Consider the following 125,883-nt stretch of genomic DNA (forward strand, 5'->3'; position numbering starts at 1 on the left):
CAACCCAATTGTGGAATCAACCAGGAGTACTTTAGACTTTGGATCTGGTGTTTTCTTTTAACGTATTACTGGTGAACTTCACTGAAAGACATCAAAGTATTTCATGTCGCTTTTAGCAAAGTGTATCTATTTAGTGTAAAGTAACCTAATAAAAACACCACAAACCTGTTTTTTTAACATTGAGTGTGTTTACATGCACTTAAAAATCTGATAACTGCAGAAAATCAGATTTTGTCAGTAATCTGTTCAACACGTTTACATGCACTTGAGTAATCAGATAATGTGAAACTCTTGGTCTACATGAATCAGACAGTAATCGGATTTCTGCTTTGCAACCAGCCAATAAACTCACAGAAGAAGACGAGACGTAAACATAACGTAAAACTCGAACTTCATGGCGTTTTTTTTTTAACATTGCGCTACTTTACCTGAAAACATGAACAAACATCATTCAGAAGATGAAAAATATTTAAATCCTTTATTTCGTGTTTGGTTTCAGCGCCGCTCCGAAAGTGTTATGCTGCGTCTCACGACATCCACCATCTGATCTCGCACATGCGCAGACGGAGAAATCCGAAAGAAATCAGAGTAAGAGTTCACATGCACTGAGAAATTAGATTACTGGGCTAAAATCCAGCTCTCTTTATCAGATTTCTTAATCGGATTTCTAGATCAGAGTATGGTGTTCGCACGACCATTTGAATAATGTGATATCTGCAGAAATCAGATTATGATCGGATTACTGAGCGCATGTTTACGCACTCATTGTTCTTCTTGTTTGCGAAGTGTGAGATGCTGGTAAACAGAGACAAGACATACAATCAAAACACTCATGTGGCTTCTATTTATTGATTGGCATCGCTGATCATTTGGATAACCGGTCAGAAAGGTTGTTAATTCAGATAAGCATCAGGTCAATCATGATTCTGTTACGAAACTCGCGGTCATGCAATATTCTCTCCTCGTCGATGGAACCACAAAGGAGAGGGCAATACTTGGGGATGAAACAAGAACTATTTCTGTTCTGTTCTCATGGTGCTTTCTCCACGTTTTGAATTGCCTCAGTTTATCTCTCCATCTTCCATTCATAGCCAGAGAGAGAGAGAGAGAGAATCTTCAGGAACATTCCACCAACAGAACTCTGGAACTCTTCTGTGTTCCCTTCACATCATACGGCATGCAACTGTTCTGCAGCAGAACGGAAACCGTCCAGTAAGAAGCACCGCCTTTAAGGTTAATATGTGTGCACACGCCTCATAAAACCAGAGCGAATTGACTTATATTGGTTCCACTGTTTTCCACCATGAGGACAATATTGTGGGACAGTTGCGTTGCATCAGATCACAGGGCAAAAAGACCACCACTGATAGAACAAGCATGTTGAAACATTCGCTAAACTGTGATAAGCTCTTACTCTTTTAATCATGATAAAAAGTCCAATAGCCGCTGTTTCAGCCTATATTATATACACTGATCAGGCATAACATTATGACCACCTCCTTGTTTCTACCCTCATTGTCCATTTTATCAGCTCCACTTACTATATAGGTGCACTTTGTAGTTCTACAGTTACAGACTGTAGTCCATCTGTTTCTCTGCATACTTTGTTAGCCCCCTTTTACCCTGTTCTTCAGTGGTCAGGACCCCCATGGACCCTCACAGAGCAGGTACTATTTGGGTGGTGGATCATTCTCAGCACTGCAGTAACACTGACGTGGTGGTGGTGTGTTAGTGTGTGTTGCGCTGGTCTGAGTGGATCAGACACAGCAGTGCTGCTGGAGTTTTTAAACACCTCAGTGTCACTGCTGGACTGAGAATAGTCCACCAACCAAAAATATCCAGCCAGCAGCGTCCTGTGACTACTGATGAAGGACTAGAGGATGACCAATACAAACTGTGCAGCAGCAGATGAGCTATCGTCTCTGACTTTACATCTACAAGGTGGACTGACAAGGTAGGGGTGTCTAATAGAGTGGACAGTGAGTGGACACTGCTGTGTCTGATCCACTCAGACCAGCACAACACACACTAACACCACCACCACGTCAGTGTTACTGCAGTGCTGAGAATGATCCACCACCCAAATAGTACCTGCTCTGTGAGGGTCCATGGGGGTCCTGACCACTGAAGAACAGGGTAAAAGGGGGCTAACAAAGTATGCAGAGAAACAGATGGACTACAGTCTGTAACTGTAGAACTACAAAGTGCACCTATATAGTAAGTGGAGCTGATAAAATGGAAAACTAGCGTAGAAACAAGGAGGTGGTCATCCAATATTATGCCTGATCGGTGTATAACTATATGAACAAATGGGGGCTGAGATTTGTGCATATTCTATTGAATATTGAATATTTTGTCAAATTACTTCCAATCACTACACAGTTGCCCTATTGAATGTAAAGATTTGTATTTTTCACTCTTGAGCATTTTGATTCCCCATCTTTAGCTAGTTTTGCTGTAAACTTCAAGCTGTTCTGTACGCTGATAAAGCTCACATTCGGCAATTTCATGTTAGGCCCTAAAGTACCTTTCACAATCTGACTGATGTGTAATGAGCATGGTGCACTTAAAACTAAAGCTAAGAAAATGTAAGTAACACTATTTTCTCATTTTTATATTACATCCATTTGATCCTCCATACGGAACAAAAATAAATATAAATTTGTCTTGAAAAGTACTTATATTATCTACATATTTTCAATAGACGGTTATAGAAACACAGCAAAATGAGCATATCCAAAGGCATGCCAACAGGGTAGTGCTGGTCACAGTAATGAATGGGCCCATCAGAGAGAGTGGTGTCGATAATGAGTCGGCCAATCAGATGGAGGTATCTGAATAACGGGCGGGGCTTGGTGAAATGAGAGATGAAAGGTTAACGCCTAGAAGCAGCAATGCAGTGAGTCATCTTGGTTTGGGGTCATGGGCAGTTTCTATGTTTTGTCAGAGAATTTTCTGTATGTTTTGGATATAAATACTGACATAATCTAGTTCAGCTGTTTTATTAGTATGTTGCTGTTGTCAGAAGAAAACCTTTTATCTCCAAAATGATAATTTTACAGGAGAAGGAAAAACTTACTTTCCTTTTAATATAAGTCAATGGAACCAGAATTTTTTCTAAGTCATTTTGGCCCATTCCTCATCATTTACACACAATGTAAGGGGCAACAGGCATTTTTAAATTATGTCAAAAACTGAAAAATGACAAAAAATGGAGATTCAAGGTTTTTGTCCAACAACAGCAATATGCAAAATAGCTCCAAAAGTCGGAGAATATCAAGTTGCCACTGGCTGTGTTACATATTGAATTCTAACCTTAGTGCAAACTGCTTCAGTATCTCTGCTTTGTTTTGAGAGGGTTCATATGATTTTGTGATATTCAGAAAGCGTGGGAGCGTAAATCTGGGTGAATGTTCTTCACCATTAGCTGATGGCCTAGTTTTATAGCCCACAACAAGATCCAATGAGTGTGAATGTTTGAAATGAGGTACAGACTCTATGTTTTACGGGAGAGTTCAATTTAAATCAGTTAAACAACAAACATTGTTATGGAATTTTGCAGATTAAACTTTTTGGCTATGGCCCAAAGAACAATGCCTTGGCGTTCTGGATTGAGATTGTACCTTCCCTTTCATTAATGAATACTGAGGTATAGCCAGTTGTTCAAGTAAAATTCCCAACACCCTAAAAAAAAATCTGTTTAGCTTCATTAAACGGTGACTTTGGGGAGTTACATGTTTAGTTGTACCATAATTAAGTAAAAGCGATGTTGACTGCTAGAGTGTCACCAAAAATTGGACATCACAGAAGAAAATAAAAGTGCTTGAAGCTGTAGAAAGAGAACTGGTAACCAGAGAATGACATTATTTGCGATAATTAAAAATGATGGTGTTCCTCTGCTCCTTACTAGAGGCTCTGTATGGGTAAAGATAAGTTGGATCAACTTAAAAAATTCTTAAATTCATCACTGCTAAACTTTGAAAGCAGCTCAGTGAACATACGCTCTTTAGGTGTGTGTGTGTATCTCTAAGTATTCTGGCTTCATTGAGCTTGTGAAAAAATTTGTGTGATTAATTAAGGACGTTTTTAAGTTGATCAGCTTTTACAGTGTAGGATGCAGCTTTTGCAGTGTGTCTGCTGGAAGCTTCTTTGTGACGGTGGAACTATATCACGCTGCAGGCTTCATTAAGGCATGTGAGGTGTGTTCTACTGTCCGACACACTCCATCAGTATGGGTTGTGTTTCTCGCACACGTTGTTGCTATCACGGTCACTTTGTTTTGTGTTTGAGAATCCTCTTCGGAGGTATATAAGCAGCCATTACAGTCACGTAGCTGAAAGATGAATAAATCCATCCACATAATTTGGTCATGAGTGATGAGAAACAGATCCGAACCAGACACAGATGAATTGGTGAGCGATTATCGTGGCCTGGCTGGCATTTAATAATGAAGCTGGCAAGTACAGGAGAATGTGACAGGTGGAGGATGTGACGCTTGTGGATGGGGTGTGGCTTGTACAGTAATTATCTGCCTTTAGACTTTGTCTCAGATGAATCTCGTTTGCCTTTCTGGGGCGTGGTTGTTGGCTGTGCCTTGCTCTTTTTGTGGGCGGAGTCCTGAGGTTTGGATTTTGGTTGTGGTGTTGGAAGTGGGCGTGGCTGCTGGGATTGCCGACGGAGGCGCTGGGGGGAGGGGCTATCTGTGCGGGAGGTGGAATAACTGCGGGGGGAGGTGCTAATGCTCCGAGGGCTTGGGGAAGCAGCGGGCCGGGAGACGCTGCGCAGAGCTGTCCGACTAGCGGTCGAAGGGGAGGGGCCTGATGCTGGGGGGCGGGGAGGTAGTGTTTTAGAGGAGCGGAGTTGAGGTCTGGGCTGTTGCTGATGGATACTTGCATGCTCACTGGCAGACTTCTGCATCCCAGAGCTGACAGAACTGAGGCAGAGAGAACAGATGTCAAGCAAGGACCTCTTTGTTTGTAACGTTAAAGCAAATCTAATTTACACACATTTCCCCTTATTCCAAATGTAGTTCATCAGTTCAGACATATTTTCTGTCTAAAGTATTTCCTTAGTTTTTGTACTAACGCAATGAGGCTAATGTAGCTAACACATAATGGAGGCTAACAGCCCACCAGTCAGCACAATGCAAAGTACATGCCTAAATTATTGCATGGCTACCTCAGTTGGCACCAAGTTATTGAATAATTTCAAAGAATGTCAAACAAAAGTACATTACATAGCTATAAAGAGCCATTTAGAAACAGCCGGAAGTACTCCTTCTTGAATCCTGAATTTTATTCATACTTATTCGTTTTGTATTGGTATAGACAGATATACAGGGTGATTCAAAAAGCTTCATCTGATTTCAAAGTGCCATATTTTTACAACCGTGAGGCGCCTAGGAACCAATCACATACAAATTGAAAGAGGGGGTCATAGAGTTTCAGACTGTCACCGGAAGATGGCTCCCTTCAGTCTGCGAGGAGATGCGACCCCTGAGCAGAAAGCGTTTTGCATTCTCCACTTTAATAAGAGTGAATCTGTCACATCTGTACAATGTGATTTTCGTGGGCAGTGAAACTTCAGCAGCTCAGAGCGTTCGTCGTTGGCTCCACAACACTAGATGATCTCCGAAATCGCACTGAAAGAGCCGTGAGTATGGGATGAATTTGACTATGGCGTTGATGTTGTCTGCACAGCTGAAGTAGATTCATACTGAGCACTTGAAAAAAAATAATAAACTTTATCTTCACTTAAACCATCTACAGTTTACCGCATTGTTCTGTAATGATTTACAAGTGAAATAAATCATTTTGAAATCGAATTAATCTTTTTTTACTGTATACTGCATACAGTATCAAAAATCCCATAAGCAAGTTTGTATGCGACTTGACATGGTTTGAGGCGAGTATGCAATGATATAGGCATTTCGCACAATGCTAATTGCTAAAAGCTTCTATTGCTTGTTAGCTACATTTTTATCCTTGGCCTCTTATTTCTGTTGGCTCATATTAGAGCCCAGCTTACTATTAAATAAATTCATACTCATGTGATCTATATCTCTAGGTATGATTTATGTACACATTGTTCTCATGAACCATGACTTTGTGACCTTCATTTTTATTACTATGTTAGACTTCAGCTCTATTTTGTATGTTTGTAAGTCACGTGACTGTTGGTGGGCAGGTATCTTTTTGATGTCGCGACCTGCCCCAATATAAACATGTTTGATGCCCAAAGAAGACCATAGAGCTGCATTGATATAAAGAGCACGAGTTTTATATTTTTATTCATTTGTTAGTTTGTAGCACCAATCTGGCTTAGCTGATTAACTACATTTGGAGTAAGGGTACAGTTATAACATTTACAGTCAAGCTAGGTGTAAAAAAAACTTCTATGTGTAAACATAGTGCACTTTACACCAACTATGATAGATAAAGAATAATTAAGAATTAGGAACTCACCTGGGCTGAATGAAAGAGACGGATCTCTGAGTTTGAGGGACGGTCCCGGTTCCTGACTGTATGGAAGGCTTCTTAATAGGTGTGGCCGGTCGCGGGATCCGGCTCCTCATTCGTCCATCCACTCCCCTCACTCTGGCTGAGTCGTCTGATTGATGAGTGTCGTCCTCCGAGGCAGTTGCCGACAGGGTGGGGGATGGGGAGGAGGTGGATTGGGGGCGTAAGCGGGACTGTTTCCGTTCCAGAACGAGGCGGGCCAAGTGTGGGCGTCGGCTTCTGCGGGCCCGCTGTGAGTCTTGGCTAGTTTGAGATGACCGGTCTGAACCAGTTTCCTCTTCCGACATGAGCACTGGGATGCGACTCCGCCTCTGTGGGCGGGGCACGGGTTCCGCCTTTCTGCTATCTGACTTTGCTTCTTCCTGTAACTCCATCTCCTTATTTGTGTCACTGGACAGTGTAGGACAAACTCCAACTTGAATCTCACTCTGCGCTTCAATTTGTTTTACTAAAGCAGGAACATGTTCCACTTTAACCTCCATTTTGGTCTCCATGAACTGAGCTACTTGGCGCCTGATGACTGAAGATTCTTGCTGGTCACGGATCTCAGCCAAGGGTTCTGGCTCAGGCCTCTGATCTGCAGAGGAGCTTTTTTCTTCTTCTTCTTCATTCTCATCTTTTCTTTCTCTCTCCTCACCCTCACTCTCTCTTTCCTTCTCCTCCAGATTGCCCTGCAGATCCCCCTCTAAATCCTGAGCAAAAATGTCCTTCTCACCTCTGCTTATATCTTCTTCCTCTCCCTTTGTTCCGTAATCATTCAATGGCTCCTTCTCTCCTTCTTTATCTTCTGCCTTCCACTCTTCTCTGTCTCTTGCCTGGCTCTTGACTGCTCTTTCTAGAGCGATCTCCTCACTATTGCTTTCTTCTTCTTCCTTCTCACTCTCTTCCTTCCTCTCCTCTTCTTCCTCTTCCTCCTCCTCCTCTCTCTCTTTCGCCTCTCTTTGCTCACGCTCCAGTGACGGCTCTTCGTCCAGCCCAGGCAGCTGGTGCCTGGCCGTCATGACATTCAAGTGTGTTGTCTCAGCGATGTGCACGAACGTGCGCTCCACTTTGGTAAACGGAGGTGAGGACGAGGTGCCGCCAGTGATCACGGCAACGGTTGTCATGATGATGGGCCTGGGCTCGGACTTGAGGACGGATGAGAGGGTCCCGGGCTCTGATTCGTCTGGCACCAACCGCTCACCCTGTGGCGTGAGCGCCGCTAGTGTCCCCTGACCATCGCAGGGGGAAATCAGCCCGTTACCAGGGGAGCCAGCCCCGTTGCCGGCAGAAACGAGCACTAAGGTGCGGGAACCCTCCTCCTGGTCGGGGTCTCGGTGGGGCGGAGCCAGAAGGGTGGAGGCCGCCCCCTCTGGGCTTCCGTCACTACTCTGTGGGCTTCCGTCACTGCCAGACCCTCTGCCCACCTCTCTGTGCGGGTCAAACATCAGCACGCCCGACATGAAGTCTACCCGCTTCGGCCTCGTCTGGGCTGTGGGCTCCACCTCCGCTGACTCCTGCGCACAGAAAAAATAAAGAAGGTTTTTATTCAAGTAATTTATTCAGCTCCGAATGACTCACCTTAGCTAAAGTGGAGAAGCTTGTGGGTGGAAAATACAACACCATGCTGCAAGCGGGCTAATGATACATTTGTATCCTGAAACGACTATGCTGAACAGGCACTTGCAAAGAAAAAGGAAAAACAAAAGCTGCCTCATATCAATGTTAACCTTTCTAAAGTTATAATTGTGTTGCTATACATTTGATTTACATAACATAATTAGCTTGTTGCATAATGAATTACATATTAAACTTTTGGACAGGTTCAAGTCTGCACTTCTGCAAAACATGACTGTACAGAAAATAACCTTTTATCAATTTCAAATCCTAAAATACCTACTCTTTTACTTACAAACATGAAATAGACTTAAAGTTCAAAGTCTGCACTTTCAAGAGAATTTTTTGGCTTGTTTAAATAAGCTGACTGAGAACTAATTAAACAAAATGCAGGAAGCAGCTTACATGAGAATTTTGGCCTGATACTGAGATCAGACGTATTGTGTATATATATATATACAAGGTAGAAATTGAGACTAGATCCACTTTGATTAGCACTGAAACTTTCATTTTGTAGAGTTACAAATGCATAAAATGAATAAAATTTAGATATTTTAGCATAGTAGTCCAGCGTAAACGTTGTACTTATCAGGAGTCGATAAACATAAAATCAATTATCAGTTTGAACTATTGCTCAAATCTATTTTTTAAAGCAAATATCTGCCAATACATATATGATTTTGATATCATTGCGCATGGCTAATTTTAAGGTGTACACAAAATAGGTGACAATCGAAGACAGACGCAACTTACGTAATTCTTCAGATCATTTAATCATGTTTTGGTTGTACACAAGCTTTGCAGGATTGTCTTAAAAGGATGACATACATTTTTAAAAAGGCACCACAGTCTATTTTACAGTGTAGTTATTTTCTCTCCCTTTTTTGTTCTTAAGAATTAGCCCGTTTGTGATTTCAAGTGTAGCCTCAAAGACAGTGCTTAGCCAGCATGTATATACAGCACGTAAGCAGACAAAGCAAGCGTGACATTGTAATGTGTTCGTCTAGCAGCGTGTCTAACGTCGTCTGAAGAGTAAATTTTATTACAAAAGCTAAAATACATGCTTTGTATTACAAGTGTATTATACAGTCATTATTGCATTAAAAAAAACACACCCAGTTATGCTCGAAAAGGCTCTCTCTGCTCATCAACCCTAAAACCTACATCACAGTTCACAGATGTGATGATTCAGGGGTCAGCTTTACCCACACATTTTACAACATCTATTGGAATAGTCTTCCTCATGTTGAGTCACAGCCAGTGTGACAATTACATTTTCATAATTAAACTTTAATAGTGTTAAATAGTTTGTCTTTATTTAAATGTTTATATCAATAAAAGTAGATTTTATACATACAGTTCGCTATGTAATATTTCTCTGTATTTAAATTTTCATCTCAATAAAAGTCATGAAACCATGAATTTATTCGCTAGATAAAGTTCGCTCTTCAATATTTCTCTATATCAAACTCTCTGTTTGTTTCTGTCACATTTGTTTCAGCTCCACTGAATGTGAGTAGCACCTGGAATGCTTGGATTTTCTGTGGATCCATTTTTCTGAGTTTAAGATCATTCTGAGGATCTTAGGTGCTCAGCTCTAGTCTTGGACAGCCACAGCACTGGACAGTCCAGCGTTTTCTTTTCTCAAACACACTCCATTAAGAGCTAATAGATGCATTATAGAAAAGACACTACACCGTCCTGTGCTCTGACTGGCCAGAACTGTCACTGGCCACCTTTTGGCTTAACGCCCAAATCCCTGAAGGGCTAAGAGAAGCTCCAGGCTTGGTTCACTTTTTAACATGGAGAGCAGCCTGGTGTAGAAGAGATGGCTTGTTATTTTTGAGCTGAGTGATGTACGGGTTATAGAACAGTGATATGGGGCAGTTTCAACAGGGCTTGAGGAAGCAGTGAAATATGCAACAGTACATTATTATGGAAATTTACAGTGAGTATATTCACCAACAGTTATTTACAAACTACATTACATCCTCCAGCCTTCATTATATGATGAATCGCACCGTCTTATACTCCTAAATACCAGAAACAAATGGGGCAGACTGTTGTCCAGCTAACTACTGAGCTCATCTAAGCTTTTCATGTGACACAGTAGAGAATCATTGTTTTCACACAACTTTTCATTGTTTTCACTGCTTACAATGTTCATGTTGAACTTGATGAAGCTAAGATGGCTGACCAGGGAAGGACCAGCCTACAGATAACACAACCAGGGAGTGGAAAAAGAACTGGTCAAATCTGTTATATCATACCATAGAGATCAGAGCTGTTCAGAGTGACAATAATAAAACACAGAATTGGATATGGTAATACTGTTCTCTGAATAAACACTGTGGTCATAGTATTCATAATGGGCTCAGAGATGCTTGTATAGATATGCATGTTTCAAATTATTCCGATAAACACAGATATTTTGTCTGCTGTCACATTTATAACCCTGGTGTTCCAGTCTTTCTGGTTTGTAGAAGTAAATGATAAAAATCAGCACAATTGCTCACTACAAAACTGAAAACCTACATGAATCACCCAGGCCTTTAGGAAGACATTTGGCTAAGGAGTTACCATCAGCCCTCTTGTATAAACAGCAGGCTACATGCTGTACACACGTATTAATAGCATGGACCCTTTTACATCACGTATTCTTTCCATACTACCTCGACCACACAGAGCTAGAAGTAAGCCATGCTTGTGATATACAATGTAAACAGTAGATTGATGTAAACTGCATTTAAAACACTAAAAGCAGCATGTGCAGATTACGGAAACCAACCGCCAAGATCCTTTGAACCGCCAAGATCACTGTGGTGCGAAAAATCTAAACACAGAAGCATCACAGTGTGTTTTGAAGTCTTACAAGGAATACTCCGCCGCTTTTCAACCTAATCCCTATCTGCCACATCTGTGCCAATTACCATCAGAATCGAAAACATACCATAGAAGCCAATGGCTAGCAGCTGAATTCCATGAATGAATTGTTAAAAATACAAAACGACAACACTTTATAGTTAAACTACACTACATAGTGTTACTTAGGATGAGACAGACATGAAAGAATGTCTTATGAAAGCTGCAGCTGCAAAAGTGTGTTTTGAGCCATCAGGTTAACACACTGATATTACTGTCTACAGCATCCAATGGGATAAACTGACTGTTCATTACGAAGGAGGCAAACGAGTAGTATGATAACAAACACCTTTTTAAGTAAAACATTCACAATTTTTATGCTATGATGCTTTTTGGGAATTGACGTTATCCAACAGTAAGGGCAAAGTAATATCATATTCCATAAAAAGGAATGCAGCCATGGTACTAATGCCTACCAGATGGAATACAATACACCCATTTTAGCATCACTACAATGACTGTTGTCGTTGACTTTTACTGGATTTTAAAGCGCTTCATGGCTTAGCACCTTCATACATCTCTGAATGTCTGTCTATGTTACTAACCAGGGTTTAAAATCATTCAAGTGCTGGCCTACCAAATATTTTAAGAGTTAAGCACAAGAAGTGGTTAAGCAGCCTTTTGCTTTATACGTCTAAAGATTTGGAGCTCCATATTCATCAGGCTCAAAAAAACAGCTCAAAACACATTTTTAATAGACATTTGTCATACAAAAATGTTAGGTATATGAAATATCTTTATGTGTACCTTCAATTTTTTAAATAATTTGAATTATTTTATGCCATAAAATATATTCTTTGATCATTTATTTTTTCTTATTTTTAACAATTTGTTCATTTTTATCTTAATGCTTTTGTTTGCCATGTCTTTTATTTGTTTTGTAAAGTGATTCTGTACAATGTTTTGAACTGTATTTTTTTCCCTTCGTAATTTCTCGTACCTGTCTCCCCCTCTCACACAATGCTACCAAGGTTGGGAGCTTCCTATGAGACATGTAGCAACAAAGCTTCCTACGAGACAAGTGAAGCGCCACCACATCTTTTCAAACTGCCGCTAATGCAATGTCCCTGGACAGCACAACACACTTGGAGGAGAACATTAAGTTCTCTCTCTTATGTCAGCTAACAGAGGTCTGTGTTTGCTAGCATCACACTGAGTGTTGGGGGAGAGGGAGGACCATCTAGTACCCACCTAGAGAAAGCGAGGCCAATTATGCTCCCAACCATGGAAGGTTGAGCTGTATTTTAAATGTTGCTATATAAATAAAGATGTGATTTTGACGGACCTACGAGTTTGTTGCTGCTGGCACAAATTCAGGCAAAGCATGTTAAGAGAGGCTCCTTTCTCTTCTGCAGCTTGACAAATAACAGCTCTATCCAGTCTTTAGTGTTAGCAAAATAAAAGGAACAGGAAACAAAAGCGATACACCAATAAACGAGTGTCAGTCAAACTGTTATCTGACTCACTCTTAGGTTCACTGTACCTCCATTATTGAAGTCAAACGTGTTGTTAGTGATATTTACAGATTAGAAAAAAAAAAGACTGATTAAGCCATGTGGTCAAAGACTAATCTAGTCCAGGCTTAATCTACATACAGAAAAAATACACCTTGTCCACTGACAAGCTGGCACAGTAAACCGCAGTGCCAGCTTGAGTCTGCAACTTGAACAATGATGCATGTGTTACATGAGGTGCTGTTTTTTGAGTGAGTGATTCATTAAAAAAGTTTTCTGATTCACAGATATCAATGTCATGAAGCACAGCTTAAGGATGTGTATGCATGACGAAATAATCAAGCAAAAAAAAACATACAATCATTTGCTTAATGGAAAAATGTAGTCAAGTATGCGAATGTGCATATTCTTCTCACAATCAATACAAAAATATGCAACTAAATAAGAGACTTTTCTTTCAAGGAACAGAACTATTGCCTTCACATCTATTGCCCTTCGATACATCTTGTAATATATGGATTCCATATATTCATATTCGCCGATTTCCAACAGCACATCATCATCTGTCACACCTGTTGAGTTTAAGCAGCATTTCTGTAAAGACTTTCACAAAGTCATGTAAGAACCTCAACAGAGCGAGGGAGTTCAAACACATCAGTTATTAGTTATTATTAGTTATTACTGTAACTGCTTCAAACACGTCTCATGCCGCATGACCCTTTACTCTGCCTTTCTGCTACTGGCACACATACAGTGTAAGTTAGCCATTATGCTAACTGTAATGCGTTTCCCTGTGCAGTCTAATTCAAAAAAGCTAAGTAATGCGTTTCATTAAAAGCACACGAGTGAATGCATATGTTTGAGGGAAATGGGAGGAGGGTAACCGTTTGAAAATGCAAAAAGACAAAGCAAGTAAGCTTTGCAACAACAAACGTATGCTTATCAAGGAAGACAAATTTTTGAAGATATATATATGGACACACATACACACGCAGCAGACTTCCCACAGGGCTCTAGCTCTAGCACCATCCTCAGACGACGTCTAGTATTACTATGTGAGGTATTGAAAATGCCATTAACAATCACACTCCACACATACACTATCCAAGCAGTAATGTTCCAACACTATGCATCAGCTCTAACACTGGCGCTGGCATTGTATACTGTGTGATGCATGTTACTGTCTGTCCCTTTCTCCTGCAGTGACGGGTCTATAAGATGCTGGCTTGCTCATATGGAGCAGCCTATTTATTCACATTCTGTCACACTCACTTAGGAAAGTCATCCATTGTGTCTGCGGTGGGTGCTGGAAGTGGACAGGTTTGGGGGTAACTGGCGCTGGGGTCGTTACAATGACGTACGAGAGCTGAGCTGGGAGAAGAGCTTAGTGTGCAAACACTGTCCTTCTGCTGTCCTCCAGCAACATGAAACACACACACATACAACGGAAGAGTGGGCGATATAGCGGAAATATTATATCATGATACTTATCACGATAATATCATGAAGACATTATCATGATAAAGAACACATATAACAATTTTTTTTTTTTCTGCAGTTTGATGAGTTGAAACTCATTAGGGCCTGACCGATATATCAGCTAGCCAATATTATCTGTCCATACTGAAGTCCCCCAGATTTATCAGTAAACGGAAAAAACCCCAAAATTTAGCTTGATGTATATTGTAGATAAAGACAGGTTGTACGCCAGTCTTCGCAGAAACTGTTCAGTTTAGGAATTGGCACAACTGAGAGCTGACAGTCGTATTTTACAATTCATAGCCGACAACTGACAATCATGTCGGTCTAGTAAAGTGCTGTTAGAGGGGAACTCCATCGACTCTGCATAATTAAATGGCTGAGATGTAAGCAAAGCCATTCAGAGTGGTTTGGTGTGAAACTTACTGACCGGACTGTTCACAGTGGTGGTGATAGGAACCAGACGTCCACCTCTAACAGACCCCTCACAGAAAGTTATTACATGAAAAGGTTAGATATATGCTGCTTGATGTCTGTCACATTATTTTACAGTATAGTGATTAAGTTTTCGCTTAAAATATATTTGAATATATTTATTTTAATCCAGTCGAGATGGAGGGGTACATGCAAGGCATTGTAAGCCAAGATAGTCCCCTAAGAAAACTTATTTTCTTCCAGATTTATGACTATTTAACCATCATCAAGATTACATATAAAACTCACTGCTCCACTGGTGTTTTTGGATAGTAAATAAAATGGCTATATTTCTGGTTCCTGTCACCACTACTGTAAAGACTGTCTGTAAGCTTCCTTACAATGAGCCATTTCTCATCAAACCACTCTGAATGACTGTTGACATCTCAAGGACTGAATTATTCAAAAAATTGGATGTGGAACTGGTGGAATTCCCTTTTAAACTGGTGGTTTATTTTTTGACCATATTCAATTATACTGGCCAATATTATCAGTTAGCAGAATTTTTAGCTTCTTAAAATCAGTATTGGTAACAAATGTAGGATCCAATTTAGCAACAAAAAACATCCAAAGTTTTGCATACTGCATATCACTACACCCAATGTTGACCAATTATGCTCTCTTGGTGTTTCTCTTGGTATTCAAACTTGCAATTTTTTGTTATGCCAGTTGTGAGCCCCGGCTAAACCTCTTTTTAACAAAAAACTGTGTTCTGTAAGTGTGGACGAAATCCAAAATATGCTTAGAAAAGCTTACTGTGTTGTAATTTATCATGATAGTGATCATCATATCGTCCACCGCAACACACACACATACACTTGCATGTGCTTATCATAAAAAAACACAAAGCAGACCGACTCTTTCTCTTCCTCTGTGTCAAATTCTCAGTCTCTCAATGTTTTCCTTTTTTCCCCACCGTCATCTCCCAGGTATAGGTACACGGATACATGGAAACTGTACTGCACATCTTGCATATTACTGAAAACTAAAAAAAAAAAATACCTGAACAGTTTATCTAAATGCTATTGCGTTCTACACACAATAAGCAAATTCCTTCAGGTAGTGATTTGGCTACTCTTGCTTGACATTCATAATACAATACAATATACTATTCAATCGCTATAACCTTGTAATTCCCATCATATAGATCAATTTAATTTGTTGGTGGTAATGGTGGTGATGATGGTGGTGGTGGTGAAGATGTCAAAGACAAATTCAGAATAGTCCTAGTAACTTCAAGAGAAGTATGGCTGGCCCGCTACTCAATGTGACTGAGCATGTACGCTCTTAAAATGGTCCAGTTTAAAAGAGTTAAAAACGTTTTCTTTTGCATCTATAAAGGAGGTGAAATACAATTGTACAGTGTCTCTGTGGGTTTATACATTTTTAGAGCAAGCGTCTCTCTTTTCTCGTCATTTTCTTTGCAGCCGACGGCGGAGTTGTATCCAAGGAACAGATGCTCCCCTGACCGTGGCTTGATTCCACACACACACACACACGCACGCATTCTCATAGCTCACAATCACAGGCCAGGTTTATTGCACAATTTGTGATGAAAATCTTTTCCCTGTTTCACTCCTTGTAAACGGTCTCTGGGTAAAGCAGAGTATTTCCCTTCTTTAAAGCTGGACTGCATGTGTGTGTGTGCGTGTGTGTATGTTGTTGCGTATGTAAGGATCACGTCTTGTTCATGAGTTTAGCCAACATTTGCTGAATGTGTAGCCGGGAGATGTTGAGTACGGAGTGCCGTGCTCTGGGGTTGCCTGGTAATACGGTCATGTGTCTGCGGTGGGCGTGGCGGTGAGCGGGGCTGCTCTCAGCCGAGCGGCTGCGCTGAATGGCTGGCCCCCCGAGGGCGGGGTCGTGGGGGAAGGGTTCCGTCTCCATGGTGGAGGAGGAGAACACATACGACGCCAGTCTTCTCAAATGGGCGGGCCTCGGGAAAGAGTGTGGTGGGTGTGGCCTGTCCTCCTCCAACTGAAAGAGACCAATAAGAGCGGAGGGATCAGGCGGGGGAAAAAAAGACTAATGCGCGAAAACTAGTCAAAAAATGTTGTGTGCTTTATATATGTGTCTACATATGTGCGTGTTCCTGAGCCTATAACACGCAAAACACACACTAGAAGCACCAGCGAGATTCACTTCTTCCATATTAAGTAATGAGTGTCAAATGGGTTGTACATAATGTAGATATGTTCTTCCGATTATGAGGACAGGCTTAATGTAAAGACATATATTTGCTCTGCTTGTGATATATGTGAGGAAAATAGGTGAGTATATATTTGATGCTTGGAAGGAGCTGAGCTTTTCAGACAGACATCTGTGTGACTATGAAATGTGCAAATAAACCTTGCCTGTGAATTGTGGAGAGAGTGAGGCTGAGCATCCATACAGTCATGCAACAAATCACACAATCAGGCGGACAGACAAAGCTAAAAATAAAGGCATCCTCTCTCTCACACACACTTCAGTATACACAAGCTTACACTCACAAACACTCACACAGTTAATGTTAATGCAATTTTCACATCCCCTCAGTTTTTCCCATTATGGGAAAAAAAACAGACACTGCACTGCTTCTGTACTCCAGTGATATCTATAAGCAGACTGCACAGGCAATAAAACCTTAGAGAACAAAATGTAAGTTCACACTATTTCAAACTATGTACAAGACTGATGGAAAACATCTACCGTTACAGTATAAACAAAAATTAATATCTTTTACATTTTAAACATGAGCACTTCAAAGAGTCTCTCTGACATCATGTCTTTTTCAAAAATAAAACAAAAAACACATCACAACAGAATGCCATCTATGAGTACCAGACTTGCTCACATAGATGTAAATACCTGAGAACCAACACTTCATATACTATGTATATATGAACAACACATAACAACAACAGTCATACCAACACCAGATAATAATATTCAAAAATCTATGCTGGAGAGCAAACATAGATTTTGTTTTTGGAACGGGCTGCAGAACATTTATAACACAGAAACCTCTTAAAAGCCTTTTGCTGCAAAGCTTTTAAGTCAACAATTACAAATGCACAAATGGAAAACTAAAAAAAAAAACGATCACCAAAAAAAAGTGATCAGAACCAAATGGCAGCTGAGGCTCAAACCCCTACACTGACACATTCATTCACAACCAGCTCATCATCTCTTCACTGACAGATGAATGAGGGAATTAATTAAATCATTTTTTAACTAAGATCTTAGTCTTTAGTTTTGCCCTGGAGTTCCAATGCTAGTGCCACTAATAAGTCATTGATGCGTATATTCCACTAATTAGCATCATGTAAACTGGATGCTCAAATCATCACACACTTGTCTCAGTTGCATATGTAGCACATGATGCTAACTGGTGGGGTGTAAGCTACAATCTATATAGCCATTACTTGTTAGCTACAGTAGCCTTCAGTGCAAATCTGAAGAAGGAAATAGTGTAGAGGTAAATTCGATTTTTCACTATTTCCTTAACCAAAGACTACATGCGACCACACACAAAACAGTCATCTGCCCCGCCCCACACGCAGACACACACAAAGGTGCGTTCTTACCTGTCTATGTGGTCCGAATGGCTCGGATTCCCTCCTGTGCGGGCTGGTCTGAGGCAGCGAGTGACCTGGCGAATGGGTGGTGCTTGGACCCGCCCCCTCCTCTCCAGCCAATCCCATCATCCCTCGCTGCGTTTTGGGTCGGACCACAGCCTCTGCACCTCCTCGCCTTCTCCTCTCCTCATGCTCCTCCAGGGGACGTAGCTCCTCTGGCTCTTCGTCAGTGGTGCCCGAAGTGGTTGGCTCTGCCCCTGGGTGGAAGTCCCTCAGCTCTGTCTCCTTATCAATGATGACCCACTCCCTGCTGTCGAAATCCTCCTCCTCTGCCAGGGGCACAGAGCGTATAAAAGCATTGCTGTGGGCCTCCTGATCCCCATCACCCGACACATCATGGCGGCCTGCGGCCTGGCGGTCTACCTGGCCAGTGTCCAGCGAGAGCATTTGGGCCGGCTGTGAAGAGTACACATGCCGGGAGGGGGAACCCAGCATGTCCAGACGGGAGCTGTCACCAGAGAAAAAAACAACATTGAGTTCAACTGCTTTATCTGTGGTACCAGAGACGAAAACTCTGCCATTAGAAGGAAATTTATATATTAGTATTACTGTAGAACACTCTCATAAACTACAGTCTGTCACCTCAAGGAATGTGCATTCTGTATCCTAAGACTTAATGTCAGTTAAGCACTAATATTACCGTATCACAATACACAACCGCAGTAAACTGGTGCCTTAATGACTGCAGACTAAAAATCCACTAACACAAATGCAAATTTAGCAGTTCACAGATTTACATTTGAAAACATGAGCTTATGAGCTATCGCCAACACTAGAGCTAACTGGTGCAGCAGTAGATGGTGACTTGATGCCTCTGACACAAAGTGTTTTCTCCTCAGTGGATGATGTGATGTTAATTTTTCAAGGGAACATTAAGTACAGGGAGATATATATCTTGTTACTGTTTCTAGCTAATGCAAGATAGTTATGCTAGTTAGTTTTGCACTCACATCTCTGCCTTTAGCAGTGCATTCTTGGCAACACATTCACATTAAGGTAATGGCGTGTTGTAGGAAAATATAATGCATTTACTTAATGTTAAATACAAGCAAAATTCCCACAATACCTTACAGCACATCTCTGAATTGTAGGCCTGTACATTTTTTCCATTACTTTCCGGGATGCAGTGTAACCAATATGCAAATAGTGATTTCAGGATCGCTACTGCAGTGTAAGAAACACCTCAATAGTGATTTGAGTATTTAGTAGGACAGTTAACCTAGTACTCAAGTACTCATGCACATCACTGCCTCTTTTAAACATAAACCTCTTGTGACAGAAGATAAAACAAACGGTTTCTCCACAGCTCAGCAGGTGATAATCAAAGTTAACTGTCTTCTACAACTTTTGTTTAAAATTACTTTACTTTTTTCTTTTTTTTTGAACCTCTAAAAATGCATAGGATTCGAAACAGCATTTAATATCACGCTGAGGGTACTGTTTGAATTATGAATTGTGCAATATTTAACCCCTTTCTGCAAGCCCCCTTGTAACCATTCCGCCAGCGCAATGGAAATAAGACTCACCGGATTACATGTGAGTTGTAAGATAACATGTTCTTTAGTAAAGTTGAAGTTAATGGACCACATGGCATACACTATATGGACAAAAGTATTGGGACGTACCTCTTAATCATTGAATTCAGATGTTACATTCAGTCCCATTGCCACAGGTGTATAAAATCAAGCACCTATCCGTGCAGTCTGCCTTTACAAACATTTGTGAAAGAATGGGTCGTTCTAAAGAACTCACTGAATTCGAGCACGGTACTCTAACAGGATGGCATAGTTGCACCAAGTCATAGTTGCACCAAGTCAGTTCGCAAATTTTCTTCCCTCCTAGATATTCCACGATCAACTGTGGTATTAGTGAAAAGTGGAGGCATTTAGGAACCAAAAACTATGTCATGGTGTGGGTTTCCATGGCCGAGCAGCTGTGTGCAAGCCTTACATCACCAAGCACAATGCCAAGCACTGGATGGAGTACACCGCATCTGGACTCTGGAGCAGTAGAAACGTATTCTGTGGAGTGACGAAACAGGCTTCAATTGGCAGTCTGATGGTCGAGTCTGGGTTTGGTGAATGCCAGGAAAATGTTACCTGCCTGACTGCATTATGCCAACTGTAAAGTTTAGTGGAGGAGCGATAATGCTAATGTTGTTGTTTTTTAGTGGTTGACCTTGGCCCCTTAGTTCCAGTCAAGGGAAATTTTAATGATTCAGCACACCAAGATATTTTGGACAATTCTATGCTTCCAACTTTGTGGGAACAGTTTGGGGAAGAACCTTTTCTGTTCCAGCATGACTGTATCTCAGTGCACAAAGCAAGGTCCATAAAGGCATGGCTGGGTGATTTTGGTCTGGCCCACACAGAGCCCTGACCTCAACCCAATAGAAAACTTTGGGATGAACTATAACGGAGATTGCGAGCCAGGCCCTCTCGTCCAACATCAGTATCTGACCTCACAAAGGCTATTCTGGATAATTGGGCAAAATCACCTTTGCTAAACTCTGCAAATAAACAGAAATTGTGCACTAAAATTTGCAGAAAAAAAGGAAAATGGCATATAAACACCTAGTTCCCTGTGAAGATGCTGAAGCTGAAGATGGGGAAAATCAACAAAATTTGTACTTTGATAGGGGGTGTTTAAATGTTTGTACTGAACTGTATTCTTTCCCCAAAACGGCACTTAAAGAGCATTTCCCTAAGAAATGAGATACATGCTTCTTGAGCAAACTTTAAAATTAAATTGAAAATTAGTGAGGTAAAAGACACAGACACACACACTCCTCACCGTTTGTCACAGGCATCTCCCCTCCCATCTCCACCAGACAGTCGGTCCGATTCAGGGCTGTTGACTCGGCGATACCTGAGGGGCCGTCCATGAGCCCCAGGGGATTCTGGGTCTCCGGCCCTTGGGGAGACGGGCCGCACCACTCCAGCTTGCTCCTCCTCCTCTGCATTTACCTGGGTCTGACAGAGACACCAAGTATGACATAAACAGCAAAGTCTGCAAAGTTCATTTTGCTTTTGCATGGTACGATATTCCATTACACTAAGATGATTCTTATTAATGCTTTTATTGCGATTACATTGCTAAGTGCTGCAATTGCAATATACATCGCAATATATTAAAACACTGGTGAATCAACAATGAGAAATGGCTAATATCGTGATAATAATAAACAAACAAAATATGATGGAGCCCTAATTTTAAATACAGCATATGGTTCAGAGAGAATGCATATGAAACTGATAAAAAAATAAGTAATAAATGTCTTAGTAAAAGACAATGATTTTGTTTTACCTTATAAAATACTATCTTATCAAGTATTAAGCAAAGTAAAGACAATTTTAGAAGTAAACATTCAACAAACATTTCATTTATTCCTTCAGTTTTTGAAATTTACACATCCGATTTTTTGCAATAAGCATTCTGTTTAACTTATTTCAGTCATCTGAATTTCTAATTTCATTTTCAAAAATCAAGTGGGGCTTTTGAGAGAAATTGTGTATTTAGCAAGGCTGAATCCATACCTTACTGATACTGATCCTGAGTTTGTTGCGGTTGAAATCAGTCTCATCCCACGCCTCCCCACCAGGGTGCGCCAGAGCAGCCTCGCAGGGCCTGATGGGTAATGGGACGGGTGGGGCGTTCTCCTGGTCACTCAAGTGCTCGTCCTGCAGAACGTCATCTGTGTTCTCCCTTGGCAATTCACCAGGAACTGGGGTCACATTCACCACCCTGTGAAGAAGAGAATCAATAGCCAATCTGTTAAACAGAATACAACTAGTCAAGCAAAGGTGACATTACAGTTAAATCAGAGGCTAATTATATGACTAGGATCAGACTAGGATCAAAACAAACCAACCAAACAAACCAGAAATAAAGTCACTATAGAATCTAATACAGTTACATTTTTGGCCCTTTAAATTTAAGTACAGTGTCAAAGTCTCCAGAATAACACGCTGTAAATGTAATAAATCAGTATGAATTAACTTGTAAATTTAATAAATCAATAAGAACGAATGTCAATATCTCATTAGTAAAACAGCTGACACTTTTTGTCCTGTTTAATTAAAACAGAATCTGTTTCTGTTGTTTAAATTCTGCGTTCTTTTTAATAAGACAGAAAGAAAATTCAATTTATACATTGTTTAATTTGGAATTTATTTTATTGGAATTTAAGTTATTTTGTACATTTTGTAAAGTTTCCTAAGTTTCCCGACAGTTGAGTGGCCATGACATAAAAATGACACATGTCATTAAAATGTATGTCCGCACGTGATCAGAAAACAAAAAAATTCTGATGCTTGCAATTTCTTTTACTGGGCAAATAGAGGTCGAGTCTTCAATTAATATCTTTCCTCTAGACAGGCAGACAGGAAAGAAGACCACATCTGAATCTAAATTGGATTACTGAGCTTGGCTTACTTGTATTTTGGCTGTGGATCAAGACAGAAACCAGCTTGAGGAAGGTTATAATGAGACGCTTCAAATAAATCAAATGAAGAGGACACAACTGCCAGGCAAAATTAAAAGTGGCTCTCAGACTTTGAATGGATGATGTTAAAGTTTTCTAGCTAAGTGCTGCTCCTTGCTGGGCGTTCTTAAGGTAGCTTGGCTTTTTACGTAAATCTGTAAGGTGATGGCAGTTGTACTTTACTCCCAGTTTTGCCACAATGCTGTAGACAATATCTTTTTATAATTTTTAACTGTGTTTTGCGTGGGTGCCCAGTATGGCTGTGCAGTACTAGTGCTCAGTTGCAGATATGTTGGCATGCATTTTAGTATGTGTGAAAGTATGTCTGTTTGTAGTGTGTATATATGCATGTGTGTGAGTAGGAACTCTCTTCCTGGGAAACAAATAACATAATATATGGGGGTATATACTTCCAAACATACTAACATGCATGACCACATCTCTGCAACAAAGCACTCAATACTGTACAGTCATACTGGGTACCCACACAAAAACAACACCATAAATATGAAAAAAATGCTTTCTTACATAAAATCTAGCTTTTATTTTGAAAAACTAATAAAGCCACAGGATTCTCTTTTGTTTTCTGAGATAAGGGCATAGCAAAATTAACTAAGAACAATAATAAACAGGTCTACTGAAATCCCCTTTAAGATTAGATGCAAATGTAATTTTGTGTGCTTACCCGACTATAGCTGCAGTTTGCCGTGTGTTTGGTTGAGGTGGTGTGGCGGTGCTATTTGAGGATAAAGAATCAGTTCCTGCTTTTTCCCAATCAAATGGCTCATTCTCTGTTATCTCTCTCTCCTTCATACTGTTCTCAAATACAGACATCAGCAACTACAGACAGAGAAAGAAAGAGAAAAAAAGAGTTTTAAACAGCAACTAGATCTTTGTGAATGTGTGATTTCATCATTTAAAATTAGATTTACTTATTTATCCATTTACTTATTTGAGTAATAGTTATGCATTAGCCACATTCAACTATCATTTTTGGATTCTATGCATAAATGCTGGTTCTTCCAATTATCTGAATGGTTTTATTTATCTAAATATTTCATATAAAAATAGATTTAAAGTATTTACACATTGTTCGGTATCTGCAGTGGTAGGTAAAATTTTTAACACTTTGGGACAGATAAGTTGATACAACCTCTAGAGGGAACAAACTTAAATATGGGAATTATCTGTAAATTTCATTTATTTGCTGAGTATAGCATAATAGAAAAAAATAATAGAACAGAAAATGTGCCATAACTTTTGCACAAGCCACATTTTATGTTTTATTTTGTTTTCAGTATGTTAAATTCAGCAAATAAAAAGTACTTGCTCATTAAAAATGTGCAAGGTGTGCCCTCTGTAGAGGATGTTTATTTATTCTCACTATTTCAATTAACAAAAAATGTAATTTGATCAGGACGTCCGAACTTTGTCCAAACTGTTACTGAGAAAGTAAATGAGAACGCTCCGTGGTGCCGATTTACCTGGTAATCTGGTTTGGTATAGTAGTCGAGGCCAAGCACATGATCCAGGAAGATATAAAATTCTGAGGGCATGTGTTTCAGCAGCATTTTGTGCTCGTAGCGCTCCTTAATCTGGCCCACTTGCTCCTGTTTTTAATAGAAAAAAAACATTCAGGCTTAAACCAGACTGCATCACCCTGACCACTTTTCATTAACAGTCATCAGTATTCTAACCCAGACACTGACTTACTTTATCTTTGATCTTCCGCCATGGTAGCTGTCCAACAGTAAACTCCACCAGCATGTAGAACAAGGACCATAAATCGTCATGACGACCCATCTCCTACGAAATCAAGCAGAAATTTAATATACAGCATTATAAGCATTTATTGTACTTTACCTAGTACACATCTGCAAGATGAATAAAGGTTACCTGACAAAGTTAATGTATTTAGATAACTATTACATCATCTGTTGTCACACCTTCATTGTAAAATAAAATCAAAGATGATAAAAAGTGTCAGTTAATAGGATATTCTTCCATAAAGGTCTGCTGGTGTGGGGTCTAACTAAAAAAAGAGTAATAAAATGGTATTATATAATGATAACAAGCAACAGTGGTTCAGCATTATAAATTTTAGTTTGCAATAAAAAATGGCCACAGATTGTAAGGTATGGTATTCATTATTCATCTTTGCAGATGTGGTCAGATTGATTAAGGTGGAGTAGGACACTCACTTTGTTTTTGTGAGCGTTGACAGAAGCATAGCGCACTGTTCCACGGAACCCTGCCACTGTTCTTGGCTAAAAAAAGACAATGTTAACAGTTTTAACAACAGTAAATGTTCTTACTAACCAACATAAAACAACGATAAATAAAACTGAATAGGATGTTAGCATCAATTCAAGGGATAATGTGGGAAATGTGGGAAAAATAACTGTGGGAAATGTGAGGTTCTAACTACAGGTTATGTTTAAAATAATGAAAAATAAAGGGCCACTGTTACTTGTAGCAGAACATCAAATGTAAATTTTTGCAAGGTCTAGTGTATGAGGGGTCAGGTTCTGCTGCTAGACAATACCCCAAATAGCACTTCATTACATTTGAAATGTTTGTCTATCAGTGTGATTATTTTATTTTTGCACTATTTTCATGAAGGTGACAGGATATAGGGATGGGACTTCAGTAAAGTGGCTCAAGAACTACAGTGAAAAATCTAGGTCAATTATGCATTATTTAAATCTCATGCACCTGAACAGAACGGTGCATCAAAATATTCATATAGTAAAAATAATATAAACAGAATAGGGAATTTAGAAATATATACCGGCTGCCTTCTTGCCAGATAGTTGAACTTTCTGGCTGACAAGGTTTGAATGAAAAAAAGTAGAAACACATATAATACCCTAAGACAAAATTCTTTCCAGCAGTGCAAAAAATTTTTTATTTGTGTAGAAATTTCTCTGATGGTGAAGAGATTAGCAGAAGTAAAGGGAAGAATATTAAATGACAATAGTTGGACTAAAAGGAAGGAACAGGTCAACGGGCCTTGGAAATAATGGACTTTACTAAAGACTCAAGAACACTCAGGAGAAGGACACAAGGTGTCTGGTTTAGGCCACTCATTACAGAAGAAAGCAGGTTAACACTCACAATATGAATCTCGCTATGGTAATGGGGACAAGCATCTTACGGGGAAAAGCATGCGCTTCCAACATAAAGGCCAAAAAGGAACTGCAAAATATAAGAAAAATGTTGAAAACTGTAAAACACAAAATAACATGAACATATGAAAAGTAGAAAATGAGATAAAACAATGACCATAACGATGAAATGAATTTAAACATCCCAAAATGAATTTAAATATTCCAAATATATTTTCTATTTAAAGCCCCAATCAAGAAAGTTTTAGATGTAAATTGCATGTGAAACAATCATGTCAATTTTCACACTCTATATGTGTCTGTGAAAAAAACTTCTAGACAATCCAAATAAAATGAAATAATCAAGACTGGGGCTTTAATAAAGAAATAACCCTCAAAAGAAAAGTATTTAGAAAAGGCATTAAAATCATATTGACGACATCTTACGATACTTCTTCTCTACAGTTTTATATTGTTCTCCGCACTGTGATGATGTTAGAAAACTGGAACTAGAGCACTGGGCTTGCAATGCACTGAATAAATTTACCCCTCATAAAATACAGCAATGCCCCCTTGTACACATTGTTCAAAAACAGAATATAAGCATGCAGGGAGATAAACATGACCCCTTTTGTCTTTCATAAACATAACCTGTCTCAGCATTCAGTGGAAATGCATACACAGGCATATTTAAACGTATAATTGTGCTTGTGTGGGTTCGTGTCTGTACATGTTAGAATGTTAAACAGAATCTAACTCAAAGAAGCCCCCAAGAGAATTTCTGACTGTGTGTGTGTGTATGTATGTATGTATGTGTGTTCATCTGGGAGAATTCGTGGGCGTTTGCAAAGCTGACCTGCTGGGCGCTCAGTCAGCAAAAATAATAAAAATGCTTCTACTATGCCGAGACCCTTAAATAAATTGGTCAGATACACGCCAACAGACGCACTCAAAATCTGCATCTACATTACTGTGCAAAATTCAGGGGCCATCGTTAATTTCTATCATTTTTCTTAGCAAAGCAGCCATTAAGTACATATTGACCTTTCAGGAGACACTTCTCAGGAGAAAGTAAAATAATACACTAGTATAACAGAAAAGTCAAAGCAAAATACATGAAAAAATAGGATTTTCTAAAACTAGAGTTAAAAAAATTATTCAATGGTACAAAATGGGACTCCTAACAACTGTGCAAGACCTGTTAGACCACCGTCAGATAAACAGCACTTAAAGCTTTCATCTTTCAGAAGCGTCAGATCTGAAAAAACACGTGTTTCTATCCATCCTTCCACTGTAAGAGAGGACAATTTGCAAATCATACAAAGAAGCTGCTGGTGTTCACAGAACAACGGACTGGCCACCCTAGAGTCCAGACCTCAACCTCGCTGAATGTGTTTTACTTGGATTATGAGAAGCAGAAATTGTAACCAACTTCTAAGACTGAACTTTAAAGGTGTTTACAAGAAGCAAGGAAAAATATCCCTTATGATGTTACTTTAAAAACCTCTTTGAAAAACTGAAAGCACATCTACTGAATAGAACGGAAGCTGTAATATAGGCAATTGGTGGACAAACTAAATACTAACAAAATGTATAGCTAATGAAGCCCCTGTGTAACTTTCTGTCAAAATATATGTTTTTTGTGTTTTTCCTGTTGCTGAAAAATGAATAACTTGTACTTAAAGGCCATTTTGACAGGAAATTAAATGAATGAAGTGTGGGCTCTGATCTTTTGCACAGTACTGTATTTTACACAGCAACTTGCATCCATCCTCTAGTCATCCCCTCTAGAATGTGCTATTTATTTTGTCTGTGCCTTATATCTTCCTAATAGACATGATTTTAGGTCTTCTGTCACTACCTTAAAGGTGAGTGATGTGGAAAAAATATAACATCATGATAACTTGAAAGACAATCGCAATATACATATCACAAAAAATAATTTTCCGAGGTTAATGAACAAGTTGGAAAAGACAACAGATATACTTAAATAAACTATTAAAGAAGGAACAGAAAGAAAAAATAAAACAGTTAATACATAAATTAATACATGGGATAATGGTACAACTAACCGACACTGAAACGGCTATTTCCTACTATGCAGTTTATGCACTACGCACTGGTTGTTAATGTTTACAGGCTCTCTATAACCACTCCACTGCCCAAAATGTCCCAAAAACTCCAGATACTTACTGGCCGAACTTCCCCATTGGTGTTTGTGTATTGGCGAGCCAGGCCAAAGTCCAGCATGTAACACTTCCTGTAGGTGGATGGCAGCCGACCCATGGCAAAGTTTGACTGTGAAAAGGATAAATGTTCATTATTAGCTACCTGGACCACTTCTTCAGAGCTTGTATGCTTTTGTATAAATACATGCAGAAATGCATGTCAATGAGACAAACAATTGAAATGAATGAATGTGGATTGATGTGACTGTAAAAGGTTCTAATTTTAACTAAATAAAAACTCCAAATGGGAAGAGCTGTGAATGCAAGGTAGGACCTCATCTATTAAAACCAACTCTGCTTCTGGAAATCAACCTTCCTGAAGAGTTCACTTACAACCTTTTCCCATACAACCTGCCAGAGTAAAAGTACATCACTGCAAACCAGCGGAATATTTTGGGAAAATGGAAACATTTCTTTGGTTGAAATAGGTGATAATAAACATGCTGTGTTGATCATTGATTTAGAAATAAAATATTTTAATATTACTACTATAATACTTCCATACATTAAGCCTGCAGTATATAACAACACTCTGTAGGACAAAAATCCCCAGACAATATTGATGAGATGAGACGAGAACAGTAGAGTTAGCGTACCGGTTTAATGTCTCGGTGGAGGAAGCCCACAGAGTGAATGGCCTCAATAGACTCCAGAATCTGTTTGCCCAGACGCAGAGTCGTGCTCATGGAGAAGGTCCCTCGAGGCTGACTCCGCCTCAAATCTGCCAGGTTTCTCCCCTATGGAAGAACCATTAAGAGACAGAAAGTGAATATATAGATAGAAAGACAGACAGAAAGACACATAGATAGACAGGGTGTCAAAATGTGTCATGCTGAATTAGTCATTAATTTTCAATTCAAAAGCACTGGTGTTAGAATCAACTAATCTATAAACCTATTTATAGATCTAAAAAAAATCTATTTATATAAAATAAATTTGAATTGTTGAGAGGTCAAGGATTCACACTCCTAATAATCGTGTAGAACAAGTGCAAAACAAGTATATCAAGTAATGCAAGCCTAATCATCATCTCAGACATCACAGACATTACGCACACAATCCAATGCTATACCTGCAGTTGCATGACCACATAGTTGAACTTCTCATTCCTCCCGCACCCGATGAATTTACACACGTGATTTTTCCCTGTGTGAGAAAAAGATGACCAATAATAAACACCAGAAGACCAAAACCTGGTGTTTCATTACATTACAGTATTACTACAGCACAAAAGGCTGAGTAAGCAATACAACCTCCCCCCTCTCCCAACCAAACAACACCCACTGCACCACATCAAGGAAACTCCACTGTGTCCTCGATGAAGGTTACACGCACAAGCTTCCACACGCACATTCACATACACTCTTTCCTTCCCTCCTTCCTTCAGTCCTTCATGCCTATCACTCTTTGACTATCCCAGCGGTGTCTCTGGTCTAGAACTGAGACACTCTGACACATCAAGCATGAAAATCAGGCATGAAAATATCTCTGCTGCGTGCATGTGCCCCATATTAACCGAGTGCGAGCTCCGCACAGCTGAGTATAAAGCCAAAAGGTCCCTTACTGTGCTTATTTATGCTTGTCAAAGTGTTCATGTGCGTGTACGTGTGTGCGCATGTTTGCTGCCCATTAAAACTGCTGTGGTCTGTTTATGTTTGTGCTGTACGCGTGCGGCTGCTGGAGTTTCTTGACGTTAGCCCTTGCTGTGCTTGTTTGCTTGCACAGTCGCATGTAATCATTTGGTAATGAGAGGTGATGAGTTATATAGCAACACTGTAGTGAACCAAACCAGCAAGTATCAACCTCTCTCTCTCTTTCTCTTTCTCTGACATACATACACATACACATCTTATATTTTCTTATACCTTTCCATTTTAAAGTGTAATTATACTCTACAGTCAATTTTTCATTAAAAGCTGAAATTTATCTTAACAATAAATAACGTCAGTCTTGTTGGCATTTTAACACTTCAAACTGTCAAAATAGCATCACCACTGAGGTCAAACACACACGCACACACAGACACGCATGCACTTACCTTGTAGTTTCTTCAGCACAGCTACCTCCATCTTGAGTACTTGTTTGGGCTGCTGTGCCGACTCTACCTTTAAAGCCACATTTTCTCTGGTCAACATGTCCAGTGCCTCATAGATCTCCCCAAATCCACCACCGCCAATTTTCTTCAGCTACACACACCCAAAACCACAGGCAGATCCACATAGGAACACATAGACGAAACAAACTGGAAATGAATTTGACTGGCAATGCTTAACCTTTTCACTATCTGGTATAAAGAGCTGTCTGCCTGTTTTCCTGTCTTGACAGAACAAGGTTTAAAAAGACACTATGACAGAGAATGCTGCATAATAACATATAATAATACATTCACACCTCATAATAATAGATTCACACCTTACTCTGGAGATTCCCAAAGCTATTCTCGTCATCCATCTTAGTGAGAAGCTCTAAAATATCATGGACTAATATAACACAGCATAAAAAAATATTTTTTTACAAACACATCAAAATTTGTAGGTAAATTTAAACAAATCGATTCATACACAAGTATTGAAACTATTCACATCTCTTTATAACTATCACATGTATTTTCAAACATAGTTATTTATCCTTTTTAGCACCAGAGCAGAGCTGATCTATTTGCCTAGAATATTAGGTAGCTAAGAACTATAGGAAATTGTGTTTTTTGTAATTTCAACCATGTGTGAATTTCATCCACTTTTGTAATTTCACTCACTAAATATCAGTCATGTACAACAGACTAAAGAGTATACAACACTACACATATCGAAAATGAAATATTTTTTTCTGTGGCATTTTAAAGTATCGAAAATCATCAGATTAAAAGTGAATATTAAACAATTTCAAAAACGTTCAGACTTGTACTCTGCATACTTGTAGGACCACTAACAAAAAAGTGAATTTACTTTAACCATGGATGAGAATTTTGGCAAATTGTTTTGACTGATAACCAAGCATCATTAGCCAGCAATTAACCATTAGCAGCAAGCATAAAAAAATCACTAAAATATCAATTACAAAACAGTTCTGGTTCTGAAATCTAATTGACTGAGCCATGTTTAAAGTCACTGTAAAACAACTGATAATGCACACATCATCTGAATTCTATATAAATGCTTCATATTGAAAAGCGTTCCTTGTATGGACCATGGAATGCAGTACAGATAGCTGGGGCCAGCCATAAGTATGTATAGGAAGTACCAGCCAAAAACCTAATAAATCATCGCCCTACTTACAAACCCCTTGTTTAAACTGAGTGGTAAGTAAATCTAACAATTATTTTTAAGTTATGTTTACTTATTCACTGAAAATTTTAATAAGTTGATCTTTCCTAAGGGAGCCTAGGAAACTGGTTGTCTTGAAAAAGTTAATATAACTGTTGTTTTCGAGTTATGTATTCTGAAATCGTACCAGTAATTACCAGCTCAGATTAAAACAAATAGAAATATCTTGGTTTACCTCAGTAGCTGAAAGTTGTCACCTTAGGTTTTTAGTAGGCCTAGCTAATGCAACCAACTGCATGTTGTGCCCACATGCGTGTAATTCAAAAACGTTCCTCAGGCTGAAAGATAAACCCACCAATTCAAATAGGAGCTGCTGTTTATTGGAAATGAATCAGAATCATTTCCATCTCTAACTGAACCATTTTAACAGAGCAGACTAGCATAACTTACCTTAACTGGATTGGCTTTACTCATTTTTATGTGCTTTAAGTGTGCAATTCATGGTGGTGGAAAAAAAAGACAGAGCTTAAATCTTTTTCTGTCTCATTCAATTTTATAGTGTTTGCCCGGCTACGGAAGCTTGTGGAAGCTTGAAGATCTATCAGCTGGCATATTTGGTTCCATTCCTAATCTAACATGCTTGATCCAGTTAATCACAACCTTCATCAGCACCAGAATATTAGGTGTGTTGGATTTGGGTCGTTACTAAAGTCTGCAGGGTGGTACATCTTGGGAAGCTGGGTCTGCCCTGCTACAGACACTTGACTGTCTTTAGACAAGCCTCATGGCATCATAAAACTTTAATTGCAGCATGTTTTATCCAGCAGAAGACCTATCCTGCACTCTGAGTAGACCAGTGTCTTTCTCAACTCATAAATATCAAATTGCCACGTCATGGCTACTGTTGCCATGTATTCTGATGTCATGAACATTTGACTGATTCCAGATGCATCATGGACATGATTCACACCAAACATGTCATTATGTCTCACACTGACTAGGCTACAGTTTTGCATAATGGCTTTCAGCTCCACAAAGCACAATCAAAGTATATTGTTATAAGTATGTGCCATAAAGCACTAATATCTGCAGTGTTGTTACAGGTGATGCTGTACACTTATCAGAAAAACTCTCCAAGTACATTCAAAAAGGCATGATGGCATCTACACAGAGACATCATCCACACAAATTGGCCTGAAGGACATTTGACACACTTTCAAGGAGGAACGTCTAAAAAATGGCTAGGACCCAATTTGGCACTATTCATTTGGGAGGAGCACCACAGAAGCCAAAAATGAGACACTTTAGGAATAGAAAAGAATCTGTTATAGCATATAGATTCTCTTGTTCATCATCAGAGTGAGCTATAAGAAATATACTAAGATGATATAGGCGGCCAATCATCATTGGTATCATTTACCAATAAACAATGAAAATCGGATCTTGTGCTGGAATTATGGATAATTTCAACCAACAACTTGGCGTCTTATGCAACTTAGCACAGTAACATTCTTCTCAAAGATTTGCTAATGAACTGTAGTTATATGTCTGTATAATTACACTGTTAACATGCAAACAAAGTAATTCAGTGTGGTTTGATGTGAAATTGTCCATTCCACAGAAACTCACCAAGTCAGAATTGTTCACAAAGGTGGTCATAGCAACCAGATGTATGAAGAGTTTAATGCCTCAAAACGTTTCCTCATAGAACGTTATTACATGAATTGGTTATGAATATGCTGACATTTGAGACTTTGATTTGCAATAGCTTTGAGACAAGGTTTTGGCTTAAAATATAATTTTTTTTTAATTTATTTTAAATTTTGAAATTCGTTTATGGTGGAGAGGTACCTGCAGAGTATCACAGAGCAAAATACTTCGCAAAGAAAACTTATTTTTACAGGTTTACCACTATTATCAGTATTATATACACCAAATGGCCACTTAATTCAGTACATTCTTGTTTCTACACTCATTGTCCATTTTTTCTGCTTGAGTTACTATATAGGTGCACTTTGTAGTTCTACAGTTACAGATTGTCGTTCATCTGTTTCTCTGCGTACTTTTTTAGCCCCCTTTTACCTTGTTCTTCAGTGGTCAAGACCCCACAGGACTATTATTTGGGTGGTGGATCATTCTCAGCACTGCAGTGACACTGACGTGGTGGTGGTGTGTTAGTATGTGTTGTGCTGGTTCATGTGAATCAGACACAGCAGTGGTGCTATGTCTGTGAGTTTTTAAACACCTCAGTGTCACTGCTGGACTGAGAATAGTCCACCAACCAAAAATATCCAGCCAACAGCGTCCTGTGACCACTGATGAAGGATTAGAGGATGACCAACACAAACTGTGCAGCAACAGATGAGCTACTGCCTCTGACTTTACATCTACAAGGTGGACCAACAAGGTAGGTTTACCCAAAGGAATGGACAATAAGTGGACACAGCTGCACCCAGGATGTTGTTGGCTAGATGTTTTGTAGATACCTGCTCTTTGGTGGTCCTGTGGGGGTTCTGACCATTGAAGAATAGGGTGAAAGGGAGCTAACAGATGGACTACATAGTCTGTAATTGTAGAACTACAAAGCGCATCTATATGGTAAGTGGAGCTGATAAAATGAAAAAAGAATGTAGATACAAGGTAGGTGTGCTTAAAGAAGTGGCCGACCAGTGTATATCAAAACTCAGAAGACACATGTAGGGTCACTGTTCATTTTTGAGAGTAAACAAAAATGGCTATATTTGTGTTGTAGACACTGTAGATCCTGGCTCCTATCACCACCATGGTAAAGAAATCAGAGTCGGGGAGTTTCTCTACCGGCCTCATGAACAGGATATCAGACACATATCACTACTATACAAAGAGTCCTGGCGCTTGACTCACCTAGAATTGTAAGACATTCTGAATTTGATTATCTACTAAATATAGTATAAATCATGGCTTTGTAAAATACATCAATAATTCATCAAGTTCAAATCTGAGTTACAGTCACAGCACTTCATATACGGACCATTGTGTAAACTTTAAAATACAAAAGCAGCAAACTTTGATTACTTGCATTAATCACAACAGGGTATTAATTATCTGTTATCATAATCAGCCTGGAAATTCCATACTGGTGTCTCCAAAAAACATACCAAAAAGCTGAAGAGATGCACAAATACACTCACCACTTTCCATCTCTCTTTGACCATGCAGCTGGGAGGCAGGATGTCGACCTGCTCCCCTGCCCCGTTCATGTTTTCGTCAACGTGGACTCCAGGCCCTATGCACTGCATTGGCTGGCCAGCTCTTTACCCAAGCCTGCCATTCACCTGTCAACATATAAACACACCCTTACCAAGGAAACAAGCTCACAACATTTTTAACATGAAAATATATCACATGCAATATCCCTACAACAAAGAATACAATATTTACTACCTGTATATACAATAAATACTAACGCAGTTTTGCACAAAACCGTCCACAGTAAGAAGAATATTTCAATTCTCAAGGTGCAAAAGCAACTAAAACACCCAAACAAAACCACAGCAGGAAGCAAGCTGATGAAACCATACATGGAGCCGTTGAAACCATAAATGGGACAATGCAATCCAGTCTGGGATAAACAGGCAATCCAGATAAAACAAACGTACAAACAAACCAACAAACAAGCATAAAACAACAAAAGCAATAACGAGGTGATTGTAGAATATGGAGACATTTTGCTATAAGAATGAGAGAATGTGTTTCCTCAGCAAAAGGGTGGCAAAGGGCCAGAACCGAAGACAAAATGGAAGGACACACAGGACAGTATGAAGAGGCAAGTCTGAGACGAACGCTGCTCTGTTATGACAGTAAAGATTACTGCGTGTAAGGCTGTCACTATCAATTTTATCAGTAATCGAGTACTCTACCGATTATTTTGATGATTAACTGCATTAACATATATATACATATATATATACATATATATATATATATATATATATATATATATATATATATATGCATAACACTGTGAATTTAACAAAAGCATATAATCGATGTTTCCAGGCTGTTTCTTGTTGTAAGAGTGACCATTTAAAATATCATCATGCAAACTGCCACCTAATCACTGCTGAATGACAGAGAAAGTATATTTCAATCAACTTTTGCGTTTGACTGGTTAATCTTGACAGCACTAATGAGTGTATTTTGACCACCACTGCACCTGCGTTTATCAATCGTTTGCAATTAAAAGTCATCTAAATGTTTCGCTTATGTATGTAGTGATTGCACAGGAGATGAGTCACCTCTCTGTAGGACAACAACCCACATGAACCACAGAAAAAAAAGGCCACTTATGTGACTAAGGGGAGATGGGTGAACGTCTTATTTTAGGCTGTTGCGTAAGAACAGGAATATGATCTATTCGACACAGTGCAGCAAGAGTTCTAGCACGGGGCTTACAGGTTTAGCCTGGGCTTTAATTGAGGTTGTCTGAAGAACAGTCTTTTAACGATATTGCATATCCCTTTGCCTGAATGGGGGGTTACGTCAGCAAACACATCTGTTCAGCTTTGTTTTTATTCAGACTAATTTGCATACATTGTGTAAAGCATTCGGAACAGATTGAGGAGAAGACAGAATAGAGTGGTCTGATATGCAGATTTTCATCGGAGGAAAATGCCACGGGCAAATATTTAGTCATCTAAATAATTAACTGCATTTGGCATCGCTCTGCAAGCACATCAGAGGCAGGCTTTTACTCTGAGTTTCCTGCATGTTTCTCTCAGATCTTTTACAGTCTCATCCTCAGAAGTTGGATTAAAGCCCATTTTAGTTTTTTTTTCACACCATCCACTTTGTTTGAATTCCCTACTTTGCACTTCCAGCCACTGGCCACTTCATTCTAACATTACAGATCCACTATACGGTTCAACTACAGACTGCAGCACATCTAATGCCATGCACATTTTGGTAGCCCCCGCCTCGACAATATTCATTACTGGTCAGTTTTACATATACCAGTATCACTGCTAGGTTGAGAATGGTCCACCACCCAAAAATATCCGATCAAGAACAGCTTTGTGGTCAGAAACTGACCACTGATGAAGGGCTGCAGGATATCTAAAACAAACTGTGCACTACCAGCAAGGTGGAGCTACTGTTTTTTTTTTTAATGTGGGCTCAGTATAGTAACGTATATAGACTAAACAGATTTGCAGAGAACAATTTACATGTACTATAATTTGAAAAAAGGAAAAACGATTCTTATTGGGGCATCAGCAGACCAGAGAAGTGACTTTTGTGCAAACTCAGGTTTCTCTGTAACACTACGGTTATCATAAATTACAGTCTCTAATAAATATAATGAAAAGAAAAAGGCCTAGTTCTTAAAGTCCGAAGAAAGTCGGATGTTCAGGCTGATTGTAACAACTCTGTCTCCCATTTTTGTGCAGATGCAGATCACCGGACTACATTAGCTCTAATATCCCTCCTTCTCCATCCTCCTGTTTTAAAGCCTCTGTCTTTCCTCTTTGTGTGATGTGCATTTGGTATCAGATATCAGCAAGCCAGAGCCAAGGGCTGGGCTGCTGCGGCCCATGTCTGAGCAAGATGCACCTCCACGACTATTCTCTCTACCTCTCTAAACAACAGCAAGAAACACATGTTCTGTTACTGAGGATCAAGCACACAGCCTGCAGTTTAACTCACACTGACTATACAACAATTATGCTGAATGTTTCAATCCAAAAATAATAAATCATAAAAATGATCTTCACTCAAGGGAACAAATCATGTGGCAGCTTTGATTGAAAAAAATAATTTATAAATATATATATATATATATATATATATATATATATATAAATAAAAAAAAAGAAAACAAAGTGTTTACATTTGCTCTACCATCAAAGAGCTAACTTAAAGACGTGACACACTGAAGAAACATTTTTTAAGCTGGTCTAACATTTCATGTGCCTTCAGCCACCTTCTGCAAGTGCCCCAACAATAAATCCCTGCATAATATATAACTGTTAAGGAACATCTCATACCTACTCTGCACATTTTCTCTGCTCCCTGTCACCTTCATTTTAGAGTGCTGATGTCAATGAGCGTTTTTCTTCACACCCGTATTCCGACAAGCCCCGCCTCCTGCGCTAGGACTGGCGCTAAGTATCCCGTCTCCTATTGGCGTACTGCTTGTAATTATGAACTATTAGCCAATCGCAGCGCCGAAGGCGGGTCTTGCCGGAATACGGGTGTGGAAAAGAAAGCTCCCTGTGACGGGGAACGCCAGCTTGCATCTTCTCCCGGAAAACTCCGCGCTAGCTGTACGATGTCATTTGAGATTCTCAGATACTGACAACGTGAGCTCGTCGAGATGAAATAACTAAGCAGGCTGATGTCTAACCGGCGACATATGGATTTCATAAATATCTGTAATGACGAGCCACTGAGCTACTGAAAAGGCAAAGGTGCAACTGTTCAATATCAAAAGAATCATGTAGACAACTGTACTTTTCTTGTAGCCTACATACAACAGAGGTGTCGGGCGACAGAAGTCTTTTGATGCATCAAGAGGCAACTGTGCCTCTCACCTCCGCGCAGTGAACAAACAAACCATACTGATGAATTATTGCGCAAATGACTGCGCAACATTTATGTTCAACAACGTTAAACTGCCGCCCACCGCCCGCCCTCCACATCAGCCGTTACAGTTTTGTCCGCACTGCAGCCCGAGCCCAGCGCGAGACCCACAAATATGGGCGTTGCCCTGGAGATGGGCTGTCTAAGCTACGCACGCCCCGCCCACAACGCGCTACGGACCAATGGGCAGAGTTTAAAAGCAATAAACGGCGTTTGATCATCGTCCATTGGCTCAATGACAAACCATCAACTAAAGTCATAAAGCAGCCCCTCCCGCCGGAGCCCTGATCGAGAGGCACTGTGGGAAAGGTAGTCCGTTAAGAGGACGAAGAACGAAGTGACAATGCCACGCGTCCCGACATCCAAAACTACAAATACCCAAGAGCAGGTGATTTCAGCCAACATCTGACGTATGACCGCATTATGTTGCATGTATGTAAATTATTCGCGATTTTCTTTGAGCATAAATAATGTACACAAAACGAAGCGGCGTCTTTTTTTTAACAAAGGGTGATCGGGGGGTAACCGAATATTATACAAAAAAGCCCTGAAGACTGTATGCCGGGGAAACCTTGTGCCAAAAAATGAGCATCTTGCACCTTGTCCAGCGCAGCATCACTACTGACAGGCTGCCAACACACACAGGCTAACACCACAGCGAGTAAAGACATCACCCAGGCGGGCAGAGCGAGAGGAGAGAAGGGAAAACAGAGCTGCAGACCTGTTCTTCTGTCGTCGCAGTAGAGTCTCGAAGCGAGAGGCTGGCGGAAGGCGCATCATTCCGCTGCGCTTTTTGCCCCCGCTCGCTGATGCACCATTTTTTTCTGCCTCCTCTTCTCCTCCGCTCCGGCTCTGAATCAGCAGCGCGCGGATCCTCCCAGCATGCGCCGCGCGCACGCGCCGCACAGAACATGGCGGTTGCGTAGCAACTCGGGAGAGGCGCCGATTCCCACACGCAGCACTGCATGGAGCTCAGATTCCTCCGCATCTCTCAGAAGTCTACAAAAAGGACAGATGTGCAATTAATTAAAAGGGAAACTCCACCGATGTGTTCAAAAATTCTACATCATTACATGGTTGTGACGTAAACGAATTCATTCAGTTAAGGGGAAACTCCACCGATGTGTTCAAAAATTCTACATCATTACATGGTTGTGACGTAAACGAATTCATTCAGTTAAGGGGAAACTCCACCGATTTGTTCAAAAATTCTACATCATTAAATGGTTGTGATGTAAACAAATTCAGTCAGTTAAGGGGCACTCCACCAATTTGTTAAAAAATTCTACGTCATTAAATGGTTGTGATGTAAACAAATTCATTCAGAGTGGTTTGACGTGAAACGCTCCATTCTACAGAAACTTGCAGAGTCCGCATGGCTCGGAAACCTCCTTACCAGAAAGTTATTGCATGGAATGGTTAGACATATGCTGCCTGATGTCTGAATATTCTATGACATATGATAGTTTTTGTGATAAAGTTTTGGCTTATAATGTATTTTTAATCCACTTACTTTACCCCTCAGATGGCCAGGGCCCACAAGCAGGCCCAGTGTTTTACTACACACTTCTATAATCTAAGAACAGCTCAGCCGGTTTGCAATGAAGTCCCTGCAGTTACCAAATACTAAGCCTTAGTATGTAATGAGCCTGTGATTTTAAAGGGATTACTCAGTTCATGGCACAGGGATACATGCAGGGCATTATGAGGCAAAATAGTCCCCAAAGAAAACTTACTTTTTCAGATTTATGACTATTTTACCACCATCAACATTACATGTAAAAACTCAGAAGACACATGTAGGTCCTTTGGTGGTTTTATATAGTAAATAAAATGGCTATATTTGTACTGCAGTCATTGCGACCCCTGGTTCCTATCACCACCACTGTAAAGAAATCTGAGACTGTAAGTTTCTCTAAAATTAACCATTTCACACCAAACCTCTCTGATTGACTCTGGAATTCCCCTTTATGACTTGCAAATCATGTATTACATCAGATCTTAACATGAACAACACAGTGGCTCGAAATAATGGGGTCTTGAAAACATTCCCTCATTAATTCCACTAGTAAGTAGGCTAGAATTTCTGGATGTTGAAGAGGCTGCAGAATAATAAGCCCTGACAAACATAAAATGGGTTACTGACAAACATGAAATAGCTTGAAACTGTCATTAAAACAGTACATTTTCCCTTATTACATTTTATTTAACATATTTTTTAATAACAAGTTATTTCCCATGATCCTAAAATACTACTATTAATAATAATAATAATAATAATAATAATATTTGACTATTTTTTTCTGAATGAGCAATAATATTCCTTTCACTACCTGAAATAGCATATAGGCTACTATTTAAACCTAAGTCAAAACAGTTTACAGAACAGCAGGTATAAACACAATACTTATTAGTTTTGTAAACTGGAATATGTCCCATTGGTTACCCTTTTAAGGAATTTTAATAATTTGTCAGCTTTATTTTGAGGGTTTGTACAAGATCTTATCTTCCTTAAAACAAGGTAAATAGGTATCCTAGACTGTCTGAATGATCTGTAGGCTACAAAATAATCTGTCTATCAGTGGCAAACATGCAGGAACTAAACAAAGTGTAAACAGCTCACAGGTTAGAATCTTACTAAAGAACCGTTTTAAATTACGGTTGTCAGTTTTCCAAAGTGGGACGTATAGCACACCCAGGAACTTTCCATTTATTTTAATTTTATTTTGCATCCAACATTTGCATTCAGTTATCCGTTGGCTACTTCCAATAAAGTAAAAGCAAAAAGGCAAATAATACACCACCATTTCTGCCATTTACATTATAATAGCATAGGCGGTAAATAATGAGGCTGGTGATCCCTGTGCTTGAAGGTGTCAGTTACATTATATAAACATTTCCCTCACTATCTGCTCACAAGAAAAAACGGGCAATTTTATGTAAGTTAACATCACAAATACGAAACTTCTGCATGAACTACATGGTACAGAATAATAACCTTGTCACTAACATAAAACTGTCTAGTTAAAGGATCTCAGCTTAGACCACAACAGAAGATCGGGTTTAAATACGTGCATTTTAATGACATTATTTTAACTAAGAACTTTACTTCGCCCATTTTCTGTATTTGTGCTGAAGTAAATTCATCAGCTACATCCGTCTCCAGCCTTTTCGTTTTCTCTGGCGATTGCGATGTTTGACCCTCCAAGCGTGCTGTAGTGCCGCGATCACGTGACGCCGCACGAAGGCTGCATACCAAACGCTAGCTTGCCCCCTACCTAGTGCACTAGAATACCACACAGAACAGCTTCATGGTTTCTGCCGCACTAACAGTGCACTACATGTCAAAGAATAAGGCGTTTGGGATTCGGACACAGCCGCGCACTTTCACGTTGCTCACAGCAGCGCGCTGGTGAACAGTTTTAGAGATTTGACGTGCTGTTGCGGAGGTGAACATGGCCGACGTGTCTGAGAGGACGTTACAGGTTGCCATACTGGTCTCGTTTGCCACGGGCTTCCTCGCAGGCTGGCAGGCCAACAGGATGAGGAGGAGGTTTCTGGACTGGAGGAAAAAACGGCTGCAGGACAAACTGGCGGAGACGCAAAAGAAGCTGGACTTGGCGTGACCGAAGGATCTGACACCACAGGCCTGGTAAGAGTGGATACACGCTGAAGGAGTTCGGGGCTGTGTCCCAAAAGCACAGACATAACCTACAGCTGTCACAGTAGTTAACCTACTATAAGCCTGGAGTTACAGTGTTTCAGCCATAACTCAACTGCAGAGGTGGACCGAGTAGCCTAAAACCATCCTGAGGTAAAAGTCTTAAGTAATGACTGAAGCAGAAATAAAAGTAGCTACAAATGTTCAGGTCCAAAAACTCAGTTCTGGGTTCTCTGTAAAACTGCAGTGTAACTTGGTACACAAAGCATCAGCAAAGCAGGTACTAAACAACACTGAATTAAGTGGAGGCCAAAAGGACTAAACAAATATACTTGAGTAAACCTAATATCCATATTAAATTCCCAGGAAAGTGCAGGTCCATTAAAATTCTGAAAGGTTTGACAGCTACTGCCCACTTTTGCTCAACTATTTCTGCTCAATAAATGTTATATAATAATTTTCACTTTTGTGTGGTTCTGCATGTTCCCCCCACGTCAGGCCTCCTGAAATTGACAGTGTTCTTGCCCTGCTGCGGCCTCTGACCCTGGCTAAGAAGTCACCTTCAGATACGGCCACCTCCTGTTCCCTCCTGAGAAGTTTGAACACTATACAGACGCTGGAGTGATGCACTGCAATGCAATTCTCAAAAAACTAAACTTTTTTTATTTGAGGATGAATGTTTTATGTAGATTTTTTTTGTAACAGGCGATCTGTTTTAAGCCATACTTTTTATGTCATCTGCTTGTACCATCATGGAATAAAAGAAGCTATTTTGTTTATTAAAAATTCCCGGCATTGTATTCACTTGAGGATGAGCCGAAGCCATTGAAGACTGACCATATATAAGTTTGAGCGCAGGCTTGTGTAATAAGCTATACGGGTCATTTCCACAAAAGTGTTTGAATGACAGGGAGATAATAGGGATTAATTTTTGTTCATTCTACTTGTGCAGTTCCATAATAGCTACGAACCCCAGAAGGTGAGGGCTAATGTTTATTTGGTGAAGAGCCCCAACTGTGCACAGTAAGACGACTGTATTACTGGGGGGTCATTTACTGCAGCTGACTCTAGCTTTCTGGATTACACTGGACCCAGATTAATTTGCATGTAAAGTCAAATCCTTAAGTGAGGTTAGCTATAACGCATACTGTGATTACAGAGCAATGGTTGTTTTTATAGCAGAGCCATAGATTCAACATTGGTTCTGGGCTCATAATCAGTGTTAACATATTTTGATGAGTTTGTAATGTTTGGAGGGCGTTTTAACTCATGCATTTTATAAACTGTTGCCAACCTCACTGCGGCCTAGGCTTTCAGATTAATTTTGGGTGTTATATATAAAAACTCAGACACGTGTACACATGTAGGTTCACTGGTGGTTTTGGATAGTAAATAAATGGGCTATATTTTCTGTTATAGACATGGTGACCCTTGGTTCCTATCACTGCTACTGTAAAGACATTTGAGTCAGTAGGTTTCTCTACAATGAACCACTTCATGTTAAACTACTCTAAATGACTATTTCAACCACTGAATTATGCAGAAATTTAGCAAAATCAGTGGAATTCCCCTTTAAACATGGACCAAGATTAATCCGTGAGGCAGAAAGGAAAGTCTTTTTATTCTATGTATTTTTTTTAAGAATCTATTGTTAAGATTGTCATCTAGTGGATGAATGTAGTAACTCAAAAAGTGTGATATAACAATGTGACGCAGTCTTTAACTTACCCTGAGCACTGCTTTGAAAAAATGTAATTATGGGGAAAAAAAGCAAGTGAAAGAAAAAGCTCACTTAGTTATGGGAAGTTTCATTAACGAAAAAGCCTTTCAGACATGAAAAAAGTTATTAAGTTTTTAATTTTAAAAAATATCTTTCTTTTTTTATTCCATTATCAACTTTGGTATTAATAACAATTGTTTAAAGACTTCAGTTGTTAAATATTTTCTGTCTCACGACAGCCTACATTGTCTTAGACTGAGTTGATAGTGATGGCCTTGTTTACAGGCTAACAGTTATCTATAGCCTTGATGGCCTCTAAAACTCAACGTTTAGCTACCGCCGCGTCCCAAACCGCATACTAGCACACTAAATAGTGTGTAAAAATAGCGCGTATACCATTATAAGTGCACTCATTAGTTTAGTATGTGAAGTGCAGAAGTGTGTGGTTTGGGACGCGGCGTACGTCTTAATGTGTCGCAAACACAGTTAAATAGGCCTACTTTATCAACGTTTAAACTGGTTAATTTATATAAACATGAATATTTTAACATATTGCCTATTTTAAAGTAATACGAACAAAAATTTACATTAACTACAGAGTGGTAGAAAATTAATACAATTAGTTAGCGTTAGCTAGCTTACCTCGCTACCTGTTTCGGACCGTCTCCAAACAGAAGGATTTTATCTACCAAAGTATTTTTATTACTTAAGTTCCTTCGTTACTAGCTAAGGTTTTTAGCTGTTTTTCCTCCATTTCGGTGTTTCGGTCTTCAGGCGCTGAGCGGATTAATCTGGAACAGCCCAACGGCTTTAACGGTCAAAGTCTATTTCAAATTCAAAAAGCGTCGCGCGCTTCACTGTAAACTGTACAGTAGGGCTCTTCGAGTCCAGAAATTTTGGAGTCGACTCCGATTCCAAGTGACAGGAATAGATGAAGTCGATTCCAAGAGTCGATTACACATTTAAACTCGACTCAAAAAGCAAGTCACATACAGCGGGACTCTCGAAGCATAGATACACATAGCGTTACCTAGATTCCGTGTTGGGTCCAGCCAGGCGCGTCAACAGCGCCGCCATTTTGGGGCGGTCAACACACTGCTGGACTGCATTCAGTACTATTACAGAGCAGCAGTTTAAGAAATATACTGTCCAAAATTACACTATTTCAACAATATTGCACTCAGAAAGCAGGATAGGATTATATAACGGAGGGAACGCAGCGGTCCACTCTCATGTTTGTGTGATGCGTAATGTGTGTGTGATGTAAAGAAATAAAAGCTACAGAGAGCAGTCCGAGCAGCCTAGATTAATCTGTGTCTGAGGATTATAACAAAACAGATTTGGGGAAAATCAGTTGAGTAATAAGGAAGTTGTGGCCGATTTAATCCTGAAACTCTTCATCTCTCAGTACAAGTGAATTTCTTCACGAGGGGATCTTGACCGCTCCAACATGGCGGACACGCAGACGTATCGCCTCAGCTAGAGAACAACAGATAACACGGCATCTAGATATGTATATCTATGATTGGAAGTATGTAGAAGGAGAAATCCAGAGTCATATCATCGGTTTCTGGTTTTAGGCTATTGTGCAACGACCTGAAATTGTTTTATGAAAAAAGCTAAAATAAATAAATAAAAATCGTTAAAATTATTAAAGCACTGCAAAGTAACATAGATCCTATCCATGTATGACTTATATGCCAGCCAGCCATATATTTTATTATTATTTATTTAGTTACTTTAGATAAATACTAGTTTTATTTATCTAATTTTATTTTTCCTTGTTGCTTATGTGTGAATGTATGTATTGTCTCTTCATTTGAATATGTTTAATATAAATGTTTGCTTAATTCTTTTAAGATGTAATTGAAGCAGTACACTTACGCCTGTACATGACTGTTAACACTAAATTAAAGTATGTGGAAGGAGGCAAGTGCGGGCAATTTGAACGTCATTGTGTTGAATCGAGTCCAAAGCTTTGGAGTCGACTCTTGATTCCTGAATACCAGGAATTGAGGCATCGATTCTTTTCGGGATCGACTCCCAGACCTACTGTAACGGATATCAACAGGCGACATACTAAAATGATCCAATAGAATACTTGAAAACATTAAGACTTTCTTAAAGGAATAAAAGGATATTAAAGATTTTCTTTGGAATTTTTTTATGAATCTTTTTTGATTTAGACACTGCAGTGAATTGAAAAACCGATGTGATGCTGTGAAATTAAAATGCCATTATTTCTCCAGCTTCTTTAATCTTTCAGGTTATAACACAGATGTAAACACTGCCGAGAACTGCAAAACGGTTCAGTTCATTCGAGCTTCAGAGCCGGTTCAAAAGAACCGATTCATCCACGAGTCGGACATCACTATTAGCAACCGTCTGCCGCGTCCTTCGTGGAGCTGGAGTTCGTATTTTGATCCACAGTTATATTTATTTTACATATTACGGATTTAAATATGACCACAGTGTTATGAGGACGATGGCACCGAGAAAGAAGGGACCACTGCAAACGGTGCAAAAGGAAACAGACGACATTAAAAGAGAGGTTTGTAACGTTATCGAGACGCACCGGTGTGGTGCCACATCGTGTAGCCCGGCGAATCCTGCACCCACTCGTTTCCATTGGTCGAAACGGAGGACCCCACACTTTTTAGAACGATATTTGTGTTAGTAAATATAACAGCATCAGTACAGTAGTGAATTGGCTACGTTGCATAATAAAGTGTATCTAAATCAGATAATTTGTCTAACTTTACCTTTTTCAGTAAAGCATGTCTAGCGAAAAAAGAAAAATTTAAACTTTTGAAACATGTTTAGCTAAATCTTCCATTCAGCCTTGTTTAGTTCAGTCTTTGAGAATATTTATCTAAATATTGTTCTCTATTTTGGTGTAGTTTCGTGAGATTCGAGGAGTTCGTATGATTTTAAGTCAGGCAGCCACAACAGCTAACAAAGGGACCTTTCGATGCAGGTCTGCGCACGACGCACGATATGGCATAACAGCGGTGCTGGCTAACAGAAGGTGTGTTTGGTCACTAGTCAGGAATTTAGGCTGTGCTTTTGAGAACTTTAGGACATTTCCATCCGGATTTTCTGGGTTAAATAACTGCAAAAATATCTGATATTTCACTGTTTGCTTATAAACACGACAAACTCAGGAACGCCAGTCCAAAAGCAGAAGAGAAGCGTTTCTAAATTTTCAAATTTGGCCAGTTTTGGTCAGTCTTATTGTTGTTCAAGCCATTTATCAGTGGTGGACGAAGTACACAAACCATGTACTTGAGTTAAAGTAGAGAGACCCAAGGTAAAATATTACTCCAGTAAAAGCAGAAGTTCCTCCCTTTAGACCTCCACTTGAGTAAAAGTACAGAAGTATTCACCTTCAAATGTACTTAAGTATCAAAAGTGAAAGTACTAAAAGATTAATTATGACTTTAATGTTCTATTATCATTTTTGTAACAAGACTCTTCATTAACTCATTTTAAGTGAAAATACTCAGTGTCACTCTTGGTAAACCAGTCTTTTAATAGAATGTCATTAATTAGTGACGCTGATGTCTATTAAAATCATCATAAGCACAAAACACTGAAGGCAAACAGTTTCCATCAGGTAGAACTGAGTGGCTCTGAAATCACTTTTTACAAACAAGCAAAGTTTCAGTTTAAGATTTATTTGCAGCTTAGTTACAAGTTTAAGTTTAATAAAAACTTTAAACTCAGATTCACAAATGAGTTTCCTTTACTAAACTGCGTCTGTAGGTCTCTGTTCATAAACATAAACTAGCCAAAACAAATTTACTATAAAATGAAATGTGTTTGTATAAATTCAGAATAAAGACCCGTCAGTCACAACTGCATATGTGTACATATTTCTATATTGTGGTCTGTTTACACAAAGTTAGGTTAGTTCATCATTTATGTTGAATAGACTCTCCCAAAATTTTACACTGCTGCACTGATGTTGAACCGTGTGCTGCACTGGGTCGGTATGACCAACAGGTCAAAACAAGCTCAAAACAAAGTGACCGCTGTGCCCTGATTGGTGTTCTTGCTTTGCGCTTCTTTCGTTTTGACATGTTACGTTTTTTATACACACATAAACCAAAAGAAACGACAGATTTCTCAAAATGTAGAGGAGTAAAAAGTGAGATATTTGACTCTGAAATGTAGTGGAGTGAAAGTAAAAAGTCACCCAAAATGGAAAAACTTCAGTAAAGTACAGATACAAAAAAAAACTACTTAAGTACAGAAACTAATTACATTTACTTCATTACTGTCCACCACTGCCATTTGGTTTGGGGAATTAAATGGTCTATTAATACTAGCATATGTGGAAACCTCTGTGTGACCTCAGCAGCTCTTTCTGAGGGGACCAAGGCTAAAAGCACAGGGGCTCTTAAATAAGTTCAAGCATCTTATAACATGCTTACATCAATATCATAAAGATAATTATTAGATATAGGGACCACATTTAAGATGTCTTCACTTGCCAAGATGACATTTTTTTGCAGTGTTGATTAGAAAGTGGCAAAAACCTACACAAGTACTGGGCACTGCAGTCAGTACATCATCTATCAAGATAGGAACTGACATTTTTTAGATGCTGTTCTTCTTGTTTTGGGTCTAAAACAACATTCTACACCTCCAAAATGAGAGGTACTAGCAAAAACAAAGCAGTCAGAGAGCCAAACTAGCAAAATAAAAAATGGAATTAAACCCAAAAGTAATTAGAAGCTAGGATAAATGTAAATAAATAAAACTCAACAGAGGAAATTCCTTGCAAATGTTATCAAGTGAAAATTCTCAGAAAAGGCCAAATCCATTAAAATTGTACTTAAGTAGGCTACAATATAATTGAGTGAATGCAGCTCACTCCTGCTTCTCTCATACACTGGAAAAATGATATCTTGGCATATTTCTAGACATTTTATACTTGTTTTGAGTTATTTTGTCTAGAGAATCTGTCTTTGGCATATACTTTTGCTCCTTGTGTCTATGTAATTGTCCACCTCATACTTTCAAACAGGAAAATTAGCCAGCAGTATAAGACAGTTTGAATAGATTAAAACACAAAAACATCTAGAAATGGGTGGAATAGTTTTATATCTCCCAGCAATGTCGGCATGAGAAATATTACACATACTGAATAGAATTAAGATGTCTTCACTTGATAAGATACCACTTTTTTCATAGATACTTTAATACTTTAATTGATTATTGATCCAGTGTATGTTAATCCATATCATGAAGCTGAAATGTTTGTTCTTAGTGCACTTTTTATCAAAAATTTGTTTTATAAAAAGTCATAGGAATTACTCCAACTGACCTTTATTCCAAGTAAATGTAGTAGATGTTCACTGCCACCCTTATTTTGATGGGGCCTTACTGTGAATAGAAACACAAAAAATGTGGTTGCTGGATTCTGCAGGTCCACTACTGATCATATATTACTAGGAAAAATCATATTCTGTCACATGATAATCACATTAAGATATCACCAAATACTTGAGAGTGAAATCATAATGCACTGTGGTCAAGCCTAAGGTTTGCACCCCTACTTTTAATAGGCCGGAACTGTTGCTGGAGTTTTTTAATGGTCATCCCTGTGCTGTAGGTGGACGCTTTGGCGCAGGATGTGACCAGGCTGGACATATCAGACAGAACAGAGACGTTACAGAGGTGCACGGATCTGCAAAACACAGTGGCGGAGACGTTAAAGAAGCTCAACAAATTAACAAAAGTAACATTTCTCTGAATATTTTATGTGTCTCAGTAATAGGCAGTGAATTAAAGTGCAAATTTACTGGTATACAGTGAATTTGTATAACATAATATTTATTAGTGTATCACATTATAACTGTATAGATAATGGAAAATATTGTGATATAAATTGCATTATATATTGCCCAACCCTAATGAATGATCTGATCTTAGAACACCATCCATCTCTCTCTTTCACACAAACAACAAACAGAATTTGCTCAGTGTAAAGTTGGATGAGACGGATAGAACTGACCCTTTCTCTCCCTCCCTCTCTCCCGAGGCGGACGAGTCAGCTCCAATAGGGAACTATGACCAGCGTAAAAGGGATGAAGAGGAGCGTCTTAGGACTCTTCAGGACAGGCTGAAGACTCTAACTCTACAGCTCCAGCCTCAGGACAAGTAAATGTCTCTCCATTGGTGGCTTGATGGCTCTAACCAGCTTCCATTTACTGTTGTGTCTGATCCACTCGTACCAGCACAACACACACTAACACACCACCACCACATCAGTGTTACTGCAGTGCTGAGAATGATCCACCTCCCAAATAGTACCTGCTCTGTGAGGATCCTGTGGGGGTCCTGACCACTGAAGAACAGGGTAAAAGGGGGCTAACAAAGTATGCAGAGAAACAGATGGACTACAGTCTGTAACTGTAGAACTACAAAGTGCACCTATATAGTAAGTGGAGCTGATAAAATGGACAATGAGCGTAGAAACAAGGAGGTGGTCATCCAATGTTATTTATACTATTAAGAGTAATTTTGACTAATTTTTTTACTTTTATTTTTAATAACTAATTTTAATAAATAAAGCATATACAACATATATACAACAGCAGTTAGTTGTTTAAAAACAAAGGTCATTTGGGACACAAATGAGTGAAAATCTAAGAATTTCCAGCTTTGTTAGGACCTGTTTTACAAACCAAAATGAATCGAAATCACATTCAGACATAATGTTAGTAAAGTCAATCTGAAATCAATGGACCGTTTTCCTTGTTAGTTACGTCCCTGGTAATATTAAGCACAGTTCATCAAAACATACCATTTTTTACTTTTCCCCCCAATTTTTTTAGTCGTTTCCAATTCCACCCACTAGTTAGGACTCACTCAATCACACAATACCACCAGCGCTAGGAGGGCGAAGGCCACCACAGGCTTCCTCCGAGACCTGCGAAGCACCACCCTATCTTTTTGAACTGCCGCTCACGCGACGTCATTGGACAGCTGAATGCGCTCTGAGGAAAGCGCCAACCGCCAGATCTGTTACATCAGCTGACAGACGACTGCACTGACTAGCATTGCACTGAGTAATGATGGGAGAATGGGGGGGGCCATCCTACCCACCCAGAGAGAGCGAGGCCAATTGTGCTCTCTTGGACTCCCGGCCATGAATGGCTGTAGCATCACCAGGGATCGAAACTCGCGATCTACTGATAATAGAGCCAACGCTTTAGACGCCCCTTAAACGTCATCTGAGTTTTGAATACATCACTGTGCACCAGTGGAGAAAAATAATATTAACTATGAACAACAATAATATCATGTTGTACAACCCACACCCATCATCAAATGAAAATGGTTAGCCAGCTTAGAGATCCTCCCTGATACCATGTTTGACTCATCATGGCATCGATGGAAAATGCACTGTGATGTCCAGTTCACAATGACTTTGAATACAAAGAGCAAATTAAAGGGCAGAAATAGCTGCTTTTTATGTACTTTGATGACTTAAAGGAATGCACACAAATTCCACCTTGTTCCGTAGACACCTTTCATGCCTGATGTTCGTCGTATTTTTGTCTGTTTTTATAGATAACAGTGTATCATGCAGTGTCAGAAACCACATAACCAAGTCTATTTGAGATTACTTAACAACTGGAAGCAGCTGGAAGCTGGAGTGTGATGATTTAGCCATGCAGTTTACACAAAGCTAAGATTTGACTATAATATTAGATACAACCTCATAGCTGCAGCATATGAGTAATATACTAAATAAAATAAAGAACAACATGCATGTTTTGAGAGATGAAAGATGTGTTAATTTGAACTTTCTTTTGCTTTAAAGAGGAATTCCACTGATTTTTTTCACAAGATGTAAACAGAGTCATTCTGAGTGTTTTGGTGTGAAATGCTCTGCTCTGGTGAGGCTTACCAAGTCAGAATTGGGGGTGCTGGTGATAGGAACCAGACGTCTGAAGAGTTTAATGCCTCTGAAAGCTACATCACAGAAAGTTATTCTATGAAATGATTATGAATGCGCTGCCTGATGCCTAAAACATTAGGTTTTGAGAGAAGCCTTTGGCCTAAAATCTGTTAATGGCGCAGAGATACATGCAGGGTGTTGTAAGGCCAACAGGTTTGGATAGTAAACAAAATGGCTATGTTTGTGTTGTAGACATTGACATCCCGGTTCCCATCACCACCACTGTGCAGAAATCTTGAGTTGGTAAATTTCTCTACAGTGAACATCAAACCACTCGGAATGACTTTATTTACATCCCCATAATTGAATTACGCAAATAAATTTTGAAAAATGAATGGACTTCCCCTTTAAGACACAAAAGCTAAGCTATATGAATCTGTGTAAATGTGCAGGGAAGCAGGCCCCAGCTCGACGGAGGCTGAGGAGGACAGCGCAGAGGAGGTCAGTGAAGAAGAGGATGACAGCCAGGATGAGGAGGAGGAAGATGCCGCAGAGGATGATGATGTTAATGATGAAGATGCTGATGACGATGAAGCCGATCACAGAGTTACAGAAAATGTAATGTCCAATTCCAAGAAGGGCGCTGGGTCCTATGTGGCTCTCAGTGCGTTCACAGGAGAGGAGGAAGGAGATCTTACTGTACAGGTAAACAAAAACCTCTGCCTTCGCTGACACTCTTGGGCCCAGTCCCATTTCTTATTTATGCCCCTACCCCTTGTTTTTGAGTGTCTCCTTGCCCCCTGGAACTGAGTTACAACAGGTAGCAGTTGAAATCTTCTCTATGAAATGGGACCCTCAAACAAAGAAGAGCATTACTTCATTAACAGCTACTAGCGCTGCTCTATAGGTGACCCGGCCAGTCTGCAGTGACAGCAGAGGAGGGTAAAGTTCAGCTCCTCACTGCTGGGCTTTAGTTACATTTAGGGCATCATATGCCTTCAAAGAGGGGGGCAATTATTTATTATCACCCACCCCTAATTCTTCAGTGATATGAAGCTGAAGTCAGATATTCACCAGCTTCTTGTTCGAATTTTGCAGGTGAAATGGGAAGTTTAGTGAGCTACCTACCAGGACATCAGCATACTATTGGCGATTGTTTATGCTTGTTATGAAGAAAACGACCATAATAGACTGAAACGACATTAATCTAAGATAATACAGTAGTTATCGTGATGTCATAACAAAGAAAATACTCACATTTCTGTTTGGAGGGCCATGTAGCTCTAACACTTCACCCTACCCCTCTATCTCAACAAGAATCGGGACACCCTACCCCTAGATGTGAACTCGCAAAATGGAGGGGTAGGGTTAGATGGTAGGGGCGAGGGGTGAAATGGGATTGGGCCTTGATTATCTCATTGTACTCAAGGTTCCTGAAATGGTGGAACTGAATTCCTGTGCATGTTGACGTCTTCTCAAGTGGTGAAAGCACCTTTTAGAAGATTCCTGATACCAGATTTTTTTGGCCAATCGGCTGTGCACAGTTTCTTGCTTTTTATGCTCTAAGGCTACGTTCACATTACCAGGTTGAAGTGGCACAAATCCGATTTGTTGCTCTAATGTGACTCAGATCTGATGTTTTCAGGGCTGTGTGGACACGCAAATCTGATCTTTTCAAATCCGACCCGAGTTACTTTCATATGTGGTCCTAGATCGGATACGTATCCAATTTGTGGCCATGCGACCTTAATGTGATGCTCAGATCGGAATTCATGCGCAATCATTCAGCGTTACCATGGCAGCAGCGCCAAAAAGAAGTTAAAGCCTGTAAACGGTGGAAAAGCAGCTCATCTCACCTTTTTCTCCTTCGTCTCGCTCTAATAATGAAGCTGAGAGCTGATCAGTTAATGATCTTCTCAGCGAAGCTCGTTCTGCTCGTTAGTTTGTGCTGATGATGAACGTGATTCATTCACGTGACGTTACTGAGTAGGATGAGCTCATGAGGGTCATTTCAGGACGCCGGTTCGTCACATTAATGACAGAATCACTTACCTAAATGAGTGTGAACCATCGTGTCAGAGAGATCGGATTTGAGCAAAAAATCAGATTTGAGCAACGAGGCTTGTAATGTGAACGTAGCCTTAGACTGGTTTTACATGGTGAGGCCTTAATGCAGCTGTATTTGCTTGAAACCGAAACCTGAAACCAAACTGTATTTGCACTGCATAATGTAAACGCTCCTGCAATTCCGCTGCACTTCTTTGAAGCACAACAACTGAACTGTCTCGCCTTTGTGAAACAAGTTGAATGAAACAGTCAATATGATGACGTCAGATGTTAGTGTATTAAACGACTAATCTTGACCATCACATCATTTATTTAACCCCTTAAAATCCCTGGCGTATTACAAACTAAGGCTTATTTTTTAGTAACTACAGGGGCTTTAATACAAACTGGTTGAGCTGTTCTTACAGAAGTGTGTAATAAAACCTTGGGCTCACCAGCAGGCCCTGGACATGTGAAGGGTTAACTATCAGTCAAAATAGCCATTAAGTACAAGTTATTCAATTTCCAGTGACGGCAAAAAAAACAAAAAAATGTGTGTGTGTGTGTATATATATATATATATATATATATATATATATATATATATATATATATATATATATGTATATTTAACAAACATTATACAAAAGCTTCCAACACAAGTAAAATTCTCAGTATTTAGTGTTTACTTTATTACAGCTTCCGGTCTTTTCAGAAGACTTGCTTTTGGTTTTTTAAAGAAATCTGCAGGGATATTTTTTCACACTTTTAAAGTTCAGTCTTAGAAGTTTGTTGCACTTTCTACTCATGAACCAACTAACCTAAAACACATTCAGTGATGTGGAGATCTGGACTCAGGGGTGGTCAGTACATTGTTCTAAGAACACCAGTAGCTTCTTTGTTTGATTTGCAGATTCTCTTCCTTTTCTCAGTAAGAGCTTCTTGATCAGCTACACATCCTTTCAGACCCATAGCGCTGAGTCGTCTTCTCACAGTGGAAGGATGGACAGAAATACCTGTGGATGTTTTCAGAGCTTGATTTTCTCCTCTCTCTCAAAAATGAAAGCTTTAAGTGCTGTTTATCTGATGGGGGCAGTTTTGGTGTCTACCAGGTCTTCCAGGTGGTTGTTAGGAGTTTCTTTTTCTCTAAATCCTTTTTTGACGTCTAGTTTTCCTGTTTTTTTCACTTACTGTCTTTTGACTTTCCCCTTCAATATGCAAGTGGATGATCTTATATCTAATTTCCTCCCAAATGTCTCCTGAAAAATAAATAACTTGTACTCAGATGAAAATACAAACTGGCAAGGAGTTCCTGATTTTGTGAATCATTACCAGGTAACCAGATAGCTTAACTAGTTAGCTTGCAAACCAGATCATGTTAACATGACTGCCGTGTAAAAAGCTGCTGTCATGGTCGATATGAATGATACCGGCTGCTTATTTTGCTAACTAGTGAAATAACTGAATGTACTGCATGCCCACTTTTTAAAATGTTAAAGTAAGTTTTACACATGTTTTTGTATGAGTTGTGTATTATTGTCACTGTAAAGCCAGCTAACATCTCATTCAGTTCACTGAGGGCTTGATAATAACCTGAAGAAAGTCGGTCCTCAAGAGCTTCAAAACTAAAATAAAGACTCAGAACTACAGTTTATACCAGGGGTCGGGAACTCTAATGTTAAGAAGAGCCATTTTGTCTGTGCAACGAACATTAAACCATGTTGGGAGCAACACACTGTATGTTAGTGTTACCATCCTGGCTGTAAACATGTCTCAGTACGTGCTGATGTCCTAGTACAGGATAAAAATATAATATAAACAAAACGCAGACTTGCTTTGCTTTAAACTTTAGCTCAGCTTTAGCCGTTTTCTCGCATCTCCGGCAGGAAACTTTTCCACAAAAGTGAAATAGTTTCTTGTAAAATGTCTCTCAACATTGTTTTGAGCATCTCATTCGCCAGCTTCTTGTTCTAATTTTTCCATTCCGCCTTAAATGGTGCCTGAGGTGCCATTGTTTGACAGTTTCTCGATGCAGATTAAACATATCAGGTAAACAGCTGAGTGCTTATAAATATAAATCAGTCTGTTTGTCTCCAAATTATAGATGTTCATCTTAAATCTCTCTCTTTGCCGTTTCATTAGCTACTAGCTAGGTGAGATTGTGTTACTGTGTTGATTGTTTTGTGATTAACTGTGTTGCTATGGTGACAAGCAGTCTTCAGGGTTAAAGGGTAACTCAGCAGTTCTACATTAACTCCAGTGTTTAAGACCATTTATTGTTAAACTGTGTTGAACGATCAGCAGAGCTTTATTTTACTGTAAAGGAGGATTATTTTATTTTTACCTACAAATCGAATTCTGTTGTGGAGCCGCAACAGGGCAGTAAAAGAGCTGCATGTTGCCGACCCCTGGTATATACTGTCTGACCTCTGTATGTTTTGTGCCACTGCAGAAAGGGGCTGTTCTGAAAATCCTTCAGAAGAATGAAGATGGATGGTGGCTTGCCCAAGACTCAAAAGGAAACAAGGGCCTGGTGCCCAGAAACTACCTCAAGGTTTGTCCTTTACAACGTATCTAGTCGTCAGACTAAGAGCACTTCTGATGCTTCTAGTAATGAGATCTTTATTGATCGTTAATGTTGACGTCTGCTGTATCAACTGAGCTCTACTTGTGTGTTTAGAAGGACTCTTAACCTCCAACAGAAACAGAGACCACAATGTTGAGCTTCAAGTGGTTTTAAGCTTTTTACTGTCAGCTCTTAAGCACTTCTGCTGTTTTCTCAGATGATTTCCCCACAGGAGCAGGAGAGTGAGGATGAGGACGATAGTGAAGAGGAGCAGGAGGGTGAAAACGAGACAGCTAAAAGCAAGCCAAGGTGAAATGCCCTCTTTGTACACCAGGTGGCGACTTGCACTCAGACAAACAATACAGAATATTACACACTATTTGCTCTTCTTTACAGCAGAATGAGGAAATCTTACACCTTAGATATGTAACGATAATAAAAAGGGAAAAATGTTGTTATATAGCAAAAAGCATCATTATCTGCACTAAACAAAGATGTTTTTTTCCAATTAGCACTTCATCCAATTGGGATACCATCCGAAAGGCCATTACAGAGGTACAGTATACATTAGGTAACTGATTGTCACTTGCAAAACACAGAACTGGAGACACAAATTTGGCTGTAATCCTGTAATATGTAGAGTCATTCGCAAAAGTTTGGGCACCCTTGGTTAAACAACATGCTTTACTGATTTTCTAAGTGCAAATCAGTGAACACATTCTGTACAGAGACACACTTCTGCACATTTTAATGCAAATTTACGGTTTATTTGCTGAATTTAACACATTGGGAAAAAAAAACAACTAAAATGTAGCCTGTGCAGACATTATGTCATATTTTATAGTTTGTTTTTTTCTTTTCATTATGCTAAACTCAGCAAATAAATAGAAACTGCACACTAAAATTGCAGAAAATGTTCCCCGTAGAGGAAACTTACTTTCATTTAGAAAATCAAACATGTAATTTCGCTTGGAGTGTTCAAACTTTTTCATACGACTGTCACTATCGATTGTATTAATGTTGTCATTATTTTGACAATTAACTGCTTAATTAGAGCTTTAAAAATGGCAAAACAATAAATGAACTATACCAAACAATGCATAGTCTTCAGATATTCCAAAATATATTACTGGAAAAAGATTTCCAGAAAAAAATTATACAAATTATAAACATTCTATGGGGCTAAAAAATGTTTATAAACATAAGAGAAACCTTTAGAAGAATTGAAAATATGCATTAATCCTCATGCAAATTGCCAAGTGTTAATTGCTAATCTTCAAGAATGTTTATTGCGATCTGTGGCTTTTTTAAAGTAATCAGATTCAATCAACCATTACAACCCTAGTATGCATGTGTGAGTATTCTTCTTGTTTTATCTTTAGATTGATGCTACAGATGTGCTGTCTGCTATGGGAGCCATTCCTCCAGGCTTTCGACCCTCAACTCTTTCCAGACTGCTGGAGGAAGGTCAGTGGTGCTTGGTCTTTAATAATGGTGAATGGGAGCAACAGCAACATATACTACAGCTGATTTGCACCATCTGCCATCTTTAATTTGATAGTGCAATATATGATTTCTATAGGTATTCAAATTTTTAACAAACTATCAGGTGAAAACTCTGAATGACAACAGCATTAATGCCTTTTCGCTCTGAGCGATTTATTCAGATGACAATAAATGAACGCAGGCACATATAAGTGACAATATTTTGCAAACCAAACACGATTTTTCAGACATAAAATTTAACATTATTTTATTCTCCCACTGTTTGATTTTTTGCGAACTTTTGCCGGCAAAAAGGACTTACTGACCAATCACTATCGCCTCTTGCATTAGCCTGGCAACAACCAAGATGACTGAGCAGCAAATGTAACCTTTTCTCAAACGCTAAAAGGTTTAGAATCTCCAAAAGCAGCTCAAATGAGGCTTAAACTGGGCTACAAACATCTGAGTCACAGCCTGTGTAAGAGCATTCAGGGTTTCAGCGTCTGAGTGACATGATAAAGTAAGGTAAAGTGGCGCAATGTGTTTTTAAAAAAAGTCGCAGCATGAAGTTTGAGTTTTATGTTACGTTTATGTCTCGTCTTCTTCTGTGGAGTTTCCCCATTATCTGATTAGTCAAGTGCATGTAAACGTGTTGATTGAATTACTGACAAAATCTGAATTTCTGCAGATTATTTCGCTTTTCCAAAGTGTGAAGCATCCTGCACAAAGTCTTGGTTTGTCTGTTTCATGTTAAGGTCTCAAAAAGACCTTTTGACAGATATTCTGTCTGTCTTTTATTTGCTCTGTGAACAATTTGACACAAATAAAAAAACGTGTTGCGTTCAGTGTTTACAGCTTTGTTGCAAAAAAATCGAATCTGAATATTTCTCATTTTTGGCATTTTTTCATGCTGCGTTTGGTGTGAAATGGCCTTTAGAGTCAGAGTTGAAGTTCAAGCTGGATTAGATTTACATAATCTATCACATTCATTTTAACATTCATTTTAATAGATATCGAGTTGAATGTTCATTAAAGAAAAAGTAAGCTTCCTTAAAAATGTACACAATTTTCCTCTTTTCCCAAATGTAGCTGATCAGACACGTCTGGTGTCCATCCACCATCACTGCTTCTTTAGTTGAGCTGTAATCTGAAACAGACCTACTGGTGTGGTGTATGACCCACTCTTATCAATGAGAATGGACAGAAGAACATCACACATCTAAAATTAGTAATTGCAACACTCTTGAAGCCTCATTTTTTTCCAGTTTTCATAGATAACAGTGAGTCATACAGTGTCATAAACCACATAAGCACGTCTGTTTGAGGTTACTTAATAGTTGGACATGGTTTAAAGGAAGTGTGTGGCAATTTAGGCACACAGGTTTAAATTTCCATTACTTATTAGCTACATTAGCCTTGTAGCTCCAGTACAAAACTAAAGAAGCAAACTTCAGACTTGCATAGTCTTGCCTGATTTACCAAATTGTTCTTTTTCTGCTACACCACTGAATTAATTCCTGAGTTTAGTTTTATTTCCCTGAGTTAATCAGATGATGAACTGAATTTGTTTTGCTAGAGATACATACAAACATTCAGCACTGTGTATGTAGAGCCTAAAGTACCGCATGGAAAAACTGAATTTCAAACTATACTGCCGATACACTCCTCACTCTCTTCCTAGCATCCCTCATTTGCTGTCTTTTATGGAAACTACTGTTTGGTCACTACTGTTAGTAGGCATCTGGGTGCATCCTGTCAGAGTAAAGTGGGTGGGGAAAGGGTGGGGCTTATGCTATGAACACGCTCACGCTCAAATGACTGGGCTTTTTTTCTCAAGTCACTTGGATTCCAGTACTTGCGATTGGTTTTGATTAAAGAGTGGCGCAGCAGGTGTTGAGAAAGTTCTGCTGGAGAACCTTATATGGAATATATAAACCAATCTGTGTAATGTTAATTAAAATATCATAAATTGAACTGAATGCTGACCTTAAAATATAAAATCATACTGAACCTGAAAACGTGTTACACCCCTAGTAGAGTTGGGGCAGAGTAAAGAGCCAAGTGACTGACATCACAGCTGATATCACAGCGCTTTTGTAGCTGACCAGGAAGTTTTAGCCTCATGTTGACAAAACCAGCAAGCTGGCACCACCATGACTTGTACACAAAGCAGATCTTGACAAAGATAAAAAGCTGACAGCCAGTGATTATCAAGGCTATCCATAGCAAACAAATGCAGCAGTTTAACTTTTAGAAGTTATCGCTGATGATAAAAGCATACTGTAGTTTTATACGCATTATTTCAGTGCCACATTTGTGCCAGTATGTAAGTTACTGCTGAGTGTACAGTCACTCTGCTGAAATAAAAACCATCCTGTATGTTTAGGCAATGCAGCAATAACAATAGGCTTGTAGTTAAAAACAAGCTCAAAGTTTGTTTGTCTGTTTAGGCCAGGGGTCACAACCCAAATGCTAGTCTAGTCAGAGCCATTTTGTCCTTTCAGCGAAAATCAAACCACCTTGGGAGCCACAACATTTTATGGCCATTTCACTATCTTGGCTGTAAATATGTCTCAGTATATGCTGATGTACTAGTATAGGCTAATAAGTATAACAGACACAGACTTACTTTGCTCTGCTTTAAGCTTCAGCTCATCTATACCCGCTTCTCTCGCATCTCCAGCAGGAAACTTTTCCTCAAAAGTGGAACACTTTCTTGAAAAATGTCTCTCAACATTCGACTTTTTACGAGGCTGAAGTTGCTTCTCATTCGCCAGCTTCTTGTTCAAATTTTCCTGTTCCACCTTAAATGGTGCCTGAGGCGCCAAAATGTAACTGCTGTATCATTTAAGATGGAACGGGAAAATTCGAATAAGAATCTGGCGAATGAGAAGCGACTTCAGCCTCGGGACTTTGTAGCGTTTGACAGTTTCTCGTTGCAGATTAAATGAATCAGGAAACCAGCTGGAGTGCTTATAAATGCAAATAAGTCCACTCGCCCCCAAATTATCGATGTTCGTCTTAAATCTCTCTCTTTGCCTCCGTTAGCTACTAACTAGGCGAGACTGTTGTCTGTGTTGCCATGGTGACCAGCTGTCTGCACACCAGTCTACAGGGTTAAAGGGTGAATTAGCAGTTCTACATTAACTCCAGCGTTTAAGACCATTTATTGTTAAACTGTGTTGAACGATCAGCAGAGCTTTATTTTACTGTAAAGGAGGATTATTTTATTTTTACCTCAAACATCTAATTCTGCTGTGGAGCCGCAACAGGGCAGTAAAAGAGCCACATGTTGCCGACCCCTGGCTTAGGCTGACCAGCAAGAATCAGAGAACTAGAAAGCTGTATACATGTATAGTTGCTTCCCTTTGGGCTGGATACAGGCCATTTCCACCTGCTCTGCTTCTTCCAATGTTTTCCCTGCCTGCATCCTGTATGCTGAGTACAAGTATTGCGATTTGCCCTCGTGACTGACTGCCGCTATTTACAGTGCACTGCGGACGGGATGTGCACACACACTAGGTCATTCGTGGTAAATATCAATGAGGCTTGTGGTTAATGGAGCATGTCACAGGTCATAGTTCATCGGTTTGTGACTCACTCAGTAAGATCCAAACACAATTAACGATGCAGATCCTACGTGTTACATTCTATCCAAATTTGAAAGGGATAGACAGAACTAGTATAGTTTGTCGGTAAGTCAAATTCCCACAACTTTATCTCGGATCTAGTCGATCAGTTAAGATATATGTGGTTGATTAGTGAAAACATGTCACAGTCAAGTCAAAGTTTATTTATATAGAGCTTTTTATAACAGGCGTTATCACAAGGCAGCTTTACAGAATAATCCGGGTCCGAGCCCCCATGAGCATCTCCAATGGTGACAGTGGCAAGGAAAAGAGCAAGAGGAAGAAACCTTAAGAGGAACCAAAACTCAAAAAGGGCAGCGTTAGTATAAAATATTAAAATACAATGTCTTTGCTGGTTGCCTATATTTGAGATAAGGGGTGTAAACTGGATTAGCGCTGTCACGATTACTCTTGATTTACTCAATTTAAAAATATATTGATCAAAACTGGGATGTCTGATCTTGTCTGGCTCCTGTGGCTGCAGGTTTTCATTCCAAACAAGCAGGAGCACAACTGATTCGTCTTGTTTAATCAATTGGTCTCAGTCTTCAACAATTGATCAGGTGAACTCCTGCTTTGGTGGAATGAAAACCTGCAGCCACACTGTCCTGTTGTGATGAACACTGCTGAATTAAAGTTTACATTCTTGACAAATCGGCTTAGTGATGAGTTTCTAATTGATAACCAAGGCCACCTCCAGCAGTCTGAAGGTACTCCACAAGACAGTGATAATAGCACTCATGATAGCACTCATTTTTTTGGAAATGTTTCCTGCCGAAGAAGCAAGAAAAGCTGCTATAGTTGAGCTAAAGCTTAAAGCAGAGCAAAGCAAGTCTGCGTTTTCGTTTATATTATACTTTTAAGCCTACACTAGTACATTAGTACATACTGAGACATATGTACAGCCAAGATGGTAAAATGGACATTAAGTGTTGTGGCTCCCAAGGTGGTTTGATTTTTGTTGAAAGGACAAAACTGACATTTGGGTTGCCGACCCCTGGCCTAAGCTATGGAATTCCAGGTGGTTGCTAATTTTCATCCATCTTATGAGAAAAAAATCATGCTTGAACAAACACCGTATGAAAACTCCATAAAAGATGAGCACACTTTTCCCGTGTAGGCTTTATGATTCTACAAAGGTTTTAGTTCTAGCTCGAAAACTGTCATCCATGAAAACAGTACAAAACAGCGACAATTAATACATAATAATTACAATGCCTTTTACAATTTCAGTGCCCAGTTCAAGGCTCACAGCTCTGTGTTGATTTTTATCCCTTGATTTTGTTTTTATATTAAAGTGATCAATAAGTCTTTTAACTTAAAAGTGTGAGCAATCATGAGTGTTCTAGATTTCTGTTTAAAGATTACTCGATTAATCACCAAAACAACCGGTAGATTATTTGATTGCCAATATAAATGATATTGACAGTCCTAAATTCGATTTTTTTTCTGAAACAATATCTTTAAACAAATCTGACTAGATAATGAGTTCACTTTCTGTATGATCCTCCATCAGATTGTGAGGTCAAGTAAGGCCCACTGGCTTCTATTATAAGTGTTGAAGGATTTTCTGTTCGACTGTATACAGATGCAGCAGATAGAGATTATATTAAAAACACCAACGTATTCCTTTAACCTCTTATTCTCCGGGGTATATTTAGTTTTTTCCATCTGAGTTTACACATGACCAAATCGTAAGGCAAATTATTCAGTAACTGCATGAAATAAATGTAAATTTTTGGCAAAAGTTCCCTCAAATTAACAGAACGTGTTTTATGATCATACACACATTGCTTACAATTTACTGCTGAAAGCCAAAAATCTTAGACGCTCTTTGTATTATTTTATAATTATATATTATATATATTATTATATATTAATTTTTACAGAAGAGACGCCATCTGTTTATAGTTTATAGCCCAGATTTGTGGAAAAATGGGTCGACTTTCTGTGGACAAAAAAATTGTGAGTTCAGCTTCTTTTATTATAAGGGTTTAAAATTACATCACCCATCTATTTGACTGGAAAGAAGACAGTTACAGCTCTCATACGACCCCCACCTTCTCAATGTGGCTTATGAAATATGAAAGTTATGAAGAATATGAGGAAGTGCGTTTTGGAACCACCGGTGGTCTCAAGGAGTTAAAGAGGTTAAACCTGTGTGTCTGTATTTTGCAGGGACTTCATACAGAGCCAGTCATTACATTCAGCCCAAACTCAGCCAATCAGAGCTCTGCTTTAAAGACCTCCAGCTGGACCCAGACTCTGGCAAGGTACACAACTACAAGACAGGCACACACAATCACATTCCTGCTGGTCTGCAGTGCACAACAGTTGCCTAAGCAATCAAGCAAATGTGACTGGGCATATTCTCACAGCTTTGATGTTCGTTTTTATGCGTGTGGCTGAGCAGGTTCACGCTCGTTCGTCTCGAGTGTGTTTAACCCTGACTCTGTGGAGCTGCAGAATGATCCCTCCTCCAGGGGTGGGGCTACAGGTTCTCAGCCGACACGTCCGTCTGTGCGCTTTTAACGGAACTGAGGTAACACACACACGCACACCTGTAGAAATGAGATACTATTATTACCTCTCTGACTTCCTTACATTCATCCACGTTCCATCTTTTAAAAGAATGACTGTAGTCCAGGCACCTTTTTATCACTCGAGCATTTCAACATCGGTGTTTCCACCTGGATTGCTCAACTGTACTTTTCTTATCACAATGTGTACTTAGATACGCTTGAATAGTTCTGCGTATAACTCTGTATTGACCCCGCTGGCCACATCCTGCCATTGTGTTCTGTTCTTATGGTGGGTTGGAAACATTTAAGTTATTCCAGACATTACTCTTAACGTATTGTGCAATAACTTGCGTATGAAGTAAAACAACAAAGCAGTTTTTTTATTTTCTTGATCTGAAATCTCCTGCTGTGTCATTACACCTGTTTACAGTGCATCTTGGTCTAAATCAAAGTCTCCTGCATCAGAAAAGTTGATGTAATGTGGTTAATGTGCTTTCTAATACTAGCGTGTTCATCTGATGCTCTGCCAGCACATGTCTGAGCATTATATATACAGTCGTATGCATGTTTGTTGATTGTTAAGTGAAAATGAGTTGACAAACATTCAACAGGGAACAAACTTGATTATGGCAAATTTTAGAGCACAATGTCCATTTAAATTTTAAGTTCAGCAAATAAACAGCAATTTTGCATTAAAATGTGCAGCACTGAGTTCTTTGTAGAGGAAGTGTTAACTTGTTTTAACTTAAAAACTTTGTTAGCCCCCTTTTACCCTGTTCTTCAGTGGTCAGGACCCCCATGGACCCTCACAGAGCAGGTACTATTTGGGTGGTGGATCATTCTCAGCGCTGCAGTAACACTGATGTGGTGGTGGTGTGTTAGTGTGTGTTGTGCTGGTCTGAGTGGATCAGACACAGCAGTGCTGCTGGAGTTTTTAAACACCTCAGTGTCACTGCTGGACTGAGAATAGTCCACCAACCAAAAATATCCAGCCAACAGCGTCCTGTGGGCAGCATCCTGTGACCACTGATGAAGGACAAGAGGATGACCAACACAAACTGTGCAGCAGCAGATGAGCTATCGTCTCTGACTTTACATCTACAAGGTGGACTGACAAGGTAGGAGTGTCTAATCGAGTGGACAGTGAGTGGGACACAGTGTTTAAAAAGACCAGCGCAACACACACTAACACACCACCACCACGTCAGTGTTACTGCAGCGCTGAGAATGATCCACCACCCAAATAGTACCTGCTCTGTGAGGGTCCATGGGGGTCCTGACCACTGAAGAACAGGGTAAAAGGGGGCTAACAAAGTATGCAGAGAAACAGATGGACTACAGTCTGTAACTGTAGAACTACAAAGTGCACCTATATAGTAAGTGGAGCTGATAAAATGGACAATGAGCGTAGAAACAAGGAGGGGGTCATAATGTTATGCCTGATCGGTGTGTGTGTATATATATATAGTGTGTAATACATATTTAAGTATTTATTCACTCTTTTCTCTCGCAGGTCTTGAGTAATATACACACAGTCAGAGCCACTTACAATCCAAACAGTCCAAAAACATGGAGCTTCTCTCCAAGGGTACGTCTTCTGCACACACAAGCAACTTTAAATGGATGTACAGAAGTAACTGATGGGACGCTACGTGTGTCTATGTAACCGCATGTGTGCACTGAAGTGTTTACCTCTCCGCTCTCCTCTGTCATCAGATGAGCAGTTTGCTGCCCTGTCTACTGGACGGCGACTGTTTTTTCCGCTGTGATTCAGACTCTCCTGATCTGGGCATTCTGTTCGAGCTGGGCATCACCTACATCAGAAATGTAATTATATATTATGATGCCACAGCATTTCCTGAACCCAACTGTAACCGGCATGGAAATGGCTGTGCGTCACTTTCTCTTGCTTTGTAGACATGCTGGCTAAGTGTGACACGGCAAACTCTTTTTGTCACAAAGCTCACTCAGGCCAAGGCCAGGCATTACATCACGGCTGACCAATCTTATCCTCAAACGGCTGGTGTGGCTGCAGGTTTGCGTTCCAAATCAAGCTGGAGCGCACCTCATATAGCTAATCACCTATTTGAGACCAACTGTTTAAACAAGTGGTGTGTTTCTGCTTGATTGAAAAGAAAACCTGCAGCCACACCAACCCGTTGTGGATAAGATTGGTGACTGCTGCAATACATCAACAGCCAGATTGTATGTACTCTCCTTTAACCCTTGGGTGACACTTTATTTGGACACTGTAAATGCTTATCTTGCATTCAACCCATATAAAACTAATTATCTATTAAATTCACCTTCATTTTCCCAAACCCAAACTCTCAACCTCAGCCCAAAACCAAACCTAACACTCACCCTGGCACTAATCCTAACTTTAATACTGTTAAGAACCAACTAGATAGTTTGTGAATAACTTGAAAATCTATAGATAATCTATTGGGAGCGACCAAATAAAGACCAACCAGCAAAGAATCTGATGTAATCCATTGTCTGATCAAATTGCTGACCTCTACTTTGACCCTCTGAGGGTATTACCAGTAGTCTATCTTCTAATCTTGTATTGGAGAGCACATATGATCATCATTACTCTGATCATGTGTAGCAGTGTATCTGATCTCTTTTATTGTAACCACATAAAAGTGCACTTGGTCTAATCTCTGCTTGTAAAACACTGTTGCCTATAAAAACGTTGTTGGGCTAATCTTACAAAACACTGGTGCGCAAACATTCTGCTACGAAGTTTAGCTTCAAATGTAACTCAGCTGTTCCTCATAGGGTTGCCAAAATACCAAAAATGTATCTTTAATACCACGTAGTATAACTCAATATATGCCATAACTATAACAACACTTTGGTTTGCACACAGAAAAAACATGCAGATTCTTACTGCTCTGATATTATAAATTAATTCTCTTTTTTTTAGCCATAGAAAATTATAGGGGCTCCCATGTGGCACAACCATCTAAGTGTTGGCCCTATCCTCAGTGATGCCAAAGCCATCTATGTCCATGACTGGGAGTCCAAGAGCATAACTGACCTCGCTCTCTCTGGGTGGGTCGGATGGTCCTCCCTCCCCCCAGTTACTCAGCACGATGCTGGCCCATGAGCTGTTAGCTGACCTAACAGTATTGGGAGTTGTTGTCCTTCTCCAAGTATGTTGAGTTGTTCAGTAATGTCCAAAAAGTGTGGTGGCACTTTATGTGTCTTGGAGGAAGCAGGTCCTAGCCTTCACCCTCCTAGCGCTGGTAGCACTGTGCGATAAGTAGAACAGGTCATAAGAAAACTGGAGAAAAAGGGGAAAAAAAATATAGAACACTAGTGATGCTCATTTCAAATCACTCATTTTCAAATCACTCATTTGCTCCGATCTTTTTTGAAGTGGCCTGACATTAGATTGCTAAAGTTATCAAATTATATTATTAATTATTTCAGTTATAAACTGGAATGAGTGTAATCAGTAAAATTATATCCAGAAACATTTGTGCTGTGGTTGATAAGCTGAGGATGTTTGGTGTCCAAATTTTGCTTCTCTAGTTTAGCACTGGCACTATGAGGCTAATGTTGCTAACTAACTCTAGTCACTCAGATCTTTGCTGTAAATATAGCCACAAGGGCTCCCGAGTGGCGCAACCATCTAAGCGTTGGCCCTATCATCAGGAGATCGCGAGTTCGGTCCCTGGTGATGCTACAGCCGTCCGTAGCCGGGAGTCCGAGAGAGCACAATTGGCCTCGCTCTCTGGGTGGGTAGGATGGCCCCTCCCTCTCCCCCATCACTCAACGCGATGCTAGTCAGCGCAGGCGTCTGTTAGCTGACGTAACAGATCTTTTCGAAAAGAAGCGGCGGCGCTTCACAGGTCTCGGAGGAAGGCTGTGTTAGCCTTCGCCCTCCTAGTGTTGATAGTATTGTGTGATTGGGGAAGTCCTGACTAGGACTGGAATTGGCAACGACTAAATTGGGGAGATTCTTTTATCAACCCTTTCAAACTGCATCCAGGTCTTCACTAAGGCTGTGCAGACTTGCTGATGTCGTTTAGGACGCAGTACGACAGTAAACTATAAAAATTAAAGGTTACTATGTGGCTGAACTCTGTGGGCTTTAGACAGATGTTGCGCTGACTTACAACTTCCTCTATAGAATCCGACACCCGCCGTGTACATGCTGCCAAATGCATGTTACATTACGTACATATTTTCTGTTATTTATTTTTTTAAACATACAAAAAAATAAACATATATCTTCATATATATGAATTCAAGATGAGAAGTCATAAACAGAAACAACAGAAATTGTGCATGTAATCTGTGACGTCTGTGACGTGATGTGTGCACGCAAATGCAAGTTGGATTTCAGCACAACACCCCAGTTCTCCCATATTAAAAAATCTCAGCAAATCTGTGGGCCAGCTGTGTTTTAATTTATTTTTACTACTACTTTGACTAGGTTGAGTTTTGAAGATGTATTTACAGATTTGGTGACTGCTGACTCCTGGATTTGTTAGCAACATTAAACTAAACTAAGCTAAAGAACAAAATCTGGACCCCAGAACATGTCTGAGCTGATCAGCTACGTCTGGGGTAAGTGGAAAATTGTGTAAATATGATTTTTCACCAAACCGTTCCTTTAAAGTTCTGAATTGTTAAACACTGTAATGCTCAAATACCATTAAACTTCCAATGCATGACAACACCAGACTCCAGAAACACTGTGCAGACTACGGAGAGTCTGCTGTAATGCTGTTATGTGCATTAGTCCACAGGAGAGAGAGGTGATCTGAGTTGTGGCTGGGCCTTCCTCCAACTTTTTGATGAAAATGGAGCACTTATACCTCTACGGTACACGCCCACTTTTACACGTTACGAAACCTTGCTGGCAGTGACATGCAGACATAACCACAACTGTCATTCATGTGTCTTATGCCTCTGACGGCTCTCGTGTACAGAACACAAGAGCTCGCTGTGCATGGAGGGACTCCATATGAAGGCAAGGCGGATATAGATGCCACATCTACTAAACGAGGTAATATGCAAATGCGATCTTAAAAGGTGGGTGATAGGGCAAATTAATAAACATCTCCATACTTCAAAGACGTTTTCATGTTGCATGACACATATCTTCATTCAAGTCTGCATATGACCATACCACGCTGCCGGGGCATCACTAGATTTGGTTTATTATTTAAAATATTATTTAATAAATTACATTACTGTATTATTAAATTTTAATATAAAAATGTTGCAGTGTCCCTCTATAATCATGGGAAAAATTAATAAGTTCCCCATTTTGACCATTTTATTGTTGGACTAAGTGGATTGTTGGTACGAGCGGATCACACATAGCAGTGTCCACTCACTGTCCACTCTATTAGACACTCCTACCTTGTTGGTCCACCTTGTAGATGTAAAGTCAAGGACAGCAGCTCATCTGCTGCTTCACAGTTTGTGTTGGTCATCCTCTTGTCCTTCATCAGTGGTCACAGGATGCTGCCCAAAGGACACTGTTGGCTAGATATTTTTGGTTGGTGGACTATTCTCAGTCCAGCAGTGACACTGAGGTGTTTAAAAACTCCCGCAGCACTGCTGTGTCTGATCCACTCAGACCAGCGCAACACATACTAACACACCACCACCCCGTCAGTGTTACTGCAGTGCTGAGAATGATCCACCACCCAAATAGTACTTGCTCTGTGAGGGTCCATGGGGGTCCTGACCACTGAAGAACAGGGTAAAAGGGGGCTAACAAAGTATCAGAGAAACAGATGGACTACAGTCTGTAACTGTAGAACTACAAAGTGCACCTATATGGTAAGTCTAGCTGATATAATAGACAGTAGGTGTAATGTAGGTGTATTTTAAAATACTTTTAAAAATAATAATAAAATGCAGCGTAATTTATCACAGTAACATGTTGCTGTATTGCACACGTTCACTTACTGCCATCCCAAACAATCTGTTCCTCAAGAATCTCTGTGACTTTGTCTGCTACAAACCTACCAACTGTACATGATCTGATCTCTTTTTCTGCCCCAGGCACTAGCGGTGGAGTGCTTCAGCAGATGCTGATGTCCAGGAAGCAACCCAAACTCATCGTCAAACTCAGATCCCCAAACACACGCACCAGAGAACAGCTCAAGTATGTAGATCATAAAACCACACTGGCTGAATTAATGAACGTCATACATCAAAGAAATACATCAACACTGTTGGGACCGAAACTTTGTATCTCCAGACTGGCAACTTTAGAGGAGAAGAACGTAACTTTTAACACAAGTTAATGCAGAAATTCTTTTATTTCAAGTAATTTTGGAGCATTTCTGTTGGTCCATTTGCCTTGAAGTTTTGACACAGTATAAAGGGCAGCTAGCATTTTGAAATTTTGGACAAAAAATAAACAAATGTCAAAAACAAAAGTATTGGGACACACCTCCTAATTAATGAGTTCAGGTGTTTCAGCCACACCCATTGCTAACAGGTTGATAAAATTAAGCACATAGTCTTGCAGTCTCGATAGATAAACACTGCCAGTAGAGGGTCGCACTGATGAGCTCAGTGACTTTAAACGTGGCACTGTCATAAGATGCCACCTCTGCCACAAGTCAGTTTGTGAAATTTGGTGTAAAGCACACCGCCACTGGACTCTGGAGAAGTGGAAACGTGTTCTGTGGAGTGACAAATCACGCTTCTCTATCTCAGTCTTCTCAGTCTGATGGACGAGTCTGGGTTTGGTGAATGCCAGGAGAACGTTACCTGCCTGACTGCACTGTGCCAGCTGTAAAGTTTGGTGGAGGAGGGATGATGATATGGGGTTGTTTTTCAGGGTTTGATCTAGAACCCTTAGATCCAGTGAAGAGAAATCGTAATGCTTCAGCAGAACAAGACATTTTGGACAATTGTACACTTCCAACTTTGTGGGAACAGTTTGGGGAAGAACCTTTTCTGTTCCAACTGAGCCCCAGTGCACAAAGCACAGTCCATAAAGGCCTGACTGGGTGAGTTTGGTGCGGAAGAACTTGACTGGCCCTCACAGAGCCCTGACCTCAACCCCATCAAACACCTTTGGGATGAACTAGAACGGAGATTGTGAGCCAGACCCTCTCGTCCAACATCAGTGTCTGACCTCACAAATGCTCTTCTGGATGAATGGGCAAAGATTCCCACAGACACTCTCCAACATCTGTAGAAAGCTTCCCAGAAGAGTGGAAGCTGTTACAGCTGCAAAGGGGAACTCCATATTAATGCCTATGGATTTAGAATGGGATTCATAAAAGCCCCTGTGGGTGTAATGTGTAGTTATCCCAATACTTTTGTCCATATAGTATATGACAGGCAAAAACTGGCTCTAGGCCAGTTCCCTATTTTGACTTTGAATTGAGGAAGAAATAATAGTGGAGACTTAAAAAAGGGGAACCCATCCTATTGTTGGCAGATGGTGCTTAAGTGGGAAGTGAAATGCCTTCAGAATGAAAGACAGTTTAGGATGATACAGAGGAAAGATCTGACAGATAAGCCAGTATTCTACTCTCACTGCCTTCACCTCCCTGTGTAAAATGATCAAATTGTAAGTTGCTCTGGATAAGAGTGTCTGCCAAATGCCGTAAACGTACATAAATGCTCCAAAAAGTCAGAGCTGCTGCCCACTCAGAACTGTGTGGGTGCATCAGAATGCAAAATGATTGACAGTGGGATCACCCAGTGTAAACAACATAAGGCAACGTAAACAACTCAGCTCTAGTAGCAATGGTGAGCCAATTAGCGTGGTTCACCCGACCCCCCAACCCCCACCCCACCAAGGACAAATAGACCACTTTTTCTCTTCTCGACCGCAAACGTGCAAAACAGAGATGTTTAATGGTGATTCTAAAGATCACATTTTGCTAAATATTGGTGAATATTTATACGCTTAGCACTAACTAGCTACTTGCTGGACCGTGCTTCTGTAACCGTCCCACAAACTACCATTATGAGTTGACACAGTCTTATAGTGCGGGGAAACACGGTGAGCCTGGATGTTTGGTGTATCATTTTGTTCCTCCCATTAAGGTGGACTGCAAGCTATCGCGCTCTCGTAAATGAAGCTAATCGCTTATAGAAGGATCCTGCAACAGGTGGCAACGCAAGTAGGAAGCAGCACCTAACTACGATACAAACAACAGTGTAATAAACCTTCATAACAAGCACTGTTAAATTTAGAAAAGCTTAAATAACCTACTTGCTGGGAGTTTTGTCTGGGACTCGGAGCAGCAGGACAGCAGTCACTATATGCGAGGGAGAGGAACGCAAGTAGCTGACGTTTACATATAACTCTGATTGGTACTTTGGCAGATCTGACCTCACCTGCGCCAAATGTAGTCCCACCCAACTCAAAGAAAACGTTGAAAAAGTCATTTTAGGCTCCCGAGTGGCGCAACCGTCTAAGCGTTGGCCATATCATCAGGAGATCGCGAGTTCGATCCCTGGTGATGCTACAGCCGTCCGTAGCCGGGAGTCCAAGAGAGCACAATTGGCCTCGCTCTCTCCGGGTGGGTAGGATGGCCCCTCCTTCTCCCCCCATCACTCAACGCGATGCTAGTCAGCGCAGGCGTCTGTTAGCTGACGTAACAGATCTGGCAGTTGGCGCTTTCCTCCGAGCACGTTCGGCTGTCCAATGACGTTGCGTGAGCGGCAGCTCGAAAAGAAGCGGTGGTTGGCTTCACAGGTCTCGGAGGAAGCCTGTGTTAGCCTTCACCCTCCTAGCGTTGATAGCATCGTGTGATTGGGGGAGTCCTAACTAGCAGGTGGAATTGGAGACGACTAAATTGGGGAGAAAATCGGGTAAAAATTAAAAGTCATTTTAAAAACCTTTCAGCAGAAAAGACCAACAGCATTGTTTCTCTGACAGTTCATAGTAATAACACCACAAATTGTGTAAATAATAGAAGGAAATCATAAAAATGAGTAAACAGAGGCTGTAACTGCTTGACATGGTTTGAGTGAACTGTATGATGACGCTGTCTACACAATGCTAATTAGTGATGAAGCTTCCCTTTCTTAAAGAAAGCTTCAGACACTTCACGTCTTGGCTGATCAACTGCATTTGGGCTGAGGAGAAAATGATGTAAATTTGATTTATCCCCTACACTGTTCCTCCAACTCCTGCTAGACTGACGCAGAATACTAATGAATATGAATGTATAGATAACGGAAAAACCATGGGCTCAGATCCCTGGCGTCTAGTAAAGCACTAGTTCAGTAATACAGATTTGATGCTTTTCTTTTAATTGACGTTAATATTTGTGTTTTGCATGTTTGTGTTCCTTCAGCTTGCTGCCTGACACTATAACAGGCTGCCTGTCCACAGTCCGCCTGCTGGCTCTGTATAGACAGTTGCTTGCTGATGCCCTACTGTTGGATCGGGTCACTATGCAGAATGCAGGTACGCTGGTACAACAACACAGGTTGACCCAAGAAATCAACAGTTTGTGGTACAGGAGTGTCAAACTCAGTTCCTAGTGGGCCACAGCTCTGAAGAGATGAGTGTTTCCAACTCAGAGACTAATTAGCTGATGTGTTCAGGTGAATGAAATTGGTTAGTACACTAAACTATGCAGTGCTGTGACCCACCAGAACCAGAGTTTGACCCGTGATGTCGTATGTTCTTTTAAAGCAGCTCCTAGTAAACAGATTCAACCTTTTTCTAATAATATATATGACCTAATTGTCGTATGTCATATGTCACCCTGCACGTTTTCATTAGATATTTTCCTGAGTTTAATCAGTTGTAAAAGAGCAGGAATAATACTCAACTATGCAGAGCAGAGGATTTTGCTGGTTCTGACTAGTGGGTGTCCCATGTTGTCTTCTAGATCTGATCTGCAGTGCAGTTTTAGGTACTTTCCCTGAGGTTCTTGATCATCCTGACCTCATGGATGCTTTCAAGGTGAGGCTTTCCATCATGCATGTGTGTATATATATATATATATATATATATATGTATATATATATATATATGTATGTATATTCATATATACACCGATCAGGCATAACATTATGACCACCTCCTTTTTATCAGCTCCACTTTTAATATAGGTGCACTTCATAGTTCTACAGTTACAGACTGTAGTCCATCTGTTTCTCTGCATACTTTGTTAGCCCCCTTTTACCCTGTTCTTCAGTGGTCAGGACCCCCATGGACCCTCACAGAGCAGGTACTATTTGGGTGGTGGATCATTCTCAGCACTGCAGTAACACTGACGTGGTGGTAGTGTGTTAGTGTGTGTTGCGCTGGTATGAGTGGATCAGACACAGCAGTGCTGCGGGAGTTTTTAAACACTGTGTCCACTCACTGTCCACTCTATTAGACACTCCTACCTTGTCAGTCCACCGTGTAGATGTAAAGTCAGAGACAATAGCTCATCTGCTGCTGCATAGTTTGTGTTGGTCATCCTCTAGTCCTTCATCAGTGGTCACAGGACGCTGCCCACAGGACACTGTTGGCTGGATATTTTTGGTTGATGGACTATTCTCAGTCCAGCAGCGACACTGAGGTGTTTAAAAACTCCAGCAGCACTGCTGTGTCTGATCCACTCAGACCAGCACAACACACACTAACACACCACCACAATGTCAGTGTTACTGCAGTGCTGAGAATGATCCACCACCCAAATAGTACCTGCTCTGTGAGGGTCCATGGGGGTCCTGACCACTGAAGAACAGGGTAAAAGGGGGCTAACAAAGTATCAGAGAAACAGATGGACTACAGTCTGTAACTGTAGAACTACAAAGTGCACCTATATAGTAAGTGGAGCTGATAAAAAGGAGGTGGTCATAATGTTATGCCTGATCGGTTTAAGTGTGTGTGTGTGTGTGTATATATATATATATATAACTGCATTCACATTAGTCATGTAATTTTCATGTTCAGATTTCTCACATGATGAAAATAGTTATTGAAAGTATTAATTGCATCCTGATTAGACTATTTTGTCCACTCATTTAGCTATGAGATAATGCACTGTGTTTTAGATGGTAAAGAATCCTTCTGTAGGGTCAAGTTTGACCAAACAGGACAAAACAGTAAATGTTTTTGTGTAGTCAGTAAATGACTACACAAAATAACGTGTCGAATCATAATGAATTGACTCAATCGGTTGATGGCCTTAATATAAAAACGCACACTAAAAGAACTGCTTCTGTAAAACTGATAATGTAATTGTTGTGTCACCAAGCCTCTCTGGGATTTTCCAGAAATCATGGGTGGAGTCAGAAAACAACCTGAAGAGGTCTGACAAGGTGTGTATGTGTACATGTCTACTCATTACAGACGGAAACTGCAGTTTGTAGATGTTTCAGAGTGTTACTGTGTGTCGCAAAAAAGGTACTGTATGAATCCGAAGATGTTAATGAAACAGGCAGTGTGTTACAAAGGGGTATTACAGGCATTAGAGGGTTACTACCTGACCCTACAAAGTATCGGTCCAACATCAGGCTTGGGTTTGTTTTCTAATAAGCGCTCTGTCAGTCTCTCTTGTAACATTTGCTTTGTTTTGAGTAGCTCCAGGGTTTAAAGAATGGGTTAACATGCCCCTGAGTGAAGCCACGGATGAGGAGAAGGATTTGTTGGCGTGGTAAAGGTCACAGCAGATCTTTCCTCATACATGTTAAGCTTACCTGAAGTCATTTCTACAGTAGCAGCAGTAGTGTGAGGAACTTTAGTGCAGTTGATCAGGGGAGGGAGGATGTTGTTTTTTTCCTGGTACAATCAGCAAATCCACAAAATCCACGAATAATAAACACTGTCAGTGTGTCACTGAAGTGTAAGATATTGGTTTATACCAGCATGACATGTTTCATCACTCATGCACTCAGTAGCAAAGCAAAGCTCTGCAAAACCGTGTCTGCAATAATCCATCTCCGTTAGTTTCTACGGGTCTGGGTCGGGTTCAGGTTTGAAACTTAACAGCACTAGTTGACCCGGCTCAGGGGTCTAAAAGTCACGACTATGGGTCGGGTTCGGGCTTTAACTTCATACCCATGCAGACCTCTATGCGGTGCTCAAGAAGCTGCTTGAAAGTGTTTTTATGAGCGCTCTTTGTGTGTTACAGAAGGACATGACAGCACTGAAGAAGCTGTTTGAGAATGTTTATATGAGCAGCGTATTCCCACTGCTGTACTCAGCTGAGATGCCAGCACCTCTCTGGGCGGATGAGAGCACAGAGACTCAACGCGCCCGTCTCATTTACAGCCCCGTCCACAAGATCACAATGGAAACCATGCTCTCCCCCAATCACACGCACCAGGCTTTTGACATCCCTCAGGTCACCTATGACCTCCTGACCTCTGCCTGGCACTAACCAGTCACCACAGACTTGACCAATCTGAGTATGTAAGGGCCACTAGTATACCAATCAGCACTAAACACTGGGCAAAATGGGCATCAACTCATTTAGCCAACTGACCTGGACATTAATCTGACCATTCATGAGAAAGGAAAGTGGAATTATGAAGACATTTTTTCATCTTTTGTATGTAAATACTAATAAAGATTCAAAAATAATAAAATATACAAAGACATGAATCTCTGTTTGTTCTTTCATTTACAATGTACAACATAAACCGATCAGGCATAACATTATGACCACCTTGTTTCTACACTCAGTGTCCATTTTATCAGCTCCACTTACTATATAGGTGCACTTTGTAGTTCTACAGTTACAGACTGTAGTCCATCTGTTTCTCTGCATACTTTGTTAGCCCCCTTTTACCCTGTTCTGCAGTGGTCAGGACTCCCATGGACTATTTGGGTGGTGGATCATTCTCAGCACTGCAGTGACACTGATGTGGTGGTGGTGTGTTAGTGTGTGTTGCGCTGGTATGAGTGGATCAGACACAGCAGTGCTGCTGGAGTTTTTAAACACTGTGTCCACTCACTGTCCACTCTATTAGACACTCCTACCTTGTCAGTCCACCTTGTAGATGTAAAGTCAGAGACGATAGCTCATCTGCTGCTGCACAGTCTGTGTTGGTCATCCTCTAGTCCTTCATCAGTGGTCACAGGACGCTGCCGGCTGGATATTTTTGGTTGGTGGACTATTCTCAGTCCAGCAGTGACACTGAGGTGTTTAATATTATGCCTGATCGGTGTATACTGTTATAAAAATGGACAGAAATACATTAAAAACAGTAGGAGCAGCCATAAAATCCTGAATTATGTCTGTTTTTATAGATCACGGTATGTTGTACGATGTTAGAAAATACATAAGCAAGTCTTTTTGAGATTACTTGACACAGTTTGATGATTTAGGCAGTTTGCACAATGATAACTGGACGATATAAGTTTCCATTACTTGTTAGCTACATTAGCATTGCAGCTCCAGTGCAGAACTGAGGAAGTATATGTCTTGGCTGATGGACTAGAATTAAGCAGTTGGGACAATTGTGTAAGTCTGAATTTTTGCCAACTCTCGCTTTAGATTTCCTCTTATCAGGGCACCCATCAATGCCCTTGCAGTTTATAGACTGGTACTGTTTGTCAAGGCCTTTAGTAAAGAAAACCGCAATGTAAGGTTAAACCAATCATGTGGGTGTGTAACAGGAATGTTCACTTCCCTCTGTTGTAAAAGCACTGAAGTGAAGGAGAATCAGAGCCGCTTAAATAACGGCCTATTTTTAACTCCCACCCCAACGCCACACCTACATCTCCTACTGCGCCTCCCTCCACTGTAACACTCATCTCATCCTCGTTCGCGCACACGCAGCCTTCCTGCACCTTTTTTGTTATTTCCACACATTCCATTCCTATAAAGCATCGCATACACCTTGCATTATTTCACACACGCCTCGCCCAAAGGATCCCACAGAGGGACATTCAGTGACAAGGCGTGTGGAGCTGTATGAATACTGTCAAATCACCAGGACTGGATGAGCAACGTTACGACACCCAAACACACCCTCACACATCATAACGAATTACATCAGAAATATAGTCGTTTAGCAGGTACATTTGTCATCAAACGCAAACGACTGCAGCCTCGTCCGTCCTAATCCTGGTCTTGGTAACTGTACGCTACAAACAGGAGGTCCCAGTGGGTGCAGTCTTGAAGCATTACTGCTACAAAGCTTCTACTGTTATAGTCCCAAAAACTGGTAGAGCAGCCACAACGGTTGAGCTTTTAAGCAGAGTGACTAACACTTGCTTTCACAAACTTAAGAGCCAAAATACCGAAGTTAGCAGGAAGGTTAAAGAAATAGGTTGGTGAAAATCAAATTTACACACTTTTCCCCCAAACTAGTCATTAAGTTTTGGACTATTTCTATGAGGTTAATGTAGCTAACAATGTGTAATGTAATGTTAATAGCTCACCAGTTTGCATCATGCAAGGTGCATGTCTGACAAAACAGCAGTTGTAGCCATCTTGAAGCCTGAACTTCGCATGTGCGCTGTTGATAACATTCTGTCTTAAGTATTAGTCGGACAGGGTTAGCTTTCTATGGGGATGTGGGCTAATGTGAAGTTACCAAATTGAATTTAGCCATTATTTTTGTTTACCATCTAGCTGTCTTTAGGCAACGCCATGTATCATCAGCATTATGATTAGCTTGGGAATTTAGTCAAGCTTGCACAAAATTGTACTTTTTTCTGTCATTTTATGTGTTACAATGTTCTGAACTAAGTAAAAGGTGCGGCAGCAAAAATTACTGACATGGGAATACAATTACTGAGCAACACTGGTAATAACTACATAATAACTACCCCACATATCCATGTAAAACTAATCCCGTCCAAATAGTTCTGTGGTCTCATCAACCATATGCATGTCTGATTAAGACAGTTTGCAAGATGTTAGCTGACGGGTTATAAGTTGCTATTATTATTGTTAGCTACATCCCAGATAGCAATGGGCCAATTCTGGCTCTTTGTACACGATTGTTAGTTGACTACCAGGTAGATGTTAGGCATGCAGGCCACAACACGCCCAGATGCCATAGAGCCACGTATGGTTTTGCCTCATGTCTATACCTGTGGGCCAATTCCAGCGTGAATGTTGTAGACCAACAATGTAGTTGGGCCAGACTTGGGCCAGATTCGTTAGCTTTACTCACTTTACAGTGTGTGGGTTAGATCTGGACCGAAAATCCAGCCAATACTGGCCTAGAACAAACTCAAGGGTATAACCCACAAGTGCGCCACACATATTTAGCTAACTGGGATTAGCCCCGAAACTCCAGTGCAAAGCTAAAGAAGCAGACACTGGACACCAAACCTGCCTTGCATGATGACCATTTAGGTGGAAAAGTGTGTACACAGGGTTTGAGTCTTTCTGCAACAACCGTGACTAAGGCTAATAACATTTAAGGCTTTAAACTGTCCATCAGGTTTTTAAAAAAAGGAACTCCAGGAAACACAGAAACACTTTTAATCCTTGGGCGTGCTAACGCTACGCTGCCAGACAAAGCCTGTTGCCTGAGTGTTTGCTTCTGGCTTGACCATGTGAAAGAGTCATAAGAAGGCTCTGTTCCCAAGCCATTGTTAATATGTGCTGTTTTTTAGGCGGCGGTTTGGATGGCATACACAGAGAACATTATTATTAAATCAGTTGCTACTTTATAGGTTTTCTATACAAGATTATTATAAATTCAGATCATCACCTATTCTTAATCTCATTTTAGAATTTTCTTCTGCTCTTATACACCTGATCTGGTACGTGTGCTACAACTGAGAAACACTGTTGTACATTATACTATACCCAGCTCTAATTTCCATACCTCTCTGGCTAGGAGTCTGGTGTGATGACAAGGTGACCAATCAGCTCATTAACCATTCAAATGAAAACCATGATTACACTATCCAGAACCGGATTTGAGTTCCTCTGCTCTTTATAAAGAAATACACCGAGTATATCATGCTCCGACATGCAAGGATAAAGAAAACCCAGGCCAAACGGACTGAAATAAAGAGGCAGACTGTAAATCATCTACCAGTGGGTGTGGCACCTGCTGTTTTTGGGCAGGTTTTTAAACAGGTTAAGAAAATGCAGACTAAACGTACTGTTGGGAAATGTTTAACAGAAGGCCAACCACAGAGAAATATTCAAACAGAGAGAAAGAAGTATCCAGTTAAACTGGGTTGTGGATTAATGTAATGAGACACGATGAAACAGACAACAACAGAAAATGGAGGGGAAGAACTGCACAGGACTACATTGGGACACAACCGAAGAAATGTGAACAGAATAGAATACAAAAGATTCCACGGATTCCACAGCGGATAGAACAGAGCAAAATGGGTTCCAATGGAACAAAACAAACTAGAACGGAACAGAATATGCCTTGAATAAAGGAGGAGGAGATAAGCAGCCAACAGGAGACCGAGGGAGAATGAGGTCTAGGTTGTGACCTGGAGAAAAGTTTTTTTTCTGCTGCTTTCAATGTTTATAGAGAAATAAAACAGAACCAGTCCTGCAGCATTCTTGTTGCAGAAACCAGCCGATAAAATTCCAGCCCTACCTATTCCATGGAGATCCTTCCCAGAAACCAAACAGGCCGTCCTATAAAATTTGGCCATAAAATATGAATCGTCAATGTAATTTGGATAGAATGTTACTTATGCAGTAAAGGCTGTCAGGACAACACGTCTCACTACTTTCAGAAATTATAACCCTCAATAAAAATGTGATGCAAAATAAATTTTTCTTTCATTTATAAAGTAGTGAATTTTGTTATAGCTGCATGTCGGGGTAAAATAGGCTTCATTAAAATGTATTTATTACTCTGAATAATTCAGCAACATCTATCGTGTAAACAGGCTTTGCATGAAGCTGAACATGACAGTTATGTGAATACAGGGTGGACATGGAAACAAAAGCAGTTTCGAATTTTCATTACCGATGTCCAGTGAGCGCATGTTGCATGTTCCAAACAGTGAGTGTATATATCATAAATGGATCGTCCTACTGAATTGGCTGAAAACACATTTGGGACGTTTAACTGAGTTGGACTTTAGGTTAAAATCCTAGTGACTCTATATCTTAAATACGCATATTTTATTAAAACAAATGTAAACAATCGTAATACTACCTAAACTTTACCAAATGTTTCAGTAATTACTGTTCCGGTAGTGAAAATTTTAGCCAAATTTGAACAGAAGTCAAAAACAACAGCCAATACATGACTAGCGAACACAGTTTTGAACAGTTGTACAGACATAAAACATAATATTTTTCATTAAAACACAAAAAAGCTTTGCTTAATTGCAAAAAATGTGTTTCGGTAGCGACAATTTATGATGCTCCACACTGATTTCCAGACTTTGGGACACATTTACTTCAAAACAATGGGATCTAACTGCTCACCATGTGGCCATGAGGGCCACTAAAATGCAGGGGCGTGGCTAAAATAAGGCTCTGCCAACGGACTAAAACTGTGTTTCAGTGACATGAAACTGTGTGACAGCATTTTTCTTATTTAAATTTAAACTCATGATAAATCTACATCTTTCAACTTCGCTTTAAATGAAACCAAAAAAGTTCTTTAAAAAACTTGAAAAAAAAACAAACAAACAAAAAAATGCAAATATTCTTTTCACAACAGAAAATGTAAGGGTTGGGGTTTTGGACAGACGCCTCCCAATAGAAAGTACTCTATAAATGACAATTGTTTATGTATCACTGCTGACGGAACAAAACCTTGTATCTCCGAAATGGTAACTTTACAGGAGAAGGAAAAAACATTCTTTACTTTAAATGTAACTCAATGGAACCAGACTTTTTTCTAAGCTGTTTTGGATCATTTCTTTTGGTCCATTCATCATGAAATTTACACAAAATATAAAGGGCTACAGGCATTTTCAAATAATGTCAAAAACTGTAAAACAACAAAAATGGAGATATGAAGTTTTGTTCTGAGAGCATCAAATATATTTAGCTTATTACTATCTCAATCAATGCCTTGGATTTAAACAGATCGTAACATAATCCTTGTAAATATCTGAGGTCTGAATACCTAATTTTTCGTAGTTTATATTAATGGTTTCACTGTGTGTAAAAATAGTTTTACTCATCCGCAATTGTAGCTTCTCGCTCTCACACCGATGTTACATCTTGTTTTGAGAACTGTAGTTTATGCTATTTGCTAGTTTGTCCCTCCTGTGCACTGACCAGCATAGTCGGCTGAATTACTGATAACGTCATCAGGTCTGTTTTGTTTGTGAATGATACTACATACTTAATGTAATTTGCTGATAAACAAAGTCACAGCATTGTACTGGCTTGACATATCGTTTACCAAGAGAGCCACTGATGGAATTTGCCAGTTAAAACTGTATCTGAATGAGAGGGCTGCCGTCGCAGTGTCACAGCAAAGAGCCGTTAAAACAACAGAGGCGTTACAGTGATGTTATTGACATGTTAACCTTAATACCTGCCTGATAAAAATTACAATAATTCCAATGCAGTGCTTAGTATGGTGCAGTGGGTAACACCTCAGCCTCCTACGCTGTAGCCTGGGGTTCGATCCCCTGCCTGGGTAAGCACCCTACACTATACCAATAAGAGCCCTTGGGCAAGACTCCTAACACTACCTTCGCCTACCTGTGTAAAATGATCACATTGTAAGTTGCTCTGGATAAGAGCGTCTGCCCATTGCTGTGAATATTCATCACCTGCACTGTATAAAGTGGAACAGGGCAAAAACTGATTTAAAGTTCCTGTGTGATTGTTGTTATTTATCTTAAGTACTATTGTACTTTGCTTTTATTTGAGACGAATAAGGCCAATTCAATTACTTCTTTCCACTAAAGGTCATTTTTTAGGTTGACTAAACATTTCTTCACAGTACGTCTATGTTTACGCATTGCTGGCCCTACTGTATCTTAATCAGTCAGTGATCTTATCTGCTTGCCAGGGCACTTAGGAAGTCAGAGGTCATATTTGTTAACAGATACCCCTTTAGTTCCTGTAGGCTGTGCAGTAGTAAGTGTGTAAACGATAGCAAGCACTGGACAATCCCATATTAGATGACAGTGATGTGGACTGTGTTGTAGGTTGCTACTCGGCTGATGTAGGACATCAGTGTGAGTGTGTAAGTTGGGTTGTGGGCACGCTTGTCTAGTTCCCAGCCGCTGTCTCGGGCCCACATTTTGTCTCGGGCAGAACTGGTGTAGAGGGGAGGGATTCCAGGAGGCGTCGTATTTCATAGTGGCGCAGGAAACCGGAGCCAGTAAGACAACCTGCTCGGGTGGCCTGCTGCCGTGGTGACAGAAAAGTGTTGGAGCCCAAAGAAGACACGTATATCACACACACACAACACACACACACACACACACACACACACACACACACACACACACACACACACACACACACGCGCAAACACACACACACACACACTACAATGGAACAAAACTGAACAGAGTGAAACAGAATAAAATAATCTAGAACAGAATGGAACACAATGGAGTTAAATGAGCCAAATAAAATGAGCTAAAATCGAATGAAACAGAACGAAAATACACTAGAATAAAATGAACCAAAATGGAACAAAATGGGATAGAATGGAATAGAATTAAACTGAATGAAAATAAACTAGAATAGAATGGAATAGAATGGTATAGAATGGTACAGAATGAAAACAAACTAGAATTGAACAGAACAGAATGGTATAGAATGGAACAGAATGAAAATAAACTAGAATAGAATGGAACAGAATGGTATAGAATGGTACAGAATGAAAATAAACTAGAATTGAATGGAACAGAATGGTATAGAATGGTACAGAATGAAAATAAACTAGAATTGAACAGAACAGAATGGTATAGAATGGTACAGAATGGAAATAAACTAGAATTGAATGGAATAGAATGGTATAGAATGGTACAGAATGAAAATAAACTAGAATTGAATGGAACAGAATGTTATAGAATGGTGCAGAATGAAAATAAACTAGAATTGAATGGAACAGAATGGTACAGAATGACAATAAACTAGAATTGAATGGAGCACAATGCAAATGAATGAACTGAATAAAATTTGCTAGAACAGAATGGAACAGAATGCAATCGCATGAAACAGCATGAAGTAAACTAGAACAGAGATGGGTAGAGTGGAACACAGTCGTACAGGAAAATTTGAACACTGGAGGTCAAATTAGTGAAAATAAGTGAACAGATTCTCTTCAAGGAACAAATTTAATATGGTCATCTAATGTTAGTGCACAATGTTGTGCATTAAATTGTGCAGACGTTTGTTCTCTGAAGAGGACGTGTCGACTTATTGTTGCTCAGAAAATCAACAAAGCAGGTCATTTTGCATAGAACTGTACTTACACAAACACATCCTGGACAGCGATGTTATCTGTTTTCATACTCGCCTTTACTTCTACATACAGGCTGCAAGGCTTTTCTCAGTAAACACCCTCATGAGTTTCCTTGTGTCTACAACTGGAGTCAGTATCTGGTTGTAAAGGAATACTGTTCAATTCATTCTCTACTGTTGCCCTAATCCTTTTTTTCTGTTTACCCTTTTCCATCTGACCTTAGTACTTCTTCTTGTTCCATTATGTATCTTTTATCATAGCAATTTTAATGCCAGGATGATATTTAACAAAAGAATATTGTCATTCACAAAACTAGTATGGTCACTGTTGGCCATATCCTTATCAGTTTGGGGGGGAGGGAAAATGCAATGTTTGTGGTGGGCTAAGGGCTAAAAACACAAAACAACAAATGTACATAGGCTTCAAATCAAGTATTTAAAAATCTGTATTTTGTTATGAAAATACTTCAAAAATACAGACTTTAGAACTTTTAAATGACTGAATATTCCATTTTGTCATTACAAAAACAATTATGTTGTAACCAGTCAGCAAGGTTCAGACACGTGCGGATAAAACTAAGAAGAGTGGTTTTATTAACACAAGGCAGAGTCGTAATCCAAGTACAGGCATAGAACAGAAATGGGTAGAGTGGAACACAGTCGTACAGAAAGATTTGAACACTGGAGGTCAAATTAGTGAAAATAAGTGAACAGATTCTCTTCAAGGAACAAATGTAATATGGTCATTTTTGCTAATGTTAGTGCACAAGTCCCCCCCCACCCCCCCCCCCCCCAAAAGTGTGTGGAAACGATAGATGCTCACGAATATGATCATATCACACGGCAAACAAATTCCAAATGTGGTCTGTAACACTAGAAGAGTCCATACAAGGCATGACATATGTCACTACCAAACCTTTACCATATGTTCTGGTAGTGACAAATTGATCAAATTTTGAGCAAAATTCAAAAAGGCTAGAACAGCTTTGAGCAATTGTAAATTCTTAACATCATCATATTTCTATTAAAACACAAAAAAGTTTACTTAATTGTAGAAAATCTGTGTTTCGGCCATGCAGGACAGGGATGCAGTCTCAGTTCCTGTTTTAAAATGCAGGGGTGTGGCTAAAATAAGGCTCTGTCTACAGGCTAAAAGTCTGTGTTTCGGTAGTGACATGAAAGCAAAAAGTTTTTGTTATTCAAAAATTAAACTCATGATAGTTCAAAATCTTACAGTGTCACTTTAAAAGAACTTCTTTTAAAAAACAGTGAAAAAATGCAAAAAAATGGAGGGTTATGTTGGGACGGACACCTCCCGACAGAAAGTACCCTATAAATGATTATTTTGTATATAGTTAGCTTAGTACTATCTCATTTAATGATTTGAGTTTTAAAAGATTGTAACATTCTCTTTATAAATATCTAATCTTTTATCATAGCAATTTTAATGCCAGGATGATATTTAACAAAAGAATATTGTCATTCACAAAACTAGTATGGTCACTGTTGGCCATATCCTTATCAGTTTGGGGGGGAGGGAAAATGCAATGTTTGTGGTGGGCTAAGGGCTAAAAACACAAAACAACAAATGTACATAGGCTTCAAATCAAGTAAAAAAAATGGAGGGTTATGTTGGGACGGACACCTCCCGACAGAAAGTACCCTATAAATGATTATTTTGTATATATTTAGCTTAGTACTATCTCATTTAATGATTTGAGTTTTAAAAGATTGTAACATTCTCTTTATAAATATCTAAGGTCTGAATACATCTTTGTTTTCATTTCATTTTTTTTTTTTACTGAGGGACCCCAGTTTGAACTCATTTGGTACAACGGTCCATATAGGTTTGGTACTTGTGGGTTTTTTTGCAAGAGCAATATCTGAAAAACCTCAAGTCACTTGGAGAAACATCTTTATTTAATGTCTTGGGGGAATCTAATCTGTCTTTAAAAATATTCTTCTTCCTAAAAGAACAATCATTTCAATGAAGAACTCCCAAAAGTTTTTAATGGAACCTTCATTTTCATATTGGGGGACTGAATGGATGTCTGGGTATCAAGCACACTGCCTGGCTAAGTGATGTAAGAAAGGTGTGACAAAATCACACTTAGTGTGGATGGAGATGACTCAAGAGCTGAGTAAACAAAGGAGAATACTAGTGTCCTCTGTCATCTTCTAAATACAACAGACAGTCGCTAAGAAACGGTGAACAATGGCCTAGAAATTGACCTTAGATACTGGATCCCTGAGATTTATGTTGAACCACCGTCCCTGAAACCTCTGTTAACCAAAGTGCAGCGGCATTAACGTGCCATAAACAATTTACTATCTTCTTATTTCTGAAATTACTTCTACGCAGTCTGTGCATGAACTCCTTAACTCTTTCTGGAAGTTGTGATCCTGCTTTACATTCAACACTGAACTCTTTACCCGTCCTGTTCTTATTATCTAACACCATGTCCAACTCAATAGGTCCTCCAACCTTTTCGGGAAGTCTTCTATGTTTTCAACATCATGATCTTTCTTCTTCATGATCCAACGGCCTCCACTTAATCTCATTCTATCTTGACTGCACTGTCCAGTGCGGCCCAGGGGAGGATTAGTTCTCCCTGTCTTGCCTTGGTTCCTCTGTGTTTCTTCATCAAGCTCTTCTGGAGTTCTTCCTTTTGAGTCTCGATTCCTCTCGGCATTTCTTCATCAAGCTCTTCTGGAGTTCTTCCTTTTGAGTCTTGATTCCTCTCGGTATTTCTTCATCATGCTCTTTAGGGTTTTAACTTTTGAATGTTGCTTCCTCTCAGCATTTCTTGCTCGTGCTCTTATGCAGTCTCTCCTTTTTATTCTTGTTTCCTCTCAGTGTTTCTTCCTAATGATTCCATGGAGTTCTTGCCTCAGAATCCCTGGCTTGCTAGACCTAAATTTCTAAGGACATTTTCGGACAATGTTGTGAAAGCCACCATAAAAACAATACTGAATTTTTCTTACTTTTCTAAGACAGCAGGGAATTATTTTAAACATGCTACAGGAGACCTTCAACGTGGCCTACTGTCAAATGTTCAACCTGACGATTTGTTTTTCATAAATACAGGGAGATTCACTCGAATATTCTGTTGTAACTCCCGTTAGGATGAAGCAATCTGAAACAAAAAAATACGCTACATACTTTGACGTTTGTGTAATCGATTGCATTCCATGTGATGCTGGAAGTGATCTCCGTTTTCTGCCAGACACATGAAGGGGTACGGGGGTATGCACCCGGCAGTTGCAAACAGAGTTGATGGCTGTCCGGAGCCTGCCTCATCGCTCCGACGCAGGGGCATCCCGGCTTGTTCAAAGCTCCATATACTGAGGATCACATTGCACATTTTTTTTTGTTCAGATTGCTTCGTCCTAACGAGAGTTATTACAGAATATCCGGGGCCTCTTTCAAGTGAATCTCCCTGTACTTAGGACCAGTAATTGCTCAAAACACATACAAGAATATTCCAAAAACAATTTCTGCTGCACTACATGCTAATCTGTTATCTTAGAGACATGGAAGGGGATGGGAGAGAATGTGGAGCGGTGCCCTTTCGTGACGATCAACCTGTTCAGCAACCACTTACCATGTTCACACATGCCACCACCTCTGGCAATACTTAGGGTGTCAAATGTGGTTTATTATTTGTTTATTATATTCTCATGCACATTTACAATTATAATAAAGTGAAGTCACTGCTGTAGTTTTTGTCCACTGATGTGGAATGAGTTAGATCCGTGAGTCCTATTGGAACAATGTTCAATGCCAGCGTCCAGATTAGAATGTATGAAGCAGTTTCAGGTGTGAAACATTAGATGTTGGGTTAAAGTATTTGACAAAAAATGCCTTTTGCAATGTCACCTTCATATTTTTGAAGGCCTGTTCAGGGAGGCCTGAATGGCTAGTCTTTAGTCCAATAGGGTAGGTAGTCTTCAAACAGATGACATGAGTTTGAAGTCAGGACCAATTCAAGAGGAGAACGAACTGGACCAACTAACTGAGATCACCACTTGAAAAACCTGCTTAAGAATCCATCAGTGAATGTTGATTGAGGTAAAGTTTTACACACTGAACAACTCAACTGAAGATGGATCTGAACAGAAACAGAATCAAGCCCAGCCATGCCAACTGTACCCTTGAGTAGGCAGTCGCACAGGCCTGAACAAGGCAAAACCATCCACGTCCGCCTACTGAAAGTGCGTCAGTAGCTTCGCAGTTAACGGCCCAGGCTGTGTTGTGGAATCCTAGAAACGCTTGCGGAATGTGTGCATTTGACACCACGAGCTGCACCTGAGCAGGACGAGTGAACATTTACCATCAGCAGAGACTTAAAAGCAAAACAAAGCTCTCTTTAGATTTGTATCACATGTTGCTGTGGGTAACTGGAGCCTGGAGAAACAAACAGGCATTGTCTGGGGTATGGCGATGTTAGAGTGTTCCCATGAGCAACAGGCCGTCTGTACTGATGTGTGTTTGTGACGTCACAAGACACAGGATCCATCCTACAACTCGTCATGCTGGGGTGTGTTTCTCCAAGAACCGGTCAGGCCAATGCTGACCGGGAGCAGCGAGAAGGAGGGAGAGGGAAAGGGCGGGGGAAAGAGAGCTTACGTGTGAGTTCAAGTGGTTATTCAGCTTAGCTGCCGTATCTGTATGGGCAGCTGAGTGAACCTTCAAAGAGCCACTTAAATCTTCAAAGTCTCTGTAAAACTCTGATTACACACACAGACACACACCAGCTAATTTTGATATTTGGTACATACACAAAAAACTGACCAAAAAAGGTGCTTTGGCCAAAAGCTGGAGCTGGAGGCTTACTGTATTAGGTGATAGCTCTGGTGTTAAGAGGCTAAAAAATAGCAATGGCACAAAAAAGTCTGCAGCAAGCAGAGGAATACATTTGAAAACAAGTTTAAAAAAAAATGGGATTGGATGCAACGGCTGCCTCTTGAGAAGAACAGCTAACTTAACAATACTGGATGCAGATAAAGACTTACATACAAGGTCTTTTCTCCTCCTACATGATAACACGTTCGTCAGAGAAATATGTTCCCACTGTTTCTGAACCTAGCTAAGTTAACATCAGCTAGACTAGATAGCGTAGTGAGCAATAAAGCCAGGCCAATATAAACTGATCTGTTTTCTAACGATGTGTCATTGACAATGCACTCACGTTTAGAAGGGAGACACATCCCTCCAAGCTGTGCAAACATACAGGGCATCTGATGTCGTGATTTGAGCTTAATAAGACACACATTATGCAGCCATGCTGTTAAAACATGCAGAATGAGGTTCGGAGTTGTCATGTTGCGATAAGCATGGACGTCCCTAAAAAAGACGCTGTCTAAAAGGCAGCATATGTTGCTCCAAAATGTGTGAGTATCTTTCAGTGTTAATGGTGTTTTCATAGATGTGCTACCCACCAACACCCCCCAATACCATAACAGACCCTCGCCTCTGAACTTCATGCTAGTAGTAATATGGAAGGTCATGGATGGATGGTAACTTCTTTGGCCCACAGAACATGACTTCCATTATTTCCATAAACAATCTGAAAGGTGGACTCGTAGCACACGTTTCCACAGTGCATCAGTCCATTTCAGATGAGCTCGAGTCCAGAGAATTCAAAAGCATTTCTGGGGCCGTATTACAGAAAATTCTTTGTTGAAAATTCGATTTGTTGTCATGGCAACTTCAGTTAAGACTGAATTTAGGACACAAGCCATTACAGAACAACAGTTCTTAAGTCTATAATCTTATTTCCAGATAAGAAAACGGTTTTACAGAAACATCCTAAGATGCCAAAATATCCTAAATATTTTCTTAACTTTAAGATAAACCCAGAGCGTCTTAACTTCTGTTTTAATCGTCTGTTTCTATTGTTTTATGCAGTGACAGGCAGCACAGTTCACTATAAATAGCATAATGAGCTACATTTATCTACACTGAAAACGGAGCTTTGACTTGTGAGTTTTTTTCTCTAACAGTGTTACAATTCTCGATCTCCACCGTCCCCTCGTATTACCTTTGTGTGTTACTGTTGATAAAAATTCATCAGATAAAATATTACAGTGATGGTGGTGAATAATGAGGAGACAGAGCTGAATGTGTGTCTGTTTATCAGGAGGAGTAACGTCAGCGCGCTCGGCTAAAGCATTTGGGAAATGGAGACTGAAACTGTGGAGACGGTGACTCTGATAAACAGCACGAAGCGCCGCCACAATATTCTTAACTCTCAGTTTATCACACTTTAGTTTTGTTTGACTTTCTTTACACCAGTAATGGTAGCTAACGTTAGCTGTCTGACTAACTAACTTGATTACGTGTTTACGTTTCAGCTGTGCGCGTATGGTTGGTTGCTAGGTAACAGACACGACAGTTGATTGTCGACTTCATTCGAGTACGTTAAGATTTCCTAACTTGAGATAAGAAAAAATGCTGTAAGATAAGAAAAGATTCTTAAATCAAGATCAGATTCGCTTCTGTAATACGAATTTGTGAAAAATCTTATCTTGACCTGTCAGATCTTAATACAAAAAGATAAGAATTTCCTGTAATACGGCCCCTGGACTCTGTCATATGGATTCACTGTGTATAGTACAGTCTTAACCTGCATTAGTGGATGCAGAGACAGACTTTGTTTACTTAGTTTTTCCAAAGTATTCCCGAGCCCATGTGATGATATCCACTACAGAAACGTGCCGTTTTTTAAATGCAGTTTAATCTCAGGGGTTGAAGGTCAGGGGCATTTATTTGTAGTTTTCAGCCTTGCCCTTTACGTACAGATTCCTCCAGATTCCCTAAATCTTTTGATTATAAGCTGTCGAAGATAAAATAACTAAAATTTTTAAACTCTTGCAAAGTTTGCTGATGCATTTTTGGCAAAGTGGTGCGCCTTGATCCATCTTTGATCTTAAAGGGGTTTAAAATGTTTTTTGAACATTTCAAAATGAACCTAGTCTAAAACTGCTCTTGTCTCTACTTTTCTGGAATGTGTTACAGGCATCAGTTTCGGAATGAGAGCATATTTACAAAAAATAGCAATATAGGATTGCAAATACAGAAAAGTAAACGAATAAAGAGGAAATATGCTGGTAAAGCAAACAAAATGCACATTCTGTAAGAGGAAGCAGAGCACAGTATGAGATGTGTGTAGAAAATATCAGTGCAAGCAACCTGATGAAAGAAACAGTTGGCAGAAAAGGCAACTACTTGAAAGAATTTCCATAAAGTGACGCATATCACAGACACACAGAAAGGTGGACAGGTGTCCTGATCGGTGAGGACTACTAGCACATTAATTGGCTGTTTTCCTGAAGCATGTGTGCTGGATATTAACGTTCAGTTGTCTTTACTGTGTGTAGGTTTGTTCTGTTGTTATTCACACTGGAATTAATGACATCTTAAGTTCTGACTTAACTGACCCGCTGACCCGCCAATTCAGGGGGGTGGAATCTTTTAATAGGCGTTTTTTTGCTAAATTCTTGGTTTAAGGACTGTTGTTTCTCAAGACAACACTGACTTGGTTGGGAGGGGGCTATAGTTTTAAATAGAGACACAGTTCATCCTAATTTCAGAGACTTTGTGGTGCAGTCTGATCACATAAAAAGCTGTAGATCCGAATAAAAAGCTGTATATCGGAATGACCATCTTAGATGGGAATAGCTGTGTAACAGCAAGTGTGTTTCCAGCTAAAACTAAAATTAAGTTATGCGAGAGTGTGTATTATTCCTGCTACATATGTTGGTTTTAAAAGTGCTCTAAATCGCTCACCCTCAGGTAATGGTAAGGCCAGTTATGTGAAAGCTTTGTTTGGTCACTATCCTCCTGGGCTCTGGACGCTGGATACCTACCCACTAAGTCCTCCTCCAGAAGTTTCTCCTATTCTGACTATGGTAACTAAATGAGACAAGGTTTTGCACTTTTATGTGAATCAGCATTGTGGAGCTAACCTAGCAAATCTCCTGAAAAAACAGTACTGGAGTCTTAACTTGTGGAGTCTTAACAGGACGATTAACTTAAATCTGGGTTTGCTGAAAGGTAAGTCAGAAGGTTTTGACTGTGCGTTATTTGTTCATGGACCATATTTTAGTTTTCTCGGTTTAACTGAAACATGGCTTAAAATGAAGAAGTGATTACAGATTTACTTACAAGCATAATCCTCAAGCACACAGTCCAGGCGTGGGTGCTGCTACCTTCAATGATAGGGATCATTGATAAAACACACAATCACTTTGGGTCTTTTGAAATGCTGGTTGTAAATGTTACTAGTTTAACCACTGTCAAAACACAAAACTTGTTCACACTTGTTACTACTTTGTAGCATCAGTGCAGAAGGCATCTTGGAGTCTGCCGTTTTCTGCTCAGGAAAATGCTATTTACTTATACAGCACAGAGGGGAACTGAACTACGGCAGGAAAACAGGCAGGAAAGTCACCAAAAGACAACCACGGGACAAAGAGGATAGATATTTCCAACCTCTAGTTACACTACACAAGAACATGAAAAAACACAACCAAGTTGTAACACATATTACAACTAACAAACTACAACATTATCAATGGAAACCCCTTAAGATCCCAGGCTTAGAAGTCAGTAAAGTAATGTACGTGTAATGAATCTTTGCGCCGGCTGGTAGGCCCTGGCCATTTAAGGGGCTGAATTTAAATTCAACAAGGCCATTCTGGGAGTCCTCTACACGATCCTTTCTGCTCTCCCAACCGGCCAAACGTCCTAAGTTCGGTGACAGCACCATAGTACATAAATTTCCTAGACCATATGATGATTTCCTACACAAATTCTCAGACTTTTTATCTATCAACTGATAACAACGTAATTTGTGGAGATTTCAACATTCATGTGGAGAATGAAGAGTCAGACTGGCATTATTAGGCCTAATTGCAACCGTTTTAGCTAAACCTTTAACGCACATTTTTAATCTAACCTTAGACTTACGGCATATTCCTAAAGTTCAGAAAGCTGCCTATGTATTTCTATTTCATAAGGGCGGGGACACCAGTGATTTAAACAATTATCAAACAACTTCAAAGCTTTCATGGTTAGCTACAATTTTTGAATCATTGATAAATGAATAACTACGCTCCTTTTTATCTCTCAACTGTGTCTTAAAACCATAGCAGTCTGGTTTTAGACCTAACATAGTATTATTATAGCAGTTTCATTAGTTGACTGACAGATTAATGACATTAGCCTGTAGACTTAGCTCTGCTGCTTTCTTTATTGATCTTTCTAAAGTGATACTGTAGATCATTCATTGCTACTGGAGGAACTGTTTGGATATGGGTCTGGATGAAAAAGCATGTAAACTGTCTCATAACTATCTTTCAAATAGAACTCAATGTGTTGCTGTGGTCCACCCAATGACAGTTGGGATAGGCTGTCACCCGCAAACCAGAAGAATAAGTGGTTCAGAAAATGTGTGTTTTTAGAGGTGACTGAAAGAGTAACACAGGGTTCTATTTTAGGTACTTTATCGTTTACTGTATACATAAATAATATTGGACAGTTGGAAGATTGCAAGATACATCTAATATGCTGATGAAACAATCCTCTATAGTAGTACTTCCTCTAAATTTAGCTGTAATAAATCTACAAAGAGCTTTCAACACCATTCAGCATTAACTATGGAACCCTAAATTAGTTCTTAATGACTCAAAAACCAAGTTTATGGTATTTTCTAGGTTCCATATAGTCTTTTGCACAGATATGCAAATTAATACCCTGTCAAGATCAGAAATTTTATATGTTTCAGAATATAAATACCTCAGCATATGGCTGGATAACAAATTGTCATATGGCAAACATTCAAGAGAACATGTATTTTTGTATAGAAATAGATCATGTTTTTCATTAGAGAATAGACAAGGATCATTAAGGTTGTTTTACCTGTTTACCTGTTTTTGATTATGGGGGTATTATTTATATGAATTCTACTCACTCACTTTAACAAAATTGGACTTGGTTTATCATAGTATATTTTAATTATAAAATACTTATACAGCAAGAGAGTTAGCCAGGGAAGAGGGTTATGTTAGGTTTGCACTCTAGATTATCCCTTGTGGTGCTGAGAGTGAATTCAGAATTAGGGAAAAAGGTCTTGCTTTCAATGCAAAATATTTTAAACTTCAGTTGGCAGAGTTCTCATTTAGTATTTTTAAACATAAAATTGACTCAATGTTTTAAGACAACCTTGGATGTTAAAAATTTATATTTGTATATTTTATTATATTTTAATATTTTTACCTAATTGCTGTAATCTATTTACATTTTTTTTTATCTTTTATTTGTTATTATTACATTTTATTTTATTTTATTTTTACCCTTTCAACCTTCCACTCTATTGTATTTTGTGTAAATTCGATTTTGTACTAGGACACCCCTAAAAAAAGGGCTTAGGTCTTAGTGGGTCTTTCCTATAAACAAAATAAAAATAAATTATTCTGGAATAATAATAAATGAATCTGACTGCTGCCTTGCTGCGACAAAAAGAGGTGAGAGTTTCAGAGTCCAAACCTTGGCCCCTATATTTGCAGCTCTGTTTTTGGAATATTACTGTTTTCCCTTTTATTACAGTACATAGGATACATAATACATCAATACAATGCTTTTCAATTTTATGCTGATGACACTCAGTTTAATGTGTAAGCCCACTCAGATTTACTGGCACAGTAACACAGAATGGAAGACCAGGTTTAGGACATAGGACAACAAAAATGATTTGTGTCCTAAATTTGATCAAAATAAGGCTGCACATTTTATCATTGACCTTAATGGTTTATCACCAACAGCTACAATTAACAATTTTGGTGTAACAGTGGATGCTGGATTATCATTTGAGTCCCACATCAGTAATATCTCTAAGACTAAATTTATTACTTGAGAAACATAACCAAAATAAGACACAGACCATCCCTACAGGATGCTGAGAAACGAGTTCATATCAGCTCAGATGTATTGCAGCTTGTTTTCTCCTTTGTATTTTTGTTTAGAGTGTAGTGTTTTTTGCTTATAATCCTGTGTAAAGCACATTGAGATTGTGTAACTAAAATGAAAATTGCTACACAAATAGAACTTCTTATTATTAATTACAGTGGACCTATAAGGTAAATGGAGATAAAGTGGCCAATGAGTGGAAGTACAAGGTAAAGGTTCTAAAAAAGAGGATGGCGTGTGTAAATGTTGTACTCAATTAGAGATATTATGATTTCTTTTTTTTCAGTAGCCTGGCACACTTTCATTCCTTTTTCCACAACCTTGCTGGGGTCAACAAGGCACAAACAGAAGGGTTCACTGGGATTATACATTACCTTACCATATTTTATGGGATGGTCAAGTGAATATTGTAACTAAGAGAGTAAGAGAAGTTCTGAGCTGGTCTGTTAAATATTGACATCATACCCTCCGTACTTTAGAAGATAGGTTCCCTCAACTCGCAGACACACCCTGCCACAGCGCACTAGCAGTATTGTGTTAACACTTTATGAAGCAAGGTTCTCATCCAACCAGTCCATCTCCTTGCACAGCCAAACAAATCAGAGAAACTGTTATGTGAATGAGAGGAAAACAAAAAAAAAGGCAAAAGGGGTGGAAACAGGGACAAGAGAAGGAGTGGAGGAGGAGAGGAACCTGCTTTAAAAAGCACCCCAGCTCACCTGCACACTCATTTATGGGCAAGCAGTCACACTGATTGGCATCAACACCAGGACAGAGAAACACAGACCCACATACACAGGCATTATTTGTAGGATTATGGCCTCCTCTGTGTCTGGTAATGGGCTACCCACTGGCTGCAAGGTGTTCACCACCATGCCTGATATCCTCTTCATACCGGAGTTCGTAAGTAAAGATCCACAACATCCAATAAGTTAAGGCTGTATCAGGGTCATGGAGACTGGCCAACAAATTAAATGATTAAATGTTTGTGGCCTCACTGCTTGGATCAGAGAAAAAGTGGACGTCACACTTGAGTGGACATGGATGACAGGGGAGCTGGACGAGTGCATGGCTAAAAAAGGAAAAGGGCTTCTTAAAACAGGGCTTTACCCTACAGTACTCAACAATTTAGTCAAAATTCTAAATATGATTCAAAAATCTTTACAAGGTTCACCTCTATATGTCTACATTACTTTCAGTACAGCTGAAGTCTAAACTTGATCTGTTTCCATAGTCAGTGACAGATCTACATCTAAAAGTGCTACTGTATATATCAGTTTTCATTGCTGTGTAACAAGGATATTTTCTGGAGATAAACCATACTTGTCGCATTGTTTCAATACAGGTATAGTTAAACTGGGACTTTACTCAACATTTTGATAAAAGAACCAGTGAAAAGTTGTTAGAAAATAGTCTAGTAATACTACATCAGTGCTGCCAGACTAGTTGTGTAATATTTGTGTAATATTTCACAACTGAAAACCTTCATAGTGTTCCTGCTTGTAATGAATGGTTGAAAACCTTCATAAATTTACTGCCTGTAAGCAGGTTTTACCTCACTGTCTTTACCTAAGGCTGTACAAACATACAATCATTATATTTTTATCTAAAGAGATAATCATAAGTGTATTGTATCTAAAAGTTAAACATAATTCTTAACCATCAGTTGGAATTCTTAGAGACTGTTTCAATTTTCTTCAATATTTCTTTGCCCCTTATGTTTTGTTTCATATATGGAATATTGTTTTAAGATTTTTTATAGAAACACATTGACAAAACATTTTGGGTGTTTTTTAAGCTACTCACAGGTGCTTGAATATTAAACAGTGCTACTTGAAACTTGATATTGCTGGAATTACAAGTTGGGTTGGCTTCTGATTCTTTTAATTCAACAGTTTGCTACGTCTATAGTTGTAAATGTAGTCTTTCTTCCAGACTTTATATTTTTTGCAACTTTTTAAAATGGTGTGAATGGTTTTTACCTTGCTACTTTTTCTTCAACTGTTTCTTCTGTTTCTACTTTTTTAAGTGAATAGCTGCCTTTTCTCTCCTCTGCTCAGACGTGTTTTTTTCTCTGAATCAACAGTACTTCTAATTAAAAAATATTGTTTTATCTCAGCATTATGTCCTAAATTACTAACAGATCAGTGTGCAGACAGTGAGCTCAGATGTGGTGGCAGGGTTGAAGAAAACATTTTCTCAAAATTTGTTAGTACTTGATAGGTGACAACATAATTATACAGTCTAATATATAACCCAAAATACTCAAAGTGAACACCTCAAAATGCCCTTTGTTGTTAAATAATTTATAGACAAAAGCAGTCCAAGTTGTAATCTATGAGATTAAAATTATTTGACTTTGCATGTGCTTTTATGAAACTTATTCAATAAAGGCATGTTGACTATTCAAGCACTGAAGTGAGCAAGCTGATATGACAAAACGCGGGATGAACATAATGTGATCATGATGTTTACGCTGTCAAACGTCAGCTTTGCCGATCATGATGTCGTTCTTTTATCATACATATAAAAAAGTCAATTTTCCTACACCACACTATTTGTGAAGGTGGGTAGGGTCATTCTTTCCATTGTTTCATGTTACATTGTAAACAGTGAGGCAACTGTATATGCTAAGCACTGAGACAAAGCTGGCTGTCAAAGAGACTTTCACAAGAAATTTTAAATACTTGCCCTTTATGTCGTAGTTTAAGCTTAATGGGTTTCAACATGTATAAATTAAAACATTACGAGGTATTTAAGAAGGTTAACAATTGTGTATATTTGACCCCCAAATGTGAAATTTAACTATTTTGTATTTCGCAAACTATATAAATTACCTTTACAAATTTGAGTTCCAGAAGCTTCCATATTTGGGTCTTGATATCTTGTGTTTCCATTTGTTTGTAGGATTCAGCAAGCAAGTTTGTGTATTCAGCATGTTGATTTGACATTAATTGCACTCTTACAGATATTCGGCGGGTTGGTTTGGACGCTGGTAGCTTCCACCCAGGTGGACCCTGCAAATCCTCAAGGATGGGTGATGTTTGTGTCCGTTTTCTGCTTCGTCTTCACCACCCTATGGTTCTTCATTTTCCTCTGTGGGGCGAACCAGAGCAGCATTTGGCCTGGCTTGGTAATAAACTTAACCAAATTTAAAGACAGGACTCTACAACTCCAGTGACATATGGCCTCAGTTCTGTATACATTTAAGGATGTCTTTAATGAACCTGATTCATCATACAGAATAGTTACTAATCCTTTTAAGAGACAGATTAAATTGGCAGTGATGGGGTCTTTAAAGACTGAAGTTTGAAAACATTACAGAGGTATTTCGTAGGACTGAGGATAAAAGGTTTGCTTTTATAATAGTCAATGTTTACATCTGACAGGACAAAGCTGGTTCTAATAAAGTAAAGGTTCTGCCAAAATGCAATGCAATTTTCAAAATTTAAATCAGCCAAAACGCATCTGGAGTACTAAGTTTGCTTCTTTAATTTTGCACTGGAGCTACAAGGCTAGTGATGGAAGCTTACTGTTATCAGTTACAATTTTTGGCTGACTGACTTCATTTGGGGGTGCAGAATAAATTGTGTAAATCTGAATTTTAACAGAACCAATGCTTTAAGTCAGTCAAAAGGAAATCAGAGTGGAAAAAGAAAAGTTTCTATCCAACATAACATGCAGATTAAGTTGTAGATATTAGAAAATGTGAAGCGTCCACAAGATCAGTTACAGATGATTATGCTGAGGGGCACTGGAACATTGAAATACGAAAGATCATTTCTTTCTCCTGCTCTCTTCCAGGACGTTGCATATCATTTCATCGCAGTGGTCTTCTATTTGAGCGCATCAGTAGTGTTGGCTTACATCACAATCATCATTGGAAATGGTGCCAGCATAAGTAGCATTATTCTCAAGATCTATCAAGAGGACATCTCTGCTGTGGTGAGAAATACTTCCATTTCAGATCCTGTACTACATTACATATCGCTGTTGTCAGAAGAAAACCTCATGTCTGCATTTTTGACGTTTTTCAGTTTTTGGCATAATTTGAAAATATCTGTTACCCTTTATGTTGTATGTAAATTTCATGATGAATGGACCAAAAGAAACGACCCAAAATAACTTGGAAAGAAGTCTGGTTCCATTGACTTATATTAAAAGTAAAGCAGGTTTTTTCCTTCTCCTGTGAAGTTAAAATTTTGGAGATACAAGGTTTTCCTCCGACAACAGCGATAAGAAAGATGCAAGTGGAAAGTACCTACAGTAGATGAAAATGAGCTAAATGCAATGCAGTGACCTCACACAGTGGTCTGGGTTGACTGCACATATGCATATATGTTATTTACCTGCATGTTTCCCTGCTGTATGTCCAGGTGATGGCTCACGTGGCCACACTGCTGTACTTCATCCATGCGATCCTATCTGCTCTTCGATGGAAATCCTCCTGAAGCAGCCAAAGCGCCAAACCAGCCAGCAAGTCATATGAAAGAACATGAAAGAAGATTATGTGGCAACAATCTCCAGCTCCCGAAAGACAACCTGGCAACCACCCCATCTCAATACCATACAACCCACTCAAACATAACCTGGAAACTGTGTCCATGTCAGTGATGTCCCTGGTCCATCCAGAACCTAAATCAAACAGCAAAACCCCATCTGAAAGGCTGACTCATCCTGGCAACCATTCCCGTTACTTTAACTGGTCTTCAAGTACCACCCTATCAATAAATGGACCAACACAGCTGATAATTAACTGAAAACAAAACTGAGAATCAGATGGTTGAGCTGACCAATATAAAACTCCTGGACCTTCTCAAACATGTATGTTCGATGTTTTCCCTATGCAGCATTTTTAGGTCTATTATGAGTTTATCGAGTTTTCTTTTGGCCCAGTCTCATTTCATTAAAGGCCTGTAAATCTGTCTTGATTTTACATTTCAACTTAGACTAGATTTGCGTGAAAAATGATATGTATTTAGTAGAAACCAACTGGTGTTTTGTATGTTCAATCTGGAGGATTACGTAATAAATAAAATTATTTTATACATTTATTTGACCTTATTTGACTAATTTGGGTTAAAAATTGTATTTTTATACAGGATAATAATAATAATAATAATAATAATAATAATATGAAGAAGGAAGAGAAGAAGAAGCAGCAGAGAAAGAATTACTATTATTATTTCTAATAATAATTCTCATTATTGTTATTATTTTTATTTTAGTATATTATATGCATAGAAAAGCAGGACCTGAAACGTTGTGCCTAAAAAAAGCGTGCAAATAAAACAAAGAATTACTAAAATGAACAATGAGTAAAAGGTGCCTGATTGATCTTAGTAGGCAAAGAATTCTAAATCAAAGAGTTTTGTATCTAGGTGTATACTATTTACACCCTGCTCAATTAATGTTTTATATATATATATATATATATATATATATATACACACACACACACCAGGGGAAACAATCGAAAGAGGCCTCGAATATTTTGTTGTAACTCCCGTTAGGATGAAGCAATCTGAACTAAAAAAAAATGTGCCAAATACTTTGACGTATGTGTAATCGACTGCATTACATGCGATGCTGGAAGTGATCTCTGTTGTCTGCCACACACATGAAGGGGTATGGGGGTATGCACCCGGAAGTAGCAAATATCGCAACAGCACCTACCTCATCACTCCGACGCAGGGGTGTACCGGCTTGTTTAAAGCTCCATATACTGAGGAGAACATTGCATGTTGTTTCGTTCAGATTGCTTCGTCCTAGCAAGAGTTATTACAGAATATTCGGGGCCTCTTTCGAGTGAATCTTCCTATATATACATATATATATATATATATGCAAAAAAATCCCTTCAAATATTTTCATGACAATTTGAGTGAAATCCACCTCAGAGTCATCTAAACATAAGCTTTAATTTCAGGATTAAGACTAAAATCTGAGCTTTTTGTACAAAAGCCTTAACATTGTTATCCTGCAGCCATGCAAAGTGGCTCTTGCAGCCGCTACACTCCCAGGTAAAGGCCCATTTATACTCCCTTCATGTACGAAAAAAACACATCAATTTCAAACGATGTAACCGTCACTGCCCACATACTTCTATGCGTCCTTTCTGTTGGCATGAATGTTAAGCAGTACATCCACTAGAGGGCAGTCCAGAGTAAAAAGTTTCTGACAACAATAAACAAGGAGTGGAGGAGGTCGTAATAATGTACCAACTACGAAAGAGGTGAAAGAGAAGAAGCACCAGTGTAAACTGCAGTGGTCTCCGTTAAATACTTTGTGACATGAAGGAAGGAGAATTCTTTTCAGTTATATGATAATAGAAGATGGCATCGTCTCCCACGGCTTCTGGTGGTACTGCTCCGTTTTGGGGTCAGTTGTGGGCTGGAGGTTGCTGGTTCGATCCCCAGAGCCGATAGTACATGACTGAGGTGCCCTTGAGCAAGGCACCTAACCCCCAACTGCTCCCCAGGTGCCATGGATAGGGCTGCCCACCGCTCCAGGTGTGTGTTCACTACTGCGTATGTTGTGTTTCACTGAAACGCTGGGTTAGATTGCGAAGGTGAAATTTCCCTGTTTAAGTGACCCTAATAAGGGTCACTTAATCTTATCTGTAAGCTTCCACAGAATGTGCACAAACACAGACTAAACGAACAGTACGGACAGAAGACTCCATCCATATATGTATTTAACACTGAGCGTAAATGAGCCTTAAGAAGGATGTTCATTGTTGCTGTTGTTGCTGATATTGTTGTTATTAGTCTAGTTGTATTGCTTAGAGTAACTGTATCTGAGAAAGGTGGGCTTTGTAGTGTAACTACTGGTTAGAAGTGTCTACCTGTGTCACGTGTAGGATTACTGCTGGGCTGGGCATTTCTTGAGGCCTGTTCAAGTGCCTGTTTGAAAATAAAAGAGAATTCGCCCGTACGCCCAATGTTTTTCATGTCTGGCTAGTAATGTGAGAAGCTACTTGAGCTAATATTTGTATCAATCTTGACTTAACTGCAATCAAAACAAACGGTCAAATGGTTGCACTGCTGGGAAAATGTTTTGGCCGGGGCAAGCAAGCAAGCAAATAAATAAATGAATAAATAAAGTGTGTTAAGAAACTACTCGGACCTCTTGACTTTTTTGCACACTTCTTTATCCATTGTCAGGACAAAAACTAGGGCAAGGATATAAAACAATATCTAAGGCTTTGAGTGTTCCCAAGACCACAGCGGCCTCAATAGTTTTGAAACGGAAGGTGCCTGACTCAATCTTGAATCTTCCTATTGTTGGTCATTTGGCCAAATTGGGTATCTGGGCAAGAAGGGCCTTGGTCAGGGAGGTAAGAAAGAATCCAATGGTCACTCTAAAGTGCTGTGCAGAGATGGAAGAACTGTTAGATGGACAATCTTCTCTGCAGCACTCTATAAACCAGGCCTTTATGGTAGAGTGGCAAGACGAAAGCCACAGATACAGGCGCTCATGGAGTTTGCTAAACGGCATCTAGAGGACTCTGGCGAAACGAAGAGAAAGATTTTCTGGTCTGATGAGACAAAAAAATTTACGTTTTGGGCAAAAGAGCAAGCACTACACCTGGCGAAAAACAGGCACTGCACATCACCTGGCTGGCTAATACCATTCCAACAGTGAAACATGGTGGTGGCAGCATCATACTATAGGGGTGCTAGCAGCAGGGACGGGGAGACTGGTAAGAATTGAAGAACAGATGAATGCAACCAAACCCCACTAAACATTTGTGAAGAGACCTGAAGACGGCAGTTCACAGACAATTACCACCCAATCTGACAGAGCTTGAGAGGATCTGCCATGAAAAATGGAATAAACTGCCCAAATCCAGGTGTGCAAAACTTGTAGAGATGTATCCAAGAAGCTGTTTTTGCTGCCAAAGGGGCTTCTACAAAGTACTGATTAAAGCATCTGAATACTTTTGTCTATAAGAGATTTCAGTTTTTGATCTTTAATTGATTTGTAGAAACTCTAAAACATGTCACTTCATCATTAAGTGTAGACTTATGGGTAAAAATAGCAATTATATCCATTCAAAATGGAATCTAATAAAGTGTGCAGAAAGCCAAAGGGTCTGAATACTTTCTGAATTCACTGTATATCAAATACAGTGCTACACTGTGAAGCCTTCTGAGTGTGATTTTCAGTCAAAGAGCAACAAAGAAACTACAATGAAAATTCTCCAGTAAAAAGAAGAGAAAGGAAAGTTTTAACTAAAAAGGAGCAGCATTCAAAGTGAATGAATCTTCCTTTCTTATCTGCCTTCTTTAATTTTTATCTGATCTGAAGCCATGTGCATTTCCATCTCAGTCAGCTCACCTAGAGTTCATGGGCAACAAATCAGGCAAAAGGAAAGCAGAGTGGAAAATTTCATTCAACTACTGAGACTTAGACCCAGGAGTGATGCGGTATGAATGAAAAACTGCTCCACACTGTTTTCTCACAGTGACGGAGTAAATGTAATGTGCAGGTGTCTTTCCTGACCATTGGATTCTGTATAAACATGCGTTAACAGTTGTAAATTGTGTTGAGAACATTTGAGCACGGAGCTACTCGCTGTTTAAAAGAGACCATACTATGTAACTAGCAAGCTAGCCAAGCCTATGGCTAATGTTATGGCTTCTGAGATATAGCTCCTGTGCTGTTTTGATTCTGGGCCTAGGGAGTGCACAATACAGTGTACAGTACTGCTGTGTTTTGTAGCATTTCTAGCTAGTCTTCTAGCATGCTGTTTCTAGAATGAAGGCTATAATTAATGCACAGTCATCTGCAAACGTTTGAACACCTACAGTCAAATTACATGTTTTATTTTTATCGATTTTGATACAGTACAAAATGAGCCACTACTTTTGCACATTTTCTTTTTCAGTATGTAAAATTTAGCACAGAAACAGTAACTGTGCATTAGGATGTGCAGCAATGTGTTCCTGTGGAGAATGTGTGAACTTATTTTCACATAGAAACTCAACAAAACGTCATATAACCACAGGCACCCAAACTTTTGCCTAGGGCTGCATGATGCAAGTGGTGTGGTGCAGCATGGTTAATGCATCTGACATAAAATAAGTTTCTCCCCCTTACATAGTTGTGCAGCCCTCTAAAAATTTTGGGGAAGCACTGATGTATAAGTGTTAGTTTCAACAAAAACGATAGGGAAGCTCTACTTAACATGTACTCCACTCCTCTGACACAAGCATCACAAAAACGGCGACCCACGAGTAACAGGATATTTAGCATTTTTATGACTAATAAAATGTTCTGTGTGTTTTTCAATGTAGTTATGTTATAACTGACGTTTGAGGGGAGGAGCATGGCTGAAACCCCTCCTTCTTTCAATCTAACGCCCTATAAATTCACATCCTCACCTTCCGTTCCCGTGACGACGTGTTCGCAATCCCCACCGCCACCCCATCTCCTCCCCATTCCTCAGTCCTGCATCAGTCCTACTACAGCTATGAGGGGGGATCTGGCCTTCTAGCTGCAGGCAGAAGCTGCCCAGAACTCCAGCCCAAGTTCTCAGAGTTCTCCCCCCTCCCTCAATCGGTCTTCCCTCATACTACCAACACATGTTGAAGGCATGGTCTGAACTCACAAACAACGTAATAGTTTAAAACCATATTAAGGTCAAAATTTCCAGCTTGGGTTCCTTTAAAAACTGAAGAGCAACTTTAAAAATTGGTTTTAGAAGAAACCAGTGCAATGATCCAAGTGTAAGTGTAAACATTCTCCCTTCTATTTGTATGAGTTAACACTCTAGCAGCAGAGTGAAGAGGGCAGGAAGACAAAGAGAGAGGGATAAATACCTACTCTCTTTTAGAACCCAGCTGACATACTGGTTGGTCAACAATATTGGTGATACTGATAACCTCTGGTTTCATCAATTATCTCTGAAAATATCACAATCTCCCGACAACAGAGCAAAACTTTTGATGGTTGTGCCAATGGAGAACCCAATTTGAGACCTCTGTTTAACTATATTACATTAATGCAGGATGAACTGGTAAAACTGCCTTTATGAACTTTACCATACTAATTCAATTATAATTTACTTATATACCGCCCAGGGCATTACTAAGCAAGCCAAACATGATAATGGCATGAATGACCTCAAGGAATAAGAGAAAGAAACCCTGAGAGGAACCAAGACTCAAAGGGGGAACCCATCCTCCTCTGGGTGCCACAGCAGGTAGCTAAACAATAACACAATAAAACAAATAAAATATAGTAAAATGATCAATGAATATTTATGAATTTATGAAAAAGAAAAGTGAAAAGTGAGCCTAGTCATTGGGTAGAAGCATTGAGATTAACCAATGAAAACCAATCACTATTAGAAGTTTTCATTGAAGTGTTAAAAGCCTATCAGAGGTTATCTAAAAAGAATCAGAGTGAGAATTAAAGGCCCTGCACAGCTATTTTTTAAAATATGTAGAAAATAAATATTTCAGCAAACAATTTTATATATATTTTTAGATTTCAGTTACCTTCCCCAAAAAACAACATTAAAGCAGTGTTTTGTATTTTTTTTCTCTGTCGCCTTTTAGCATTCTGCTGTGTGAGTGTGGACCCCAGCGGGTAGATTGACAACCTCTGTTATAAACGTAACTGCCCAGTTAGTCAGTACGGCGCAGGCTGGAAATCGGATTGAATCAACGCGGCCTTACTCCACCTTCAGCTTTACCTGAAGGGAGAGATTCTGAACAAGAACTTGGAAATGACAGCCTTGTAGCAGCTCCTCAGTGGTGATGTTTGGCCAGATTTCTGATGCCAATCGAAGGTTTTGCATTTCAACTGTATTGCTAACAGGAAACTGAAGTCTTCTTCTTACTCGCCAGCTTCTTATTTTTAAATTTTCAATTAGTTACATTCTGATGCCTGAGGCTTCTTGTTCGAATTTTCTCATTCCACCTTAAAATGGTGCAGCAGTTACATTCTGGCACCTAAGTCTACTTATTTGAATTTTCCCATTCCACCTTAATATGGTGCAGTAGTTACATTCTGGCCCTTCAAGCTTCTTATTTAATTTTTTTCATTCCACTGTAAATGGGGTAGCAATTTCATTCTGGTGCCTGAAGCTTCTTGTTCGAATTTTCCCATTCCACGTTAAATGGTGTAGCAGTTTCATTCTGGTGCCTGAAGCTTCTTGTTCAAATTTTCCCATTCAACCTTAAATGGTGTAGCAGTTTCATTCTGGTGCCTGAAGCTTCTTGTTCGAATTTTCCCATTCCACCTTAAATGGTGTAGCAGTTTCATTCTGGAGCCTGAAGCTTCTTGTTCGAATTTTCCTGTTCCACCTTAAATGGTGTAGCAGTTTCATTCTGGTGCCTGAAGCTTCTAGTTCGAATTTTCCCATTCCACCTTAAATGGTGCAGCAGTTACATTCTGGCACCTAAGGCTACTTATTCAAATTTTCCCGTTCTACCTTAAATGGTGCAGCAGTTATAGTCTGGCACCTCAGACTTCTTATTTGAATTTTCCTGTTCCACCCTAAATGATGCAGCACTTATTTTGGTGCCTGAGGCTTCTTATTCAAATTTTTCCGTTCCACCTTAAATGGTGCAGTAGTGACATTCTAGCGCCTCAGTCTTCTTGTTCTAATTTTCTCAGTCAACCTTATGTGGTGCTGTGCCAGAATGCAGCACTGTTGCAAAAATTGAGGTGTAAAGGGTAATTTGTACAAGAAGCTGGCAAACAGGAAGCCGACTTCAGCCTCATATTGTTAACTGTAAATCTGTAACTCCAGAATGTAGTGAGTGACCGTTCTGCCTCTTACATCCAAAAACTGAGTAAATGCGTGCATCTCCTAGCAGCTATAACACTACTAATGCAGAGCAATGCAGAGCTTGTGCGCATGGAGAATCTGCTGATTTCAAAGTTCACAAATATGCAATATAAGACAGCTTATGATTTGCTATAGTCAGTTAGTATTACCTGTGATGTGAGGATCACACCAAATAAAGAGTAATTCCTAAACGGTGATTAGAGGGCAGTACACAAAAATGCTAAAAATGTAGTGATCACTCTATATTCTCTGCAGTGCCCAATAAATGTTGGACTGAAGCAGAAGTATGAAGATCATCACATACTTACTGCTAACATTGTGAGTAAGGAAGAAAACTACTGTGCTGGGGCTTCAAATCAGTGATTGCCATGAGGATGGACAAGTTAGCACTATCACTATTGCAACAATACAATAATTCTCCCACCACTGCACTTTTATATTCATCTCATCTTGACCAAAATGGAACACCTATAATTTTATAGCATACTTACTTACCTTAAGTTACAAGCTTTGGGGGTAACAATGCATTTCTTTACGTCAGCGCTACCCACTTCCCTCATTCCTGAGAGTGCATGTAGTTCTATGCCCCATGGAAGCCTATGGGATGTAATCTTTTGCTCCATATCTTACAGAGCTGCAAAAACATCAAATTCTTTTTTTGAAACCTCTGAAAAATGCAAAACATTTTTTATGAACAAATATTTGGTTATTCAGGTTTAACAAAGGCAGCCCACCGAATTTCACTACACCACGCCCTGGCCAGCATGGTCTCGGTTTTCACAGGCTCTAGAAAGCGGCCATGCGCGGGGCACTGTTATTGACAGGGTGTGTCCAGCAAGGGAGAGCCTTGCGGAGTCAGAGCAGGTTTTTCAGGTCGCTTCTTGCGCACACTGAAAAGACGCACTTGCAGCTCCGTTAGCTTCACTCCGGCAGCACATAGCGGACGGAGCGAACATGGCAGCGGCAACAGCGCAGACAATGGGGAGCCTGCCCAGCGGGATTGGGATATGCACTACAGTCCCAGACATCTTCTACCTGCCTGAGCTGGTGAGATAACAGAACTTGTGTGCGGAATATTTGCGGGGGTGGGCGTTCTGTGTATTGGAGAGATAAACATTGTTTTTGTGGTTGGAATAAAGTATTTCTGGTAAACTTTTGGAGGGTTAGGTATATTTGGGTAAATTTTTTCATTTGTGTTTATGTTACATTATTTCAAAATTTCTTCTTTACTTAAGACCACTGTTCCTCCTTTACCTCACAGTATGCAAGGTTCTTTTCTTTTATCCCTTCTTTGGTCTGTGGTAAAGTGACCTTGGGTTTTAAAAGGCATCAAAAACAACAGTTTACCCTATAACTACAATATTATTATTATGAATATTCCTAACCTGTTAAACTAGCAAAGGCACCATAGAAGTAACAGTTTACTCTAAAAATATAATATTGTTACTATTACTATAAAACCTTTAAACTGCTTATTATTCTTATTATTATGTATATTATTAAGACATTCTTGTGGTAACTATGTCCTTATAAAAGTGGGGGTAAATACAATTACTATTATTACAGTTTCTTAACATGCTTTTCACAGTTTCAAATCATATCATTAAATATTCCCTTATTGAAATCTAGTATGATCATCTATAAGAAAATCGTTTACAAAAATCAAATTAATACTTAAAAAAGAGAAAGAGAGGTCATTTTTATAAGTGACGTTATAATACCCCAAGGACATTCCACTTTTTTTTTGCTACGTCTCACTTTCTACTGCACATGAATCCAGCAATTCAGAATTAAACAACTGCTATGATTATGCTGGGTGTAGGACCGAGCAAAACTGTGGACTGTCTGGCGTTAAACACTGACCGAATAGCTTGGGCAGACCATGAAGAGCTGGTGAGTCTCGCATGGTTAGTCCAGGTGATTTGACCCCACTGGTCTCAGCCCGTCGCCTCTACTGCAGGTGCCTTTCACACTCAGGTTAATGAGATGGGTAAGGGGGACTGGAACAAAGAATACACAGTTTACACAACACAGCTTTTTCTATTAACTACAAACATAGTAAATGTTTATTATGCAGTTATTCATCTTAAAGCTCACCTAGTAGCTACTAAAAAAGTATTCAGTGAAATATGAATGATATTTCTTGTTCTAATGTTGGTCTAATGTTGCGGTTTAAATGACCGTTTTGTAGTTTCATAGTTCCCGGAATCACCTGTATTTATTTTGCTGATAGTACCCTCAGGGCATGTATCAGTATCCAAGCATCTGATCTGCAAGGTGAGAGAGAGAGAGAGAGAGAGAGAAAGAGAGAGAGAGAGAGAGAGAGAGAGGGAGAGAAAGAGAGAGATAGTCACAGAGCCAGAGAGCGAGACATCATGTAAAAAATATAAGGCAAAATGACAAAGTATCTGCTACAAAGTTTAGAATCCAGAGAGGAGAAGCAGTTTTCACAGTCTGAACAGGTTATATCGAAGCAGACAGAGTTCATGTTGAAAATACATGAAGTAATCCATTGGAACCGATCAAGTCTCTCAACATGACAGCTGTCATTTCTGATGTTGCTCTTTAAAAGAGCCTCCTCTGACTCATCTCATCACAAAAATTCAATATGTGGAGATTCAAATAACACATGCCACAAGGAGTTTGAACTGTGTTCAAACAGTCTGTTTTGTGTGCATACAGAGTTAGTTATAATATTAGAATCATTTTAAATTTGTGTTTTGTTGTATCTTCCCATCAAAGGTATAGAAGGTGAACGTGCAGTCTGTTCTCTGTTTTAACAAGACATTCCTAAATACAATACTAAAAACTGATAAAAGAGAGGCCAGCACTTAAATAAAGTGTTTTTATACCTGTAGGAATGAACTACTATTTGAGTTGAGAATAACGCTAACATATTCCATCAGCTGGTTATTAAGGTAACTATTACACTAAAAAGAAGGTCTTTTCTAAAAATCTGAAGCATCTTTGGAAGTGTCATTTGTTGATTTTTTTTTTATTTAAATAGCTATTTAAGTAAACAATCAATAAAAACAATTAAATATAACATATTATGTGAATTATTATATCATTATGTAATATAACATTATGATACTATATGAAAGACATTTTTTCCAACCTAGAGAAAGAGTATTGTCTCCAAAAATAATCACTATGAAGATAAACAAAAATAAAACTATAACGAATTAGGCAAAACAGAACAAATTTTGACATATAATTTGTCTTTAATGGGCTGCATATGGGATAGAAAGTGCTGATATATCTGAAAAACAGCTGTATAGTGACTGGAATTCAGTCCCATTAGCAGCAAATTTAGCATAATCATGCTGCATAGTTTTTGTGTTTTCCCAGCACAGCTTAATCAGCTCATGAAGGGCTTGGTCATTTGCTGATAACGGTTTAACCAGGTGTATAAGAGTGCAAAAAAAATGGAACAACGCCAAGCAAGCGGGCAGGCGGATTTGGGATTGTATTCCACTGGCACACAAAAAGAATAAACAACTTTCATAAATCAGATTTCACATCACTTTTGGGAAATAAACTAAGCTAAAGTAACAAAGGACAAATAGTATTGCTTCAAATTTCATTATATTAACATACATTAAAGTAAACAGGAAAGGTTTTAAAAATCTTTGCATAATTAAATCCTTGAGATGTAAATAAAGTCATTCGGAATGGCTTGATGCAAAATGGTTCACTGAAACTTACAGACTCAGATTTCTTTGCAGTGGGTGGGATAAGAACCAGGGGTCATGTTTGTACAGTGCAAATGAAGCCATTTTCTTTGCGTTCCAAAGCAACCTGTGAACCTACACGTCATACGTAATATTAATAATGGCAAAACAGAGGTAAAAATAATGGTCTGCAAGTACTTCTTCGCCATAAATCCATTTAAAAAACCCATTTTACATCAAACCTTTACAGTCTCAAAGCTGTTGTAACACAGTGTCCCAGGCTTCAGGTAACATATTCGTAATAACTTTCTGTCACACAGCTTTCAGACGCAGTAAATTCTTCAAATATTTGGTTCCTATCAACACCACTGTGAACAATTCTGACTTTTAGGAAGTTTCTCTAGAAGGGCACATTCACACCAAAGCTCTCTAAATAGTTTTACCCTTGAGCTATGTAGAAATGTTGAAACATGATGGAATTCCCTGTTAAGAACATTTTCCTTCTCCTATTTAGTTGCGATTTTTAAGTTTCAAGGTTTTGTTAAGAGAGTGATAAAATATATATTGGTAAGTGGGCAGATCAGTAATTGTGTGGCTTGGAATCCATACAGAAGGTCACCAACCATCTACAGTATGAGTGTACCAACTCATTTCAGCTTGGTTTAATAAGCTGTGTAAATTTGCCTAGTAGTTGTGTGAGAGGGGTTTGGTTGTTTGGTGATCAGTTCAAAGATGTCAGTTCAACCCACTCTAGGTGGATGGGATAAGTCTGCGTACTGTATACTGCCAGTTAAAAATAAATTCTTAAATTGTAATAAATCAGCATGTCTTCTTCGTCAATTTGCATTAACATGTTAAATACAAAGCTGACAAGATGCTGACCTTCACCTCTGAAAGAACTGCTAACCTCTAGGAGCTACTGCCAAAAAATCTATCTGGATTTTTTACCTTGGCTAAAATTTTTAACTTGTGCATCAATAACTAGATATACTCAAAGTATTAGTAAATAGCTGTGTTATGTTACCAAAACTGCAGTTAATATGTGGAATTAACGCTTGTGTGTTGTAGATATTTGGTGGCCTGGTGTGGATCTTGGTGGCCTCCACTCACGTGAAGCCGGAGAACCCACAGGGCTGGGTGATGTTTGTGTCCATTTTCTGCTTTGTCATGACTTTCCTTTGGCTCATCATCTTCGCCTGCGGAGGACACAAAAATAAAAGTGGCTGGGCCACAGCGGTGAGCAACAGTCTGTATGATTATGTGTGTGTGTGTGTGTTTACTGTCAGCTTAATGAATGAGTAATAGGGTATGTGAACAGTAGATTGAATTAATCTGTGCAAATACATTCTGTGCACCATTCTAACTCTAAAAGAAAATTTTATGAATCTACACAAAAGATTTCAATGAATGTATGTTCACTGCTGGTCAAAAGCAAAATTCTCTTACATGAAGTGAAACTGTTCTGATAATGTTACATATTCACTGTTACTTTTCAATTAAGGCAAGACACTACAAGCAGAAATGATGATTTTGGTCCAATCGTTTTCAGATTTTTTGATAAATAGCATCTATAACATGTCTTCTCTTCAGGTGTAGTCATAAGAATGTCAAAACACAGAAACATGCTTATTGCAATGTGTTTAATAAGTCTACTTGCACTGCATTTTCCAAAAGGTCCAAAGCTTTAATGAGGCCTAGCTCTGCCAAACATTGGCACAATAACATCATGTCTTATATTATTGAAAAGCTTGTTCCCTAAACAAACTATCCAAACACTTCCTTTGTACAAATGGCACGCGCTAAGATCTCCCTGGGAGAGGCTGCATTCATGAAACTGTACTAATTCCAATCCCTGTTCTGAAGGTTTTACTAGTATATTGCTCATAGCTGGACTCGTATCAGATTGTGTACTACAAAATGACATGAATCACTTTAGAATAACAGTGCATAGTGTTTTCTTGATTATACAATATACCAATGAGATTTCAATAATCTGGCTGGTAAAATTCTTTCTCACAATAAAATAAGTGAATTCTGTTTTTTAAAAATAAGCAAATGTATGCATATTTTCACATCTTAATTTTTTGCTAAACTTCCAATACAAAAAATACTTGTAAGAATATCAATAATCAACTGGCGAGCATTTATTGTGATATCTATCCTTATAAACTACAAAAAATACCAGCAGAGGTTTTTAATAACATGAAACAGCTTTTCCTGATACTGTACTTTACATTCATGTTACTGGCTATCTGTCTGGTTTTCATACATTATACAGACATCTTAACAGTCCCTGTTTGAATCAAACTAGTGATGTTCGCGTGTGTGCATGTGTGTGTACAGGATTTTGTGTATCACCTGCTGGCGGCCCTGTTCTACCTCAGTGCCTCTGTCCCCCTTGCCACAGTAACACTGGACATGAGAAACAACACTGCTGTGGCAGGACAAAACAGCTTCAGATACTATCAAATCGACATTGCAGCAGTGGTGAGCATCTGAAATAAAGCATGATTTTTTTTATGTCCTATTTATTACCTGTGAAGGACCACAAAACATACATTTTAGAATCACTTTATTAAGTTAAGTACACATAAATTGGTTTTATATTATTTAAAACAATGATCAAAACTTTTGAACAGTAGTGCATCTACTTTGAATCTAACCTGAACGGTCAAATTCTGCAGAATTTGCAGAGAGGTCTGAAAAAAATATCCAGTTAAGAGCAGCTCTGTGTTCAGAAACTGACCGCTCATGAAGAGATAGAGGACAGTTCACAAAAAACCTGCCTATCATCAGATGTGCAACAGCCTCAAACAGTACACTGGTACAAGGTGGAACTACAAGTTAGGGCAGACATGTCAAACTGGGGACCTTCCAAGTCAAAGAGGTGCTTATATTAGCGTTTACCCTCATCTAATGTTCTGAATTAGGTTCACAAAGGCCTTGTTAAGTAGCTGATGAGTTTAGTGAGGCAAAGTGCTGAAGTCTGCAGTGTTTTGGCCAGTGAGGACTGGAGCTTGACACGTGAGCAAGGGGTTTCTAACAAGGACATCACTTGATTTTGTCAAGTCTTTGGGACAACAGTTATAAAATATATACGACATAGTAAGATCAGCGAGGAACAGATCTGCATTGGCAAACCTACAGCATATAGACTTAGATGTATATTACACTCACTGTTTAAACAACTAAACCAACGACTAAGCATTTAAACGCACTATAAGTAGCCAGCGCAGTGGTTCCCAAACCGTAGTATGTGTAAACCCAGAGTACATAGAATGACATCAGGGGTTAAGTCAATAAATTCTGACATAATCTTCATTTGATTTCATTTAGCCAGCCGGCCACACAATTACACAGGTACTTCCCAAACAGCTTCCAGCACATGGCAAACACGAGCTCTTACAGTTCGTTAATTTACTCTTTTATTATAAAAGGTTGTATTAATGAAGAAACTGTTTCACTTCAGATTCTTCTCAGCGCCGCTAACAACAGTAAAGTCAGTTCATCATGCACTGCTGTATGCATGAATGAAGCGAGAATCCTTTACTACCTATTGTTAAGACCGAGTTAGTTACTTGAGTTAGTTTCACTTTTGCAGACACGGTTAAGTTCACAATTTTAGTGAATTATTAGTTTGTGGCTGCTCTACTCAGCTTAGCAGTTACCATTTTGTTTACGTGTTTGTATCGGAGTTAAATTCGGAGCAGATGATGTTAGCTGTTGTGATACACGTGAGCTGTGGCTCGGGTTAGCAGTTCATTTTACAGCTGCAGACTCTCTCTCTCACACACATAGGTGCCCTCACATTGATGCTGCAACCTTTATGATTACAAATGAAGTAAGTCCAGTCCTCTGACAGAAACACCGGAGTGACCCACACCTAGAACAGAAACATCCCTAACTTTATTTTTATTTATGTATTATTAATTCTAAGGTAAACATTAACAAAAAAATGTTTTATCTACACTGTCAGGAAAAAACGTACTGTATAAGTGCACAACAAGGTATAAACAATGTAAATGTACCCTCAAAGGCACAGTAATGGTCTTAAGGCTCAACTGTGAACCTTAAATGACATACCCTTGAGGGCAACACCCCAGTGACAATTTAGCCTCTTTTTTTCTGAGAGTGCACATCTGGTTGTGTCACTATATCATAAACATAAAAAATATATACTGAGATGGACTGATTTGTACAAGTCAAAATGTCTCACATCTCGCATCATGGCACTATACGTGTGTTTTTGTGTGTATAAGAAGCGAGAGAGGGTATGCAGCAGGCAGTTTAATGTCTGAGGGGGTTCGAGACTGTAAAAGGTTTGGGAAACCACTGCTCTAGTCAGTGTCCTACAGCGCACAAAGTCCTTCAGCGTTTTTGTTCTATGATTAAAGAAGATGCAGAGCCCGTCCTCTATTACTGACGGTGCTTGTACGGCTCTAATGACGGATGGCTACGCTAAAAGAAATGCAACTTTCAGTATGTTATCTACACTCATATTGAGAAAATAACCAGGAGAAAATCTGAATCAACTGAAATGAAGTACAATACACTGTAATGTAATTGCTACAGACTGGTGTTATGTTACAGTTTCTTTTATTTAATGAGAGATATATTGGGCTCCAGACTAAAGAAATAAACCCCCACATGAGCCCAGATTAATCCATCATTATGCACTAACCCATATTTCAGATAGATTTCGTCTCCTGTGTGGTTGTTGTCCCTTAACAGGCTAGCATACACTGATAGTACACTGTTTGAAATACTGATTCATAAATATAAATGTATACCCCTAACAATGTCTACACAGCAAAATACAAACTGTAGAGAAGCCAGTTAGTTACTACGTGTTGGTTTAACGTTACTTAGTTAGCTAACCTACCGTTTACAGCACCAAACGCAACGCTGACGCACTAGATAGCTAGCTTAGCTAAGTTAACCTAGCTAACTAACGTTAGTGGTTATCACAAGAGTACCAGCTAATTTAGTACGTATTATCTGAGGTTTACTCACTTGTAGACCACTTCTGCGTCAAATCCTAAAGAAAAATAATTATATTTTATATTTTATTTTAACTAAATATTACCGTCAGTTTAACCTGCCTCATTCTGGAACAATGCTAAGAGGGATGGCCAACGTTACACAGACTGACGGAACTGTCACGTAAAGTCCGCGTTTTGAGGCCATTATGAATAAACACGAGCTGAAATTGTTTATCAAAATTACGCACATCATTAAAAGATGGATTTTAACAGCATAATAATTATAACAACGCAAAGAACTAAACTGTTCTCCTCACCTGTAACAGTGCGAACGGCCGTTGGATCTGGACTCGAGCTCTTCCGTTGAGTTTTGAATTTGAGCGTGATTGAGCGCGCGGGGCGCAGCTGAGTGCGCGAGATCAAACCGCGTAAACCCACCTTAAGCAGCGTTAGGTTAAAGCCCTGCAAACTCTACTGAGCAAATACATTTATTATTTAACATTATTTATGATGTTTAAGCAGTAGAACACGAGAGGGAGCGTGTTATCGCAAAATAACATCACAGCTGTGATTTGGTCGCCGTAGATCATCACAGCTGTGATGTTACTGGCGATAACACACTCCTCGAGTTTTCTGTTGCTTTTATACAACAGTTAAATAAATAAAGTAAGAAATTAATAAACTGGGCCGTGAACGGGGCGTTTAATATGTTTTAATGTTCGCAGTTCCTTCACCAAATTATAGTTCCTTAACGAGCAGCTTGTTGCTACGTCAGAGTAACGAGCTCCGCCCACTCGCTGCACAGCCGGCAGTTCGTTCTCCAACTCCTTACACTAAACTCCCAAACTGTCACCACTGAGCAGCTTTTTTGTTTTTTATTGCGGCAGTTTTATGGCTCAGTCCGATTTGGTCTGACTCTGAAGATCAGACTACACGTTTGGCGAATGGTATTGGGTTCATTTCTGGCTGATTCCAGGTTGTTTAGCTGTTCTTCTGTCACAGCTGCCCTCTGAAAAGCTGCTCAGTGGTGATGACAGTTTGGGAATTTAGTGGCGTCTCATCTTCAGAGTCTGACCAAATCGACTGTCGGTCAAATGTGATCTTAAAAGTGTCCATTTTCTGTTTGTGCGTAAAGTAAGAAGTAAAAACTTTCAAATGGCTTGAGCGTCTCCTACAGCTGTCACAGTCGTTGCTTAGCAACAGTGTCTTAGCGGAGTGATACATTGTTTGTAAAAGAAACCGTGATGTTATGGTGAAATAACAGCACCGTTAGAACGCTTCTCAACCAATCAGCTCGCGTGGCCGGAACTACCTGTTGTGTAAAATAAATCGGTTTGGCCGCTGTCATCAAGATATCTGTGTAACGGTGACGAAGGAGCTGCTGGACATGCTTTTACTCTGCATGGTCTTACAGTTTTACATTTTTCAGACAGGCTTCTGATATTTTTTTCAGAACATTTTCAACAAACATTCCCTCTAATGATAAAGACAAAATGGGGCCTTAATAATAATCTCCACCATAAATGGCGCTCATGGTTTCTAATAAAGTGGACGGTGTATGTATAGATCTACGGAGTCCCTAAAGGCCCATTTTTACTGTTTTTCTTTTTACAATAATGAGTTTTTACTTGCTTTCTCGAGATTTTGTGTTACTTCATATCATCACGACATAGCAGATGTTGTTTTCTTGTGATATTTATGCCATTATCACGACATAACAAATATTATCTTGATAAAACATACAAACATGTCTGTAACGTCATGATAGTGAAAGGACTCACCGTGATACTTACAAAAACATAACTTGAGTAAACAAATGAAAATAACAGCACAAAAACTGCAATGAATGGCCCTTTGGGGCTTCCGTAGAGAGCAATACATTAAGCTGTTTACTTTAACCGTAGTAATATTTGAAAGTAGCTTCATTGACAAAAATGTTTCACTAAGTATGGAGTTCCTAAGGTGACATGACGATTATTTTTCATAAGGCGTGGCCACAAATTAATGTATTGAGACCACATGGCCATGAGAAACTTAACTTCTGGCCTAACTTGCGGGGGCAGTCATGGGCTGTAGGTTAGGGAACCAGCCTTGTGACTGGAAGGTCGCCGGTTTGATCCCCTGAGCCGACAGTACTTGACTGAAGTGCCCTTGAGCAAGGCACCTAACCCCCAACTGCTCCCCGGTTGCTTCGGATAGGGCTGCCCACAACTCTGGGCAAGTGTGCCCACTGGCCCCTGGTGTGTGTGTTCACTAGTGTGTATGTGGTGTTTCACTGCACGGATAGGTTAAATGAGGAGGTGAAATTTCCCCGTTGTGGGACTAATAAGGGTCACTTAACTACATGTATTATTTCACGGCCTCCATATATTAATCCATGGCCATGCCTTATTACCATATAATCACCATGTCGTAGGAGCTCCATATTAAAGGAATAATTTGGCCTTAAATCTAATTTACCCAATAAAGTTAATCAACCAAGACGTGTTTGAAGTGTGCCTCTTTAGTTGGCTTGCGAGGGCGTGATGATCTCTGCATGCAGTTTGTACAATGCTAACTGGGGGGTATAAGCTTCCATTACTTCCTAGCTACATTAGCCTTGCAGCTCTACTACAAAACCAAAGATGCAAACTGATCTATTACATCTGGACATGGGGGAAGATTGTGTAAATGTGATTTTTGACTGACTTTGAATGGAATAATTACATGTGATAGAGCAACAAAAGCACCAGTGTCCAGTGCTGTTGTTCTCTGGAACCACTCACTTCTCCTCTAACATCAGCCTTTTCCTTTGTGCTTTTGCAGGTTTTCTCCTATGTGGCCAGCCTGCTGTACTTCATTCACTGCGTACTGTCTGCCATCCGGTGGAAAAACTTCTGAGCACCGCAAAAAAGTGTGGACAAACAAATTGCAGAGAAAAAAAACACAACTTTACTGCGAGGGAAAGGACCAGACACAGACGCAGAGAGAAAGAATAGCAAGAAAGGGTTATTCCTGAGGGGTCAACTCCTTTTCTCTCCAGCCACTGCCCAGATTTGTAGTTTAGTCATGTCTGTAACTCCAATCAGAGATGTACTCTAGAAGAACATGATTATTATAATCATTTTCCACTTTCTAATTAAATTTTATCCTGTAAATTTGTGCAAATCAAAGCTTTTTAAATTTTCTGTTTTTGTAATACGGAAGGTAGGCTGTGGAGGCCGAAGCGGCGGGCAGGAAATTAATTTGTACCTGAAAGAAATCAACTTTTTTGTATGTTCGCAGTATCATGCACTACAGTATGAGGAACATGTTTTAATAAAAGCTGTGTAAACTTTAGGAGGGTGTGTGCTTTGTGTGTTTTGTAGATACTTGCAACAAAGGTCAGATGTATCATTAACCCTTAGAAGCTGTCGACATTTGTTGACGTTCAAGCCAGCAGAAAGAAGCCGAAGGTGCATATATGCACGTTTCTACTTCCCAAAATGAAAGGAAAGTCCCACACAAATGGTTGAAAACTTTTTATTTTTTGCTTTTAGCCATTAGCTCCATTCACTTACATTCATTGACTTGCTAATGACAACAAATGTTATCTTGATAAAACAATTATGTCATGTTAGTGACATAAACATAAGATCTCAAGAAAACAAATAAAAAAATAACAGCAACAAATAAATAAATAAATAAAAATACATGCAATTCATGGCCCTTTGGGGCTCCATAGAGAGCCATACATTAGGCTGTTTCTACCTTAACCATCTAATGTATGTAGCTTCAGTGACTGATGTGGTTTGAGTTCCAAAGGTGACATGATTATTTTTTTAAAAATGAGTGGCCACAAATTAATATATTGAGTCCACAAATTAACATATTGAGGCCACGTGGCCATGAGAAACATAACTTGTGGCCTAAATGTATTATTTCATGGCCTCCATATATTAATTAATGGTCATGCTTTATTAACAAATAATCATCATGTCATAGGAGCTCTGTATTAAAGGAATAGCTTGGCCAAAAATCAAATTTACCATAATAATAAATAAAAATACATGCAATTCATGGCCCTTTGGGGCTTCCGTAGCCCCAAATACATTCATTCAGGACTTGACAAGAAGTGTTATCTCGTTAAAACACTGTTATGTAATGATGGTGAAAGAACTTGAGAAAACAACATTGGTTTTGCCGTGATACTGACACAAACATAAGATCTCGAGAAAACAAATAAAAAAATAACAGCAACAAACAAATAAATAAATAAAAATACCTGCAATTCATGGCCCTTCGGGGCTTCCATAGAGAGCAATACTATAAGCTGTTTCTACCTTAACCATCTAATATTTGAATGTAGCTTCAGTGACTGATGTGTTTCTCTCGATCAATGTTTCAAGTACAGAGTTCCAAAGGTGACATGGTTATTTTTTTTAAAAATGATTGGCCACAAATTAATATATTGAGTCCACAAATTAACATATTGAGGCCACATGGCCATGAGAAACTTAACTTGTGGCCTAAATGTATTATTTCACGGCCTCCATATATTAATTCATGGTCATGCTTTATTAACAAATAATCATCATGTCATAGGAGCTCTGAATTAAAGGAATAGTTTGGCCAAAAATCAAATTTACCATAATAATAAATAAAAATACATGCAATTCATGGCCCTTTGGGGCTTCTGTAGCCCCAAATACATTCATTCAGGACTTGCTAATGACAACAGATTTTATCTCGTTAAAACACTGTTATGTAATGATGGTGAAAGAACTTGAGAAAATAACATTGGTTTTGCTGTGATACTGACAGTCATTCAGGACTTGCTAACGGGGGTCCTCTGGTGTTTTGCAGTCATGTTTTTAATATAATGGAAGAAACAGCTCCCTGAAGGCCAGGATACCCTTAAACTGGCTCTTTTTCAACTTGCCCTGTCCGTTGTCGCTCTGCTGCCATGTCACTTGCTGCTAAATCACAGCTACTACTTGCACAATATTGTTTATACTATATCTTGTAATATTCTGTAGCACAGCACTGCATCCCTCGCTCTCACTGGTGTGACAGAATTTGTGATTTTGTGTCCTTTTTGTCCATTTAAGTGTTCTCACTACAATATCCAGCATGCATTACTGCTAGTAAAGATTTCTGTATCGCTGTAGTTGTGGGGATTCTCAATGTTTTTCTGAAGTATTTGCATAATGTGTGCTGGCTAACGCTGCTGCGTTGGGGGGATTGTCAAGGGTTGTATGATGTATTTGTGTAAATTAATGTATGGCCACAACTTAGTAAGGCCTGGGAACGAGATAATTAAGTCATGGCTATGACTTAGTAAGGCATGGGAACGAAATCCTAATGTGTGGCCATGACTTAGTAAGGCATTATCTCGTTCCCACGCCTTACTAAGTCATGGCCACGCATTAAGATCTCATTCCCATGCATTTTTTTTTATATTTATATTTATTTATATGTCACCAGCAGGGCTCTGTAGCTGTCTATTAGAAAGAGAGAGAGAAAAAACACATTTCAAACAGCCCTCAAGTGCTTGAAGTGCTTGTAGTTCAAAAGCTCCTCCCACCTTCAAGATGCATCATCAGAAGGGATTTTCCTAGTCTTTAAACTGGAAAATCTCACTCCACAGACACCACTGTAGGAGGTGAGCAGGCGCGTTTACAACAGATGCAAGAGTTGGTTATATTTTTCGTTTTGGTCAGACTGTCCCTTTAATCGTATTACAGCAGTAATATTGTCCTTTGCAAAACTCATATTGCAGAATGCAAAAATATGCAAGTGGCTCCAAGTGTTCTTATGAATCAAAAGCTTCAGTTTTTTAAAAATAACTCCCATAAAACATTTCTAAGCCACTTAGGTTGTGGGAGGTGCTGAAGCCTAAAGGCAGGAAACACCCTGGACAGGTTCCCATAAAACAATGCAGGCCAATCTTTAACCGCAGCACATAAAGGATCACCTTCCATTTTTTTGACCGTTCCGCATTATGACAGTCACATTATGCAGTAATATAATTTCATATAAAAATGTATTGAATTGTGTCCAGCCCTAGTAAGCAGAGACGTGTGCTAAGCAAAGGGGCTACAGGCCCTATTGTCCGTGCTTTGTCTTTCACCAACACACATGCACATAAATAATTAACAAACTATCTTTGGGACTCCTGTCCCGATAATAATAGGACTGTCCCATTACTTATTCAGCATGGAGCCACACACACACAGTAAGTTGCACAATTTGGCAGTGTATTGAGTAACCAGCCGTATTTTCCCCCGAAGCCATGATAATGAGGGAGCTACGATATCCTGGTTGGGGGGACAGAGTGCTACTTTGTCAAAAGAAAGAGACTAATTGAGATGATCAAGGTACATAAACGTGTACAGGAGAGAAACCTGTGTAAGTGAAGTTCATAATGTGTTTGCACAGGAGAAAGTCTTCTGAGTATCTTTGTGTTTTTCTGCAGCGTTTGCTTTCTGTTCAGCCGAGACGGCAGCGTAGAGCCACACCTTACTGCTTAAACATGAGAGCAATCATGCAATTATGAACGATTCTACCACGTTAGTTCAAACTGATTGCCCAGCAAAACTATATTAAAAAATATTAAAGTATTCAGACCTTTGATATTTATGAGAATTATGTTATGATCTATTTACAACCAAAGCATTCATTGAGATAGTAGTGAACTAAATATGTACAATATGTAAAGCATCATGCGTAGGGTACTTTCTACTTCTAAATTTCAAATAAAAAATAAAACTTTTTTTCAATATTTTTAAAGATTTCTTGTTATTTATTTAAAGGTCATTTAACTTTATTATGAGCTTAATTAAAATAAATAAATAAATAAAAATATAAATAAAAAATGCTGTCCCATGTCTTTGTCACTACTGAAACACAAAGAATTTCAGCTTGTGGGTGGAGCCTTATCTTAGCCACACCCTTGCATTTTAGAGCAGGAAGTGAGGCTGCATCCTTGTCCCTCATGGCCACATGGTGAGCAGTTAGATCCCATTGTTTTGAAGTAAATGTGCAGCAACTGTCACTACCAGAACAGTCACTACTGAAACATTTGGTAAAGTTTCGGTGGTGATATGATTGATCATCACTTTGTTAGTGATGAAATGTAACATTCAATCATTTGTTTTAATAAAAAATAATTAAGGTATAGGGTCACTGTGGTATGCATCTGTCCCCTGGGCACCAGTGACGGCTGCGAGAGCCGGCAGGAAGACGGGGCCTGAACTCTGAGCCCAGACGAAACCCGCGAAGACAGTGGGGAGAGGATGAAATCCGCGAGGGAATAGAGGACGGCAAGTCTCAAGCCCGCCTCCTGGGCTCTCGGGACCCAGGGGACGGGCACATGCCACAGTCACTCAAAACAAAAGGATTTCAGGCTAAAGTCCTGAAAAAGTAGTTAGAGGTCCAAAAACTGTCATTTTGAACCAATTCGGCAGAGTCATCCATGTCTTGCTGTCCAGTCGTATGCAAAAAGTTTTGCCATCCCAGTGAAATTAAGTTTTTGTTGATTTTATAAGAATTTATAATAAGTTAATACACATTTTTAATACACAATTACTGTTTATATGCTAATTTAAACACACACACACACACACACACACATCATCATCTAAACCACTTATCCTGCTGGGTTGCTGGGGGATGCTGGAGCCTATCCCAGCTGTCATTGGGCAGAAGGCAGGATACACCCTGGACAAGTCGCCAGTCTAATTTAAACATGTTGGAAAAAAATAAAATGTAAAATGTGGTTTGTGCAGAAGTTATGGCACATTACATATTCCACGCTTTAATGTTTTTCTATATTTCAAACTAAAAGTTGTAACAAACTGTGCACTAAAACTGCAGGAAAAAAAATACATATTTAAGTTTGTTCCCTGTAGAGCATGAGTGCCCAGTCCTGGTCCTGGAGATCCACCACCCTGAACACCTGGCTCTAACTTCCAGATGCTCCTGAAGGCCTTCATCACCTGGGTCAGGTGTGTTACAGTTGGAGCTAAACTTTGCAAGGTGGTAGACCTCCAGGACCAGGATTGGGAAACCCTGTTGTAGAGGATGCGTTAACTTACTTTCAGTCAGAGGGCGGCACAGTGGCGCAGTTGGTAGCGCTGTCGCCTCACAGCAAGAAGGGCCAGGCGACGAGGGAGTTTGCATGTTCTCCCCGTGTCTGTGTGGGTTTCCTCTGGGTACTCCGGTTTCCTCCCGCAGTCCAAAGACATGCAGTCGGGCCAATTGGACAGGCTAAATTGCCCCTAGGTGTGTGTGGCTGTATATGTCTGTCTGTCTGACCGCCCTGCGATGGACTGGCGACCTGTCCAGAGTGTTTCCTGCCTTCTGCCCAATGACTGCTGGGATAGGCACCAGCACCCCCCACGACCCAGAGGGATAAGCGGTTTAGATGATGTGTGTGTGTGTGTACAGTCAGATAATTAACAGAGTTTCACACTTCTGTATATTCTTATTAAATAACAATTCAGTAATGTGGGCCAGCAGGTCATCGTGATCGGGTCAGACATAGTTGCGTTTTCCCCAGAGCATTCTTCACCAGTCTACTAGAGGAGACGAACAATGAAGTCGAGTCAGATTTCACTACGAAATACACACACCTATTGTGTGTAGTCCACTTTCTCACAGAACGCCTTATTTCACAAGGTTTCCTCAAGAAATAAGACACCGGGAAAATTCTAGAGGACACTGCAGAAGCGCAGGCAAATCTTCTCATATGTAAAGATCACCTGCCTTTCTGAATAACTCACAGTGAAACTCTTAACTTCACTACACGGAACAATAGCCACAGTTATGTGCAAACGTTTGGGCACTCTGGGCCAAATTACATATATATATATATATATATATATATATATATATATATATATATATATATATATATATATACACACACACACATATATATATATATATATATATATTTATTTATTTATTTTTTTTTGGTGTTGAAAGAAATAAACAACCTCTGCAGCAAACTAATAAAAAACTGCAAATATAAGTTACACAGTTTCTTTATATTTGATTAACTTAAATAAATAATAATAATTGTGGCATTTGCAAAAGTTTGGACACCCTTTTAAGCCAGTACTTAACACCACTTTTGGCAGATATCAGCTTGCAAATGCTTTTTGTTGTCAGTTAGGAGTCTTTCTATTGATGCTTCAGGAATTTTCCCCCACTCTTTCTTGCAGAACAGTTCTAGTTCTAGAACTGTCTTGCATGCACAGCTTGTTTAAGACATTAGAGACATTCTGTAAGTTTCAGCTTGAAGTAGTTCACGGTGGATTTTTAGGTGTGTTTTGGATCATTGTCCTGTTGTAGAAGCCAATCTCTTTTCAGCTTCAGTTTCTTGACTGAATGAGTCGCATAGGCTTCCAGAATGTGCTGATATTTAGTGCATTTCATTCTTACATCAACCCGTGCAATGTTTTCTGGACCACTGGCTGCCACAAAACCACAATTGTTGTAGCTCCACCCCCATGCTTGACAGTGAGCAAGGTGTTCCTTTCATCAAATGCTGCTGCTTTTGTCTCAAAAAACCGCAAAAAGAGGAAAACCTGCACTACAACACTGAAACCAGACAGTGTGAAGTTTTACGGACCGCTGAGTTTAAATTTGAGATTTTTGGAAGTAACATAAAGCAGCTGAAACAACGAAAGACATCAATCAACCATAGAGGATCAGCAGCTGTAAGTCTGGACATGTATAACAGCATCTGGAGTCGATGATTTGCTTTTGACTGAAGGCATCATTAATGCTGATAAGTACAAACAAATTTTAATGTATTATGCAATACCCTGTAAAAAATGTGACTGAGAAGAAATTAATATTACAGCAAGATCACGATCCACTTCTGAGAAGATCAAAACATACTTATCAAACAAAGAAGCTGCTGATGTTCTCAGAACAACGGACTGGCCACCCTAGAATCCAGGCCTCAACACCACTGAATGTGTTTGGGATTACTTGTATCGTGAAAAGCAGAAAATGCAACCAACTTCTAAGACTGAACTTAGGTGGAGGTGTGGAAAAATATCCCTGCAGACTATGGATATTAAATGTATATGTTGAGGCTCCTGTATAATTTTCTGGTAAATATGTTTTCTGCTTTTTTTGGGACACTTAAAAATGAATAATTTAAATTTTGACTGGAAATAAAATAAACAAAAGAGGGGATCTTTGCACAGTACTGTGCATAGTTCCATAATAATTTCATTTACATTTGATTTACATCCTGTGGAATGTCTGGTTCCTGTCTGCTCTTTTGAGTATTTTGGATGTTTTGATATCAAACAAAAGCCAAAAAATGGCAAAAATGTTTTTTTTCCTTTCTGCAAAACAGGACTGTGTACAATACCTATACTGTTCAAATCATAATACATTTCTGACAGAACTGTAATATGTAAGCAATAGAACACAAGAGGGAGTGTGTTATCGCAAAATAACATCCTGTAGATCATCACAGCCATAATGTTATTTGTGATAACACACAACTGTGACAACACAAAATCAAGTGTTCTATTGCTTTTATACAACAGTTAAATAAATAAAGTAAGAAATTAATAAACTGGGCCGTGAACGCAGCTTTTCATATGTTTTAACGTTAGCGGTTCTTTCCGCTAAATTATAGTTCCTTAATGAGCAGCTTGTTGCTACGTCAGAGTAACGAACTCCGCCCACTCGCTGCACAGCCTGCTGTAAGCCTCGCCTTTTGAAGTGCAAACTGAGACATAAAACTGCCGCAATATCAAGTTTAGCTCTAGTTTTTGCCAGATCAGTATTAATGTTGTTTTGTTCCAGCCAGTCTGTAAAGCATCTTACAGCCCATTTAGTTTGTTGAATGGTGTTGGGTTAA

The 125,883-nt window shown here is 39.4% G+C and overlaps 5 protein-coding genes and 1 long non-coding RNA gene across 8 annotated transcripts; 4 read left to right on the forward strand and 2 right to left on the reverse strand.

The window, feature by feature from the left end:
- Nucleotides 1-3,229: 3,229 nt before the first annotated feature.
- Nucleotides 3,230-38,594, reverse strand: ttbk1b (tau tubulin kinase 1b). 2 transcript variants are annotated; one of them, XM_036593405.1, is made up of 15 exons: nucleotides 38,484-38,594; nucleotides 34,315-34,458; nucleotides 29,920-30,067; nucleotides 28,954-29,027; nucleotides 28,478-28,618; nucleotides 27,847-27,951; nucleotides 24,748-24,813; nucleotides 24,260-24,352; nucleotides 24,031-24,156; nucleotides 23,232-23,386; nucleotides 21,600-21,807; nucleotides 20,857-21,035; nucleotides 18,013-18,511; nucleotides 6,465-8,014; nucleotides 3,230-4,933 (listed from the first exon to the last, which is right to left on the reverse strand). In XM_036593405.1, exons 2-15 carry the CDS (start codon nucleotides 34,420-34,422, stop codon nucleotides 4,525-4,527), a joined length of 3,861 nt encoding a protein of 1,286 aa, XP_036449298.1. In that variant the 5' UTR covers nucleotides 34,423-34,458; nucleotides 38,484-38,594; the 3' UTR covers nucleotides 3,230-4,524. The 2 variants fall into 2 exon arrangements, with proteins under 2 accessions (XP_036449298.1, XP_036449299.1); XM_036593406.1 differs by lacking the exon at nucleotides 38,484-38,594 and having other exon boundaries at nucleotides 34,315-34,471.
- Nucleotides 38,595-41,111: 2,517 nt separating this feature from the next.
- LOC118823670 (mitoregulin) lies at nucleotides 41,112-42,209 on the forward strand. Its single transcript, XM_036593407.1, has 2 exons — nucleotides 41,112-41,414; nucleotides 41,922-42,209. The coding sequence occupies exon 1, from the start codon at nucleotides 41,218-41,220 to the stop codon at nucleotides 41,386-41,388; it is 171 nt and encodes a 56-aa protein (XP_036449300.1). The 5' UTR covers nucleotides 41,112-41,217; the 3' UTR covers nucleotides 41,389-41,414; nucleotides 41,922-42,209.
- A 3,306-nt stretch (nucleotides 42,210-45,515) lies between these two features.
- nphp1 (nephronophthisis 1) lies at nucleotides 45,516-75,865 on the forward strand. 2 transcript variants are annotated; one of them, XM_036593992.1, is made up of 19 exons: nucleotides 45,516-45,694; nucleotides 48,764-48,889; nucleotides 49,193-49,311; nucleotides 51,511-51,763; nucleotides 55,557-55,658; nucleotides 55,888-55,979; nucleotides 56,183-56,225; nucleotides 57,053-57,137; nucleotides 62,963-63,057; nucleotides 63,198-63,326; nucleotides 64,820-64,894; nucleotides 65,023-65,133; nucleotides 68,066-68,148; nucleotides 68,256-68,332; nucleotides 69,343-69,445; nucleotides 72,612-72,724; nucleotides 73,155-73,228; nucleotides 74,536-74,580; nucleotides 75,393-75,865. In XM_036593992.1, the coding sequence occupies exons 1-19, from the start codon at nucleotides 45,620-45,622 to the stop codon at nucleotides 75,639-75,641; spliced, it is 2,049 nt and encodes a 682-aa protein (XP_036449885.1). In that variant the 5' UTR covers nucleotides 45,516-45,619; the 3' UTR covers nucleotides 75,642-75,865. The 2 variants fall into 2 exon arrangements, with proteins under 2 accessions (XP_036449885.1, XP_036449886.1); XM_036593993.1 differs by having other exon boundaries at nucleotides 74,517-74,580; nucleotides 75,393-75,555.
- LOC118824075 lies at nucleotides 63,131-66,872 on the reverse strand. Its single transcript, XR_005008570.1, has 3 exons — nucleotides 66,353-66,872; nucleotides 64,999-65,120; nucleotides 63,131-63,345 (listed from the first exon to the last, which is right to left on the reverse strand). It is a non-coding gene; the product is annotated as an uncharacterized LOC118824075 (long non-coding RNA).
- Nucleotides 75,866-95,132: 19,267 nt separating the features above from the next.
- LOC118824103 (myelin and lymphocyte protein-like) lies at nucleotides 95,133-99,623 on the forward strand. Its single transcript, XM_036594046.1, has 4 exons — nucleotides 95,133-95,472; nucleotides 97,538-97,702; nucleotides 98,374-98,514; nucleotides 98,946-99,623. Exons 1-4 carry the CDS (start codon nucleotides 95,386-95,388, stop codon nucleotides 99,018-99,020), a joined length of 468 nt encoding a protein of 155 aa, XP_036449939.1. The 5' UTR covers nucleotides 95,133-95,385; the 3' UTR covers nucleotides 99,021-99,623.
- A 7,567-nt stretch (nucleotides 99,624-107,190) lies between these two features.
- Nucleotides 107,191-118,349, forward strand: LOC118824070 (myelin and lymphocyte protein-like). Its single transcript, XM_036593987.1, has 4 exons — nucleotides 107,191-107,422; nucleotides 111,118-111,285; nucleotides 112,393-112,536; nucleotides 117,837-118,349. Exons 1-4 carry the CDS (start codon nucleotides 107,330-107,332, stop codon nucleotides 117,909-117,911), a joined length of 480 nt encoding a protein of 159 aa, XP_036449880.1. The 5' UTR covers nucleotides 107,191-107,329; the 3' UTR covers nucleotides 117,912-118,349.
- The last annotated feature ends 7,534 nt before the right edge of the window (nucleotides 118,350-125,883 follow it).

The sequence above is a fragment of the Colossoma macropomum genome, unplaced genomic scaffold, assembly GCF_904425465.1.
Source record: "Colossoma macropomum unplaced genomic scaffold, Colossoma_macropomum, whole genome shotgun sequence".
NCBI lineage: Eukaryota > Metazoa > Chordata > Actinopteri > Characiformes > Serrasalmidae > Colossoma > Colossoma macropomum.

Excerpts from the sequence above, each read along its gene's own strand:
- ttbk1b (XM_036593405.1), bottom strand. The coding sequence starts at position 34,422 with ATGCAGTGCATAGGGCCTGGAGTCCACGTTGACGAAAACATGAACGGG. Across the intron at positions 18,512-20,856 it reads GGAGATGCCTGTGACAAACG|CTCCCGTCTGGACATGCTGG; the intron begins GTGAGGAGTGTG and ends CTCTGGTGACAG. Across the intron at positions 4,934-6,464 it reads GTCTCTTTCATTCAGCCCAG|TTCTGTCAGCTCTGGGATGC; the intron begins GTGAGTTCCTAA and ends TCTCTGCCTCAG.
- LOC118823670 (XM_036593407.1), top strand. The coding sequence starts at position 41,218 with ATGGCCGACGTGTCTGAGAGGACGTTACAGGTTGCCATACTGGTCTCG.
- nphp1 (XM_036593992.1), top strand. The coding sequence starts at position 45,620 with ATGAGGACGATGGCACCGAGAAAGAAGGGACCACTGCAAACGGTGCAA. Across the intron at positions 63,058-63,197 it reads TGGACCCAGACTCTGGCAAG|GTTCACGCTCGTTCGTCTCG; the intron begins GTACACAACTAC and ends GTGGCTGAGCAG. Across the intron at positions 68,333-69,342 it reads TGCCACATCTACTAAACGAG|GCACTAGCGGTGGAGTGCTT; the intron begins GTAATATGCAAA and ends TTTCTGCCCCAG.
- LOC118824103 (XM_036594046.1), top strand. The coding sequence starts at position 95,386 with ATGGCCTCCTCTGTGTCTGGTAATGGGCTACCCACTGGCTGCAAGGTG. Across the intron at positions 97,703-98,373 it reads GCAGCATTTGGCCTGGCTTG|GACGTTGCATATCATTTCAT; the intron begins GTAATAAACTTA and ends GCTCTCTTCCAG. Across the intron at positions 98,515-98,945 it reads AAGAGGACATCTCTGCTGTG|GTGATGGCTCACGTGGCCAC; the intron begins GTGAGAAATACT and ends CTGTATGTCCAG.
- LOC118824070 (XM_036593987.1), top strand. The coding sequence starts at position 107,330 with ATGGCAGCGGCAACAGCGCAGACAATGGGGAGCCTGCCCAGCGGGATT. Across the intron at positions 111,286-112,392 it reads AAAGTGGCTGGGCCACAGCG|GATTTTGTGTATCACCTGCT; the intron begins GTGAGCAACAGT and ends GTGTGTGTACAG. Across the intron at positions 112,537-117,836 it reads AAATCGACATTGCAGCAGTG|GTTTTCTCCTATGTGGCCAG; the intron begins GTGAGCATCTGA and ends GTGCTTTTGCAG.